This window comes from Hypomesus nipponensis, chromosome 11 (genome assembly GCF_054491055.1).
Source record: "Hypomesus nipponensis isolate SF chromosome 11, ASM5449105v1, whole genome shotgun sequence".
NCBI classification, from domain to species: domain Eukaryota; kingdom Metazoa; phylum Chordata; class Actinopteri; order Osmeriformes; family Osmeridae; genus Hypomesus; species Hypomesus nipponensis.
The window spans coordinates 16,181,124-16,300,724 of record NC_140371.1 but is presented as its reverse complement, the minus strand read 5'-3'; the positions used below and the strand labels follow the sequence as shown (position 1 = coordinate 16,300,724).

General features: G+C 44.7%; 7 protein-coding genes across 18 annotated transcripts; 4 read left to right on the top strand and 3 right to left on the bottom strand.

Moving 5' to 3' along the window:
• Positions 1–938: 938 nt before the first annotated feature.
• Positions 939–17,527, bottom strand: btaf1 (BTAF1 RNA polymerase II, B-TFIID transcription factor-associated). Of its 3 annotated transcripts, none has more exons than XM_084709993.1 (38): positions 17,193–17,527; positions 15,984–16,107; positions 15,648–15,762; positions 14,902–15,045; positions 14,313–14,503; positions 13,431–13,564; positions 13,177–13,306; positions 12,881–12,949; positions 12,662–12,751; positions 12,483–12,578; positions 12,168–12,344; positions 11,922–12,062; positions 11,651–11,775; positions 11,146–11,266; positions 10,761–10,865; positions 10,513–10,662; positions 10,248–10,390; positions 9,859–10,033; positions 9,406–9,609; positions 7,837–8,257; positions 7,511–7,695; positions 7,259–7,415; positions 6,999–7,108; positions 6,597–6,831; positions 6,340–6,488; positions 6,023–6,175; positions 5,206–5,327; positions 4,918–5,085; positions 4,748–4,825; positions 4,514–4,643; positions 3,904–4,045; positions 3,610–3,740; positions 3,372–3,494; positions 3,087–3,239; positions 2,689–2,900; positions 2,338–2,497; positions 1,966–2,136; positions 939–1,863 (listed from the first exon to the last, which is right to left on the bottom strand). In XM_084709993.1, exons 1-38 carry the CDS (start codon positions 17,204–17,206, stop codon positions 1,717–1,719), a joined length of 5,595 nt encoding a protein of 1,864 aa, XP_084566119.1. In that variant the 5' UTR covers positions 17,207–17,527; the 3' UTR covers positions 939–1,716. The 3 variants fall into 3 exon arrangements, with proteins under 3 accessions (XP_084566119.1, XP_084566120.1, XP_084566121.1); XM_084709994.1 differs by having other exon boundaries at positions 6,597–6,798; XM_084709995.1 differs by lacking the exons at positions 939–1,863; positions 1,966–2,136; positions 2,338–2,497; ... (2 more) ...; positions 3,372–3,494; positions 3,610–3,740 and having other exon boundaries at positions 4,012–4,270.
• Positions 17,528–18,033: 506 nt separating this feature from the next.
• Positions 18,034–26,825, top strand: LOC146268363 (protein CC2D2B-like). Of its 9 annotated transcripts, none has more exons than XM_084666963.1 (32): positions 18,034–18,431; positions 18,521–18,607; positions 18,756–18,879; positions 18,995–19,131; positions 19,603–19,731; positions 19,847–20,047; positions 20,164–20,258; positions 20,347–20,487; positions 20,599–20,653; positions 20,781–20,971; positions 21,084–21,261; positions 21,344–21,497; positions 21,593–21,737; positions 21,854–21,956; positions 22,076–22,279; positions 22,389–22,475; positions 22,579–22,673; positions 22,857–23,018; positions 23,101–23,185; positions 23,432–23,541; positions 23,637–23,733; positions 23,941–24,039; positions 24,140–24,322; positions 24,435–24,461; positions 24,534–24,743; positions 24,853–24,942; positions 25,032–25,145; positions 25,330–25,464; positions 25,633–25,728; positions 25,866–25,924; positions 26,021–26,201; positions 26,325–26,825. In XM_084666963.1, the coding sequence occupies exons 1-32, from the start codon at positions 18,414–18,416 to the stop codon at positions 26,535–26,537; spliced, it is 4,005 nt and encodes a 1,334-aa protein (XP_084523089.1). In that variant the 5' UTR covers positions 18,034–18,413; the 3' UTR covers positions 26,538–26,825. The 9 variants fall into 9 exon arrangements, with proteins under 9 accessions (XP_084523089.1, XP_084523091.1, XP_084523090.1 ...); XM_084666965.1 differs by having other exon boundaries at positions 21,710–21,737; positions 25,612–25,728; positions 26,325–26,822; XM_084666964.1 differs by having other exon boundaries at positions 20,838–20,971; positions 25,612–25,728; positions 26,325–26,821.
• Positions 26,826–26,866: 41 nt separating this feature from the next.
• Positions 26,867–29,910, bottom strand: ccnj (cyclin J). 2 transcript variants are annotated; one of them, XM_084666972.1, is made up of 7 exons: positions 29,844–29,910; positions 29,376–29,582; positions 28,988–29,068; positions 28,695–28,905; positions 28,284–28,583; positions 27,970–28,129; positions 26,867–27,835 (listed from the first exon to the last, which is right to left on the bottom strand). In XM_084666972.1, the coding sequence occupies exons 3-7, from the start codon at positions 29,054–29,056 to the stop codon at positions 27,487–27,489; spliced, it is 1,089 nt and encodes a 362-aa protein (XP_084523098.1). In that variant the 5' UTR covers positions 29,057–29,068; positions 29,376–29,582; positions 29,844–29,910; the 3' UTR covers positions 26,867–27,486. The 2 variants fall into 2 exon arrangements, with proteins under 2 accessions (XP_084523098.1, XP_084523099.1); XM_084666973.1 differs by having other exon boundaries at positions 29,472–29,582.
• A 63-nt stretch (positions 29,911–29,973) lies between these two features.
• znf518a (zinc finger protein 518A) lies at positions 29,974–34,449 on the top strand. Its single transcript, XM_084710267.1, has 3 exons — positions 29,974–30,027; positions 30,737–33,084; positions 33,211–34,449. Exons 2-3 carry the CDS (start codon positions 30,870–30,872, stop codon positions 33,918–33,920), a joined length of 2,925 nt encoding a protein of 974 aa, XP_084566393.1. The 5' UTR covers positions 29,974–30,027; positions 30,737–30,869; the 3' UTR covers positions 33,921–34,449.
• Positions 34,450–35,248: 799 nt separating this feature from the next.
• blnk (B cell linker) lies at positions 35,249–41,100 on the bottom strand. The gene is made up of 22 exons (XM_084710268.1): positions 40,699–41,100; positions 40,064–40,129; positions 39,640–39,686; positions 39,199–39,233; positions 38,989–39,109; positions 38,571–38,674; positions 38,375–38,435; positions 38,087–38,164; positions 37,905–37,930; positions 37,773–37,795; positions 37,594–37,647; positions 37,475–37,511; positions 37,304–37,352; positions 36,996–37,053; positions 36,878–36,905; positions 36,749–36,791; positions 36,587–36,662; positions 36,401–36,432; positions 36,144–36,223; positions 35,862–35,945; positions 35,571–35,726; positions 35,249–35,453 (listed from the first exon to the last, which is right to left on the bottom strand). The coding sequence occupies exons 1-22, from the start codon at positions 40,743–40,745 to the stop codon at positions 35,337–35,339; spliced, it is 1,422 nt and encodes a 473-aa protein (XP_084566394.1). The 5' UTR covers positions 40,746–41,100; the 3' UTR covers positions 35,249–35,336.
• Positions 41,101–47,375: 6,275 nt separating this feature from the next.
• On the top strand, positions 47,376–82,848 carry dntt (deoxynucleotidyltransferase, terminal). The gene is made up of 11 exons (XM_084709910.1): positions 47,376–47,569; positions 49,607–49,781; positions 52,935–53,042; positions 58,188–58,358; positions 59,887–59,958; positions 60,325–60,448; positions 61,593–61,725; positions 65,985–66,087; positions 70,247–70,495; positions 70,613–70,696; positions 82,561–82,848. Exons 1-11 carry the CDS (start codon positions 47,376–47,378, stop codon positions 82,645–82,647), a joined length of 1,500 nt encoding a protein of 499 aa, XP_084566036.1. The 3' UTR covers positions 82,648–82,848.
• Positions 82,849–101,902: 19,054 nt separating this feature from the next.
• Positions 101,903–119,169, top strand: hs3st1l1 (heparan sulfate (glucosamine) 3-O-sulfotransferase 1-like1). The gene is made up of 2 exons (XM_084709871.1): positions 101,903–102,105; positions 117,703–119,169. The coding sequence occupies exon 2, from the start codon at positions 117,896–117,898 to the stop codon at positions 118,835–118,837; it is 942 nt and encodes a 313-aa protein (XP_084565997.1). The 5' UTR covers positions 101,903–102,105; positions 117,703–117,895; the 3' UTR covers positions 118,838–119,169.
• The last annotated feature ends 432 nt before the right edge of the window (positions 119,170–119,601 follow it).

Here is a 119,601-nt window from a genome sequence, read left to right as displayed (position 1 = left end):
TGGGCCGATTTTGGCCCTTCCGACAATCCTAGGTAACATTTGTCCCCATTATCTTGATGGTTCCGCAGATTGTTCTATCATACGTTCCCTTGGTGTGAGGTGTGTTAAGAGTGACCACACACTATAGGAGCAAAACGGCTAAATCTAGGATTTTTTGTCCTCATGTTAGTGGTCTCTCACAGTTTAAAAAAAATCTTTGTGAGTCCCCAGCATAAGTAGAGATAGGAACTCTACCTCTTGTACATGTCGACTGACAACTCAACTTGAGTTAATTAGGAAACACCTGAGGCCAATTGTAATTACTGATATGAACACTTAAATATGTTACTGCAGTATGTCAGTGAAAGAAAATCGTTATTGGCTTGATTCCATTCCAGATAGTTCTTCCCTTCCATGTGACCTTATTTCACTCTCCCTCATGACTCTGAGGTGGACGTGCCTAGGCTTGTCTTTCTATCCAAACATCAGATCTGGAGAGAACAGCTTTACGCCATGAGAACGTCCCCGTTAAAACCTTGCTATTGTCAAAGTCAGATCAAGCTTCTGTGATATGCAATAATATGACGTTGTATGCATCAAGCTGTTATCTTGCACCTCCGTCACTGTCAGGTTCTCTTGAGTCCCACTGCACAGCTACGCCAGATGTCCAAATCCTCACCTGCTAACGCAGCACTGCGGAACCATTAGACATCCAGATTGGACACCTAATGTGCCTCATGTAGCCCAAACACCTCAATCTTATAGGAATAACACTGGAACTAACACTTTCGGCTTTGGAAAAGTACAGTTTATTCAAGGATGTTACACGTAAGCAGTGTTCTGCTCTGCTGGTTATTCGATGCCCATCCCCGTTAGTACAGGACCACACCCTCTACTGGCAGTAATACAGTATGTTTGACGGTGTTATTGAGGTTGTTACAAACACAAAGAAACAACAGAAAGGTCTGAAGAATTTATTCCAATTCAATCAGTTTAACCAAAAAGCAGCAATTACTGAAATATTTACAGGTCTGCATTTTTCCTAAAACACTTTAAGCGAGGAGTCTAAGGTGCCGGGTTTGGCTGGGCCCCACTGTGAAGTCCCTGTAACGCTGCTTTGGTGCAGTGGCCACTTTTCACAAGGGTTCTGTAGACGTAGCTTTCAGTGATCAGATCTCGCTGTGGTGACGAGGGAGGGGGGGAGTCACGTGACTGTGCGTGGGCAGGGATGTGTAGAGCCAACCACCAGAGAGGATGGGAGGGACATCCATTATTGTAGTCTTAGCATGTCTATAACCCACAGCCCAATTCAGTAGCCAGCTACAAAACAGCCCAGGGCTGTGTGGGTTCACCACAACACATTCCCTTTCCCTTTCAATCACATACACACACATTGTTTTCCAGCAGACAAGAAGTGGGTGTGGGAGGGCTTTTTAAGACTTTCGGTTTCTTTAGGAGGTTCAGGATGTAGGTGTTCCATGTGGCTGCACCACGACCAGGCCACGAGGCAGAAGAGGAACCTAGTCCCTTCAGTACCTCCATGTTCCCCCCAAAAGGGGAAAACAAGATACGGAGACACCGGGTTGTGGGGCTGGGTCAACACTGAACATGGCTGGGATCGGAAGGGGAAAAGGTTCAAGAGACAAGAAGCCAAGCTGTGTGTGTGTGTGTGTGTGTGACGGGGCTGGGAATCCAATGAAAGTCCAAAAAGAGCCTGTTGAGTCCCCATGGTGTGGGTTACTGGAGGGAGTGCATGAAGCTGTCCAGGTCATACTCGTTGTCGTACTGCTGCTGATCCCACAAGTCTCCCAGGCCGTCCAACACAGATTTCATGGAGGCCTTGGCTGAGGTGGACGAAGACTCGCCCTTCTCCCCCTTCTCCCCCTGGAGAAAGTGTGATTCATTAGAGAAGGAACTAGAACACGCACACACACGGGATGTGGCTGAATTTGGTAAGAACGTACATAATAAAATCAAACTACTGACCTTGTCAAGAGTGAACAGGTTGAGGAGCTGGTCTGTTCCCATGCTCTGGAGGCTGGCATTCTCCTGACTGATGATGGTGTTGGCAATGCTCATCTTGAACTTCTGTAGACCCATGATCTTCTCCTCCAGTGTGCCCCGCGTAATCAGTCGGTACACATTCACCACACGTTTCTATAGGACACAAACCCAGCATTAGGTAATCACTACACATCTTTGATGCATTTTGACACATTACGTTTTGAGAACAGACTGTTGAGAAACAAGTAGATTTATACCCAGAATCGAGTAGTCGAGTAGTGTGTGTGTGTGTGTGTGTGAGAACAGCCTAATGACACAAGGTAAGTGTGTGTATGTTGGGCTATCCTCTGGTACCTGTCCGATCCTGTGGGCTCGGTCCATGGCCTGCAGGTCCCTCATGGGGTTCCAGTCGTGCTCCACAAACACCACGGTGTCTGCGCCCGTCAGGTTCAGACCCAGACCTCCCACATGCGTGGTGAGGAGCAACACATCTATGGACGGGTCATTGTTGAACCTGAGACAGCGAGAGAAAGGAGTGAACAAAATCAAAGTTCAGGTATACAGTAAGTGGGGAAAACTGACATCAAAATGGCAACGGTGAGTCCTTGAGAAGCCCTCCTGGGCCTCACTCCCACCCAGCCGGCCTCACTCCCACCCAGCCGGCCTCACTCCCACCCAGCCGGCCTCACTCCCACCCAGCCTCACCGGGAGACGATGGCGTGGCGCATGCCCGCGGGCACGCTGCCGTCCAGCCTCAGGTAGGTGACGCTGGGCAGCTGGGGCTTCAGCAGGTCCTGCTCCACCATGTCCAGCATGCTCTTCAGCTGGCAGAAGATCAGCACCCGGTGCTGGGCCACCACCACCTCCGGAGCCCCCTCCGCCGAGGCCACGGCCCCCAGCCCACAGTCCAGCAACAACTGGGAGGATGGAATGGTGGGAGAAAGAGATTTGGTCTTGAGTATGATAAAAACTCACCTACACTAGACACGCTACTGTCCAAAAGATAGAAGCCATTGCTAAGTGACGCATGTGTAAGGGTTGGTGGGGTTTGAAGTGAGACGGTGCGTCAGCGCAGACAGGAGGAGAGGAGGACAGTGTCGTACCTGTTTGAGGGCGGACAGTTTGGGAGCGTGCTGGATGTCTCGGAGGCTGGTGTGTTGAGCTGCCAGCTGGTCTGTGATGCGTCTGTACTCGGGGTGCTGGGGCGTGAGGACCAAGCCAGGGTGGTTACACAGCTTCCTCAGGTACTGCAGGGCCTGGAGAGGGGGACAAGGCAGCCAAAGTAACCATTAGTAACTCAAAGTAAATACATGTATTTTTCCCTTATTAAAATATCTAGGTAGTCTATGGCCCAGAAACCAGCAATGGGCAGTTATGCATGTGTTTACCTGGAAGACATGTCCAGTTGCCTTCAGCTTGGGCTTCTCCACCTCTTCGACCGAGGCTGTGGAGATGGTGTCTTCCACACTGACCTTGGCTCGTGACTTGGCAAAGTCTTCGTACAACTGAACCTACAGACAGAGAGAGGGGCTAGGTTAGGGTTGCAAACTGGATGGGAGGGACAGGAAAGAAGAAGCGTAGATGGAAGGAGAGACCAAAGAGGTGGCGGGAGGAGGAGGGTGTTACCTGCAGAGGGCTGAGGTTACAGTAGTAGTCCTGGATGATCTTGGGGGGCAAGTCCTGGAGCACATCCTCCTTCATCCTCCTCAGGAGGAAGGGCAGCACCTGGCGATGCAGAGCCTCCATGGCCAGAACGCCTGAGGAGAGGAGGAGCGCCGCACACCAGCATGTTTACCAACAACCTCATCAGGAGAAGCTCCCCTTTATTAGTAGACAACTCCTACCATCACCACCACCACCACCACCACCACCACCACCACCACCACCACCACGAGTCTAGTACTCGCTCTCAGATCTTACCCGCTTCCTGCTCCCGAGAGGAACTCTTGGCATCGCGGCTGGCCAGGATAGGCTTGCCGTAACGGGCGGCAAACTGGCGTTCGGTACCCAGGAAGCCGGGCATGAGGAAGTCAAAGAGCGACCACAGCTCCAGAACATTATTCTGGAAAGGAGATCGGTCAAATAATCCAATTACATTCTAAAGATTAGAAAAGATCTCTTAGGATGGAACACGCTTCCAGTATTTTGCCATTTAGGAACCTCACACAAAAGGCCTTTTGTCTAAGGAAAGTCATTTCCTCCTTACTGCCACCGAGGGTAATGCAGTGGTATATCTTCTCCTGAACAGCACGCAGACTTTACAGAGAAGCCAATGCAACAAATCCCACTACGCAGTAAAGGCAAGGATAATTAGAGCAGAGAAGAAAACAGATTAGCCAACATTGATTTGAGGCAGGACTCGGCCCTCAGGAGGATTGCGGTCCTAAATAAAGGTTAGGATCCAGATGCTAAAAACAAACTAACACAGTCCTTCTGGTGAACGGGCAGACATCATCAAATTTAAACTCCAAAAAAGTACAACAATAAACAAAGTTCAACATGAACCACAAGTGCCCAACACTATTCCCACCTGGATGGGTGTTCCTGAGAGAATGATCCGGAAGTTGGCAGCCAGCTGTTTGATGGCCTTGGAAAGCTTGGTCTTCCCATTCTTGATCACATGACCCTCATCCAGGATACAGTAATTGAATTTGATATTCCTAGAAATGTACAAAGAAAATACAACATGCAAAAGTCTTCCAGTATCCCAAAATAAATGAATATCTTAATTTTTTTTAAATCATAATGAAGAAAATATACATACCTAAAAAAGTCAATGTCGTTCCTTACCACATCGTAAGAAGCTACTATAAGGTTATGCTTTTTCACCTGGTGTTGCAACCTTGAATATGAAAACAAAAAGGTCAAAAAAACGGGTCTCTCCCATACAATCCACTTCCAGGCAGGAGCGGCGTGCGTGTGCGTGTGTCTCACCGGGCTCTCTCAGTGGGGGGGCCGGTGTAGTGCAGGGGGTTGAGGAACTCTCTAGTGCAGAACTTGCCCACCTCATCTACCCAGTGGCCCGTGAGCGTGGGGGGGCAGACCACCAGGGACGGGAGGGGATTGCTGTCAGGAGCCTTGGTCTTGGCATACTCCTGTGTCCTACACACACACACACACACACACAAGTTTATCACCGGAACATTTGATTCAATACGCCAACAGAGTGTCGTTGAAATGCAGGTGAGTGTGTGTATGTGTGTACACGGTGTCGGGTTGTACCTGAGATAGTGGTCTCCAGCCAGGATGCAGATGGACTGCAGGGTCTTGCCTAGGCCCATGTCGTCACACAGAATGCCATGCAGCTTGTACTTGTTGAGGAAGGACAGCCAGTTGACCCCGTCCTAAGGCACAGACAGCCACGTCACGATCCACACACGCCACCCAGCACTCCCCACGCCGAGGGGATCATGTCACGCGCCAAGGACAGCGGGGACGGCGGTGGGATATCCAGTTCGACATGACCGTTTACATCGAGCTAATGCATGTCTCCTTGGAAAGGGAGTGCTGTGTTGGCAGATTCCCTCCCACGCCCACACTCTGCAGCACGATGGGGGGGGGGGAGGGGCAGGTCGTGTCGGGGCCCATCCAGCTCTGCTGGGCTCCATGAGGAGGGAGCGGGCCCAGTGTCTAAACCCGTTACCAAAGCTCCATTACAGAGATGGACAGGAGGACGAGCCAGAAAGCCCACTACCTGCTGCCAACTCTAGAAGCAGCCAGCCCCCATCCATTCCACTACTTTAGATTTGTTGTGACCAGAAGCCATTCGCTGTCAGCAGTACACTAGCCTCCCCCCCCCCCCCCACCACCACCACCTTTTTTTTTTCCTGGCTCTAGCCTTTACAGCAGAAACCAGTTTGTAGAGGCTGGCAGGAAAACAATAAGGGAGAAGATGGAGGAGCACATGAGTGCTGAATCACTGGCAGAGTTATTTAACTTGTTAAGAGCAAGCGCCTCATTTGTCTTCGACCTCCGGGGGTCATGTCATTGAGAAGCATTTGGACACACACACAGAAAGTTTCCATCACCCCGTACACACCTGTTGATACTTCCTGAGTTCGGCCTTGATGGGGACAGGGATCTTGTAGTTCTCCAACTTCCGGGCATCCAGCAACTGCTCCAGGAAGTGGCGCTCTCTGGCCTTCTGGCGAATCAGATCAGCCGACATCGCCGGAGGGTCTGGTATGCCCGCCTACACACACAGGACACATCCCTGCCATTTTCTGCATGCAACACCTGAAACACCGCCCCCTGGTAGAAACACTACAGTTCCCTCTGTTAGTGTGGGAGCATAACCGTGTGCGTTAGACTCCCGTGTGACAGTACCGGGCAGCGAGTGTGAGTGTGCGTGTCTACCTCCAGGGGCAGCAGGCGGATGAGCGTGGCGAAGCACTGCGTGGCCATGAAGCGGACGCTGTCGCTGGGGTCGCTCATCCTGCCCAGCACGGGCACCACCAGCAGCACGATGTAGGGCACGATGTCCACATCGAGCTGCTCCATCACACCTGGGGAAGGCCCGGGTCAAGGAGTCCACTTCACCTCCAGTCCCCCACCCACACCCAACCCGCCATGCTTCCACACGACACACCACAGGGAGGACCGAGGGAGGATACAGGCCATGGCCTCGATGGCGCCCTCCTGCTTGGTGCAGTCCTCGATGTCGGCCAGCCACGGCAGCACGCGCTCCAGGAACAGGTTCATGGTTTCCAGGGTGGCGATCTTGCTGAGCACGCCCACGCAGCGGGCCGCCATGTGCCGCGCGGCCGTGTAGGGGTGCTGCAGGCACGTGAACAGGTGCGGCAGGTGCTCCAACAGCTGGCCAGGGGGAGACACGGTCGTTAGCGTCACCTGGTCAGGGCTTCTGACAGTTTAATTTTTTATTGAACCTTTCTTTAACCAGGCAATTCGTTAAAAACCTATTATTAGCACACTTAAAAATCAAGGACCCTAAAGAGCCCTTCCAAACAAAATGACCCTTTCAGGTCCCTAAGAAGTGTTCTGGAAGCAGAACTGACCAGGGGCTTGAGTTGGAGAGCCATGGCCCCTGCCGTGACCTCTAGAACCTGCAGAGAGTTGACCAGCTCCTGGGCGGCAGCATCTCCTCGCTCTAACTGGACCTGGACATCTGGAACACACACACACACACACTCTCTAAACTCTCAGGACACAGTGTTCAATGACCACGCACAGGTGATTTTATGATGGGGGGGGGGAATGGAGTCAAGTCAAGTCCTTGGGACAGTGCAACTGGGACTTGGTTGGGTGGCTGCCGTACCGATGCCTTGGTGGTCGTCCACCACTGCCCTGAGAGGCCCCACCATGGTCTCCCACAGGTAGGGCAGGGAGCTGGTCAGCTCAGGGCCAAAGTGCCTGGCTACCGTCGTCAAGGAGAACTCAGCCCCTCTCCTCTGAACCAAACACGGCTTCTTACTCTGAAATAATACAAAGTAAGACACCCACAGAACATCGTTAGCATCTTTCAACAAGGCAAACGCCCCCCCCCCCCCCCTTCACGTAGGACCCAAACCTCGTCTGTTTCCGTGGTGATTGTACTGCCGGGGGGAAGTTCGGTGGTGGGGGTCTTGGGGTTCCTGGGGGCGGGGCCTCTCTTGCTAGTGATGGCAAAGGCTGCCCTCTGGAGGCGGTACAGGGTAATGATGCCTTTGGTCTTGTTCACCATGTGATGAGAGCAGTCTTTTTCAGAGGCACCAGCTAGCAGTGGGGGGGGGGGGGGGGGGAGGTAAGCAGATTTTAAGGAAAGTGTTTCATAGGCGTCTAGGATGTGGAGAGACATAATATTGTCTGTTGTGGACACGAGACGATGAGGTGTATGTATGTGTGTGTGGCCCCCACCTTTGGCTGCCTCCAGGGTGGCGGGCACGGGGCAGGCGGAGGAGGGCGTGAGCAGGGGGTCCACACACACCGAGGCACACAGGTTCTTGAGGATCTTGGGGTTGGGGCAGGGCTGGCGCCCGGCGCACTGCCGCAGCAGCTTGGCGATGAAGGAGGCGGCGTAGCCCTGGACCAGCGTGTTCTCCTCGCGCTTGGCCGCCTCCATCAGGGGCCGCACCAGCGGGTTGAGCTTGTCGGGCAGCGCCCGGAGGTTGACGAGGGCGCAGGCGGTGAACATGTGCACCCGCAGGTGCAGCTGCTGCCACTCGGCGCTGGTCTCGCCCACCGTGGCCTGGGCCTGCTGCCGCTTGCCGTCCAGGGGCTGCCACTGCTTGGACTGCAGGTTGAGGCCCACGGTGGACTCGGTGAAGATGGTGGTCACCTGGGGGAGGTGAGGAGGGAGAGGGGGGAGAGTGTGAGCGAGAGACGAGAGTGGCGGAGAGGAAGAGAGAGAGAGTGAGAGTGGGAAACAGAGTGTGAGTAAGGGTGCAAGTGGGAGAGTGCGTGCGTGAGGGCATATTCAGCACGCACGTGCGGCATCGATTGTCTGATGAACCAGTTACTGGAAGACATTAGTGATTTGGGAAGCGTTACCAGTGTTTCCCACAGATTAGAAAGCAATTTGTGGCGAGGGGCGGGTTGTTTCATGTCAGACCGGGGGGGTTGGGGGAGTTCAAAATAATTCCTTTGTTAATAATTTGTTACACAGAACTATATTGTATAAAATATTATTCAAAAATTATTCACACCTTCACAAAATCAACAAACAAACAATTTCTACATATGCAGGTAGCAATGCTAGTGCTAAATAACTATTTAACTGGTCGGCTCCATGACGCCGGGTAAGTAGGGCTCGTGAGACTGCTCACCAAAAGAACGAAGGGGAACCCACTTGTCTAGCTGATTAAGACATGTTTGTAGGCACCTAGCGAAAAATAGCCTCAACTTCCTAAACCTTTAGCTACGGCACTAATGCTGAAGGCTCGCTGATATAGCTGTCTGTCTTACTAGAACAGCGTAGGTATGCATCGGTGCAAACGTGTGCTGACGTTGTGACTGTGTGTGTGTGTGTATGTGAGAGAGACAGAGAGATGGAGGGAGAGCAGGGAAAGGAAATGCAGCTAAACGAATACGCTGCGTGTTTTATAGCCTAAATAGTGTTAAAAACATGTTGTTTTTTTACGAAATGCAATACGTGGCGGCCGATGTTGATTCTGTGGCGCGTTGCCACAAATGAGTCTGTGTGGGAAACACTGGTTACCTTTAATTACATTCATGTGAACTGTTTTGCTAGCCCTGGGGACCATCAATAACTCCATCAGCCAGCTGGTCCCTTGGCGTGTTCAGCCAACCAGAGGACAGCGGCCAAGGTGGGAGCAGAGAGTCAATATTGACACAAGGAGCATCTGCCGTGCTAACAAAACCTCACCCCCCACCTCATTTGACTCAGCGGAAAAACACTGGCACATGCATGACTGGGGTGATGATTGAGTATGTGTGTGTGTGTGTGCGCGCGTCTGCCCTCCTCACCAGCTCGTTGGCCTGGTCGATGGTGAACACGCTGCAGTTGAGCCGCTCCCCCACGTCAATGTGGGCGTCGGCCAGCAGACTGATGAGCTGCTTGCACTCGTTCTGCATGCGCGTGAAGGGGATGGCGATCTCGTCGTAGTACAGCTGCTCTGATAGGATGGCCAGCAGGCGTGGCTGCACCATGGCAGGCACCACCTGGCACTCCTGGGAGAGAGAGACAGAAGGAGTGAACCCAACGGTGGTGAAGTGACCGAAAAAGGAACAATTGAGTGTACGGGTCACTCCACAATAACAGCAATTTGGGATCAAAACTGAATTGACTGAATCTCCTCAAAACCGAGCTTCACAAGCTCCAGTACAAAAAGTTTTTGTTTCTTAAAAAAGAACAGTCGAATATGAAGAAAAAGGTTCACAAAAACTCAAAGTGGATGCCCCGCCGGGCCCGGGCTTCACCTTCTGCAGAGCTGCCCACTCGCACAGCACCAGAGCCACGGCGATGCGCTGCAGGGCAGACTTGGAGTTGAGGTGGAAGAGCAGCAGCTGGCCCAGAGACTCGGCAGGGCGGATCTCCTGGGAGGACGCGTTGAGCTGCGGGTCAGAGATGCACTGGCACAGCCCTCCCAGCAGCCTGCCCACGCAGAGAGAGAGACAGAAACAGAGAGAGAGACAGTGAGAGAGAGCGGATGGTGATGCATTGAATTGAGCAAACCCCCTTGGAGCCAAGCTAGTTGAAGTGAACAGTGAACTCAATAGCCATCCAAACTATGCTTTGGATTGTGCCAGACCACATTGAGAGATGTTAACAGTGTGTGAGCAGGGTGAGTGGTGAAGGAGAGACTAACTTGGCAGCCATGAGTCGAGCCCGCGTCACCACATAGTCCCGCGTCAGGGGGTCTTCCGCCACAGTCTCCGCCCCCGCGATGTACTCCTGGACCGCCTCCTTCACCTGACAGACTCCCTGGCGGGCCTTCACCCCAGCCTTATCCTATCACACCCCAGAAAATATCCAGGGTTCAATATCTGACCTCGATTTGAATACTCCATGAAAAAGCATGAGCGATGGTTGTTGCTCTGATCATTTGTCAACATGGCAGTGGGAGTGTTGACCTTGGAGCGAGCCTTGACTTCCAGCAGCATGTTGAGGTCTATGGGGATGTGGGCCGCCTGCATCATGAGGCACAGCCAGGCTCCCATCCAGGGACAGCTGGCTGCCACCACATACTGCTGGGGGGCCTGACGGAGCAGAGCTGCCCACACCTGCAACACACACACACACATTACAATCAAGGTGTTCCAGGAGCCTGAAGAATCTCAAACAACCTGTGAGGTAGGTGTGTGTGTGTGTGTTCTGACACCTTCTGGATGAGGTCCAGGATCTCCTGATTGCTCTCCAGGATACAGGACTGGAAGATGTGGCGCAGCATGTCTTGCAGGATGGGGTTGAGCCACAGCGCACAGCTCTGGAGACCACAACACAACAACAACTGAAACTACTACTTCCACACACACACCACCTGAAGAAAGGTGAGGCCCAACTCACCTAATTAGACTAAGTCTATGTATACATTAAAAGGGACAGATCACCCTCTTCCCCATAGTGATAAGATATGTATTTTTTGGGTGAACTATCCCATTAAGTCATTTGGGTGTAAACAAAGAAACACATGCTTGGTATCATTATACCCATTAGTATAAGCATATAACCCTCACATCATCCCACACACACACACACACACACACCTGGTCAGCCTTTGATAGGAGTGTGTACAGTGTCTCCAGTGCGGCCCTTCTGACAGATGAGATGGTGTGTCTCAGGAAGGGCCAGACTCGCGGCACCAGCACCGTCAGTGACTGCTGCATGCTGGAGGACACAACCACCAGCAACAGTGCTACTTAGTGACATCTGCAGGTACCAAGACTGTGTGCCATGTTTTAAACCAGGGCTACGTCTACCATGACATAAATGCATAGCTTATTGAGAGAGACATGTGCTGACAAACCCCTGCCAGGACATTCTTTAAACTTTGCGATGATGATTACGATGATTCATAGTAAAAGCAATGCATTGTATTAAAATGTAACAAGCAATCTGTATGTTCTGTGCAACAGGGCTTGTGCCTGAATTAAATAATGACTGACTGAATAAACCCTTTTGGGTCCATGTTTGAGGCAGCACCATGCATACACGTGGTACAGGACAGAGCTTGGCCCAGAGGTGTGGTGCGAGGGTGTGGTGCCCACAGACCTGCACTGCCGGACCTGAGGGTAGGTGAGCAGCGAGGACAGCAGGGTCATTATGCTGTTGGTGGAGGCGGTCAGGTCATCCAGCTCCAGGAGAGCGTCCCACAGGGTGTTCACTATGAAGGGCACCTGCACACACGCACACACTTAGGAACAGCATTCTGGAGTCTCCAGGGGTGGGGGGGGGGGGGTAAACACCATCTCAACACCAGTGAACCTCAGCACCAATACAGCAGGTGGTGACAGGAGGGCGGGCAGGGGGAGGAGGGACGCACCTTGTTGGGCAGCAGCTGGACCAAGCCCTCCACCACGGGGATGAGGGAGGCGGCGCCCACGGCCCGGACGTCGTCGTCCAGGTCCTGCAGGCCCTCCGTGATGGCGGGGAGCACGCGGGGGAGCAGAACTTTGATCAGGTCCTGGGAGGGAGACCACAACAGGGATCAGACTCGTCTTCTGGATTCACGCGGGCTGATGGACCACCACCACCACCCGCAGGCGGTGTGAGGGGCGCAGCGTCGTACCTGTCGCACCGCCAGGGCGTACTTGATGCCCAGCAGGCCGCCGTGGCGGACCTCCCACTGGTCCTCCGTCAGCAGCTTCAGCAGGATGTCCACCGTCATGGTCACGCCGCCGTCGGTCATGTGACGCAGCGCCACGCCCAGGGTCTGGGCGCAGGTCTCCCGGACGGGAGCCACCACCTGACCGGAGGGACGGCGAGCGAGCAAGAATGAGAGAGAGAGAACGGAACCAAAAGAGAGAGAGAGGATCAGATACCAAGCCAAGCCAGCCTCAGCCTGTGTGAATCCCATCTCCGTAGGGGTGGAGAGCAGGCCCACCTCATCGGACACAAAGTCTCCGAAGCGGTCCAGGGCGAAGACGCAGAGCAGCCGGATGACCAGGTCCTCCAGCCACTCCTGGTGCTGCCTGGACATCTGGGTGGGGAAGGGTCCAAAAGGTTACACCTTCTGACACGGGGGAGGGGGGGGGGGGTTATGGGTCTTCGTGGGGTACCTACCTGTTGGGCTGTGCAGCCCACCAGCTTGCCTCCTCCCGCACCCTGACTCTTCAGTATCTCCCTGAGGCCCGTGCCTGCGCCGTGACGAACCTGCACACAAACACAGTCCGCTCGAACACCACAGGCCTGGAGATCTTCGTCATGGACAGGGGAAACCTAGGCTTTTTGGCGTTTGGAAGGGACTGAGGAGGACTTAGCAAAGGTGGCCCAGATTCTTACCTCCCATGAGGGGTTGAAGAGGTCGTTACACAGCTCATCACAGAAGCTCTCCAGAGGCCACTCCTGGGTCTGCAAACAAAGCAGGCAATACATTTGAAGTGACTTTCTGAAAAGGTATTGTGGTGCTGAAGCTACTGCTAGCTATGCATTACTGTGTAAGATGAAGAATAAAGGTGTAAAATATCACAGCTCTGAAGACGTGTACAAGGTGTACTATTAAAAGATGTGAAGGTTATTTAAAACATTTCTGCCATTGTGCGTTCTTCGTGGGTACTAAGATTTTCACAGCAGCTTACCTCATCGGAGTGACTGGAATTATCTGGAACGTTATCGATTAAGACTTTGTGCTCGGTTGCCGGTTGGTCGATGACAACGTTAGTTGTTTTCCTGCGTTTCTCTTCAGGTTCCCCCTCAAAACTGTCATTACTGTTGGGAGGAAGGTGTACATTAAATGACACCCTTAAATAATCAATACTATATCAAAATAATGGACCGATACAAACAAAAGAAGCTAAAAGTGTTCAAAAGCCATTTCAGAAACTGAAGCTACCTCTTCTCGTTGGGATCCAGGTCTCTAGAGCGCTGCTTTGCAACCAGCTTGGCCATCCGCTTGGCTTTGTTTTTCTGTCGGTTGCTCATGCCAGGTCGAAACTCTGAGTCGATCAACTCTGCAGCTTGCATGGGCTGGAGAGAAAGAAAAAAGCAGATCAAGACTAGAAGGGCTTGTTCTGCTTCTGGCTTTGCCAATTTGGAAACAGAAGCTACAACTAAGATCCCATCACGTCAGGTTGATAGCGTATGAGCAACGTTCACACCAGTCACACTGAAGCAGATAAGACAAAGGCAGCCATTATGGCTTCACATCTGGTCGAGCTGATAAGACAAGACGCAAAAACCACACTAAAATAGCTGGGAGACACTTTTTCAGAATTTCACATCAGAAGACAGCACGAAAAAAAGAGGCCATGAAGATGGCAGTAGCGAGAGCATCGCATGCTAGTTCATCTCCTGACTTGGCACCTAAGCAGGAGAGAGACAGCAGCGGGGGGGGGGGGATCTCGCCATCTTCGTTGCTCTCTGTTCACGCCTGTTTCCATATGGCCTGGTAATTCAGCTTGCGCTAGGGCAGTTTAAATACACCTGGAGTCACTGCGGGACCCCAACACCAATCTTCAGGCAGGCTACTGAACCCAAAAGAGTTGGACACTCGCTCATTTTCCACACTTTTGTGGGCCAAAATAAAGGTCCATGAAGCAGACAAAAACCTTACACTGCTTCTCCCAAGAGCAAATAAAATATTTGTGCAGGGAATAATGTTCACCAAAGCTTGTACTTGGTGCCACATGAGGAACATTTTAACACGCTTGACCTCAGGAGCACCCGGGTCCTCATTGGCAGCTGTAGAAAGCACCGGATGCCAGTGGTGACTCACCACGTGGTTCCGTGAGCTGGAGCAGGCGGAGGCCTTGCCCCCCGGGGCCTTGGCTGTGCAAGTGTCTTCCAGGTCTTCGTCGTTAAACAGTTCCTCCGTGTCCATCCCCAGCGCGGCGCCCATGTCCAGCCCCAGCTTCCTCTGCAGCAGCTTCCGCTGGCGAGCCAGCCGCTCTTTAGGATCCACCTCACCTAAGGACAGACCGGATGAGAAGCTTAGGCCTGGGCATTTATGGACCAGAACAACTCACCAGGTCTAGGACTTGACACCCAGTACGTGTTAATGGGTAAATGTTGGTGGGTTACATGTAGTATTCTGCATTGTATCCATGTACCATCTTGTACGAAATACATAAAAAGTAAGAATGTTTTCCGTATGCTTGTGTGTGTGGGACCAGACATCCTTACTGGTTCAGAAAGAAAGAAGGTAAGACAGACTGAGTTCTAGAGGTTGAGAAAGTATAGGCCACATGTCATTACCAAAGGGCAGGGAGTGCCAAAAGGACAACAGGCAGCAATTTTGCATTCAAATAGAGAGAACAAAAGGCCAAATCCTTCCTCCTCTATTCAAATCCATGCCAGATACTAACCCGACTTGTCATCCTGGACCTCAAACTCAACTCCAGCAGAGCCGAGCAGGGAGGCGCCGTGCTTCAACAGCCGGGACATATCAAACCGGTAGAAACTCAGGCGGTCAGGCGAGGAGTCTTCAGGGGAAAAGTCTGCACATGATTCTGGAGAACGATCGGAGAGGAAAGCATACCCACAGAGCAGTTAGAACATTCATCAACAGCCATCGCCTCCGATCACCTGAGTAATGGGACTGATATGCTTATGCACAGCATATAGAAGACAATGAACCGTTGGAATCAAACACCTTCTTCATGGAACCTGCTTACACCAACCTTCCTGGTCAACTCCAGCAAGACCTTAAATGTTCTATTAACAATGTTTTATTGCTATGTTACATTGGGAATGGGCCCCCCAACAAATTGCTCAAATGATATAATTCACTTGGAGCATTTTCAAACTCTGGTTCCCTACTCCTCCGCACTCCTCGTAACCATGGTAACCATCGAAGCCATCTCCCACTTGTTACGCAAGTGCATTCAACTGGCACCCTTGTTGTATAACAACTCGTTGATAAACTAGACTGTTTTTATTATTTTTGCACATACCTAGTCCTTCTTCCTGTGGCCTAGGTACTAAAATAAAAGCCCTTAACTGGTTCCAAAAAATAAAAATAATGATTAACGGAACATTCAAGCTTTTTCTGTTTCTTTTGGTCCAGAATATGAGTGGATTGCAATTCATATGACCAGGGCCTGTGGCTCACCTTCTTTGGGTTTGGGTGCTGGGTTCCACTCAGGGATGTTCTTCACAATGGCTTCCACAGCCTGACCTGCTGCAATGCGTGTATCCCAGTTTGGACTCCTCAGGTAAGTCAAGACCTTTGGCACACAAAACTGTCAGAGATGCTGGAAGCTGGGGACTGTATAATAGTGTGACTGACAGCGCAAAGCACAGAAAAACAAAACAGTCCATTTGTTCAAAAACAGTAGCCTAACTTAGTTTTATGATCAACCCAGTAAAAAAGGAGAACGCGAGGGGGTTTGATGACTGCACTGTAGGGAGGGGCATGTGTGGAGCTGACACCTCGGTATCGACTCACCTTAGCCAAGAGATTGTTCAGTTCATGTGGGTGGAGTTTGACAACATCTCCCAGCTGCTGGGCAGCAGCTTTTCTGGTCACTGGGGTTGTCCCCGTGTCCAGCAGGATGAACAAACGATCGAGCCTTAGTTTGGAAGGGATGAGGAAAATATTAACGAGATTCAGGGAAAATGAGGATTAGGTAACAACGCTACACTGTTTCTTTCATCCGTTACAAATGAGACACGTTTTATCCTCCACCTGTGGGTGGATTCTGTCTGCATCAAGTTTGCTCCATTAAAAACAGGCGTGACTCCTTTAAATCTGGAACAGGATGTGCATACTGCTACTCTGATAAAAAAGATTTTTTTTAAAGTAAATAGGAAGGCCAACAATGCTTTTGGCAGTAAAACAAACTCAATATTGACAACAACAAAATCCTCCGAAAAATGAACGGCTTTCAGTAAGGCAGTTCCTCATGCTATAGCTTAACACAATCCTGCACAGCCTACTCTTCTGCTGCAATGTGAAACACCCCCTACACATTGAGGTAGCTCAGAACAGTATCTTAGTGCTAACTCTCTTACTGGATCAATGGATCTAGGCTTACTTAGTTATCACTTGTCATTAGTGGTCAGGTTTGTAATTATAAATAGATCGGATTAGCGAAGGCTGTGCAGGGACTGTCCCCAGTTCCTCCTACATAGCGTCACTGGTCACCAATACAAACGCCGGTTCTTCAATTTTCACAAACGCTGAAAACTCTACGTTTCGATGCGCTATGAAATAATACCTACAGAAAACAAGTTGTTTGATAAGAAGATCTGTGAATTAAAAAAGCATGTCTCACAAGGCTACTCTATGCCTGCTAGCTAGCTAACAAGCCTAATAATCACAATTAATCGAAAATACTGTTTTAACTTTCTAGATCTGCCTTCTGACCGCTCACTCACAATGCGCTGATACAGTAGCATGTGAAGCGCAACGAGCATGGCCTTTACAGTACTACATGCAACTAATGTAACTAGCTATTGACTAGTAAAGAAGCCATGACAACATGAGTAGCACCCCTGGCCCTACCTAGCATAGAACATGGCAAAGGCATGTACGAGACAAATTATGGTAGCTAGCTACGCTAGCAAGCGAGCGGTTGGCACTCACAATCCGATTGATCGAGCAATGTTAGCAAAACGGCAGTTTATTTTTGATCAACATACAAGTTAATCTTACCGAGATACGGCCATGGCGAAATTTTCAGTTTAAATGTGCTATTATGCGTTCCGCATTCAACGGGAAGAACCATGTAGCAGAGGGCCTGCTGGTGCGTCTTGCCGCCCGGATTCAGCCTAAATGCGTTCACCAATTCATGGTCCAAAGCAGCCCCTCTTGTTTCTTCAGTAACTTCTTGTGCAATGTATTGCCAATTTTCAACCATAGATCACTTTAAAGCTTGAATTAACCTTCAGAACTACTCCCAGATAAGAACTTTAATCTGATAAGTATTAAAGAAAAATTTTGTTGTTCACAAAGAGCAACCCAGGAGGCTGATTTTATATGAGGAGCCATCTTGCATTTATTCCTTTCTCCATAGCAGGCGGAGGCTGATTGGTTAGAAGCTATCAGAATAGCCAATCAAAGTCCACATTCAAAAAGGAAGCTGTAAAGAAGTAAAAATTGACAGGAAGTAGTTTTTTCTCTCCAAACTTTTACACGTCCAAAAAACCTGCATTACATATCTCCGAGTCTAGCCTCTGCAAAACAAAGCAAATGTGACATTGAATTTGTGCAATTGAAATTGCAATGTGGTACAAGTATGAAGCATGTTTGGATTTAGTAAAGTCATAATATGCTAATGGTCCGAAATGAGTAGAGAATATCGTTTTAATGTTAAGATGCCTCATATATTTGCTAGACTTTATATATTAAAATGGGTAAATTCCAACGTGACTACTGTACAGGTGGTCAAGAAGGTGATCAAGAAGCTGGCATTTTGATCAGAACCATAATTATCTGTGGGCGCTCTCCACGGTGTGCAGGTGCTGAAATGTGAAGCGCATGCCATCGAAGGTCGCGAACGACAGATAAACTTTGCCCGCGAAAGTACAGCTAGCTAAGCTTTTACAGCGCAAGATAAAATGTATTGCGATACAACCAAATACCATAAATGGTACTCGTTTTACATGTAGCTAGCTAACTGGTAAAACTATAAACAGTTTTGTTTTTAGAAGTAAGGTAGCCAGGCTACCTATAATTAATTAAGCATATTTAACAGGCCCAACAAAATTGTCAACAGGCTAACAACAGCAGCTAGCAAATTTGAACTTCTAACGTTGTCTGGCTACTCTGGAAGCTTAAGTTTATGGTGCTTCAGTTCAATTGGGATTTTAAATAGTTTGGAGTTCAGATTTGTGACCCATTCTACTAAACGTGTCAGTAAAAGTTTCAAAGACAATGAATACAGCCAAGCAGGTACTGTTGTTGTATTGTTTAACTTACAAGTTTGACCAAAAGGTTTAACCTAGTTCTCATAACGTGGCATGCTATCTTTCTTTGTTTAGGCATACTCAGAAGAGGAAGCATTTCACTTCTTCTCTTATGATCCTGAGAACCCAAAAAAGAAACAATCTCACACTAAATTAAAAAAGGTAACTTACAGCTGTAACCAGCACTTTCAGTTTCTGTCATACATGTACTCTTCACATTTTGCTACTTAATTGGGTTATGAGATACCCCTGCCATAGTATTGCAACCAGTCATCAAACAGTAAAGTATACCTTTCTAATTATGACAAAGACAGGAAGTGATAGTGTCATCCATATTGAGGAAGTGGGGGAGTCTTCCAGTCTTCTTGTTCCTGGTGAAGTTGTGAATCTTGAAGTAGATACAACACTGCTGTTTGTGCCTAGTGATTCACCAGGTGATATATAGTCACAGTTGTGTCCCATTTTGTGAATTGGGATGTGTGTTTTGAATGTATGTGGAATGTAAATAATCTCAAGCTGATAGGTGTACCTAAATCTATGTGAATGCAGTCCGCTTGGTGAGGACTGTACCAGGGAATATAAAACCTCGCTTCCTCGAGGATGAAGGCCTGTATGTGTGTGCGAGGCCCCAGGTGCCATTGAAGATGATGAATAAAATGGAGAACCGGCTAATAGAACAAGAAAAGGTCTTGTATACAACAAAATGACTCATGTTCCAATTCATTTAAAACCATTTTACGAAGGTGGACTGACATGTTACATAAAATGCATTTGGGACATTTAATCTCATTTTGAGCTGCCTTTTCATAGTTCTCTTTAGAATTATGATTACGAAACCATGTTATGCAAGGCTAAACCCTTGTGCTGCCTTTGGGTCACCATGACCATTAAAAAGAAAATACTTTACTTTATTTTTGTATGAGGTAAAGTTGTTGCAACATGTAGGGGGTCACAATGACTGAAGGGTCACAATGACCCGAAGATAACACAATGGTTAAAATAAGCACAGGCATACAGAGTGTGCATGCTATCAGATTGTAGTTCAGTCCTGAATCTACTGTATGTAGGGACCTGATGATAAAACAGGTTGAAATGCACTTTGTTCTGCCAATACACATTCCCTTTAGGTCAATATAACATATGTTCTTTTTCTTTAGGGTCAGAGTTGGTTTGGAGAAAATGGTTCTATGTTGGCCCTGCTTGAACCCATACAAAAGCATTGGAGATGCAAAGTAGATTACCCTTTCCCAAGCCAGTCTCCTGGTCTAAGCACTGTGTACATTAAAGTGAGGTTTGTCATGGTTGCAGCTCTGTCATAGAACAGCATTAGATTTTTTTTTTATGATCAAGGATGTGGTGAAAGTGTGTCACAAAAGGATGTAACACCATGCTTTTGGACAGCCTGTGACAAACACAGTGTCAACCATCAGTCCTGAGTGCTGCAAAGGAATGTGGCAGCTTGACATCAACCTCTTTGAACTGGTTTTCACCCACCATCCCCTGTTCAGCACTGAACATGTATTTGCCCAACGCCTGTTGGATCTCTATGAGCATTATCAAGCTTGTGAGATAATGGGCACCTCTACCTCCCTGCAGGAAAAGGTGCATCATTGTGATACGATGTGTGACACGATTCATCTAGGGAAATCATTAACTTCAAAGTTTAATTGCTTATTGATTATAGAGTATATAATTACTTGTCTTCCTCACACTGTTAGCTAAGGGGACTCAAAAAGTCAGATATAGCTTTGAGACAAAGAAATGAAACCCCAGCTCCCTCCTCAAAACTGAAGAAATTAAGAAAGGAAATAAGGTGAGAGGGTATTTTGTGTGAACCGATATGTTTCGATTTTTCAAATTAAATTTGACATTTTCCTTTGGCTTTCTCTTTCACTCTATAGAAAGACCAGTGTTGCTTTTAACAAAGAGAGGCGGACAGACCTTGCCCTGATGAGGAAAATGATGGAGGCTTGGAAGTGCATCAAGGCCCTCAGGGACAAGAAGGGCTTTGTTAGCACAACTGTGAAACTAAAGATGCACAGGTACATGCCTTTCTGTTTGGATGTACTACCATGGTGGTGGAAGTAGAAGATGCTCACGTCAGAAGGATCCCTATAAGCGGTGGCGTATCTTTGAATCTTTCTTCTGAACAGAGAGAAACCCAGGTGCATTAACAGTTCAGCTCACGGAGGGGGAGACACCGACAGGGTAATACAAATCTAGATAACATGTTTGTCATAGTAGTGTGCTGTATGTGTGTCTTAGTTGCTGAGTTGTTAAAAAACAAAAAAACAAAAACAAATTACTGCAATTGTGCATAAACATCCACTTCCAGCACTTGGACTATACAGATGAAAACGTAACATTCAAGGAGCAAATCCTGTGTCAACAGCCCCAGATGACTCAGAATGAGGAACGACAGCTCCCACGAGTGCAGGCCTCTGTTAGTCAGAGACCTGAGCACTCAGGCCTGATTCCTGTTGTTACCAGGACTGCTGTGATCACCCCTACCTCAAGATGTCCCTGGTGGGAGGGCCAAGCTATAAATCCTATTGATTTGTTTCTTACCAGTTCAGTAAGAAAGCTTTGGTGTTAGCTAATACATGTGCATCTCTTACTGTATGTTTCCACTTTCCAGTGATGAAAAAGAGAGGAGAAAGAAGCTGCAGTACCATTGCATATCAATCAGAATCTTCTACAATGGAAAGCACGTGTCCACCTCTGAGTTAGCAGTGTTAAATAATGACTTCAGAGTGGACATCAAACAAATGTTCAACTTGCAGACATGCACAAACCCAGAAAACATCACCCTGGAGGTATCAGAAGGATATTTGTGGAATCAGCTGACAGGCATATTGTAAAAGAAGCTCAACAATGTTCCAACTTCCTTGTTTCCAGATTTATGAGACAATAAGGAGTAAATGCACTCTTTTGGCCAAGGTGTTTGTTCCCGTTCCAAACAGGAACATGGTGTCCAGCAGTGCTTGTGTGGAGAGGTCAGAGTTCAGCAGTGACCAGGTGGTCAGGTCTCACTACGAGGGCGTGGGAAGCAGTGAGTTCTTCTCTACCTTGTAGGAACGCAGTACAGAAGCTAGTGACGGTAAAACCAACTGCCATGAGGTGTTGAGGAATTGAGGCTTCTTGCAGATTTACCATTCAAACCAGACGAGAATGAGCCTATGATGTATCTCTTGACATCTGGTAAGCTGATGTATAGTGTTTCCTGGGCTGTGGGTGATACTGGCTTCCCTTTGGCACCTGCAGTCACATCAACACAACCCAGCTGCACCAGGTGACTTTCAACATCCCATTCTGTCTACCACAAAGTTGGCCTTTCTTACTCCAACCACAGCCTTACCCCTCCTTGGTGCTCTCTCCAGAGTTCTGAGCATGATCCATTGATTGCAGGGCCATGACAGCCTATGACGATGAGAGTCGTCTGCAGTGGATCAGAGATCTGCAGTTTGACCCCAACCACCCTGCTAACACGGTCCTCTCCGAACTTCTCAAGGTGGGTGACACAAAGCAAGCCCAGCAGGAATGATTGAACCCTTCTCACAATGCCTTCTAAGGCCTGAAAACAGGAAGCACAGGTGGTACAGTGAAACATGTCATTGTGTCCTGGAGCAGAAGGCCTGTGATCTGACAGACAGAAAACTGGACTTCTTCCGTCTTCGCCCCCTGGAGGAGGAGTTTGATTTCACCACAGAGGAGCAGCTGGACGAGTCGAGACGCTTCCGTCTCCTGCAAGTCAGGAACTCTCGTGCCCCGGGCATTGTGTCCTCAGAGCCTGTCCCTCTCCATGACAGACACATCACAGAGAACATGCTTCAAGTAAACAACCCGAGCGCTGGCGTTGCAGCTTTGTCTTATTAGTTTCAACTTGTTTCTCTGAATTGTCACATGTCCTGCATTCGTGTAACTCAAAAACCTATGTGCACAGGAATACAATGGTTCTTCTCATTCGTCCGTTGTGGATGAAGATTATATAACATCTCAGAGAACACACTCTCTCTGCAACGTTGAAAAGGTAGTCAATTGTAGATGTTGCGTGTGTTTCAATCAGAGCTAGTGAATTTCTTACATTTTATCATGTCAAATGATTTGTCACGTGGCTGTTCTGGCTTTTTAAGATACTCAGATTAGCCAGAGAAAGGTTTTTGACCCTGAAGAGGAGATACAAGTTATCTGATATTGTCCAGGAGCACCAGGCCGAAGACTCAAGCATGTGAGCATCGAGACTCTCATGTCCTCTATTATGTCTCTCCATATACAGCTGCTGAGGAAGCACAGAGTACTAAGCCTCATCCCAACCACTCAAGTGGGGCTTAGTCCTAGCCTTTGTTAAAGGTCACAACATGATACAGTGCACAACTAATTTTGTTCTCACAGTCAGTGTCCGCCCCACTAGAGACTTCAACTGGGACATTTTCCGAAGAGCACGACCTTTGAACCCGAAGCGGTCAGTGAGTGAGAGAACCAGCGCCTCCGCTGTCACGAATGGGAACCTGAACATCAACATTGCAGTCAACAACGCCAGGGGACTCCCTGTTCGGCTACAAGCCCACCTCAAGTGATTAGCCACCTGCTGTTCCATTTCTGCTGTCCTGGACCGAGACTCTGGGTGTGAGCAATTCTGTTCTTTTGCCCCTCAGGGAGATGCATGCGCGGAGCTCATGCTGTGGCCTGACGAGCAGTAGTCACAGCATCAGACGCAACACAGAGAAAGTGATGTCACAGGTAAAACAACCCACCCTAAAAGTTACTAAAGTAATGCAGACCGTTACGACAGCCGGATACCGAGATAGTTCCATGTTTACAAGATTCTAAAGAGTGCGATGTGTTACTTTATACAAAGCAACACCCTATTCATTATTAACCCTTCGATGCCATTTGCAGCACCTATCTTCAAGCACATAATGTACAGTTTGTCACATGATCAGTTGATGGCATGGATCAGATGAGCGTCTTGTATGGTTGTGGCAGGCTCAGGTTCAGCCCTTCGTCGAGGTTAGGTTTCAGGAGACGACCTATGAGAGCCGTGTTGAGCAGGGACCCAGCCCTTGTTGGAGGGAAGAGTTCTCTCTGCAGTTGAAGTATAACACACCATTCTGTACTAGGCCTGTACCATAACTAATCTATACGTAATGTATTGTAATCCAGTTAAAACCCAAATAACATGTTCTTTTAGATCCGAAAGTAATGACTACAGTCGAGCAGGTCTCTCCAAAATACTGGACAACATTGTCATCAATCTGTTTGATGAGCTTTCATTTCAAGTCATCGAGGTACTAAAGTTTCTAAGCTCACAGGACTAGACTTGGAATGAATCACATAGTTGAGCTACTTATAAAAAGCTTTCATGTTGATTTCCCAGGAGTGCTTTTGTGGAGTACGTTGCGTAACGTCGCTCTATTCTGATCACAGCTCTTTGTCTTTCTGTGTGTGCCCATGTCTTTGCCTTCATTGCTGTACACGATACCATCCAACTTCAGAGCAGTACACTAAGGGGCTGTGGCACTCAGGGCTTCTCTGGTAGACAGTGGCTGGGCTCAGTCACTATCCCCTTCAGAACTCTGCTGCAGCAGTCAAAGGTCACGCACAAACACACACACACACATACCACTGTTTCAGGAATGAGTGGACAACAACACGATATCCAACCAAACATGTTGCTGTTGTGCACTGGGACAGGTGTGTGAGACCTTAAGAATCTGTAATCCTGTGATGTTGCTGGGCTATACCTGGCCAGAGGAGGATTTCCTTCATGAGGACGGTACACAGATCCAGATGGATGGAAACAGCAGCTTCCTGGATGTCTTCATCGCCCTGGATCCACCCGTCTCGCTCCGTTCAGACACCCCCACCAGGCTACAGGCATGATATTGTTACAGTACTGTAGCGTGCTTGCATGTGAAAATAAACAAGGGCACATTGTACATACATACACTTCATATTTTCATGAAATATTTGTTCTCATCTCGTACAGGATGAAGATCAGAGACAACTTTGGCAGGTACAGTCATTATAAAATGTTATTTGTCTCCAAACCTCTGCCACACCATTGCTTGATCGTGTCCATCTTCAGTTGCCCACTGAGGAGGACGACCAGCTGCTGGACAGGACCTCTGACTTTGAGAAGCAGTGCAAAGATGCAGCTGGAGGGAGGAGGCGTGTCATCACCACGGTGATGAGCAGTGAGGGCAGACTGGTCCTGGCCACCAGGTTTTTCAGGCCACTTCCGCTTCCAGAGGAAGTACTACAGGAAGTCCCTGGAGAGAGTGGCATCTCTGTTTTAGTAAGGATCTACCACAACATTGTTCAACTCAGGTTCAGAAAGTGCGCAATCCACATATGGCCTAAATACCTTGAATGAAAACTATCAAATGACGTTTTCTTTATTTCAGAAGAGGGTAGCAGCTTTTGTGTCCCTGATTCCTGTCCTGCCGTTCCCCTCTGATGTTGGAGACTGTGGAGACATGTGGTTCACATCCGAGGTAAACCAGTTTGGAAACATTCTGGAACGTTCTGTATCTTTTCAGTTATAGTCCTATTCTAATCTTGTGCCCATGCGTCTTTGTGACAGCAATGCCTGAAGTGGGTGACAGGAAACCATGTCAGTCTGGCTGTGCTCCTGTGCAACTTCTTCTGTCATCTCCACACTAAGGCATGGCTTGTCTTGGGAAAATCAGTTGTGGAGGTAACCAAACGAGTTTCTTTATCTGATTGTTATGCAATACAACACCCAATGACCCTGAAGGATGAGCACTCCGAGGTTTTTAGGAAACACACAATACAAAGGCACCACCTTGTACATTGTATAGTATGTGATAACTGTTATGAAGGATTCTCGATTTATGTCAAAAGAGAACTTGTATTTTCAGGGGGAGACAGCTTATGTCCTTACCAAGGAGCATGCTTGCTATACCTTGTGGAACCCTAGAGATGGAAAACACTACCAGTCATCAGAGTCCTTCTGCCCCCTGCGCTCTGTGGACTGCTTAGTCAATGGAAAAAACGTAAGACACCTACCAAGACTGCTCATTTCCCGTTTCAACAATGTGTACACCATCCATTTAACTCTATTTAACTCAATAGACATTTAACTGTGTTTTGTCATGTGAAAATGCTTGTTCTGTAAGTTCTGATATTTAGAAGTATTTCAGGTGTGGTTCAACTTCCGACAGGCAGTGAACACTGATGTCCTTACGTTTGACACCTCAGAAAATACCACATGGAGACCTTTGTTCAATACTGCTTGGGAGCAGGAATCATCTTCTGTGGTAAATTCAACATGGGTTATGTCCTCTACCACCTTCCTACTGTACCTGATCATTCATTCAATAAAATACATAGATGGCCTGAAGCACACTTACATATTTGTATACACACACTGCCTGATAGAAACTCTCATTTTCAGCCACAAGAGATCAGGTATCATCCACCCAATGTGGACCTGGTCTGGCAGCTTCAGAAAAGGTAAAGAATGATTGCCAAGTCAACATCAGTCACAATGTTGCACGAATGTAACCTTACTTGTGGAATACATGGTGCATTTGACCCCTTGCACCCCAGGATGGAGCTGAAACTAAAGAGCTGTGTGATGGACTGGAGGAGACCCCACCCCACACGCTGGAGCCACCACTGCTCAGCCAAGCTCTCCATGCTCCTGCCCCATCTGGAGAGGTTCCCTGCCTCCTCGACCTCCATAAAGACCCAGGTGGACAACCTGCTGGACTGCATGCAGGACTACAAGGTCACGGGGCTGAAACCAAATCAAAGACAAAACTCCCGCAAGAGGAAACTGCCTAAATAAGATCACTCAGACTAAGTGGTGGTCATTGAGAAGAATCTCCCTAACGATCCCTTGTGTTTTTAGGTGTCTGGCTTTCCCATCCAGCTGGCCTATCAGAACATGGGTTCAGTGATAGAGGCAGTGTACAACACACGGATCCACAGCACAGAGATACCTGGGACAGAGTTCGCCCTGGCCATCTACGTCCACCCATACCCCAACTACATCCTGTCAGTTTGGATCTTCCTTGCTACGCTGGTGAAACACCAGCACGGTGCCTTCTATAATCCTCAGTGAGGGACTACAGAAAATCATCACCCACAATGGTTAACTGAGCTTAGCTCAGGATCTACAGTCTCTAGGTTAACTGACTTTAGCTCAGGATCCACAGTCTCTAATGTAATTCCACTGATCCAAGAATAACAGGTAGACCAGGTGTCTCAGCCCTCCACAGGCAAATGGGAACACCAAGAGTCCAGTGCTTGTTTTCACATTTCCTAAATATTAAAAAAGCTCTGCATCTGGAGATTTTTTTCCCCCCAAACATAATATGTGCACTTTCAGAGCAACATATATGTGACATTTGCCTGATGGTGTTAGTACGTCAAAATAAAAGACACAAGGCACCACTGACAAATTGCATTTTATAAAATAAAATGAACGGTCTTGTAAGTGCACAGCACTCACAAGGCTAGATCTCTATGATTTTAAAGTTGTTAACATGACACTCTCACAGAAAGAAACTTTAAATAAATCAACCAGAAAGCAAAATTATTCATTGAACGTCAAAATTACACTGCTCATAAATAAAGAAAAACCAAAGGTTCATAATGCAAAATTGTGCAAAAACATGTACATATCCCACCATTAGTTGAAAAAAATTGCTAAATATTCCCGTCAATACTCGTCACAGTGACACAGGTTCTAATAATACACTGGACGTTGAACACTGAGGTAACTTGGCATCAATAGATATAGAACTGGTCCATAATACAGCTGCAGTAACTGCAGCATTTGTAGTGATCAGTCTGCCACCTTATTTTAGATAGGAACAAAAAACTCCAGCTGATTAGCAACAGCATACAGCAGAGTAATATTATTGCACATTGTGTATGACACGTTATCCAAGTTGGAAATCAGCTTAACTAAGTGAAATATCTATCATGTGAAATTAAAAACATGCCTTTTGAATGACACAGGATTACATCCTGTCTGTCATCCTCTTCCAGGACCTTTTGGATATTGGTCATCTGTCAAAGCAAGGAGCGGCACATGTATAGTGCATATTGACTTGGTAGGCCCTGTTAGGAATGTTAGCCTTGCTGTCCAGAGTGGCAGAGATGGTTTGGGGGTGGCTATGTGGAGGGGCATTAGGACCCTGCAGGCTGGCTGAGTGGTTGAGGTAGGTGGCAGAGCCGTGGCTGGGGGCGAGGACAGGCTGGAGGGCCTGCTGGGGGTACTGGACACTGGACAGGTGAAGGTACTGAGCCACTGGGGCCGTCTGGCCAGAATTGTGGTACACAGTCTGACCAGGCTGCTGACCGGCCGGTGGGCACTTCTGCTTGGTGGCCTCCTTCATATCACTGTCATGTGCACTAAAAAAAAAACACAAAACCACAAAGTAGTTACACTAGCTCCGTCTCTTAAATCGCATGAATGTACTCACACAATTCTAACCTGCTGTATTGACAACATGTTTTGTAGACAATAGTGACAGAGAGGCCCTCACATGAGTAGCTTCTCCACACAGGGGACAAGGCTCTCCCAGGTGTATGCAGTGAGGCGCAGAAGGCGCTGAGGCCAGGTAGGCGACAGGCGGAGGATGATGCGGGAGGCAGCCACACACCCTGCAGCCACCAACGACGGGGCAAAACACAGGAACGCGTGATCTGGGGGGGGGGGGAACAATAGCCACACACTTTACAATTGTTTCAAATCGTTTTTTCTTTTCATCCTTTTTGAAAACTTTGCAGTTATTATGTGTGTGTGTGTGTGTGTAAATATAATCACATCAACATAAATCCCATGAAATTGAGCCCTTGCCTTGTAAGGAGACCTCCAGGAAGTAGTCTGCATACTTAGCCATGTACACTACAGTCTTCTCCAGACAGCCTATGGGCCAGCCATCATGGAGGTCCCCCTCATAGACTGCAATAGACAGGCAATACTCTATGAAGTGTGCGGCTGTGGGCAGGTAGAGGTTCCACTGGAAGGTCTCCAGCAGGAGGAGCTCCATGTGCAGGAGGCCCTGCTTGGTCAGCACCAGGTTCATGGAGCTCATGCAGCCCAGGCTGTTCAGCGTCTCCAGTTTAGGCACCCGGTCTTCTCTCTCCTCAAACTTACCTGCAGAGTAAAAGCGGGAGCGTTTACCACATGAGAAACAGGCAATGGTGCCGTGTTTGCATTTAAATAGAAACCAGCTGTATTCCTTATAGTGACTGCAAACTAACTTACAAGCCAAAAGCAAACAGGAGAGTGCCACCATATGAAGCTGTTGCACTGTAATGTCATAGCGATCCATGAAAAGGTCGAGTAAATAGACAGCGAGGTGTCTAGCGGCTGGACACAGCCTGAAGCGGTTGCTCACGATGGCAATTAGGTCAGCAAAATAGCGCCTGAGGTTGAGCTGGGGGGATTGGCATTTGTAAGACGGCAACTTCAGCTCCTGAAATCAATACATAAATCGTCAGAAGCTTGTCTTTAATTTCAGTTATTTATGAATCATAGCTTATATTATCTTTACTTACTTTGTATCGCAGAGCCTGGTAAATGTCACCGGCAAGTTGTCCTTTCCACCATTGCCCCTCAAGCTCCATTTAACTGAATCTCTGAGTAACAGTAAATGAACACCAAAGCGAATCTCAAAGTTCGGTTGGCTCGCCAACTATAAAGACACTTAATTTGATTAAATGCAATTTGTTGGGCGTAACAGCTGAAGTCAAACTTAAAAATTCAACAATGGAGGACATTGACTACATGGGTGAGTAGTCAGGGAGTTTTCTTTTCTCATTTTCAAGATTCAGATTCCCATAGAATAGATTATGTCCTACACTAGGGCTGCCTTCAGTGAAATTCGAAAAAATCCCCGAAGTTAGGAAGGTTGAATACAACTCCATTAGCTACATATCAACTTACCCACGTCGCACATGTAGCTACGGTCTTTTATTAGGATTCACTTTAAATTGACATTAAATATTGTGTATTGTTTAAGACAGGTTAAAGAGGGAGAACCTGAAAGCGTCCCGATATTGTTAGTTCTTGCCAAGAGAACCTCCCCTTAGAATCCAGATACATCCAATCACCGGCGGGGATCCATCAGACGTGGTTCAGATTGGTAATAGCCTCGGGAAAGATCTCAGTCAATATTCAGTGAATAGTGTCAATACATAACACAGTTTATTGCACACAGCCTATATTTAAAATTACTCGAGACACCTATCACTCGGGGTTTATGGTTTTGAGTGCGTAGGCCTACCTGATCTTGAAAATAATATATAAAAGCCTACATGCCACTGTACCTCGAAGGTTGAACTTTCAAGAATTCAGTCACATGGCATTTGTCAAACACATTCTTCCTCTACCAGAAAATCTTTATGCAAATACCATTTGTATAGTATGTGGTAGCCCATATTCCACTTTAGTTGTCTCTCTGTGGTATGTGAACATGCAGTGATGCGCTCTAGTCAGTCTCTTCTGGCACTGTGATGAATTACAGTTTAGTGTAATCCCCGGATGAAACTATCATGGCTGCCACTCGCTGAGCTGTCAAGCTCCTCACCAAGGAAAGGTAATACCACAAAGTCTGGAAATATTTTTTTAAGCATGCTTTTGAAGTATAATGCATACTAAATATCTCTTGAGAAATCATATTTAATTTGCGATGCAACTCGAACTTTGTGTCATGCATAGTTTGACGCTCTGTTTTCTCACACCAAGCTCATCCGCCTACAGTAGGCTATTTAATTCGATTCAAATAAGTGTGATGTCTGGTCTACAGTTATTCGAAATAATAACGCTAACTTAAACGATTGGTATTAGGTTTTGTAATATGGGTGACGTAGTATATTCCATTTACAAAACTTACATAAACTATAATGCGTTTGTTCTAAGTTCAAGGCAATAACCACTTTGTTTTGGTCACGCAAGCGACACAGAAATGGCAGCAGAGCAAACAAAGTAAATTGCATTTGCCATTTTGTGTCACTATTCATTAAATCCTTGCTGTTATAGTTGTTAAGACATACATTTAGGATACATTATACTTTTGAAAATGTAGGCATTTTAAACATGTATTTATGTTGCTGAATTTGGTTTAAAATCAAATTTTAGTGAAATAATACATTAATTAACTATTCTAAACACCCATTGCAAGGTAGGCTTGTAACAACAGGTGGAATTGCTGAAATGAAATTGGACTTTAAATGAAATCATTTATTACATAATATGTCTTGCATACTTTTATTACTTTTGTTGACGACCCAGTTTTTTTGTTACAGGAGCCTTAATTGCCATGGATTCAACCGGGATTGAAAGTGGTGTCCATACTGCAAAAAAAAAAAAGTTGCTGCAAAGGATAGTAACTGGCACAATCGACTGCGTCTCAGGAAGGCTGCTGATCACCCCCCAACTATGCAAAGTGAAGATAAGCACAAGTCAGTGAAGATAACAGAGGATCGAGAACAACACATGAAACAGACTTCATTGAAAATGAATTCTGCCTGTAAGCCAACACAGAGTAAACGTTGGATAAAAACCACAGGAGATATTCTCAGGTTCAGGTGCTCTGAGTGCAAAGACAGCAAGACATTTAGTGCTAAAGGCTTACTGGGACACTTTAAATTGAAGCACCAAGCAAGTAGACCCGTTTTTCCTTGTGACATGTGCACATTTAACACACATGAACTCGCTTGTCTTCAGGTTCACATTTTAGGCCACAAGGACACTTTTGCCAGCTGCGTCGTATGTAATGACAACGTGCAGCGGACTCTTTCGGAGCTGACTACACATTTGGATATGCAACACAAAGTGAAAGGCCTGTACTTGTGTGAAAGGTGCAAATTCTCTGTAAGTGATGTGGAAGCATTTTTAGAGCACATATACCTACATTGCTTGACCATGTGTGACAATGGTGGTCAGTCAGGTCATGCGGATGTGATATGCAAAGAACCCATCAAAGCAACCAAAATACCCCACCGTTGTCCATTCTGTGATTATGAATCACCTCTAAACTGTACTATCACCAAGCATATTGCTACTGTCCATGGAGAGGACAGATGTCAGAAATCCAAGCAAAGAATGAGAAGAATTCATGAGACCATGATTGACTCGACTCCCAGACCAAGGCCTAGAATGACAAGAAAGGCAGCGAGGGAAATGTGCTGGATGTCACAAGACTGCCTATCTTTACCTGGAAAAGAATTCTTGGATAAGTACTGCAAGCTATCTGACCCAGGGACAGATTTGGAGGAGTCCAGGCATTTTCTAGAGAGGTCTGTAGTAGCAGAATCAGGTACTGAGAAGTGGACCAAAGCTCTTCAGACTGTACTTTCAAATGTTCCACAATGTCAAATGTCCGAAAACGGCCCTGTGTCTAATCCTGGCAATGATCTCACTGTCCTAATGGTCAAAAACAAGATTTCTGTGCCTCAGAATCGTGCAGAGGCAATAGGGCTTACAATGGTGGAGGGTAAAAGAGATACTATTTTGAATGTTATGCCATCAGAAAAGCAAGACACTGTACCTGCAGAAACATGCTCTGAGGTCTTGTGTCCCACAGCCCACGTAAAAACATGCCAGCCTAGTTTCGATCTCCATCTTACCCAACCCACTAACTCACCCGGATCTCTCTTTCAAAATGAGTTTTCAGGGTGCAATCAAAGTCTGGAAAATGGTGAGAATCAAAGAGTGAGGTTTGATCAAAAAGAACATGGCGACTACTGGAGACAACACCCTGAGGAACCTCAGAATGCTAATATCTGTGAACAGAAGACAGACGAGTTGAAGTTGACAAAGATGATAAGTGAGAAAGAAAAGTCTACCAATGAGACACATTTAGCTAACAGGAAAAGGAGTAGGAGGAGGAAGGCGTTCAGACCAAAGATAGTAAATAAACCACCACCAGGACTAAAGCTATTTTTGAAGAAGGACCCAGTAAAGGAAATGCAGTGGACATCACAAGGTCCTTCCCTTGTGGTAGGGGGCAGTTTGCTGGAACAGTACCACAGTTTTCCCCACCCCCAAATAACGTTACAGGAAACACAGCAATTTCTACACAGAGCACTGACAGAAAAGAGTGGATTGAAATTGACCAAAGAAACCAAGGCTGACCAACTTAATATCTTAAAAGCCCTCACAGCTTCATCCCAATTGACAGAAAGGGAATGCCCAGTCCCAAATCCTGGTCAGTTTAGCGTGAGTGACTTCAGTGTCCTTGAGGCCCAACATATGACTTCAGTTTCTCACAATTGCGCTACAAATGCCATGGGGTTCAAAATGGTGGATGTCGAGAACCATTTTGTTCACAGTATTATGCCCTCATCAGAAAACAGGCCACATCATGAAATAGTGGTGGGATTGCCTTCCTTTGAGGCAGAAGTTGGCAACACCACATCTGAAAGATGCACCACTGTGAACCTGAACAGTTTAGTTGTAGTTGAGAACCAGACCAATTCCAAGTTTTCCTCAGACACCTTAAAAAGCAGTGAACTTTATTCTCATGTTGAGAATGCACTGATTCAAAACACTAATTTGAGTCCTAAGAACATAAGAGATAACCAGGATGGGAATGATGATGCGAAATCAAACCATGAACTAACCACACAACCTCAGGTTGTTATGACCAAGGGTAAGTAAACAGATGTTTTGCACATGTATGTAGAATGTGGCCCTTGTTCTTCTAATACTTAAAAACACTTCAATACTTAAAATAATAATAATTGCATTTGCTGTACTATCACCTTTCCTTTGACAGGTATAACACATTTGATAGACGATCCTTGCCACATCTTGCATGAAACTTTGTCTGTATCCACGCCACAACCAAATGAGCAGAAGGTCACAGCAAAGAAACCAAGTGGGACGTCTTCAGATGGTTGTCCCGAACCACACTCAAAATCCAACATAACCTCAAGCCAAAGCCCAGGCCGAGAAGCCCTAGTGTCAATGCACCAATGGAAGCCAGCCCCAAAACATGCTGAGAGGACTCTAAAGCTACTGCCGCTGTCCCCGACTCAACTTATCAAGCGACCAAATGAAGACCAACCAGTGGTAGTGTTGAATCATCCAGACACAGACATCCCTGAGGTTACCAATATCATGCAAGTAGTCCACAGGTACCAAGGAGAGGTCCGGAAGGTGGTGCTGTCACGATCAACATTGAAGGCTCTATCAGCCCTGGACTGTGAGATAGCATGGGGAAGTGACTCAACAAAGTACTGCAGCCCTTCTCAACGACGTATGTTGCCAGAGAATACAGTTAAAGAGAGGTTCATCCTAAAACTGAAGCTGAAAAAGATGAGCAGGAAAAAATACAAAGTGGTTGATGCAGACTCCCATAACACCAATCCCCCTTTGAAGTTCGATTGCTGGTTTTGTGGCAGGGTTTTCAGTAACCAGGAGATGTGGATCTGTCATGGTCAGAGACATTTGATGGAAAGCAAGCGGCGGAGCTGTGAAACGTAAAATGTCACCAACACTGGACAGAGAGATGTGGTGCTCCTGCACTACGATGAATAGTTGTGAACATGATGATGGACCAAAGGAGCCTCTCGAGTGATGATACAGCCAATTCCACAAATAAGTTTAGACTCCACAAGAGGTTGGACAGCATGGAGCCATACTCAGGATATTTTATAGGCTACATAAAATCTTTGTGACATGTTGTTTACCCCTTGACTAAGTTCCCAGCTATAGTATCAACTTATTATGGGATCGATACCCTTTTCTTTGTATTATGTCTAAAAGCTATGATATGTAGATTTCAGTAAACTAGCATGAGGATTCTCTCCCATACACTGTACTGTATATGGTCCTATCGCAGAGTTCAAGATTGGATTACATATAGGGATTGTATACGGGTAGGCTATACTTTGTCTTTATGTGTATATTTTACAGATGTATTTTGGAAAGTTGTTTGGTTTCCTGCATTACTAAGCTACACAAAGAAGAAGTATAAATACGATTCCATAAGCTTTTTCTGTATTATTCAGATGATTGGCCATCAGTTTTTATTTGAATACATACCAAATGTTTTTGTTTCTAGTATAGTATTACTCATGTGGGGTATATTTTGAGGGGCAGGGGAAGTTATTCTTGCAATAGGAGCAGGAGTAGTCCAAAGAATACTTTTTTATGAAGCTTAACTGTGGTCTGTAATTTCATTGGATGAGTAGTTATTTGCATTTGTATAAAAGCTGGTTTTAAATGCAGACAGATGCTCTAGAATGTGATTTTTCTCAAGGAAATGACAATTGTGACTTGAAATAATCATATGTTTGATTTGTAATTGCACTAAAAAGGGACAGTTAATATTTCCTATTGCCTCACCTTATTCAGCCTATGACAATCTTCATACAGATGAGGCAATTGTTATGATTCCTCAGGCCTACTGTAAAGTCCCTTGGGATGATGCATCCAAAACAATTAATGTAGCACACTTAAATATCTATGTATCTGTCTCTCACAGTGAAATCTCTCAAAACAAGTTTGTACAGTATTGTCGAGTTAGAGGTACAGGGTTGACCAGAGAATATTTGAGTTCACTAAGTGCCTGGCCTTTTCTTTTTACACAATGACTGCTTTAATCTTGTTCAGGCTCGTCTTATAGTATTTGATGTTGTACAGATAAATACATGCAAATTATATGACAATCACTTAATCTGTGTTGGTGTCCACTTTGAAAAACACTTAAGACTTTCATTTAACGCAAAATACTGCATTTCTACTTGTTGTCTATCGGTTGAATACCATAAACTTTGGATCTTGAAGCACCACTCTCATTACTGTTAATTTAGGATGTATAAAATACTCAGTGGATGGGAAGAGAATTATTCCAAAGCATTGAGTCCAGTTTGTTCAGCAATGGCAGTAAACATCTGCCTAGGGCTTCACCACATAGTTCAGTTTGGTGGAATCCTTGCTGTTACTCTGGCTGTCAATCAGCACCAGGGAATGCCTCTGATGGTTCTCTATCATGTGAGAGACACTGCTGAAACGCTGAGGAACAGATGGAGAGGAGGATCACTGATGATGTCCAAATATTTCAACATCTTTCAAAGCAGGAATTGTACTCCAATCCAATACCTATTATATATCGGTGCAGTGATCACATACCTCTTCTCCTTTCTTCTCCCTCCCAAGAGCGTACTGCTGGGACACCTGGATGTAACGTATTGGGATGTTGTAGACCCTACTATTGTAGAACACTACCAGTGTGTAGGGTTGCTGGATGTCCTGACCAGAGCTCTTCCTCACCAGGAAGGACCCATCCTGACAAACAAAATACCACGTCAACATAAGCTTTTATAAAGTTCAATTTTTATCCACTGAAATACTGCAATACACATTTTTTTGGCTACCTTTCAACGTTATCAGATTGAGTATTCACTGGAAAAGAAATCTTGCCTTATCAGAGCGAATCAACGCATCCTCTGCTTTCTTGCGGTTGCATGCACTTGCGTACCAGGGTTTCTTTAGGATGTCATCCCCCTGGAACAAACATAAACAACCACATGACAGAAGGTTCAGACTCTGGTCCACTAATGTTCACCAGTGATACATTCCACAAAAAAACGCTCTTAAACAGCTCAAAAGATATTAATCTGCAAGCTTGCACCGACATCACTCATGACACGTTACCTAACACCCAAAATCAATTGTTTCCAAATATAGTCTGTTTCTGATTACCTCATCGTCTTTTGACCCATTTTCAGTTATAGACACATTTCTTCTGGCAACCTTTTCCTCTGGCAACTTTACCCTGTGTTCTGGGATTCAGAAAACATGTACGAAACAATCAACTTTATTTAAGAATGGGGCATTTATATTCCAAACGTAGGTCTATACAGTAGCTTTTATCTGTCTCTGAGAAAGGCGGTGGTTATGGCAGTGACAAGGAGGCTGCTGAGTCAGTGTGAGGCCTGTCTCCTCAGGTCTGTACTTACTGGGAGAGTTAAACAGCTTTGGCAGAGGAATCCTGGGGAAGACAAAACACACTCAACATGACATTTACCAAGCCAAAGCATTCTGGAAATAGTGTGTAAATACACAATACAATGTTCAAAGTTAGTAATCTCATTTGTGTGTGGCACAAGCACAGTGGACAGACTTGAGTTTGTAGGATTTCTCACTTGGGTCGTTTGAATTCAGATGGCAGTGATGCAGTGGAGGGTGTTTGACTTGTGGTTCTCATGGGAAGTGTTGACACTGAGCAAAATGGCAGGTAGAATAATCACAGGTCTTACAGTATAATTTCAGAAACTAGCTTCTAGATTTTACATCTCTCAAGTTACCTTCATGCTGTCTGAGTGGTAAGTATGGCTTCTGCAATTCAACCTATAAACATAAACAAACCAAATGAATTCATTTTATTAAGAACAATATTTTCATTTTTATTTTCCATGGTTTTAATGGTTACCTACTCTTGAAATGGAGGGTTGTGCAGCATGCCTAGAACAGAAAGGCTTTATTAGAACACATTTCCAGTATTGAACATTCCAAACTGTAGAATCTTGTCATTTATAAGGGAAGAATACATACGGCTCCCTGGGTAGTGGTTTTGGAGCAACACGTATAGGTTCCTCATTGGGTTTAACGTCTACAGGAAAATATGTTAATGTAATAAGTGTATATCACACCCTGTTGTTGATGTGGTTCAAATGATTCTCTTTCTCCGCCATCCACTAGATGGCATAAATGACCAAGCTTCTGCTTTTGGTTTCTCAACATGGTAAAAAAGAAGAAGAGATTTCCATAGAACACTGGCTAGAGTCCAAGTGGAAATATTTAGATAATCATTTAGAACATCTTCCAAGATGTTGGTCATTCAAATGGACATGTACACGTACCATCATCTTGGTCACAAACTTCATATTCATCATTTTCTGGCTGCTGTACCTGGATAATGACACAGAATGAACATGAATCCTCTGCGGGATTCAGGTTTGCTGAGTTCATGTTTTTACATATTTTTTTTACTTATACTCATCTCATTGTAGATTGTCAAACAAAACACTTACTTTGGCGGGAAACGGTTGCGGTTTCCTAATATGCAATCTAGGGGGAGACAGTCATGTTATTTATTGTAACACCGTAAAAGCTCTTGGTCTAGACATAATTGTTCATTTTAGCTTATTACCTGGGGCTGGCCTTCGGTAATAGAGTCTGTGAAGGAGCTCTAAGACCTGAGGGTCTATTAAAGCAAACGTCAAAACAAAAAACTTAAGGTGTCGGACGGTCAACTTCATGAAGCCATTGTGAAAATCAATATTCATAATGTTCAAATCAACTATGAACACATTTGTTTCAAAAACTGACCTGCTTGCTGCTGGAGTGTCTTCCTTTACAGATACCCCCCAAAAAGAGAAGTCAGGAACAATCCTACAGACCTTACTACCAATTCACCCTACGATTAAACAAGCCATCGGTATTGCTGGATTAGAGACTCACCTCAAAGCCTGGGACTTCATACAAATCTGGAACATAATTAAACATCACAAGTTAGGGTTGAAGCAAACAAATCTATTTTTCAACAGTTAGCCCTTTCTCACCACAGACAGTTGTAGAAATTGTTTGTGACTCAGACAGTCTGATGTTTTAGGCAGCTGGTCACCTTTGTGTTTAAAACCTACCTGAGTCTGGCTTCTCTGGAAGAGGCTTGGGAGGGGGACTGTTCCTCACTGCTCTGGTCCTTCCATGCATGTGAGGTTCTGAGAAAAGGTTCCAGGTCAAATTTAGAAAGTGAAAAATGAAAACACATGGCTGACACGCATGTGTTCCTGGTCTTACATAATAGGGATGCATTGAGTCTGCTCAATGAAAACATTACATTAGTTGTTATTATTTAGAGATCAGTGAGGCATGTGTTGCATACTGTATAGTTTTTTGTTGTCTATAGATAATTCGTCTGATTTGCTTACGAGCTGCAGGTTTCTCTGTGGGTTCAATATAGTTGTCTTCATCACTTTCTGATTTGTCTTCCTGGATACAGAGGGAACAAATATTTTGTTAGCCTCAAGTCACTGTCTGTATCCTAAATATGCAGCATCTCACAGCGCTATAGAAACTCCATGTGTGCCACCCAACACCTTTTCAACAAAAAAAAGTGAGAATTACATGATGACAGTCTGCCTGCTGAGGCTTTGGCAGCAGGGGTTTGGAGGTCTTCTGTGGAACGGTGGGCTTCCGGGGTGAGGGACTGGGCCTGCGGTGGCAGCTGTCTGAAAAAGAGAAGCAAAAGTCGAAACAGGACATCAGCATTTGCATAATAGAATACTACCCTGTGTCTGTCAGTTTGAGTTACCGGGTTCAGTTCTTCTTCTTGATTTTCTACCTACTATGGTAATTAAAAAAATAGTTAAATAGATAGCATTTTCTTTATAACGAGAAGAGGGCACTCTACATTAAAACTCTTGGGATCAATTCATTAAGATCTCAGTTATTAAAAATCAAGGAAATCATATTGGAAATTATTATCAATAATAAACAGCTTTCATTTCTGCTGTAGGGGTTTTGAGTGTGTACAGGTACTGACCGAGGTATTGCTGGTTTGGGAAGGAGTTGTTGGAGGGATTGGGGGTGAAGACCCTGTGAATCGGAGGAGGCTCATAGCTGTCATCTTGGTCTTCCTGTGGGTCCTCGTACGTGTCACTATCCTGTGAGTTGATCCCCAAGGTTTAAATGAGTAGTCATGTCAGTTATGGAGGATGTGATCTATAGACTAAAAGACTGTGTAAATACTCACAAACTCATCATCAGACCAGTGGTCAACCTGGTCACCTGTAAACACACATGTCAATAAAGTTTGGCTGTGTTCAGCCAGTCTTCTTGATTGAGCATACTCATCACTTAGTAGTTAAAGAAGTTTGAGCTTTTAGACCAGCCAGGTATTGTTTGCGCTCTCCTTGCGGGTTGTATCCATACTTTACAGAACATGCTACACCATACTGGACAACAAACTCAGTGCCCAACAAGCTGTGAACGAGAGACTGCTTGTGTAGTGAAAGGTGTAATGTGCAACTTCAGAGGGAGGAAAATGACCCTCTGGACCCAAAGTACTGATGATCATGGTCATTGACAGATCAGCTATCTGAAAAATGTAGATTGTGTGTTTTCTGTGCAGACTGAAACTCAAGATCAATGAATTATCGACGTATGTGCCAAGTGCCAACCAAAATCTTCTTACCAGGATAGTCCCTTGCAGGTACTTTTGGAGCAGGTTTACTTTTTAATCTGTAACAGTATCAAATTGCGTGCAGGAAGTCAACTACTTGTTATGTCAGAATACCATCTAATGTAATGCAAAAACTTAGGTTTTGTTTCTCTTTAAGGGAAGTTAAGTGGAAACCTATGGCTAAAGTACTTTCATTTAGTTTATTTTCAGACAGGGTCCTTATTCAAGGTGTCTTCATGAAATATTTAAAGAAAGAGGAATTACCTCTTTCCATGACAAAAAATGTAGCAGAAAGTGTTTGAAGTACTGCAAAGACACTAAATACCCCGAAGTGGATACAATGTGTCATGTGATCTGTCACGATGAGGATTGGAGAAATGATGTTAAGCAATGTGTTCACAAAAAATGTGTCAAACGTCTATATATAGAGACTGACTTCTTAAATTTGTCCAGAATACTGCCATCGTTCTTCTTGATATCCTGCACCATCTTCTGAAGCTGTCTAGAAAACATGAGTGACATGATAAACCTTCTAAGGTATCCACAGACGTGAGCCATTTAAGTGATAATTGTCAAATATGAAATAAAATGTTGTGCAGATCTGGAAATGTGTTTATCTGCAATATCAGTCAACCAATAAGAAGATAACTGGTGTCTTCATTACATTAAGTAAAACTCAATTCCTACTTTGTCATATTATTTATAGTTGCAAAGTTGGGTTACTGTGAACATACGTGCGCAGAGACAAATACAGACAGGCAAACACACATGTTTACAAGTGTTTGATGAAGCCAAGTGGACAAGTTTAAGACATGTAATCTGTACTGTCATCGCCGTCTCTGCCACCCTCCTATTACTTTACCTTTTTGTGTAACTAACAATTTCATCTGTGTTGAAACAAACAGGCAATCTAAGTACAATGTACTACTGTATGTTTTGACAAGAAATATATTTTATAATGTATACATGAATACTCAAACAGTATTAAAATTAAAATCCCATAAGCACAGAAATAACCATTAAAATAGTTAAAATAACTATTCTGTTTAAGTATCAGTTAATAGATCTCACCGATATTTTTTACTTGCAGGAACAGTTAGTCTGCTTAACATATCCATACTGTACTTCAATAAGGCTGATGCCCATGCAAGCTCCTCAGGTAAACTGTACTCCACAGATTCTGTAACATCTAATTGAACTCAGCAGGCAGTTTGCTGTGACTTACCACCCGGACACACCCAATTCTGTCACCCCTGACTAACAATGGAGGGAAAACAAACACGAACAATCACTTTTTTTCCCCTCTGTCCTTCTCAGTCTGCCATGATCTGATGATCAGAAAACTGTACTGTACCACACAGAGCACACCAAAATGTGTCTGTGTTTTTCCATCCAAGTGTTACTCACTTGTGGCTCTTAAAAAAGCTGCTGACCTTGCACCTACGTTCGTGTGGGACGAACAGTTTGTCATCTGATGCAGTGGCGTCATGCTCACTTTTGCTTCATGGATATAGCAGAATGTCTTGCGATGTAAAGTAGGACATGTTTTTGTAAAAAAATATTTTGCTGATACAGTAGGAGACACAGCGAACACATCTCCATGACAAATGCTTTTTGAGAAACAAGGTGAGCTAGTGAGAATGAGAAACATCTGAACGGGGGAGTGATAACCACTTGTATGTGTGCACATTGCAGATGTAGAAATAACACACTTCCGACTCAACCCTCAAAAGTCCTCAAAGGGTCAAAAAGACAAACCACCTGGCAATGGTACATATAGTATGTATACCAAAATATAAGCTACATTTTAGCATAATAAAGCAATAAAGCTATAGCTAGAAGTGAGGTAAAAAAAAACAAGCAACAAACATGATGCTTAAAGTGTACTTACAAAGTATAAATACAAACATTCTATACTAACACATTGAAGCAGTCAAGTATGTGAGTGTACAAAATCAGTACATTTGAAGTAGATTTCCGATTGTGTTGAAAAAAAAGAAAAAAAGAAAAGAAATGTTTGTTTTATATATCTTAAAGGGCCAGCATAACGTTGTATCACTATATGATCAGGACACCTGTGCACACTGTATGGACAATGCACTTCATTAAGGATTATAAGAACTAGTTTCACAATTGAAATACTGTCTTATTTTTCACCTGGTCACATATGTGCGTGTGTGTTTCACATACCTTGGGAGATGACTCATGTTACTATGTTTATCAGAATGAAACATTCTCTGTAGGTCTATGGTTGTTGCAGGAAGAATTTACAATGAGTCACAGATAAATACAAGAAAGTTCCTGATGAAAGTTCCAATCTTCGGTCAACCAGACTAAACAGAAAAAGCTAATAATACAACAACACAACCATTAATCCATCTGCAATGCAAAACTGTCACCCTCTGTGAGAAGCTTTCATTTGAAATACTTATGCAACTTCCTTATTGCAACAGTTTATTATTAACCATTCAAAGGGGAACCAGAACAAGGATTAAAAGAACGCACAGTAAGAGTCGAGTGAATTGAATGGAAAAAAGGATAGAACTGAGAAAAAAGAGATGGAAGAAATTGTTACTCACGGTTGGTGGATAAGACTGAAACTGCTCAAATCATGGTTGGAAAGATTCTGTTCAAATTGAAACAGATGAAATAAACTGTCAACTAAAATAATGTTTTTGAAAGTTTCCCCCAAAATGACTTGTGCCACTAAATTGTGGCACTTGACACGTGCAATTAAATAAAAATAGTTGCAATATATGACTGTATCACCTCCAACATAACACTAGATGGCATCATGTCACCAATGGCAACATCATTATTTTGAACAGCCCACAGTAAAAATTCCCCCAAAATATTCAGTTTTAATTTTACAGTCAAATTGAATGACCTTCATTGCTTTGTTTCATATTCCTTTAATAGTCCCCCACCTAAGGGTAATTATTGTCATTGTTAACTTGTACTTTTTATTGTCTCATCCCTCTGTATTTTTCAGTCTATAGTACATTGTCACAATTTACTTTGAAAGGAAACAGTTGCCATGACTTCCATGGTGAAATCAAACTAAAATGATTAACATAAAATATGCTTTGAATCCTGTTAAATAATGTATTCTTCCTGACATTCATAATTCATTGTCCCCGGTCCTCATTTGCTCACTCTCATTTATTTTCTCTCTTCAAAGAAAGGTTCCTAATGGTCTTCCTGTGTTCTTATTCTGAGTCTGTGTGAAATGTTACCCGTCCATACCCTAAGATGGTTAACCTTAATTTGAATAATGCAAAGATATTTGGATGTAAGTTACTGTTTAGGATCACTCATCTGCCTATTTTATGTGTTAACAGACAATATGGTTCAGTAAATACAGTAGAAGATTAATTCCTTCTCTCAACAAGTGAACCATACATTGCTGTGCACTGTTACAAAGATGGAGTGGGCTTCTGGCAATGTGAACTTTTTTAACTGGCGGTTTTTGATTGAAACATCTGTTAATCAGTCAGACTCCTAGGTATTAAAGCCATCTCCTGCTTCACATCGCAGGGTACACGCTTGATCAACTCGACCTCTTACAGGAAGGAAAAAAGCATAGGCCTAAAATCTGATTTAGCCTTTTGACACTGAATTAAATATCAAGTATTTCGCCCGAGTGCCTCCTCATAGACTCTCTCCCTCAATGAATTATTTATGGACAGTTTCTTCTGCTCTTTGAATGAGACACAAGAGCCCCAAGCCCCGCAGCCAGTCCTGCATATTGAAAACCACCCTTCTGAACACCTCGAAGCTTCACTCTGCATGGCCTTGGCGCTTGGCTCTCACATGGCTTTGAAGAGAGTCTGTCCAAGTCCCAATCACATCTAGAAGGGGTTGCTGAGTCCACACTTTGACCCTGTGGTGGGACCTGGGACCCTGCTGTCTAAAATCAACATCCATACGACGTGACTCTGCGTCTACTCTACGCCTACATCCTGAGGGTCTGGGGAGGACCTCAGCACCACAATCGTTGGTCTCTCCACCCCTCTCAACACTCTGGAAGAAAACTACACGGAGATGCAATTTTTTTTAACTTCAATGGTAGATTGGATAATGAAGTTGTCCTATCTGCTTTCATCAACCCATGGCTATATGAGCTGACAGTGAGTGGGCTTGCATACAATGCAATGGGGGGGGCATTCTTTGTAACACAAATAATCCTTTATTTAGCCAGACATGGTGTTTCAGAGATTGCCTCTTTAATGAACTCCCCTGCATTGTACTGGTGTACTGTAGTACGATAATGTGTCATGGTAAAGGAGACGAGGGGAAATTACCTTACATGTGAGCAACACAAACAACTAGCCATATGCTTTAGTCTATAAGTACCATGCACATTCCAGACGACCCAGAGTCACGCACAGACGTCACAGACGTCACAGACGTCACAGCCTTACACAAAACCCTGCGAGCTGGCTGGCCCTGCTCTCACCTTTGGAGGCCTTCATGTCAGTATGTGCATGTGTGTGTAACGAGAGGAGTTATGAAATGAACAGAACACAATAAATAATTTTGGTCAATATGAGATGATTATACCAGTGTTTCATGTAACCCAGGTGGACTGACTGGCTAGATCAATAAGTATGAGACTTATTGATGCTCGTGTGGATGCATATTTCAGATCTGGTGTGGACATCGATAATTCCAACATCAAAGCTGGATCTTTGTGAAACATCAATCACTGTGATTGATTTGGCTTGCTTTGCCCATTGACCTTATTTTGGGGAGTTAGAATTTTGAGTTGGTACTGAACCTTTTATTTAATCAGAAATAAATACAGAGAGAAAAGAGATGTGTAGTGTGACCAAGTACCATGCCAATATTGTCTATTAACATTCCTTAAAAAAATCCAATTAATCTAATCAGATTTAATTACATGTATAAACTCAAAAAAAAAAATAGAATACCAACAAAAGCATCATACTGTATATGTTAAATATTTCTAACATAATTGATTAACTATGGGAATGCATTTAGCGGAAAAGTCAAACTCACTTTCACTATTGTGTAACTCCGTCAATTGCATTGCAAATCTGGGAAGTACAACTAACGGTGAGATGCTTCACTTCCTCTAAACTCACCATAGTCTCAGTCAATTAAGGATCTTTTTGTTACTGTAATACAGCGTGCATTTCTATTCAGTGATATCTGTGTTGCACATTTTACGAACATTGCATTTCCCAGTCTTGTTAATTCTAATCCTGCATTAAAATGCCCAACCTCCAAATGAACAATACAAGTTAATTGACAGTAGAAAAAGAATAAGTATTTGTGTTTTGGTCTTAGTGTTTTTTCTGCAGCACTGGCCAAAACCAGCATTAGGAGCTTGCAATTATTTTGTTCCTTCCGAGGCCATGTTGTGCAAAAAAATGCATGGGAATTAGCTCTCGTCTTTTTTTTTGATAGCATTAGAATAACAAAACCATTAGAATAACAAGGCCAAAAGCCAACCGTAATTATGTGCCCTCTGCTATCGAGCGATTCTTGCAGTTTAACCATTTTCTCAAAATGTTTTCCTGAAAAACAATGTACAAAACAACTTACCAATAGTTTGCGTCCATCAATTTTCAGTCTATTAATTGTAACAGCACAGTCTTCCATTTGATTCTAAAAACAACAAGTTTTCATGCAATCATGCTCTTTATGTGACACAGAAGAAGTCTGTCTATGGAGCACATACCAGAATAAAATATGAATACTAAATATTTTGAGCTCCATGGGAACTACCACACAGCTGAACCCTGGGCCCACTCACCTGGAACAGCAACAAGGACACCTGAGCTGGACTCAAGCCCTCACATTCCTTCCTGGTTGGCACGTTCATTCTTGTTTATGAAGAGGCGGCTGTACAGTATCTCTGCTGAGCTGTCTAGGACAGGAAGAGTGAGTCTGACCCTCTCACTTCATTTAGCTGCCTAAGCTAACCACAATGAGAGGTGAGCTGTCTTTCTCACTGACCTCTATACTCACTGTGTGTCTCTTTCTTAATGCTTCTTCTATTTCTCGGTACAAAAATGTCAATACAAAATAGGAAGCAAGAACTTCCCTAAAATAACATTTAAATGTATTTATTAAATACCAATTCTGTCTGCACATTTGTCTTTTTGAAGGGTCTAACCTTATTTAACTTTAGTTGGCAAATATGGCTCTAAAACAATCATGATGCATGTGAACAGGAAACAGAAGATAACCCTCAGAAACTGTTCACACAGACCAGTGCAGTGTTACAATCCCATATCATGACAAACCGTATCAATGTGGATATTTCTAATGACTCCTGTTCAGTGATCAGGTTGCATTTGTGTCAGCTGATTGCAAAAACAGCATGCTAGATGGCAACACAGTTCAGATAAGGTTAATGAGGATTCTGGTGCCATAGTTGACACCTGAGTCAAAGCTGGGGGTGAACGTAGTAGACTGTGCCTTCTTTGTGTCGGTACACTATTTCATCAGACCACCATTTGGACTGAGGCCAGCATGGCACACAGCTGAGCGATTGGGTGGAAGTGGCCAAGCAATTAGACTGAGTTTGGCCTGTGACATCAGTTAACCGCCCAGCATCATCCTTTTGGGAGCGGCACAGCGGCTGAATGATGTTCTGTCACACAAAGAGGTATACACCCACACTCTTAGACAAATAGATTTTCTTTGTACAAGGGTTCTGTAGCAGTTCATGTGTGAGAACCCACTGCAAAGTTAAAAAACACCCTCCAGACATTCAAGTTAGGAATTACACAGTCTGTAGTCACGAGTCATTGACACCCAGTGAGTATTTAAAAGTAACCCCATAGTATACATTTATTATTTTATAGCCCTTGAGTTTGCACATGAAAGTTCAAAGGCCTGTCTAATTAGCTGTGTAGGAGAGGAAGCAATCTTGAAAGTGGGTTCTTTCAGTTCTCATTTGTATTGTCAGTTATGTGATGGGAACAGCTCACAGGTTCTCCATGGGGCTCTGGACCATTTTTGAAGCTTCAGAACTGAACAGAACAGACAGTACATACGGTATATTGACCATCAATCTGTCCAACGGGTTTCATTAATTGGCAATGGATCTAAAGCTTCTATATAGGTCCATCAGATCTCTAGGGATGGCTGAGGACGATTTCCATTAGAAGCTGAAGCTAATTAAAGGGGTGGAACAGATGGTCAAAGCTCAGGCTGGACATTATCCAGGTAGAGGGGTGTTGGGTGGTGGACTGGACGTGCTCACACAGCTGTGAGGGTCTTTTGAGGTGACCAGCACCCCAGACTCTTCCTGATATCTGGTTCCGCTCCAAGTCCAGGATTGGGATTCCTTGGAGCTACAATAAGAGGTCAAGTTTTCTTTTGATTAGTTTTCTCTCATTTCGATTTTTGCTCAAAGGGGAACCATGGACTTCCAATAATAGAGGCTGTATTCATAGTAGGCTGTCACTATTGAACTATAAGTAAGTTGTCCTCAGATCATCCCACATTTAATCGTTGGTATTTTATTTTGGCAGTTGAAATGTGATGAACACCAAATCATTAACACCTGTTGCCAGTGGTTTTTCCTGCACCACGCAGACCTCATTCCAACTGTCATTCTGTCCTAGACTGGAGAAAACCAACAACTGTGGTTTTACCACAGAGGGTGTTTTCCTGGATATAAAGACACGTAGAGCATGACGGCAGACACAATTAGAAGACGGAAAAACCTACGGGTCTACAGTGCTCCTGTTTCCCCTTCATCTGGAGACATGCTCCAAGCTTCATCATTGCAACTTATAAGGAAGAGGCAGAGGCCAACAGAGCTTGGCGCCCAGGGTCAGGGTCAAGTGAAGTTTAAGGATGTAGTGCTGTACTTAGTGGAGAAGAAGATGGGAAGCAGCAGGAGGACATTCCTGTCCAGTCTGGCCAGGTCAAAGGGATTTCGAGTGGAAGATGTTCTCAGGTAGGACCAGCAATTTAAGCGATTAGGCATCAATTTCAATTCCAAGTCATGTTTAACCATGCTTGGTGGTCTTGTGTTCTTCCCATTCATCTTGGGACTTTATCAAATGATCATTGACATATCCAGGGAAAATAAATCTAATTGGATGCCTGATTTTGGTATCTTAAAGATATCTTTACATGCTGTAACAACATCTCTGCAGCCAGAGGCTTTGGGGGGGGGGTGTGGGGGGGGGTGTGGGGGGGGGTGTGGGGGGGGGTTTCCATTCCTGTAACCCTGCATCTTCAGGGTCATCCGAGGCAGCTGATCGTGCTCCTGTTCAACAGGGTCTCACAGGAAACCACTGTGAATTTCTGGACTGAAGCGATACAGGACCAATCTTGCCCAGTTCTGCTGGGCAGACCCAGCTGTAGCGACCCACCGGTGGGACTAGCCGGGTGGGGGGTGGGGGGGGGGGGTCCAGGGTTGGGTTGGGGAGGGTGTGGGGCTGCTGCCGGCGGCATGCCAGCCTGGGGATGGCAGCCTTCCCAGAAACACAGCTTGAGCGCTCCTACGGTTACACTCAGCCTGATACAATTGTTTGAGACCAACCACAGGAAGTGGAGCGTGGCCGCCTCAAACTGACATCCTGCAAGCAGACAATTTGATATCAGCTGCAACTTGATGACACCTCCGGATAAACACATTCTTCCACACAAACAAGAGAGGCTCCCTCTCCTGAACATATGGTCGAGTGTGCGCATGCAGGCACGAGAACCCACGCACGCACACGCACGCACACGCACACACACACGCACGCACACACACAGACTCACATACATCCCCACTTGAGCAAGCACTCAAATGCACTTTAGCTGTTGTTACTGACACACTCAAACGTTGATTTGTAGCTTGCTTTACTCAGTGGGGTGGGAACAGTGGACACAGACTGGAACAGCTCTTTGCCAGCTCTCCACAGCTCTCCCTGTCTGAAGCCTGTTGACTTTAGCTTGTCCTTGCTCCCCGTGTTGGACTCAGGGTCTCACTGTTTCCGGAACCTTGAGTCTAGAGCAGCTCTGCATGCTGGCTCATTTACATGTCCAGCCCCTTTTTACTTTCACTGTTGGTTGCCATTCAGAGAAAAGATCCAATTTTAGGCTTACTGTTTGAGAAGCATGTTGTGTGTATTCTAGTTCCAGGTGTAAAATGTGTTCAGAGGTTACAGTTCTTGAAGGTTCAGAAAAGCAGGCTGCATGGTGTCGGTACTGAATAACGTCTGTCCCAAATTGTCATAGTCAACAAGGTAACAACAACCAATGAATTATAGTTATGTGTGGAAGTTCTTTGTGATGAATCTTGTGGCGAGGATGTTTGTCTAAATGCGGTTGGTGAGATGCTTGTCTCAGGCTTGAACACAAAGCAGACAGAAGATTAGTCTCGCCAGTGATTCGGCCAATTAGACACTGTTCTCTGAGAGGTCTTCCCTATTGGGATGTCCTGAGAGTCGTTCCGCTGTTCTACCCTCACCAGGAGACAGGAAGTGGAGGACCATGGAGTGGGTAATTATTCATGAGCGGGTGCTCTGATTGGTACAGTGCTTCCACAGTGAGGTAGACCAGAGGCTCTTATGTGAGTGAGGAAAAAGAGGCTTCTGTAGAGTCTCTGTAGAGATGAGTGAGATATGCTGGTTGGATCTTTACGTTTGGCTGTGCCTCGACTCACACACAGCTGGCGGAGGCTCTGAGCGCTGCTGGGGGACTGTTGTGTGTGCTAGCCAGCCGTGCCGCAGCCTCAGCGGGCCTCCTCTGGAGTTCTGAGATCTTTTGACAACACCACTGGACTATGGAGACACACAGGCATGAAAGGTCTTTTCTCTTTGCACACACACAGATGCAGTAAAAAGGGTGAAAGTGCCATGTTGTGAAACGCTGAAAACGTATCGCTGATCTCAATGGATCTCGTTCATCCAAATCCCGACTAAACTGGGAGGAATCTTGAATTTTGTCGGTAATCCATCTGATATTCACCTTTAACCTTTTCTTTCTGCTTCCTGTGCAGTGATGAGGTCACCCATGTGGTGGCAGAGAACAACCGGGCCACGGGGCTGTGGGCGTGGCTTAAAGGTCATGGCCTGAGGGATGTCTCCAGGATGCAGGTACTAGACATCGCCTGGTTCACGGACAGCATGAAGGCGGGCAGACCTGTCACCATGGAGACCCGACACCACATTCAGGTGAGTGGACTTGAGTGCACAATGAGTGTAGACACAGTCAGGTGTGTGTGTGTGTGTGTGTGTTCAGCATGTGTTTGTCCATGTGTGTGGGAGACAGGCAAGTCCTGGAAAAAGAACTGTACATAAAACTGGCTGTATAATGATCAGTAGATGGTGCTATAAACCCAGCAGGATCATTCTTTTTGTGAGAGTTGCTGCATATAGGAAGAAATGACCACTTATGCTAGATTTAAATATGCAGCAGAACAGTAATATCCACTTATGTGGAAAGTGTTGAAGTGAGTGTTGATTGGGTAGATAGTTTAGGCTCACAAGACCCATAACAAAGAATTCGGATATGAGAAGGAGGAACTGTGAAATAATTGAAGAAGTTGGCAAAGAAAATGTTTGATATATATGTTTTGGTTCGTGGTGAATATGTGTGTGATTTCCTACATCTGTAAGAGGGCTTTAAGTGTTCAGTGTCATGGTGAGGGACTATATCTGAGATCCTCTGGCTTACAGGAGCCACGGGACGCCCCATTTGGCTGTGATGTGCCAAATAAAGCTGTCAGCACAATGTCAGAGCTCAGAAAGGGCAGCTAACTGACACTCGGGGCAGATTTGCTTCCCTTGGATGGCACCAGGGGGACCTCTTCAACATATGGGTCAAGAGGAGAGAAATATGCTGCTTAGTGGAGATGGACAGTCAATATCCAATCTCTGCGGGGTGAAATGGAGACACGAGGTTCTCGTCTTTCATGGTCTCCAGTGGTGCTCGTTGAAAGTCTGTCCAAAGACCCTCCATCAACAGAGATGTGGGATCCTGTGTCCGCACCAAAATGACTTGGCAGACCTCAACCACCACCCCCCCCCCCCCTTCAACCATATCCCATGCCGCCCTGTTCATTCTGTGGGCAGCCAAGGGTGCTTCCCTAAATGGCACGCAAAACTGGAACACAGCAAAGGGGGTTCTGGTGGCTGTGTCGCAGAGCCTCTGAGCTAATGATGCAATGTTGACGTATATCGACCCATCGCCCAAGGTAACCGGAAGACTGTCTCACTGCTTATACAGTGATGTATACTCTTTCCGGAGTGAACAAGGCAATACTCGTGCAAATACAATGCGTTTACGTCGGCTGCGCTTCCAATAGATCGTTTTTATGAGTTATAAATCTATTTAAGAGGCTTGTGTAGAGATACAATAATACCCACGCAGGGTTTTCTCTCACTCTCCCCAGCGGCTCTCCTTAACATCCAAAATGCAGCTCATAAATATTCCTAGGCCACATGTGACTGAGGGAGAATACAAAGTATTAAACCCATTGAAATGTAATATTTCCATTAAGCCACCACTTGCAGACAACCTGTTTTGCTTAAGTGAAGTGGAATATGAGGAGTGAGACAGGCGAATGCGAGAAGACAGAATGAGATACTGCCGAGGGAATGGCTGCGAGTTTAGAGAGACGGTCTCAGCCAAAAGACCATGTGTCTCGGTGAGATGGCTGTCATCAATCTTCTGTTTAGAGCTGCTGACATCACAGTGCCCCCTGTAGGAGAGATGATGCCCCTGTGACCCATGACCCTGCTCAGTGGCCCTGCCTGGATTTCATTAACCTGCGTGAGCACACCTCTGCGTTGGTGTGAATAGCATTAACCTAAGCAGACAGGCGATTCTGTCCCGGCGGTTTGTCAAAGGAGTGGGCCGGGGCCAGGAGAGAGTCCTGCATCACTCATCCAGTTTTGCTTCTACACAGATGGCCCAGTTGTCCCTGTGGAGACAGTGTTTGTGGAGCATAGTAGCTATAGTGTGAATACAAAACGGAAGTTAAAACTAGCTGTCCCTTGAGTCAAACTGCAGAGAAAGAGAAAGAGGAGGAGGGCCTTAGGGAACATGTGGAGCTGTCTTCCATGGAGTTGCTTTAGAGCTCAAAGCTCCACAGAGTCTTACCTTCACAGGGTCTATGCCATACGCCATAACAGCTAGGACCATCTGGAGCAGGCCCGTCTCAAACTGCCCCTGCATACTGAAGAGGAACAGCTTCCCTCATTGGACTCACAATCCACAATACAAATCAACCACTGCAGCACTAGGGTGGAAAAGTAAAAAAAAAACTCTAGAAAGAACTCTAGAAAAAGGTAATTTTCTGTCATGATTGGCATGAAATGGGAAATAGTACCATGATGTCATTTTAAATGTGTTGAATCCCTCCTTTAAAAGTGGAAGAGAAAAGCCTCTGGCTGAGAATAAATAATGAGTTTTTTTTTTTTTTATGGTTGATTTAGCCAAGAGGTACGGAAGGTGCCAACCCTTTACAATATTGTATAACACCCTTATTGCCCATTTTAAATGTATTTCCTTCAACACAGCAGGGTGACATTAGCTTCTCATCTTCCTCTTCTGTTTAACCTGGCACCCGGAACATTCCATGTGTCATTTTCACAGACAGAATGTTCTATTGTGGTGTTTAATTGTCTGAGAGAACATTAATATTACATCTGTAATCCGTTTGATACATTACAAATGGGGAGTAATTTCTCTATGGAATGAGAAGGCAATTTCCAGGAAGCAAATTGGATTATGGGTTGTTGAATACTTGATGTTACAGGTTAGGTAGTGAAATGGATTTCAATGCCAGCAGACTGTGAGATGAGTGTCATTAGTGTATTGCCTGGGAAACACCACGGGTCAATTGTACAAAGGTGCAGTCATAAATTGGCCTCCAAATGTATGAAAGATGTGTTATTTCATCCAAAAGCGAATTATACTTAGCTATTACAGGACCAATGAATAAAAACTGCAGTCAATATTAAGGTGAAAGAAGAGTTCAACTCCCCATTCAACTTCGCACCTCTCAGTCAATGCTGACCTTTTCACGAGGTTAGAATCATGCAATACTTTTTTTGTCTTCCATTTGAAGTTGGAGGTTTTGGCCCCAGGAAAACAGGGACATTTCTGCAAACTCTCTGTCATCAGCTACAGATGGAATGCAACTTTTTGGAGACAGTTTAAATACTTTTGTCAAACCAATACTTTTGTCAAATCAAGTTTTGAACTTTGAATAATATCCTCAGTGAACAGCTGTGGGCATGTGTTTCCAAGTACAGTAGCACATGTATTTGGAATGTACCTGAGTCACATCATTTTGAGGAAAGTTTTCCTTTTGCACACAGGACACGTCGCCCACACTTACAGATGTTTTGCCACCAGCTGTGCCCCCAGTCTCTCAGTATGCATGTCAGAGGAAGACCACAATGGAAAACCACAACAAGATTTTTACAGTAAGAACTGTACCCCTCACACTCACATAATCACACACACACACGCGCACACACACACGCACACACGCGTACACACACACACACACACACATCGATCTTCTGCCCTAACAAGGGTGTGAGTGAGCACCCATTGTGACCAGCTCTCCTCTAACTGGGGTGTGTGCAACGTTTCACACAGCAATGCTGTAAAGCATCAGGTATGTGAATCCTCCGAAAGAGCAGCATCTGCTGCAGGTCGGACCGCGATGAAGGCCCCTCGGACGGGGTGCCCACGAGGCCTCTGGCACACAGGCTGGCATGGGCTGTGACCCTGATCACTGGCACGCAACACTGAGATGGGCAATGGACGTGACGTTCCTCACAAACAATGATGGATTTGTCTCTCAGCCATCTGGCCCGCGGGCAGCAAGCGGCCATGCCATGGTGAGGAGGGAGGGAGGGGGAATGGAGGTGCGCTGCACACATTTTCCAACAGCCTGTGGGGGAGCAGGTTATCTGGCTGTGCTTCGAAGAGGCACTCTAATGCCCTCTGCAGGAAGGTTGACTTTGAGTCCTTGAGAAATATCCAACTGCCATCGTCAGCTGATGGAAGGGGTTTTAAAAACCTTGCAAACTTTACCATCCTACTTAACAGAAACTTACTTCGTTTCTTGTGGGAAGAAGATGGAATGGATGTTTAATGAGCTGTCACTATTATCACTACAGTAGCCTTGCCTGTGTTGGAGGATTTAGTGTACTGCATGGGACTGTTCCAAACACATCACATCAATCCTTCAGTGTGTCTGTGTGGGAGGATGTGTCTTGGTGATGACTTCCTGTAAGGGTTATTAAGCAGAGCCTACCCACTGCCTACAGAGGCATCTGTTTCATTATGACTTTGGAGTCGGCGACTACACATGTACGACACACACACACACACACACCCCCACACACACACCCACACACCCACACACACACACACACACACACACACACACACACACACACACACACACACACACACACACACACACACACACACATACACACACAAGGGTGTGCTCCACTTCCAATACTTTTCCACTGCATGACCACTGTGATCACCCAGCCCAGTCATATAATTAACTCATCATAATCCCTCTCTCTACATCAAAGACCTCTAGTGTTACTTTGGCGCTAATGAATGAGGGGACGCTCCAGGCAGATAACACCATCCATGGAGATGTTTAGCTGTTGTGGTTATTGCAACTGAGTGAAACAATACTCTGTTCCATGTGTCTCCAGAGATACACCCATTTCCAAACCAAAGAGGATCTTCCCGGTGGTATCGCCATAATGAAGAGAGGAACTACATGATTATTGATCGGTGACGGTTGTAAAACGACCCTTGATCTGATTTGCTCTTCATTCTCCCTGGCACAGACAGGGGTGATGTCATCCTTACTCATCTTGCGGGGCCGAACATTAGGAGGAGAAAACAAAGGGCTCCGCATGGAGCGACGCAGAGCGAAACAGAGCCAGAGAGACGGAGCGAAGGAGAGAGGGACAGAGGTGGAGAGAAAGGGAGAGAGACAGGAACAGAGAAAGAGAGCAAGTGAGAAATGCTGGGGGGATCAGTCAGGAAGCATGTTGGGGGGAGGGGAAGCAACCCCCGATCAGGTTTTAGGTGTGTGAGAAGTCATGGGGGGTTGGAGGAGGAAGAGGGTTGGGGGGAGGGGGGCTTGTGCGGGGGTGGGGTGGGGGGGGCATTGAGGTGTCAGGACCGCCAACAGAGGATGAGTATCATCCACTCAACAGCACCCCAGTGAGCTGTCAATCACAGGAAGGAGTCTCTCTTCCTTTCTCTCCGGGCCGAAACCTCTTATTGATTTATTCATCTGTTTTCTCTTTCTCCTACCTCTCCCACTCTCCCTTTGCTCCCCGGTTACCTTGCATTCTGTCTCTTAGCCTGCACGTGTGCACACATACAGCATTATACACGCACACAGACACTTGTGCACACACACACACTTGAACACACACACACACACAGACACCCACACGCAGACACACTGAAACACCCTCTCTCCATCATCAACCAAATGTCATCTTATTCCTTTCTCTCCTCCAAATATTGACATGTGTGTCTAGGCTGATTGACATGCTGCATCAAAGGGCTCTTACCCTGATGACAACTCTCAGAGGAACTTACACAAAAACACACTCGCATGGGTGTGCACAGGCACACAAACGTACACAAACACACACACACACACACACAGACACATGCTCTGTATTGGAAAAACAAGCTTGGCTGGATTCTGGCTCTAATGAGATGTGTAGGGGAGAGGGAAGGAGAGAGATAAGAGAGAGAGAGAGAGAGAAAGAGAGAGAGAAAGTGCAAAATAGCAAAAGATGGAAGGAAGAGAAGTTTTAAAGAAGAAAAGAGAAGGAGAGAGAGAGTGGGGAAGAATGCAAAAGAGCAAAAGATGGAAGGAAGAGAAGTTTTAAAGAAGAAAAAAGAAGGAGAGAGAGAGAGAAGACTTAAGACATAGAGCTGTTTTCCTTCATCAAGACGTGTGGTGCTTGTCTGGCACATCGATACAGACTAGCATGAAGGGATGCCCGTGTTCTAAACTGATCTTCGGCTAAATCACATCGATCCCATCCATCACTCTGTCGAGCTACAACACACGGCTTCAGCAAGCAGCCACCCTCTACTGTACATCATATCCGACAGAGGAGATGAGACACCAGACCTTTTCATGAAAGGCATGGTGCATGCATAAAATACATGATTTACATCAGGAACAACTAACGCACTTTGGTTTGGAGTGCATACAGCGTGCCTGTCATACAGTAGGATCATGGCGGTGCACTGAATTGGCAGATGATCCAGTACACCCTGTTCTGAGTGAATGCTCCCTCCTCCCTCATCCACATCCACCCATGTGTAATTAGTCAGGATGGCTTCAGCGATGACTGACTCTTGGCCTCAAACACATTGCACGGTGGTGGGTGGTAAACTGGGACGCCACATCAACACTCCATGCATCCTCATCCCCCACCAGCCTTTATGACGCATTCATTAGATGAATGTAAATGTGCCCTGAGCTCGCCCCGGCTCTTTGCAGGAAGTGGAGAGTGTTGACAGCTGACAGGCCGACCGCCGAGCGGGAGACGAGATGGCCCAGGTCTGGAGCTCATCTGTTTTGAGGAAGGGCCACATCACTCTGGGAGTTTGGGTTACCTGCTCACTGTCTGACTGAGCGCACATGGCGTCCCACAGTACGGTAGAACCGCAGGACCCCCCGCGAGCTAGCTGCTACGCTCCAGGGCCGTCTGTCTCCGCTAGCCACGGGTGGCACTCCATGGTGGACCAAGTTGGTGACAACCTGCTAAGCTATTAGCGCAAGCCCGCGACGCCTGTTTGAGCTGGTTCCCACTGTGGTGTGGCTCTAGCAGGAGATGTCTGGACCAGTCGTTAGCTGGGTGTACGTCCTCCGGGCTGATCGAGGCTTCAGAGCATCCCCACACAGCTGGAGTGTGCCCCCTCACCTCGCCAATTAAGGGCTTGCTTCTCCTCGTTAGCTCACACTGGGAGGGGGGGCCCCAGCTGCGTGTGTGTGTGTCTGTGTGTGTGTGTGTGCAGGAGGGCATACATTTATGAACAGAACGTGCATATTTGTATGTGTGTGTGTGTGTCTGTGTGTACGAGCATATGCATGCGTTTGGGTTTGTGCTTTCACTGCTTGAGGTAGTGAACGGGTCAGTGGTTCTCTTGCAGGGCCGGGTTCAGGGCTGGCAGACTGACCCTAGACAGCATGTTTGGACAAAGCTCCTCTGGTCCGGTCATGATGTGGGTCAGTGCCAGGGATGTCAGAACAGAACCACAGTGGGAAGGACAAACACACAGAACTGCTCAGCTTTCCTGCCAGACTAGAAGCTGGCGGTTCCTTGGGAAACCAAAGTAAAGTGAGCTGTCAGCATTTCAGCCTGAGGTGCTTTGATATTGCCCTAATTAGATCTTCCATCCAGCATGTTCTGTATTATTACATTGCGAGGGTAGTGTAGGGCTAAGCTTTCACCCTCGAGCTATCCCTATCCTAGATACACAAGCTCTCCCACAGGTATTTACATATCATGCAAATCTCAATCTGTGCATCAAACAGGAACCTCTTCCGTGTATCAGTGCTTGGCCATCTCCTGGCTGTGTGTGTGGTATCAATGCCTCAGAGAGCCAGGTACAGTAGTAGTGAGCCAGACAGAATCCCATCCCTGAACAGCAGGTCCACTGGGGCAGCTCATGCATAAAAGCCTTGCTTCTCCCCCCAAGGCCACGGAGACAGCTTTTGAAAATAACAAAACAGAAAACTCCTGACAGTTGTCCTCTCTCTCTCGCTGAACCACTGTGCTGCTTTGGAGAAGGGGGGTGGGGGTGTTGGGGGGGGGGGGGTCCATTCCTGTGACCCCCCTCCCCCTCCTCCCTCAGGGGAGCCCACTGTGAACAAGTGGAAAATGACGGGTTCCTCTCTGGTGCCTTTCGTGCGTTCACCCGGAAGACACCCGCGTGCCAGAGAAAGGGCGATGGAACGAGAGAGGGAAGGAGAAGAAGAGGAAGAGAGGACAGAGACATCATGAAAGCAAAGCAGGATGGAAGAACGGAAGGAAAGAGAAAGGAAAGGGGGAGGGCAATGGAGAGCGGGAGAGGGAGAGGTAGAAGAGGAGAGAGTGAGGGTCTGTGTGCTCTGATTTCAGTGTGCCTGCCATCATGGGTCAGTGCATCTGATGCGTGAGTGCACAGCTAACACACCTCTTTCTCATTCATGCTCCCTCCCTCCCTCCCTCCCTCCCTCCCTCCCTCCCTCCCTCCCTCCCTCCCTCCCTCCCTCCCTCCCTCCCTCCCTCCCTCCCTCCCTCCCTCCCTCCCTCCCTCCCTCCCTCCCTCCCTCCCTCCCTCCCTCCCTCCCTCCCCTCCCCTCCCCTCCCCTTCTCTTTTTGTTTGCATCCAGTCTAAATCACTGATCTTATCTATCTCTTTCTTCTTTTATCTCCACTGACAATCTTTCTTATCTTCTTCAACAACGCTTTGTTAATTGTGCTGCCCCTCCCCTCTGTCTACCCTCCATTCGTCTCGCTTTTCCTCTGCCGTCTATATTCCTTCCTCCTTCTCTGTCTCTTCTCTAGGATGCCTTTGAGGTGCTGGCAGAGAGTTACGAGTTCAGTGAGAGTGAGGGCCGCTGCCTGGCATTCCAAAGGGCCGCCTCTCTCCTGAAGAGCCTGCCCTGGAGGGTGGACAGTCTGAAGGCCACGCAAGGCCTCCCCTGCCTGGGGGAACACACCAGGGCTGTCATAGAGGTGACTCCACATCCACACATCTGTCAATGCCTGCTCAGACCACTCTTCCTTACAGCCTGGTTGTAATCTCTGGCAAGCAAACGCACAAATACATTGCACACATACACAGAAAGCCACTCAATAACACACTTATTTTTAACAAGCGCACACACACATACTGTACAGTGCAGACTCACACAAAACGCATACAGACATACGTATATACACCCATACACACTCAAACACACATACACACACACAGTCCACATAATGCCCTTCACTAGAACAACTGTCACATCTTGGTGAACACAAGTCCCATTCTGACACACCCCTGGGCAGAAATAGCAGGCTGTCAGGGAAGGTGTCAGCCAGTGTTTACTTGGATGGAATTCAGAGCCACAGTACACTAGCAGAACAAGGTAAGCTCTCTGTGGCCTGACTGTCATGTGGACTTAACCTTCTACTCATAAATGTCTGGGATGAAGTCAGAATTTTAAGAAACGTTCCTTTTAAAATTCACATCAAGAAGGAATCAGTGAAAAAACCCCAATAAGGCTTTCAGAGTCACTCTTTGGAATCTAAAACTACAAACAAGAATGATATGAAGTATGGCTTTTAACCAAAATGAGAGAAAGTAAAAAACAAAAAAACACAAACCCATGGACACTGAAGTGAGTAGGAAAGCATTCAACAGACAGAACTGGGGCCATTGTTGAGTGAACATCTGAGGGAAGGAGAAAAAAAGGAAATTTTGAGCAGGGATGATAGAGTGAATGTTTGATTCAAGAAGTATGCTTCCCCCTCCGGGACAGAGGGGGTGTGAGCACCAAGGTCCATCTTGGCTTGAGGGTTGATAACCAATGAGTGGATACACCATCGTGTAGTCAAGGAAACTCATAAGCTTACTGTCTGTGAAAGTGGAAGAAACATGTTGCTCTACTGATGTGGACAACGTCTGCATAATTCACCTTTCACAGACGTATGGGATTCTCTGTGAAACCAATCCCAGCTGCATTAAATGTGGTGCACTTTTTTCTCCCTAGCATTCAGCATTTTCCCATTGCAACCACCCAAGCATTCCTCAAACAACCTCAACCCCCCCAGCCCCCCACCCATCCACTGACCCCCACGCAAACAACCACAAGATAAATCGCAACGCTTGTCCAACAGTCTCTTGCGGCCTGTGTTTACCTTCCTGATAAATGTAATATGGAAACACTTAAAACATGACAAACAAATTAGCGGTGCTCCCTGGAGAGGAGAAAGAGACTATTACGAAGGGAACCATACCCTTTAAAAACAAACAGTCTAACCGGCAGTCGGTTAATGGCAGTAAATATCACCCCAAGCATTATTAACACTTGACACTGCCATTAACCAAGGTGAGATATGTGAGAGTTATAGAAACAAAAGAAGCATCTGAGGAACACTTGATGTAAGTGGGTTGTCTATCACTGGGATCCCGATAGAAACAGATATGGTAGCAAATCAACTATTTTAATTGGCAGTGTGGCGGTAAGGTCCACAGTGTGCCATCTATTTTTCACAGGAAGTCCTTACATTTGGCCGATCCTTGAAAGTGGAGGAGATACTGAGTGACGAACGATATTCAACACTCAAGGTAAGAGTACTTAACAAGACTGCTGAGCGATTAAAACGTTGCATGGGTTTTAATTCCTTATTTCGATAGCTTACATGTCCTTCCAGAGAACCCTGAAACACTGCTGTTTTGTGTTTTCCTCCACAAAAGTTCTCATTACATTTGTGTTTACATTAAGTCATTTAGCAGATGCTCCCTTTCCATAGCGACTTACAGTAAATACAGGGACATTCCCCCGAGGCAAGTAGTGAAGTGCCTTGCCCAAGGACACTTCATTTTGCACAACCTGGAATCGAACCGGCAACCGTCTGACTACTAGCCCAATTCCCTAACCGCTCAGCTATATGACTCCTTCATTAGATTATGGACCTTTCTTTCCTCCTCTAGCTGTTCACCAGTGTGTTTGGAGTTGGACCCAAGACGGCAGAGAAGTGGTACCGTGCCGGCTGGCGCTCCTTCCAGGAAGTTCTGGCCCAGCCGGACATTCACTTGAACAGGATGCAGAGAGCTGGTAACCACACAAGCAGGACATTTCTCTCTCAATAAATGTCAGCAATTATTAGACAATCATGGCAGCAGTTCCAAGTCATTGGCTGCAAATGGGTTTCATCCACGGCCTCTTCTTTTACTGGTTGTGCCTCTTAGGTGCTCTGACTCCCCAGTTGCTTGTATATCTTGTCTGTGTGATGAGAGGTGGTGGCAGTAAGGAGGCTAACACACTGAAGCATCACCAAGGGGATTGGACAGGACCAAAATAAAGAAAGGGTAAAGCTTGTCATGGGATTCAGGCAACACGCTCATCCATCAACTGGAGACAGAAGGCCCATCAGCGTAAAGAGCAAGCGGGTGTCCTGACTCTCAATCCCAGAGTTAGGATTTGTTTGTCACATTATTGAGGCGACATGGAGAAATGTCACTGTGTCTTCTGTTCTTCTTTCCTTGGGGGATGTGTTGCAGTCTTCTGGACCGTAACATATGCTCTTCAGATTGGAGTATAAAGACAGTGCCCACCTATTCTTCCTTAGGCACAATGGAACCATGCCAAACAGTTCTATGGGGGTTGTTGTTACACGCAAGTAGAATTTCATCAGCAGCTCAGAAGCAGGTGTTGTTGTGCGGTAGTGATGTGAAAAGAAAGTCCTCAAAACTACCTGCGGAGTTCAGAGAGAGGAAGTACATGTTTACCAAAAAATGACCCCTGGTGATTCCCCTTGAAAAACAATACAGAGCACAATTGGATTACAGGTTGACAGGGCCCAGTAGAGGGTGAATAGCTAGATTACTGACTAAGGTGTCACTGTCACTTAATCCTCCAAGAGAGTCAATATTGTAGTGTGGAGGTACTGAGGAATATGGAGGATCAGCACTGTCATCATAGTGGAAAAGCCATACAAGTGGAATAAAGGGCTTATTTTTGTATACGCTAAGGTAAAACAGTGTGGATGGTGTCATGGTAGAAAATAAACTGAGGTTTGCACTTCTTTACACATACTGTCACACTGTAAAATACAATATTGTACTGTATTTAGTATGAGCACATACCTACCATGGTTATACACTATGCTAACTGGCTATTTTCCCAAATGGCCAGTGCAAATGCAAATGACTGTGATTGACAGCCAGCTCATAGTCTAATAATGGTCTTCTGCCTCCAGGCTTCCTGTATCATAAAGACATCTCCAGGCCTGTCAGTAAGGCAGAGGCTCAGGCCCTGGGGATCATCATTGAGGAAACTGTCCGTGGAATAGCATCAGACAGCATCTTGGCTCTGACAGGTGGCTTTAGCAGGTACTGTACAAGACTTGATTGCTTTACGGACATCAGCATGGCATTACATATATCCTAAGTTTCATCAAACCAGAGCATTACAAGTGTTGTATTTACCTGCAGCCATGCAAACACAAGCTAATTGCATTGACTAGTCTTGTGAGCTTCCCCACAATCCTTTGGGACATCCCCTCGTTGTTTCTAATGGCCCTGCAAGTATGTGGATGCACACTCAGGTGAAAGTAAGAGTGTGAGAGAACACAAATGTGTGATGATGATTTGTGAGTGGGGGAGCTGAAGAAAGGCTCTTGCAGGCCTCTTGAGTTTGTTACTAAGCAAATTAGTCTAAACAAATTTGAAAGTGTAATCAGCTCTGCCCTGCGATACTTTCCAGTCTCTTCTGGATGTCCTGACAGTTGAGCAGATGCATTGCAGAGACAGACCTCTAATAGACTTTCATACATTTGTTGCAAGAAATAAACCCGTGCGTAGTACAGTAAACTTTGACATTCAATGAAGCAATTATAGTTAGCAGCTGAAATACTGTCACAGATGCAATGTTACTATGTCATTTTCACCATGGTTGCCGTAGTAAAGCAGCTAGCAGAAGTTGTTTGTTATCGTGCCTTCTTTATTTGTTGGGTGCTTTTTATGTGGGGTGCTTTGCGCCTGAGTTTTAAGCATGAGCCACACAGCTCTATGGTGTTATAAAGATGGAGCCGTTACCGATGGCTGTGTGGTAAATTATTCAGGATCCGTCTGATGGTAAGAAAGTGCGTTCTGCTTCCCTATGGGGGGGTGCAGTCCTGCTGCTTCCTGTCTTTTAAACATCACAACCCCTCGTTGTTACTTTGTTTGACACTTCCGACAATTATCAAAACACTGGAAGAACAGTATATTTATAAGGGGAAACGTAGAGGGACAAGGATATGCTAATTATATAAGTTTGTCATGTACGTCTGTGTGAAAAGTATCCCTCCGCTTTACTGTGCGTCATTTTCTACAAACACTTGGAAGACCCACCCACTTCAAGCTCACATGATGAGCTGGACATGTTGTATTGTGTAGATAACACATTTGCAAAAACAAAGGAGAGAGAGAAGTGAGAAGGCGAAAAGTGAGAAGTGAGAAAAGTGATTAAAATGGGCCCAGGTTGTTGACAACCGGACTGGAATGTGTGCTACTGTACATGATTTATGGATAGAGGATTGTTGTGTGGTGAGAGATCATGTCTTCCCACACAAAGATTAAGAAACATGAATTAATCTGATATGATGTGGTGCACATTTACTGAGCCTTAAACAAAGACTGATTTGCATCTTGAGTATGTTGCTATGGAGATGATCTCAGAGTGAATTGACCCAAGTCTGTAATTATCAATGAACCCATGAGATTTAGAAGGTTGCTGAAGCACTTAGATTACTACAGTGTACACTCTCATGAAAAGTGTTTTTGAATGTGTAATGTTTGATGATGCTGTATACTGCAATTAATGTCATTCAAAACTTATATCTAAACCTTTTTTTTCTTTGCTTTTTTTAATCAAAACAGCATTTTGTAAAAATGTTCCTAAGAGGTTTGATATTTTCCCAGTTAGGCTAGAAGGTTTTGCTTAAAGCGAGAAATATCTTAAAAGCACCTTTCATGTGTAAATATATCTTTAACATGCCTTAGGAAAAAGAACATTCTCCTTACAGCAGACAGAGCAGCAGTAACTTGCCGTCCTAGAAGTTTCTTCAAGTCAGCTGCCTTCCTGTAAACTTTACCAACCATCCCACTTCTTTAAAAAAGCGTATCAAGGATTTGTTGATGCCTGTGACATTAGCCTTATTGAAAGGACAGCCGCAGTGAAAGGCGGGTGACAAGGCTCAGAGCAGTTTGGTAGTGGGATTAAAAATAGATAGGCAGGAGGGGATGCAGCTTCTGCCACTTCAGAGTGTGAAAGGACCATGAGGTGTCAATGGACTGCTGTGTTTCTTTCCTTCAAATCGTGGCCGTCATGTCACAGTGTTCTCTACTCTCATTTCCCATAGTCTCTTTTCAGTCTACTTATTTCCACACTCAGCAATTTTTTTTCATAACAAGACATTACTTTACCTTTCCCTGCTTCGGTGACAGCCTTGAGAATGCTGATATTGTTTGAGAGGAAGATGGAGGGCAGGAGTAGGTGACATCAAATTCCATAAAATCTTGAAACAACAAGGTAGTAGGCACTTAAATAGTTTTGTCCATATTTCCAGAAACAACATGCCCTATTTCAAAATGTTCTTTAATATACAATTGAAAGCATAGCAAGACAATTTTGTCTTACATTATTCATCCATCATCTGTCATCTGAAACCTGTAAATATTCATCTATATTTCATATGTTCTGCACTGAAACAATAAATCATTGACAGTTTCTCCTCACGCTATGCCGGTAAATACAGCCTTGCACAAACAAGATGACATGGAGATGTCTCTGAAACGTGGTAGGAGGTCGCTATTTGAGAAATGGAACAAAGCCAATATGTCTGGGTACAACAGGGTAAAAGTCCAGAAGATTGAACTCCAAGAAATCCACAGTAGTATTTCTGGAGTTTTCTGGGTTTGGAGATTGGAGAGCGGAAACTAAATAAAAACATTGTGTTGTGCACCCTTGGAGCAAATAAACCCCAAAACATCTCTTTGCATGAGAGAAAAAGTCTGACGTGCTGTCATCTCCTTTTCTGCTGACTAGGTTGATTTAAAGGAAGCATCTGCATAGACAAGAGGCTCTAAAAAACACTGGTTGTCTCTGAAGAAGCTGTTCTCCTTGGTGTGACTGATCCTTTGTCCCCTGATGAACTCAAGAGAGAGTACATCATCTCGGACTAAACTTTGGTGTTGTGGGAGTTTATTGTAGGTAAACTGAATTTATGCTGATCAGTTCTCCCCTTTGGCTATGGATATATTCACGACACACATTTATGCAGTGCTTTGCGTCTCTCACTGGGAAGAAGAATATTTTAGTTGTGACCGTGCATTCTAACTCAAGGACTTCAGTAACAGAGCAGCAGAACAGATAAAAAGATTTATTAAACAGTTATTGAAGGACAAATCAAACTAGAAACAAATACAACACCTACATCAGAGTCTTAATGTTAGCTTTAGCATCTTTTGTGGAGCTTTTAATAATGGCTGTTGTTGCACTCTCAGTCCACTAACGTTTAGAAGCTTCTCCACTTGTCACCATTTATATTTCTCTTCAATCCCTCCTGCCAATTTCATAGTGGAATGGACGACAGGCAAAATCAAACAAGGATCCTCATGGCTTAAAAAATCGAATTTGTTTTCACACCAGACCTATTTGTCATCGTTTTGCTGTGTCCCTAACCATGAGATCAACGCTTATGACTGCATGATTTGCGCTGCGGTTGATCAAAGTAGGCCCATCAGGTTGAATCAACTGTATCCTCGCCTCAGTGCTTTAGGCAGCCAGCAGCCGAGTTAGCTAGATCCACCTAGGCCCAGGTTCAGAGAGGGAGGCCGGCCCTCTAATGCACTGAATCAGAACCTGGGATGATAACCAGACTAGAACCCTTTGAGGGGCAAATTCAACAGTCACAGGCTGTCTTTGTATCAGTGTACTTTGTTCTCTTTCATGTCTGGTGAACCGGCCTTCCAGCTGAAGCCTTCTGAGCCAGGGACTAGCAGGTTCCCAGGATTTAGCATTTTCCACAGGGTCCAGATAAAACAGGACCTCCAGTACTGATCTGCACAGGTTGTCTGAGGACTTGGGGGAGATCGGGTCAACCTAGGAACAATACATTTCTCTCTTGTCTACAATTCAAGGACAATCCTACATCAGAGCTAAAACTTTAAAGCACGTTAGATAAGCACATCATGCCAGAGCAGACCTTTTCTGCAAGGGTCTACATTTTTGTATGAGATAATCACTCATGTCGATCTCCAGTTCTCCATTGCTCTGGTTCTGCTGACGGAGACCCGATACATTTTCGGTTCTCACTCGTGCTCCGTGTGAATGTTCTTTATTATGCTCATCCAAGAGGAAAATGATGATCCTCCTAAAAAGTGAAGGCTGTGACAGCTGAGGCAACAAAAAAAGAGCTTAAAGAAATTAACGATGCGGGACAAATAGCTTGTTTGAAGAATGAAAAAAAGTCAAAGTCATTAGTATGCTCAATGCTCTTAATGGCCAGTCTGCCATTTTACTGTATTAACAGTCAACCAGTGTGACTAAATACATCCTTGTGGAATCGTATCCTAGTGGGTTAAAGTAGGTTCATCTCTGTCCTCAGGGGAAAGGACTACGGCCATGATGTGGACTTCCTGTTGACAACACCTGACACTGAGAAAGAGGAGGGTCTACTACTCAATGTCATGGACAGACTGAAGCAGAAAGTAAGTTTAAAGCCGCTCATTCATATGGATATGTATCCAACGCAGAGAATACAGAGTAGAATCCAAATGATCCTTGTGTGAGTAACTTGGATAGAGCTGAGGACTAAAGGCTGCACCACAAGGAAGGATTTTTGTGTGAGATTGGGACAAAGAGGTGAAAAGAACACTTGAGGACTCATATTATATTAAGTAATGAAAGCAGTTGGACACTTACCAATATTCAGAACCTGGAATATGGAGAAGCATACTGGTCTTTTTTTTGAGTGGGGAGATGAAAGGAGCTTGGGTGACTGACCTGAATATCCCAGAAAGATATTTGAAGGAACACTTTGTGGAAAAAGATATGTGTTCATATTTGGAAAACGTCTGAACATAAATGAAGAACCAGGGACAGTTAGAGACACATTAATGGAATTCAGAAAGCGAGAATGGAGATAAAGAGAGAGAGAGCGAGAGAGAGAGAGAGAGAGAGAGAGAGAGAGAGAGAGAGAGAGAGAGAGAGAGAGAGAGAGAGAGAGAGAGAGAGAGAGAGAGAGAGAGAGAGCAAGAGAGAAGCAGGTGTGTCCATGTGTGCAAGAGGAGGGTTTCGGAGAAGGAGAGCTATGGAGGATGGTGAACGATGGAGAGAGTGGACAACAGAGGAATGAGAGAGAGACAGAGAAATAGAGAGAGAAAGAGAGTGGTGGGGGGTTCATTTGGCCCTACCACCTCCCTCCGAGACCCTCACTGAGGTGGGGGGTGGATAGCAGACAAGTGTTTGATGATGAGCACAGCAGTCGTGTCTGGCTGTGGGGGCCCTCTCTGTCATCCCGGCTGGATTTATAAATAACACCCTACCCCCCCCCACCCACTAGCTCTGCTACCCTTCAGAGGTCTACCCTGCTGATAATTACCTTCACTGTTAACACAGCCCTGCTTCTACAGCTTAGAGCCTCTTCTGGTCCCTATCTTCTACTGGGCGGCGGACGGCTCGGGTGGATGGGCCGGCCGGCAGGGTGTGGAGGCGGTAAGATTGGAAGAGAGTGGGTAGGGTTGTTAAGGTGGAGGGCGGGTTGGCAATGTTGTTGTCGGCTTGGTGAATGGAAAGCATGGGGATTGGCATCGTGTGGCCCGGGGGGAGGGCAGGCTTCAGGGTGGATGGGTGCTCCATCCTAAGAGGTGGGTAGGTGGTCGGCTTGATGAGACCGGGGTTCATTGTCCTGGAGAAATTAGGATTGGGGGAGGAGCTTGTAAATTTGAGTGGTCCACTGGGATAGCCACACAAAAGCCAGTGATTGAGTGGATGTAGCAGAGGTTGGCTCTAAGTCGTGTAACCTTGTCATCTGCGATCAGGCCTCTAGGGGCCCGCGTGTCTTCATCCAGGCCTAATATCACTGGCCGCTTTTTCTTTCTGTACTGCCTGGAGGTAGGTAAAAATACATCCATCTAGAAATGTCCTTGTAAAAACGGGCCTCATCATTTTTTTTATACCCCTGCTGGTTATGAAAGCATTACTTGGGGGCACAAGCAAGGTCAACCACCCTCTTTCCTGCGGTAGACGGATGAGATTTGGTTTTGCCCTGGGAACAGAAACCCAGAGCCTGAGAGGGATATGCCATATCTAACATCCACCAATCATAGACACTCACTAGATTAATGCCTGTTGCCATCCACTGTTGACAGAGTACCTTCTCATGTGCCATTTTATTATAGTATCACATAATAGTGTTTTTTCCTCATGCAGTGCCTTCCACATCAGACTTATGGGAGAGGGTATGCCTTAGGTATGTAATGAGGTTTCAAACGCATAAACCTATAAACATAAACCCAAAGGAGTAAGACATCCAAGGTTTGCCCTGTGGATAAATCACTGAGCCAGTGAAAGAGCCAAGCCCAAACAGGCTAGGGGATGACAGACTACATACTGTTGTCATGTTGTTTGATGAGATCCAATGTCACGTCTGAACTGCAGCGGATGGTTAAAAAACAGAACACACGCTTTTCACAAAAATGCTTCGCTTTAATTTCAGCAATCAGTTTCGACCACTTGGGCAAAGCTCTGAATCAAAGGAAAAGCACAGTTCAAACACACCCTGCTTACGCACGCTAATTTGGAACTTGAAGGCAGGGTTTGAAGTCTCTGGCTCTGACTCTGGCTGAGTCGCAGCCAATGTGACATTAGATCACTGAGCCTCCACCGTCATTCTTTTTGTCCTCTGAGACAGGTGGTCGTGGGACCATCCTTCATCCCCTGTTTGACAGTCACACTTTTAAGAAGAAAAAGTTGACGGCTGACCTTTTTGGCAAGTTGCCTCCATTGCCTGTGTGTGTGTGTGTGTCTCAGTGTGTGTGTTTCTCTCACAGAAAAACCCTGGAAAAAGATTATCTAGCTGGTGTCCGCCTCTGTAATTCCTTCTGTAAACAGTTCTGGTGGAATAAGCTTGCTCTCAGATGCTCGCTGACATTACCTGCTGTGTAGGAGACGATTGCGCCACATCGTTTGCTTAAACAGCCCTCGGCACTGCTGAAACGAAAACTTGAGACATCCTCCTTTTTACGGTGGATTTGTGATACGGCGGCAGGCCTCATCCAATGAAGGGCGTCCATGCTCAGACACTTAATGGACTGTAAAAACTGTCGCAAACTCATTAATCCTCCAGGCTCACTGCATCCTCAGAATTCAAGGCTAAAGCCAGGAACTGCTCAGCCAAAAATGCTCCAAAACGGTTCCCCCAAATAATAAGTGACCCACATTAACAACATCAGAAAGAGAGAGTCGTGCACAACTCATCAGATGCAGACAAGATATTGTTTAAGAGTATCAGTAACATTAGTCTTTTCTTTGCAGTGTAGTAAAGCTTACAAGTCTTTTCTTTGCAGTGTAGTAAAGCTTACAATATCAGTGCCCTTGAACTGTAACCACCGAAAAAGACAGGGGTCAATACAAAGTGATGGCGTGAGTTGAAGTACCACATCATCTCTGCCTATCCAGGTGGGACATGAGCGGTCAGCTGTAATTGCAGACAGGAGAGGGTTTCCGGGGTCGAGGACGTGCGACATCAGGGATTTGGGTCTCAGTTATGAAGACAAGCTGGCAAACCTTATTAGCGGAGCTTTGTGGTGTAAAACTGTCGAGGTTGGAACTTCCCACAGAGTGCTTCCCACGTCACTCAATCTCTCACCGCTGTCCTCAGTTAATGACTCCATCGTCACCTATTGTCCCCTTGCCTTCGGGGAATCAGTCTTTCTCTGACAAGTTCCAGAGAGGGGAATGGACACGAGTGGCTGGTACCAGTTAACGGTGTTTAATGTTTCATGATTAACCCCCTTGTCCCATCAGACAGGAGAAGTGGTTAAGGCTGCACTTTCTTTACAAATTATTGCTCTTTAAGGAGAGATAGTCCAATTTATGGCCAGCAGAGGAGGGCAGTACCGCAACAATTATGGTGGGAGCTGGAATTAAACTGACAATTTGTAATGTTAATCGCTTTAACGGTTCGGGATTGTAGTGCTGAATAATCAGCCAGGCAAATACCCAGAGGAAATCAATCCACAGATCTCTCTCTCTCTCTCTCTCTCTCTCTCTCTCTCTCTCTCTCTCTCTCTCTCTCTCTCTCTCTCTCTCTCTCTCTCTCTCTCTCTCTCTCTCTCTCACACACACACACACACACACACACACCAACGCTTTTTTCCCAGTTGAACACACTGATGTCTCACTTGGAAGTGATTTTCATTGCAGATGAAGTGGGACCCTTTACCAGTGAATGTGATTGCCCCCCCACGAAGGGAGACTGGGAGGTTGTCATTTAGCTACAGTAGAGTCTATCAGCTGGGAGGGCACTGTAGCAGACGATCACAGCTCACGGCTGAAATTAGACTTGACAATTTAAAGAAGTCGTCTCTAAACTGATTATTCAGTCTCCTCTACATTTAGAAATGTGAAAGAACAAGCCACTTACACACACTCTCAAGACGGACACACGCTCAAATAACCTATTTAGTATTCAACTACATTGTTGCAGGACTAAAACAGTGTACGCTGTCACGCCACTTGATCAATAGTGCCCAATGCCTAATGTTTTAGCCAAATACTGTATCGCAAATGTAATGCGTGCTCACGAAGAGACTGTGGTGGTGGTGGTTTGTCCCTGACCCTCTGGTTCTCTCTTCCTCTCCACAGGGGATCCTCCTCTACTCAGACTACCAGCCATCCACCTTCGACATGACCAAGCTACCCTGTCACAGGTTCGAGGCCATGGACCACTTCCAGAAGTGCTTCTTGATCCTGCGCTTGGAGGCCGGGCAGGTTGATGGTGGCGTGCAGAAGGACTCGGGGGACACCCGCGGCTGGAGAGCGGTCAGGGTGGACCTGGTAGCCCCACCTGCAGACCGCTATGCCTTTGCCCTTCTTGGCTGGAGAGGTTCAAGGGTAGGAGGGGGTCTTCCACTGGGGTGTGGAGGAGAAAAAACAAATGTGGGCTGAAAAAGTGGACTCGAATCAGTTGACAGTTGCTAAACTGACTGTTGGTTCTTTGTTCCATTGCAGCAGTTTGAGAGAGACCTGAGGAGGTTTGCTCGGCTGGAGAAGAACATGCTTCTTGACAACCATGCTCTGTATGACAAGACCAAGGTACTGTACCGCACAGTTACTGTGCTCAGACCAAGACATTTACAATATATGTGGTACATTCATTTCTAATAATCAAGCTATGTTCATATGCAGGCGAAACATTCAATATTATGTTCGGTATCACTGGGGTATGGCAGGGCGGTTTGGGATTATTTGACTCTATGTTAGCCTACTGGAGAATCACTTTTTCTGGTGTTGGTTTTGTTTGCGTTTGTGTGTTTGTGTGTGTGTATGTGGATTTCTGTGTACAATGTGGATGTTTATGAACTGTTTAGAGAGTGGATTTTAGTGCTCCCCCTCTACACACACCAAATTGTAATCACTAAATTATGTTGAGCAATAGTTTAATAAGTGCACTTAACCTTGAAATTATAAAAAATATATATATATTGAACGTGAGAAAATGGGTGAGAGAGAGACAAGGCAGAGAAACAATGGAAGAGTAATGGAAAAAGCCATCTTGACTTTGTGCTGGGTAAAAAGGCAGGTTGTGATTCAGACAGTTGCAGTTTCAGGTGGGATTATCTCCAGTGTCTTTCTCTAGACTGCGTGTTTATGAATCTAGCAAGTGAATTACAGCACAGCCTTGTCCTTACAGCTATTGGAGGGATTACACTGCAGTGTTAGGGCTGGGAATACACACATTATCTTGACTTATTTTATGCAATATGTGCTTCCTCTCTGAGTGAACAGAAACTTGATATTGGTGCAAGGGCAACTTTTTTAATTACAGCACTGCGAGAGGATAATTTAGTGTACGCACAAACAAATGGAAACTCACACTTCCAGACAGTACTTGCTCTCTCTCTCACACACACACATGCACTTCACACACACTTGAACTGCACACACACTTGCTCCCACGCGTGCACACATACAGATACACAGTGGACAGGAAAAGCAATAAAGACACATCAGCTAAGTGAATCAAATCCATCTAACAGTTTCAATATCAGATTCAGGTGGCGTGTTAAGGGGAAGTTAATTGCTCGGGGATGCACAGAGTTCATTTACACATTTCCAAATGAAATCAAGCGTCTCTTTGTTTCATCCAACAGGTGAAATAAAAAGGTGAAGATAAAGCTATATAAATCAATTCATAGCACGTCTCATTAATCCTGATATCCATTGAACCCTACATTTGCACATGCAGAGTTACTGAATTTCTCTTGGTAACACAGTTTTTTCTAGAACTAATTATACTATATAGAATAGTGACAACATTTATTTGGAGAGTGCATGCCAAATAATCTATAATGAACATACAATATCAAAGAAAGAGCTCTTTAAGTCCTATATTGTGTACACTGTTTGGATTGGACAGGACTTTGACGTCTGGATTTGTGATACGTGTTGAGACCATTAGTGAAGTTTATGAACACTTAAGGTTCACTTTACATAGTGTCGTGTTCTAATCTTGTAAATACTATAATTGGCTCATGTAACTGAGGTGCTATGACAGAAGACTCCAAGGTGCAGATGAAAGAGAACGTTGTGAAGATGCCTCTTCATTTATTCCTGCTCGTTTCCACAAAGACAGAAACTTCAAAGAAATGTTCTTCTTGTACCTTTTCTGATGTGCACAAAGCAAGTCGAAGCCTCCCCAAAAAACATGATTCCGAGATGACAGCCTGCATCCCAGACAGCAGGCTAGCAGGCTATTCAGTCCTCTCTCCCAGAGCCCTGCAGTGTCCTTCTCCTTCCGTGGTCGGGGCTAGGGAGGCAGGCAGGGTGCGGAGCAGGACAAAGGCGCCAGGCGTGTCACCGGGCTGACCGACAGGGGGACGCCCCGTCACCAGCGCGTCCCTGTCAGCCCCCCCCGCCCCCTCCCGGGGGACAGGGGTCAGGTCGTGGAGATGCCAGGGCGGGCAGCTCCCTGACAGATATTATACAGGAGATGCCACAGGAGACGTTGTTTATTCAAACACAAGGGCAGAGAGACGCGCGCTGACGGTGCAGTGATCCGTGCACACGACGACAGTTCGGTCACATCACGCACACAGTCTCTCGCTTTCTCTCTCACACACACACATGCTCACACATTCATACACACACATACGCACACAGTTATGTTTGTTGTTGGTTAAGTTGGTGGGCAACTTTTCGATTTATTGAGATGTTTACGCCACAATGGGCAAGCATGCCAACACACCACACGCACTCACACACTTTTTTCACCTCCCCTCACACAGGTTCCTATACCCAACCTGCCTCACTTAATCTCCCTTGGACTCAGTCAGATATATGCGTGCTGGTTTCAAGGTCGCCAGCTAGTTTAAAAAGGCTGCGTGCAGACAGAATCATTCAACAGTGTGACCTGTTTCTCAGTTTGGCCATGACATTACAGCCATAATTAAGGTAATGAAGATCAATTAACTGTCTCTGTCACTGCCACCCCCGGTACAGATCGTTGACTATTCCCTCTGTTCTCTGCAGCTGGCAGGGGAGGAGGGCCTTCTTAGTCCAGCCCCACTAGGCAGCAAAACCCTCATTAACGGGAGAGATGACCACCCTTTTATCATCTGCGGATGTTCTAATTGACCAGTCTTTTTCAAGAGAGTCCGCGCTCTACGTGTGACTGGTGTGAAGGAGACGGGGGCAAAGTCGCAGATGGAAATTGTCGTTTGATTAGGGCACTTGTCTCCACCACAGGACATAGGTGGACCAGATGATCATTAGGTGGACTTAAATCCAGTAATGTGTTTCAGAGAGCTCTCGCTAAACGCATGGCTCATCCATGTCATTATGAAAGGCTTCAAAAAGATTAAAGCTAAACTCTCTCTAACGATTTGATCCCAATTACTATTAAGTTGGAGCTCAGGGAAATTGTCTCAGACTTACAGGTAAACAGGAAGCGAAGCAGCTAATGACTTGGAGGAAGGAAGTCATCATCATGATTCACACATACAATAGCTGTGAAGCCATTTTGTAGTGTGAATATCCACCCAATGTGATGTCAGTGAGCACATGCACTCTGTTGTATAGGGGTTTGGATGTGGTGAGTGCCTGTGCCTCTGTGTGTGTGTGTGTCTGTGTGTAAAAGTGTTAGTGCAAGATGAACGTATGCACATGCCTGTGTGCGTGCTTATGTGTCCTCTACTGTTAGGCTGAAGGTGTGTGATAATTAATATGTGTGGTGGGTTTGATGAATGAGGACAGGCGGAGGATTTCATCAGGCACAGACAGACTGACTCTCTCCCCAAGCAGGAGGGCTCCATGACCTGTCCAACACCTTCCAAAACAAAGCATCTCTACCCTTGAAATTCCCTGCCGTTGTGTGCGTGTATGTGAGTGTGTGTGTGTGTATCTGAGTGAAGATGTGTTTGTGCCTGTAGACTTGCATGGTACCATTGTGCATGGCACAATACAATAGTCTGTCCTACACAAATGTGTTTCTGGTTATTTAATTCTGTAGTGAACGGGAATGCAATTTGCCTCAAATTTTGTGTTGCTGCATGTGACTGTGTGTGGATGTGTACTGGGGTGTGTATAAAGTCTGTTGCGGTTTTGTGTGTGTGTGCGTGTGCGTGTGTGCAGCAGTATGTGTCACACAGAGGGTAATTACTCAAAGCCATATGTAACAGTGTGATTAATGAGGTGTTGGTCAGAGGGCTGGGGGTGTGGATGTCCTGGTTGGGGCTCTGGAGCAGAGGAACCACCACATCTCAACACCTGTCTGGGGTGCTACCCAGCTCCAGCTCTCCACTCTGGACCTCTGGAGCTGAAGTGTTGGTAGTGCTGGTAATGATTCTTGCATGATTACTTCAGACTTTTGCTGGTATAAATAATCTCCAACGCCCAGACAAGTGATACCCTCTCAAACAGTCTAGACAGTACAGCAGGCACTGACAGAGGATGTACTGCATGCTCTCTTTCCAGTGATCACTTTGTCTTCATTTTCCAGTGCTCTGGAGACAAACTGTTTGGGAGCTGCCTGTTGTAAAGAGTGCAATGTTCACAACTTGTCCTGTTTCCCTCTGTTCCTCCCCCTCCACCCGCCCGCCCGCCCGCCCGCCCGCCCTCCCCCTCCTCCTCTTCTTCCTCCCCCTCCTCCTCCTCCTTCCACCCTCCATCCTCTGAGCAGCGGATGAGTGGACAATAACGGGGCAATTGCACTGGGCTTTGGGGATCGGCGTTTGTGAACGCTCCCCAGCTGGTGCGGGGAGGCAGTGTTTGCAGGGAGGATGAGAAGTGCCTGGAAGGGAGTCCTTCCCTGGAAGGAGAGAAAAGGGAGGAGAGGTTTAATTTAGCGGTTGGTGGCACAGCGGCCCTTGGGGTGTCACACACATGCACGCACACATGCGCACGAGCGCTCTCAAAAAGTGCACGTGAGCGGATGTGCACAACCAAAGAAATACATAAAGAGGCGCGCACGCTTGCATTCGCACAAACAAAAACAGGCACACGTGGATAAACAAACACACCCCTTCAAGCTGTGCCAGACAGACAGGTGGGTCGTAGAGGGTGGGGTCTTTGTCCTCGAATGCATGCTGGGAGCTGTCAGAGCTGCGGGGCGCGGGCGTTCCTCTTGCATTTCTCCAGCGTTGCTCTAGCGTTTATCAACAGGGATGAGGAGGAGAGGTTGCGACTTGTTTCCATCTCTTCTTGGTATCCTGGGATATCTGTTCCCCTGAATTCCAATACGCTGAAGTGAATGAATGGAGCTTAAGCTTTTTCAATGGATGAGCATAGAGGGCTGTAATACATTTCTAAGTGGGAGTTGCCTCCATAGCTTTCTTTTCAGGGTGTTGACATGTAATATCTCATCTGCATAATTCCCCTGAAAAGGTGCCTGTAGGAAGAGGAGACTTGCAGATAGCGATTACATGGGATGCTGTCTCTCTTTGTTGCTGAATAGAGCTCTGCAGAACTTCATCAGAAAGCCAGACGAGTAGCAAACTCTGAGTGGAGAAAGGCAGCTCAGCAAACAAGCACATAATTGTGCAACAAACTCTCTCTCTCTCTCTCTCTCTCTCTCTCTCCTCTCTCTCTCTGTCTCTCTCTCTCACACACACACACACACACACGCGCACACACACGCACACAAACACACACACACATCAAATATCTGCCCTTTGACATTTCCCTGTATTTTGCCATGCTTCAGAATGGTGATTCATTGGAATCCCTACATATGAGACATTATGTCAGGGACATAATTTGCTCTCCCCAGGACTGCAATGTTGTGACACATTTGTGCCAGTGATATGCACCATTTCATTAAGCACACTAAAAGGATTACAGCATGAATCGTCATTGATTATTGCATAAGTGGTGGGTTTTAGTGGGTACTCTATGAACAGTAAGCTAGTCATTAGGGCTCCGTGTGTGGTCTGTTTTCAGGCTGCTTTGATAATGATACTCAAATGTTTAGTTTGTACAAGATTAGGGTACAGTGGATATGGACACATACATTATCTCCAGTAAAGACATAAACAACACAAACACACACCCACACACACACAGACACACAAACACGCGCACATACACACACACTCACACACACACTCTGGCTAGCGGAATCTCTTGCCCTATGAGGAACAGGCTGCTGAATTGGCACTGTGTCTCAATGTGCATCTGCCTGGCAACAGACTCTCGTCCCAAGACTGCTTAGAACCCTTTCGCTCTCCTTCTTAGAACTGGGACATTGCAATTCAAAAGACAAGAGAGCAAAAATGTGTATGTTTCAGCTCACTGTCAGTCAGGACTGGTTCAAGGACTTTCCTATGTAAGGGATTTGCTTTGATCACACACCAGGCTGGACGTGTTCTTTGGTCTATCCCTTGGTTTTGACGAGCCACAAAGCTGGGACTCTGCGAGGGGGACTGGGAGGGATTTGAGCAGACAGCTGAAACTAGGTTTGAACTACCATGAAGAGGTAAATAGAAGTATCGGTACAGTTTGATGTGGATTGGAGTGATATGATGTTTATGGTTCCAGGACTTTTAAGAAATGACACACACAAAAAGTACTTATGCATGCATGAAGACAGTGAAACAATTTCCTATATCCACAAGAGATGCCATTTTTGAACAAATTAAAGTGTTCCATGGTCACAAAGCATGCCCAGATATGTATCTATTATGAGATGATTGTCAGGCTCTTTATCTTCACATCCCCTCACAATCATCTTCCCACAATGCCTTTCATCCTCCTCCATCTCCTTGAACATGGAGCCTTCTGTCGCCTTCCACCAATGAAATGACAGCCCTGGTGACAGGGGAACAATACAAATATGGACACTCTTTTCCCTGGTTACAATTGCAGTGTGTGATTGGCTCTTTTCTCTTTAGAGGTCAGAGAAACAATTAGGTGTGGTGTAATAGGAATGGTACGAGGGTTGGGGGCAGGTGTTGGAGTGGATGGTGTATAATGAGAGAGGAGAGGGGGGCAGGGTGCAACACTGTAGAGTATATTGTGAGAGGCTGCAAGGAGGGAAGAGAGAGGGCTAAGCTCTGGGACTGAGTTGTCATAGAAAGAGAAAGAGATAGAGAATGAAAATGACAAAGAGAAAGAGAGAGAGAGACAGAGAGAGAGATACAACGGTTATTCAGGTAGATTCTGATAAGCCTAGTCACAGATACACTATAGCATACTTTCTCATACTGTGGAAAAAACAGAGATGAGGGGAAAACATTAACACATGCAGTGTAAACTCGTAATGTAGGAAACTGCATCAACGCATGGTAGGTGGTGTAAACTGATTGACTGTAATTTTGTCACTGGTGTTTTTTAACACCAATCTAAGTAATAGCATCTGGCCACCGTGCTGAAAGTTTCTTTCTGTCTGTCGCTCTCACGCTCTCTCTCTCTCTCTCTCTCTCTCTCTCTCTCTCTCTCTCTCTCTCTAACCTCTCTCTGTGCTACCTCTCTCACCATTGCCCCCTTTCCTCACGTACCCCTCCTCCTTCATATCCTCCCATCCGCCCACACAGGGCCCATTATCACTCTTTCCTAGGAGAGAAGGGTATTTTTAGAAGCAATTGCACCAATGTTTTTTGTGACTTGAAAAAACTGAATTCAATGCCAAGCTATTATCCCTCCGAAATCTGCAACCTGCAATCTTTTCCTATGGAATTATCAAAAGGAGAAAATGAGTTGGGGTTCTAAACTGTGTAGGAAAATAACAAAATGAAGAGGGAGGGTGAGAGAAACACAGAGAGGGGCCAAGAAGAGAGAGAGAGCAAGGGAGAAAGTGAAAAGAAGAAAGATAAACAGAGATAAAGGAAGAAAGAGAGAAATAGATCGAGTCAAGGAGAGGGGAAGGGAGGAGGGGAGAGGAGAGCAGGGTGTCTGTCTTTTTCTCTGGAAACGGATTGTGCTCCATTATTGATGCAAGTGAATGGCAGAGGTTTCTACCAGAGCCCCGGTGTTAGGCCTGTCTGCCTGTCATGTAGCATTAATTGATACGGCGTTCGTGGTGGCCCATGAAGCCGTCCGTCCAAGGCTCCCATTTCAAGTGGCCTCATGATTTATTCACAGGAAAGCCCACTGAACATTCATTGAGGTACCTGAGCCCTGTTCCTGTGGTCCCACGCATAACCCCGCGCATCTATTTCCCACACCCACAACCAAACCCTCTGTGTGAGAAGATAAATCCTTCTCGGAGGAGGATGTGAGGAAAAATGCCTTTCAATGTAAATATCCATACGCGTCTCACACAAACACACTAAGATACGAAAGTTAATTTGTACAAGGTAAAACTTTTACGAACGTACTGTACGTGTGGAATGCAAATGTGTGAACAACCATCCAAGTGAGCCTCCCCACTTATGGAAAGAAAAATGCGATATTCAGCTTCCAATCAAAGCTCATATTTTGCAGTTTTGTTGTTTTTAATTGAGAAGGGTGTTGCTGATGCAGCAGCATCTGATCACACTGTCTGGTGCGGAAGGCAAAACCGTGGTCATGCAAAACCAGCCTTGTTAGTACAAACCAATTAATTATTTACGGGCTTCGATGGAGCTGAGAAACGTAATTTATTGTTATCTTTAGAGGGCCGCTCTGTTTGGGCCTATACAATACTAAGCGCAGGCAGAAATCCCAGGCTCATTAGATAAAGAGAAGAGCTTCACACAATGCTAGCACTTTCTAATGCCTCACAGAACTTCATAGATTTTTTGAAAATGTCTGAGAATTCTAGCAATCTCTTTGCTCAAGATGGGAAAGTAAAGGCAGAAAATGCAATTTGGCAGGGTGGATGGCAGTTGCAACATACTGATATTTTGAGCATCAATTAGAAATGTTCCATGTGGAACCAGCTGAATATCTACGTCACTCAATGTATGTCTTCTGGCAGTGTTTTAGTATTCCATACCAATAAACGAAAAGCTCTTCATGCTTGAGAATATTGTAAACACTGCCCTAAAAAAGCTGTCTGACTATCTTTGGGAACCCTAATCAGCAACTAATGTTAGTGTGCTACTGTTTACGCTTGTGAATACATTGGGATAAACTGCAGATGAAACAAATGGATAAAAAATCAAGGGAACAGACTGCAATGGTGGCTTTCTGACGGTGGTGATGGGAGATCTTGATTGCTTGGCTCCTCCTGACTGGCCAGCTGATTAGCAGGCCAAGAGTTCCAGGGAATGAAAATCACATTCAGCTCAATAGGCTTTTTATGGGTGATGGTGCTTTATGGTGCTTGTGCTAATTGCTGGCTTGATTGGTGAGGTGTCTGTGTCCTCTCTCTCTCTCTCTCTTTCTCTCTTTCTCTCTTTCTCTCTTTTTCTCTTTCCCTCTCTCACTCTCTCTCTCTGCTGCTGCTGTCCGGTGTAGACTTGCAAAGCGTGGGGGAGGTTTGTGGGGGCGGAGAGTTTCAGGAGGAAGACACAGCAGCCTCATCGACTTCTACTTTTCTGCCCCTGTCAGCCCTTTCCTGTGCTGCAATAAAGATAGATTAACTTAAAGACAATCAAAAGATTTCTTTGGATTTATGCCTCTCCTTGCTGTCAGAATAGCACCTTCCAGCTGACAGCAAGAAGATAGTTGTCCAAGGAGAGAAGGGAGATTTGGGGGCAGTATAGTGTACTATGTGCATCCGTGATGATTTGATAACTGAGGCCACAGCAAAATAATTGGTAGTTCATGGTGGTTGTTGTGCTTTCCTTGAGACAAGTATGGTCTTCAGCCCTCAGCATGAATTGAATAGGGAGACATTCAGTTTTCTGAGCCAAATTGTGCTGAATGTTAAGTCTCGTTTCAAAGCTGCATTCCATTTTTGGCATGAAGTTATTGCTTACAGCCATTTCATGATAATAAAAGGATAATCCCTATCTCTCATTCAGTACTGAATCATTGGCTGTCAAACCTCTGTCACACCACAAACAACTGCGTCCTTGATACATGCTGCTCTCTGCCAGCATTACAAAGACACAAAGTCTAGCTAAGAAGTGACCAACATCTAAACTGACTCACAGTTTAGACAGTATTCCTGATCCCCTGAGCTTTCTGTCATATTCATTTACCTACAAAATACTTTGTGTACATTTGCATTTCTTTCACACTGGGCTTTTGCATACTTCTGTTTGTGGCAACCAGCGCTTGTGAGACGGATACTGTGCAAACACACACACACACACACACACGCACACACACGCACACATGGAGTCACATGTAGGTGCCAGTGGCAGCCAGCCATTTCCATCAGTCCCATCCATCAGCAACGGGCTGTGTTCTGGGAGGAGGGTGACAAAGAGCAGAGCCTGGCCAGATGCTTCTGACGGGCTAATGTATGTGTTCACCGCCAGCAGGCCTGTAATTACTGAGAGGGCAGAGGAAACACACATCTGATTAGCAGTTTATTAAGACAAGGACACAAGCTCACTCACATACACAGACTAATGCACAGGATTCTGCTTTTGGACCAAGCAAGCACTCCTGATTGGAGCTTGACTGACTCAGTCAGATGTTGACTGCAGTACCTTTAGAGCTCTGGTGATGATGGAGCTAATTGTAATTGCCCATGCTTAGGCCCTGGCTTTGCGTGACAAATGTTCTCTGAGTGGTGCTTAAATTGTTGTGACACACCTCACACAAAAGCACTTTAGCTATATTCCACAAAGAAAATATTCCACTCTTTGAAACTGTTAGTAGAAATTGTTTTGACAGCATGGAGTGTAAAGCAACATTTCAAACATGACACACTGGTCCTGGATCCGGCCGAACCGAAATAAATGAAGCTTTACCTGTCTCCTGCACTATTGGACTGCGTTTGGTATTCTCCGTGGTGCAGTGGAAGGTTCTAGGGTCTAATCTCTGAGTTGGTCTGCTGTGCTCTACAGTCAGTAAGTAAAGCAGAGAGCCCCTGGGAGGGAGGTAGGGAGGGAGAGAGAGAGAGACAGAGAGAGAGAGAGAGAGGGAGGGAGGGAGGGAGGGAGGGAGGGAGGGAGGGAGGGAGGGAGGGAGGGAGGGAGGGAGGGAGGGAGGGAGGGAGGGAGGGAGGGAGGGAGGCATTGAGGTAGATTGGAGAGAGTGGACACGTCACTGGGAAGGCTTAGTGTCTGATCCGGAACAATGGCTAAATTGGCCAAAGTCAAGAGCTGATTGTGGCTTGAGCTCTGTGGTCTTTCTGTTAGCAGGATCTGGGAGATTTTCTCTGAGCCTTTTGACCAGTAGACTCTGAGCCGGTGTCCTGTTAGCCAAAGCTTTCTAGCTTGGTAGGCTGCTGTACTGTATATAATCACACCAGCCGGTCTGGCTCCTAAAAGCTTGTTTTTTACATATAGCCACTTCATTGGACCCTGCAGACTGTGTGGCAAGGTTTATTTGTGTTTTGAGTGGCTGGATGCGACTGGGTTCAGGGATTTGAGTGTTGTGGAGAAAGAGGCGATGTCACACTTTGATGCAATGTAACTGTGGGGGCGTTTTCTATGTACTGTTCTTTATGAGAGAGGGAGCAAGGTTATCCTGCAGAGAAGCAATCATACAATTCCTGCCAGTGTGTGTGTGCGCGTGTGCTGTCTGTGTGATGCTCCTGTGTGCCTCCATCCAGAATGACTGAGAGAAATGGATGTGAATTTTCAAAACTGAAATGCTCGGATTCTACTGTCAGCAAGCACATAGACCAAATGAAGGTGGAGTGAAAGCTTGATATTTAATGAGGCCAGACCTGGACTGGTCCTGGCTGCCTTTACCCAGCTTGCACCCTGGGCCTCAAACCAAATCGTAACATCTCTCTTGTCGTTTGCTTTGGAATAACAAACTAGCATGGCGGGACACATGCCTCAGAGTGCTTCTCCTCTCCCACCAGTTAGGTTTGGTTAGCGTCCACTTCTAGCTGGCCTGTTTTTCCCTCTCCTCTCATTTCCGTCTGTCAGCTCGAGTTTAGGACTTCAGGGCAGGAAGTGTCAGAATTATAGCTCTCTTTTGGCCTCTCTCTCTCTCTCTCTCTCTCTCTCTCTCTCTCCCTCCCTCTCACTCTAGGCTCTCAAACTCTCAAGGTGAGTCAGCATTGTCGTTGTGGTGTTCCTATGGAGATGTTACCTGTCACGTGCTGTCCTCTGACAGGCAACTTATAGTCGTATGTCAGGGAGAATAGAGGGTAGTTACTCAGTTGAAGGTCAGGATTCAGATGACTGGGAGAGAAAAGACTGTTGACATATAATCCTGGATGGTCACGCAACTGTTGTGTCTACAGTTGTGGAAAGGATATTGTTTTAAACTAACCCTATAATGTTCACCTTGACAAAACACAAACTTCTTACTCTTTTGTAATAATTTATACCACTAATACTTAATATGATTTGATTACACAACAATTCCCATGTACCTACAATGTTATTACCATAGCTGTTGCTGTATAGCTGCATGGTAGTTAATGTAACCTTAAAGTATAACATTTACAAAATATCTTCTTACAGAAAGAGTTCCTACCAGCAAAGACTGAGGAGGACATATTTGCCCACCTTGGTTTGGAGTACATCGCGCCCTGGCAGAGAAATGCATAAACACCTCTCTGTCTCACTGGAATCCATACAGCACAACACACACCAAAGCTTACACATATAGATATTATTCTCTGCTCCGGCTCTGTTGCAGCGCTTCACCACTGATGCTTTATATTGTCATGGGCTTTCTTGTTGGAAATGCTGTGCTTTCGCCCCGGCATGCTGCGTGGCGTGTTACCAGAAGTAAACTATTTCAAATGACTTGTGCATGGTCTGCTTCTCTTTTACCATACCTTTATATTAGCATCATGTCATGTATGATGAAAGTATAAGACACACTGTCGAATCAACGAGGAGATTGGATTTGGTGTCTGCAAGGTAAAAGGGCGTGAGTGAGAGTATGAGAGAGAGAGAGAGAGAGAGAGAGAGAGAGAGAGAGAGAGAGAGAGAGAGAGAGAGAGAGATAGAGATAGAGAGAGAGAGAGAGAGAGAAAGGGGAAAACAGAGAGAGAGAGAAAGGGGAAAACAGAGAGAGAGAGAAAGAGAGAGAGAGAGAAAGACATGTCGAGCAAAACGTTTGTAATCACCCTCCTCCTGGCTGCGAAGTGCTCAGCGTGAACTGGAGCCAAGCATCCTGGGAATTGAGAGGCGCGTAATGAGCTGCGGAAAAGAAGAGCAGCATTCAACATCACAGTTTAGCCTCCATCTGAGGCCCACGTCAGCTGGAGAGCAGTTAGCTACCGCCAGCTACAGCCTTCTCCGTCTTGTCACCGTGAATCCTTCTCCTTGGCCCGGCAATCCTAAATAAAAGGTTAATCCGTGAAACGGCAGCCTTTTTCTGGGAAAGGGGCACCGAACAGCTCAAGTACACAGAAAGCTCAAGTACAAATACAAAGGTAATAGCTAATTTCCTTGTAATCATAGAAGTGTTGCATTTGCAATTGTTGAAGAGCTCTCGGCTGTTGGGTCAACCAGACTTCCCTGCAGGGATTACAGTCAGACAGTCACTACAGTAGTTGCCCAGTCGACACCTCACTCTAGCCCACTTTCCCATGGTGCTCTGCCCCAGCAGGGCCTTCCCAGGATGCCTCAGAAAGAGCAGAGATAGATGGCCAGTGTTCAGCCATCCTAGTGAATCACCCTATTTAAAGATCTTTAAGTAGAGCAACCCAGGCACTTTGAGGACTCGACCCGAGGGCCTCTCCCTTTCCCACTCTGTCTCCCACTTTCACTCTCACTCTTGCCCACTGTCTTTCTCTCTCTCTCTCTCTCTCTCTCTCTCTCTCTCTCTCTCTCTCTCTCTCTCTCTCTCTCTCTCTCTGTCTCTGTCTCTGTCTCTGTCTCTGTTCTCTCTCTCTCTCTCTCTCTCTCTCTCTCTCTCTCTCTCTCTCTCTCTCTCTCTCTCTCTCTCTCTCAACCTACTGGCCTGGCTGGCCCTTCCAAGTGATCAGAGTACTGGAACCAGAGCTGGCTTGTCCTCATAGCTTAGGTCACTACATTACATCATCTTTAAACAACGATGCACTTTAAACTTACTGTAACAATGGAGTACGTTGGGAGGATGGAAGTGGTTAGCTGGACAGATATGACACTCAAAATATATTACTGTCATTTTATTCATATACACGGCTTCTCAGGAAAAGTGTTCAGCAGCCTCGAAGTAAAATGGGCCATTACCTTTTATTAGAATATGTTTGAAACTCAATAAACAAATTTACGAGGAAGTGTGAACTAAGTGTTAAATACACTCTAAAATTACTTTACACAGAGTTACAAGGAATGATTGTGGACATCTGAATCAACATACAATGGCTGGACTCTGACTTGATCGTAAACTTAAGTTATTCACAAAATCTGTTTTACTTGCAGGCTCGGTGAGACAGGGTTCAGAGTGACAGGTCTTTGCTTGAGTATTTATTTAAATCATACAAAATTAAAACTCACCAAAACTTCAAGCCTTTGAAATTTTTCATCAGGTATTAATTTATTCACGTATCTTTTCAAATGTGCTCACTATTATACAAATACTTCCCCAATAACAGGATTTAGGATTTGGAAACATAAAATATTTGAAACGTATCCCTTTACATATTCTTGCCTGAACTTACATGTGTGAATGAGTAAAATTAAAATTAAACACACAGCATATACATATTTACTGTAGATATAGATGGAGAAATAAGGGCTGCCAAAAAATCTACATCAAAATGCTTCATATGCTGACAGAAAGATTGCATTCTGTGATCCAATCAGTTTCCATTTACACCTAAGCAATCATTTCACAGCCCCAGTTTGCACACAGTCAGTTTTCACCAGCAGTGTTCAATCATGCAATTCTGACACCCATTCTATTAACTCACCAATATCCATCACTGCAACCAAACATTGTATTGACAGGTTGATGGTGGGTGCCTGGCCAGGCCCTCTCTAATCTCTTCAGTGGTAACCCTTCTCCTGACCTTTTAACGAGCCTGTGATCTCTGTAACATCCTTTCTTAAAATGATGAGAAGCCCTCGTACAGCTCCATCAATTTGTCACTTGGGGAGATTAAGGGGGTGATTGAGGAAGGCGATGATAGCAGGGCAGTTTGCATTGAAAGCAAGTGCTGTGCAGATTAATGAGCAACCTATTCAGGAAGACAGTGAACTCTGGGGAGGACATGCACCAGCCATGATCCTATCTCTGAATGAGGGCCTGGAGGTGGACTAGGAGAATGGAACATGTATGAGTTGACACACATTTGGTTGTGTTGTCCCTCAAGGTGTACTTCTTTAAAAACACCGGTAAAGGCATTTAATTCAGATGGTATCATCAATTCCACATCAACAGCGCAAGTCACCTCCTGTAAAAATAAACTACCATCTTTACTTTGAAACTGTAACATTGCCCAGATGCTGGTATCCCTTCCTGTCAAAACGTCTCTTTCATCTTGCTCGTCCCTGCACTCAAAGAGGCGACCGCATGGACAGAAATAGATCACAGTGAAGGCTGATCATTTTCCATCTCCTTGACTAAACTTTTGCTATGTTGTGGGAGAGGACAGTGATTTATTGGATGTGCAGCACTGGGTAGAATGCATGTGTCGGGGGCCAGTCAAAGCCATACTAGAGGGTGACAGAATAAGGACACTGTGTATCCTTCCCTCTCAAGGCCTGTCACTACGTCTACTCACCCGGAGAGAAAAGTGAAACCGATACATGACTGCAGGCTGCGGAACAAAGGAGGAGAGGAGAAGGAGAGAGAGAAATGAGAGAGGAAAATGTGTTGAGGTGCTTGGTGTGGACTGACTGTCTTGAGGGATGTCTCCACTGGGGCCTTGTCACAGCCTCCAGGTGCCTGTAGGACATGCCTGTCATCTGTTGAAAACGATTAGTCAATTCCTGGGCTTCAAAGATGAGTCGATCATAGAAAGAACTTGAGCTTGATCTACCCATTAAAATGTAGGAACATCGGGTGACTTTGGGACACTCCCAGGGTGACAAGATGTGGACGACCCCTAAAAACGACATTGACAAATGACCTGCGTACTTGTCCCTGAAGTGGGCGGAGAGAGGTGGAGGAATCATCCGCCTCCACAGGTGGGGAAAAAAGAAAAGGGAGAGAACAGAAAAGGGAGGGAAAGTGGAGGAGGAGTCACCATCTGCTGCACAACATCCCATCATTGCCCTCCACTCTGCACCACATGGGGGGTGGCTGTGCTAACCTGCACCCTCAAGCTCTCCCTGACCCCCTTCTTAACCCCCAGTGCAGACACAGTCGGTCTGGTTGGCCTGCTGTCTCACCACTGAACATTTTAACTCACAACTATTTTAATGTACTATTGTAGAGTTCCTCCTTTTTATGTGCAAGACAAAACAAGTCGTATACTTCTGTTAACATGAATTAATACTATATATGTACTTTCAAAATCAACACCAAGCACATTTCTAAAAAAGAATATTCAAGTTTATCGGCTAATGTAACACATTCAAGGAGAATAGCTGTCAAATCTAAAACTATCTCTGCAACTTATTGAATCTGCAAACAAAACAAACAGAATAACTGCTACAAAAACCCACATAAATAAGATTCACATGAAAACTATGCAGATATTCATTGCTATACCTAATAAATTATTGAATTATTCCAAGCTTGTGAATGATGTAAAAGTTACTCAAAATCAGACCTCGTAAATCCGACACACTTGACCGGGGCAGAAAAGTACTTCAATCTGCTGACAAGGTTCTGTAAAAGTCTGAAATCTTACACAGTTTAAACGGTACATATATATTTTAACACTATCCCTAGCACTTTTCAACTACCTTTTTTAGATACATTTGCTGAAGACTGTGCTTTTGGTGCAACTAGTGAATATGGTTATGTTGTTATTGAATTACTGTAGATGTTTTTGTGTTGTTCTGAAGAAAAAGCGAACCATCTAACCCTCACTGCAACCTGACAGATTTTTGGCGTTGGTGCACTACCTCATATCACTCTTTAAATTTACCATTTTTGGCCATAATTTTGTCCATTTCAGAGCTAGGCTGAAGAGGACAGCTTTAACCAGAAGGACAATTCTTGCACTCACAAATTATTTCTAGAATGATCAGTTATTTTTGGTATGGCTCTCATTGTGTCAATCTCTGTGATGACTCCTGCAACTGATTAGCTCTAGTGTAGAGCAGACATGGATGTTATCACAAATTGAGTCCCGAGGCATCCTTAATTGTCAGTCTAGCCCTATGCTTGTCCCTGTCCCACTTCGTTTGGTGTTCTTTCTCAGAGCACTTCTCATTCACTCACATGAATGCTCAGATCAGGACATGGGGACATGGAGAATGTAGGTTTCCGCCCACTCTATTCTTAGCAGTGTATCTGAATCTGCAGTGTATATTTCCTGCCTGGAGCCTCTCAGACAGATCTCAGACTGCATGAGCATTCTCCTGCCCATCATCATTTGAAGCTCAGGTACGCAGACGCTGTTGTCCAAGGCTATAATCAGATGAGACAGACATAGAGACAGAGATCAAGTAGTTATACCATTTTTTCACTTTTTCTTTTTCTTGGTCTTCATCTCTCTCATCTCAGCCGTATCTGTTTCTGTCTGTCTTTGAATCCTTCCTTATCTTTCACATTCTCTCACATTTTATTTTAACTTTATGTTAACAGTTTTATGTTAAGTACAAGTTGTCAGAGACAGCTTTCCCTTGTGAAATGTCAAATCTTAATAATCAAGCTTTTAACAGGCTCTAAACATGTCATTTCCTGATGACTGAGAGGGCCCATACCTTTTTCCCGCCTTAACGCCCCCTAAACCCCCTCCAATCCCCAGCTCGCTCTCAACAAATAACAGGAGATGTGCAAGATTGCGTGGGATTACCAACTGACAAAGTATTAAATGACATATTTGAAGTGACGACGCTTGTGACCTTCTGCTTCTCGCTCTTGTCCCCACGTCAAACACCACTCACCGCACGTCACCACGGGGGACGCAGGGACATCCCACCGAGATGATGATGACTTCTCTGGCTGAGTTAAGAGGCACAGAGAAATTACAACTTTCATCTGCCAAATGTCTTATCATGAACTCCAATTCCTCTTCAGGGGTGTTTCAAGGTAGAGGCATCCTGGGCGGTTGCCTGGGACCCGCCACTCTTCCTTCATGTATTTTGGGGGCAATTCAAACTGTAATTTTTATGATTGTCAACATCAAATGAATAGCACTCACATAACACACAAGACATGTGTATTTGTAGTGAGAGAGGGGGTGTGGGAGCGGCCCATATGTTGTCAACCTTCTTTGCAGACACGCTTTTGGACCTTTCCTTTCGTGTTTATAATAGTAACATGTAAAAGTGTTATCCACCCTGAAGATGGACCGTCTTTTTTCGTTTGGGTGGGGGTGACCAGAAATACCACTGTTCCTACTTTTGTTTTGGCCAAACACACCCCTGGTGATACTAGTTGCATGGCCATGTGTATCTCTTAAGTTTTGTTCTGTACTGTAATATTGCATCTTTCTGACGGCTGACATTTGCTTCAGCAGAAAAATCTCAATATTTGTCATTTTTATCAATAGCTCAAATTTCTGTAGATCTCCAGATTGTTTCATCAGGCTAACATTTGATTTTGGATCAGTTGCCACAGTGACAATTATACTTCAGTGACGCCACAACGACTGCTCTACGCTCTCAACTGAGGTTAACCTACACTAAGTTCTAAACAGTGATGTCTAGGATGAAAGGCCCTCAGCAGTCTAGACAGACCCCAGAGGCAGGGAAAAAACAGCTGGGTCTAATTCAGTTTGCCTCAGTCTGCTCATTGTTAACAGCCAAAAGGATGGTAGAGAGTGAGCAAGAGCCTTAATCATACTGTTCTGCTCTAGAAGACTAATATTGCTATTTTCACATGGCTTATTGAGGGAAATGAGAAAGCAAGGACGACAGTGGATGAGAAAAGATGTCACAGTTGGCCGGGGGACGTTATCCCATTGATCTCCAGCCCTGAACTTCCGGTACACAAGACATTAAAATGATCCATGGCTCTGTCCCCTGGCTAAAAGAAGTGATATTGAGACATCAGGGCACTTCTTTTGTTCCTGGCAAAGCTTACATTCATGTCACCAGAGTCAGAAATAGGCAGAGAGGAGTTCTGCTACAGGGGCCGGTGTGATCATCTAATAAGAACACTTCTACCACTCGTTTCTTGCTCCTCAACCCCCTTCTGCTGTCCTCTCCTCCTCGACTCCGAAGCAAAAGCTTGTGTCTGGAGGGCTCAGTGTTGCCATGGTGTACAAATAACAATCACTGTGACAGGAAAACAAGTGTAACACACACCATCTGGCACTCCATTGGTGTGAGCCACAGCCGCAGAGGAGCTGTGTGTGTGTGTGTGTGTGGGTGTGACTTGCGTGTGTGCGTGTGTGTTGGGGTGGAAGATTTAAACAACATCTTCTCTACAACTCAATAGACGTGCCAAAGCAACCAGATGGCTCCTTTGATTTTATGTTATTTGTCTTCACATGGAGGACTACTGGAAGCAGGTCTGGTCTAAGGCTTGCACATTGGCCATGTTGAATGATTTTAGTCAGACACTATTGACATTGTGAATAAATGTAAGCAGTCATCGAGGAACCATTCCTTTGCCTTAAATGGTTTTATGATCAGGAAACCCAACAGATCTTCTCATTCATTTTTCAACCCAATACTGTTTATTGTGTTTTTAAAAACAGCTGGAGTCTGGCTTGGCCCCTTGATTGTCTCATCATGCATTTCTCTTATATCATGGAGACAGATTTTCATCTATTCAATAAATCCTAATCGATCCCTTGTGAGGATCTGTAGTTCTATTACCGAGAATTACTCATCTACGGAAGAGAGCAAAGAGATATTAATCAATGCAACCTTTGCAACTAACAACCTTGTTATTCCTCAACGCCAAACAAAATGAGAATTTGGCAGTGTGTTGGTCTCATTATCGGGACCAGTGAAGAATAGACATTATACAATGCAAATTGATCACAGCACAGAGACAGTCCTAATAGTCAATAGTTGCACAGAATGAAAAATGATCTGTGTGTGTAATGTTTGCAGATTTTTTTAATTGTATGGATTTTAGTGTTCATTTCAAAGCCCTAATTTAATTTAAGTCCAAATGTCTATTGGATCCTAAAATGTATCCTAACAGAAGAAGTGTTCTAATGAACACTTCTGATGAAATTGTCCTAATCAGGTATTCTGTCTAAACGATTTGGAGTATTCAAATGAATTCAAAATAAAAAAACGATTTGGATTAATTTGTTAGATACATGAATGTGTCTCATAACTTTAAGATGAATGACAGGTAACATTGTAAGGGTTACTGTACTTAGTCATACTGATATAATGTATGATATCTAAGGTAACTCAATAAAACTTTGTAAAAGCCAGAAAACTTCAAAGTCTGATGAGAAAATAATTGTACCTGCTCTCAACCCCCCCAATCTACAGTAATCAAAAGTACAGATAACATTTGTGTTGCTTCTTTAGAATTCCGTATTAATATTGTTAATATTGTGTTAATTAATAGACAATGTCTTACACTAATGTGTTAATTCAGAATCCCCTGCATCATACAGACACACCCACACACACAAAATACCATGGGAACACAGACATCACTTCTGGAGAAATGAATTATAGAGATGTGGCCCGTGCTAAGCCCCACGTTTTATGAGGATTTATTTGACTGTAGAAATGTTTTACTAGAACTGGCAATAGACAGACAATCAGGGGGAGTTGGAGGCACGGCAGTCAGACATTCAAAAAGGTTGTGCACCCTTTCCCAAAGGACTCAGTAAACAGTGGATCTACAGACAGACAAATACTTACTGGGGAAGGCCGCTTCCTCGATGTCGCTACTTGTTCAACACTGACGACAAACACACTCTCACATTGCACTGGAAAAGGCACTGATGAGGCACTGTCGATAAGGCTTAATCACAAGTTCAACTCTGATAGACTAGAGACACCATCGTGAAAGGACAGTGAAAGCCTGGGAAGCTGAAGAGACTGATGTTTTTGCTTTGGATGTGGCATGATTCTGTCATACCTGTCCAATTTCTTACTGTATGTCTAAAAGGATGGGTTTAAGTCAACATGTGCTGTGTTATTATGATGATTTAAATATCAGAAGAGATTAACTGCATCCTCCAATGAGTATGGATCTACTGGAGCTAGGCTGACAGAGCGGCTTCAGAGTAGTGGAGACTAGTGGGTTCTACTGTAGTATTTTCTCCAAGACTGTCTGTCTGCATTTGTCTAATCCATGCATGCCAGGGAAGATAAGATGCTGCGGGGTCAGGAACCATCTTAAATAGGTTAAATACTATGCATCAACTATATAATATCAAATATTTATATATGAGGCACCTTATTTGGCAGGCGTGCCGTTAGCTATTTATCAGATCTCCTTAGGGGCTGCGGGTGCAAAATGAAGACAAGAAGGAGTGAAGATGGCACAAGTGTCTTTCTTACAATACTCTGCTGTTCACCAAGCTCTCTGTGCTTTTTTGTGGCCAATCAAGTGAGGAGAAATTGGTTCTAACCTCCTAAAAATTGCTTGCTTGCCTTGAATTTATCTTAATCGAATTTCTGTCTGCAGTCGTTAGAATTCCCTGAAGAAATTCTATCGTTCTGAGAGAGTTGTTCATGTAAATGTGAGGCCAAATGTGTTCAAAAACCAGATGGGAAATCATCTGGTGTGCATGGCACACACAGATTCAACACGATTCATTCTGAAAAGCAAACAGGTGAAATAAAAAAAAACAAAAGCTAAAACTTTCCATTTATCTGCTGTCTAAAAACCTGGCAAATGTGTTTGCAAACAGCTGCTTAAAAAAAAATTGAGTTACTTTAATGTCCACAAATTTAATGTAGCAAACAAAACAAAACAAAAACCTGCTTGATTCTCATTAGCTTACATAACAGATGGCATAAATAAACAGGACATTATCTCAAATAGAGATCTGGCTATCCACTGTATTTTACTGTTTCATTATTCTACATGACTTTCCATTAGCTTTTTAATCCATACCATTTTCCAAATATCATGATGGGAAAAGTCTATTAAAAGATCTAGATACATTAATCATGGACTAACATGGTGCCATCATTTTAGCTCTGTATCCATGTACCTGTCAATGGGATGAGAACACAACTGAAGCAACACACACACACACATACACACACATGCACGCACTAAGACACAAACACATCCACACACAGCTTTAAATAATGAATGCCTGTCAATCAGGACTGGTAGTATGGTAATTACAAATTGTGATGATGAATGCTCCCTATGAGACTGGAATTCCACCATACTGCCTACTGCCCACTTTCTTTTTTGTCAGACCTTAAACAAGGTGACATGCAACTGTTTGTGTGTATTTTCTTAGCTATAATGTTCCTCCTGGTACAGTATGGGAATAATGATGTGAGAAAAGAATACCCTGGAGGTTCCTTCACATCAAAGTAAATATACCATAAATTCCTTCAAGGAAAATATGCACAAAGTCTAGTGTAATGAACAGAAAAGCCTGTCCTGTTTTGCAGGTTCTACCATGTATTGAACAATTTGTGTCCCTAAACCAACACAAATAATTTGTGTAAACCCTTTCAAAAATAAGTGTTTTAAATTTGTTTACCTCATTTTTAGGAAATTCAAAATCTATTCACAATAGCTCTCAAAGACGGGTCTCTTTGCATCTCATTCCAAGTCATCCCAGTGCACAGAACCCAAAAGGTTATCTTCAAATCTTGCGACAGTTTTAATACTTGAATGTTTGACACTTACATCTTAGAGTGTTGCCTGACTTGATTTTCATGCGTTTTAAGTGACCAACACCCATTTAACCTGTCGGCTTGAATTTGTGGGAGGAGCTATTGAAGCCATGTAGATGTAGTACTGTAACTTTCCTTGCCTTACTGTGCAGATGTTGAGTGTTGTACTTCTTAATGTTTACCAAAGGCAGTCCTCTCTGTGAATCATCTGAAGTTGAGTGTAATTAACAGAGAGGTTTCTGCGCCGTGTAGGCTTCTCCGCTCTCAGCACCATGATACATAAACAGCATCCCGATTAAAGATGCATTTTGTTTGCTGCCTTCACCCTCTGATCTCTAGACCCCCCACCTCCAAACCTCCTCCCAAGCTTCCCTTCCCATGAGCCTTGTTTTGAATTCTCCTGTAGTCTCACTAGTGAGGGCAGGGCCCGGAACCTTGACTCTGACCAGAAACAAGCTATCCGCTATGATACACAAATCATTAAAACTTCGAAAAATGAATTATTCACGCTTCAAAATAAGGCTGACTGTAGGAGCATGTGCGTTTTTGTGTTTGTGTGTGTGTGGAGGAGGGGGTGCCAATTTGTGATTATGTGTGTGAGTATGCATTTATACAACATGTGTGTGCCAATATGTGCTTTTGTGTTTGTGTGTGTATGGGGATTCATGCATGTGTACGTCAATGTGTGTGTGTGTGTGCATTTCTGTACGTGAGCACCATTTCAAAGTTAAACATCTTGTGTATATGTGTGCATGAAAGCCATGCTCTGAGGCATAAAGACACAAATTCATGAGAAAGACTTTAATATTCAGCATAAAACTGTGGAGGACTGTTTAACACTGCTTGAACCTAAACCATAGGAAGAATTCCATTACCGTGGATGCGCAAAGAGCAGGCTTTATCTCTACACTGAATAAAGTATTTTCAGAGAACATGACTGATCAAATCACCAGGTACCCCTAAATAGAGCTTGTAAACTACCTTGACACTGTACACCCTCATCAGAAATTTCCTTCATATCTAAGTCAAGTGGCCCCTCAAATGAGCAAAAAATTCTAAAACCTTGGCAATCCTTATATTTAAGAGCCTTCTGCCTCAAGTCTCAAACCCCATTCTTACCCATATCGAGGAGCCAGAAGATATACGCATTTATATTTGATGGAAGACCTTCAAAAAGTGATGAATGGCAATTTCCTCATTTCCTCTATTTCACTTTTAATGATTGGCCATCAGGTACAGAAGGTGGAAAGAGCAGGGCAGGGCCATATAGAAAGAATAACTCAAATCATTCTTCTATTTATTATAACATTAGTGAGAGGGCTGTGGATAAAATGTATGTTTCCTGAATAGTATAATTTAATCAAACACTTGAGAACACCAAACAGAAAATGTTTTCGAATGTGTGACAAATTAGCCTTTTTGTATACTGACATTTTCAATCTGACAGGAAGGTTAAAGGATCTATACCTAGCTAACGCCGAATACCTCCCTGTTCAGCATTCAACTTGAAGGAGCTAGCTGGAGTTAACATCTGGTGCAGGTGGTGTACTGTAGCCTGCTTGCACATCAAACTGCATCATGCATCATACAAAAATAGACAATTTTTAGCAAGCTGAATTTACATTATTTAGTCGAGAGACTCTACCTGTTAATATGCAAACAGCATCAATTCAGAAGCAAAAGCGCAGTTTGCTTAGCGGAAACACACGGGAAAGTGGGGGGATATTGACTGTGGAGGCCAAGTGCGAGGGAACAGGCACAGTGAGTTTATCCTAAAATGATTTATGTTAGCATTGGACTAAATGAGGTGTGAAGAAAGCCTTTCCTTTAAGATTTGGTTCATTTGAAGATATATCTGCGGCACTAGAGTGGGATGGGCCATGTGATGTGTATGTGTGCATGTTTGTGTGTGCGTGCGTACTGCATGTGTGTGTATGGTGTGGGCATGGGCAGACAGGTGGGTGAAACTTCCCACTCTAATTGATATCCCCACTGTTCCCACTCTGTCATCCATGCCCCAACTCCTCTGGAGAGCTCCCCATTAGGATGGATGTGTTGGAACTCACACAGCAGATCAGCACCCAACAGAGCCTGGCGTCTTTGTGATGAATCGTATAGAGAGATAAGATGCTGTTATTATAGCCTAACGTGCACTGAGCCAGTTATACCTCATGAGACAGCACATTCCCCTATTATCAGGTAATGTGGCTGTAGAGGTAAAATGTGGTTAATGTTTGAGGAAGATTATCCTCGGTTCGGTAAAATACTGGGATGACTAAACAGCCTCTATTTGTTTTTCACATTCCTCATGCGTAGATCCAACAAAGAAAATAATCTAAATGCATCCCAGGTAATCATGTCAGTCAGTGCCTTCAGCAAATATAGATCTATATCTAGACAGTGCAGGTTCACAATTCAAAAAACATCCTCACACAAACACATGACTTATTGATCAGACCTTTTAGAGATCTGTTGGGTAGCTCCACTTTGTGACCTTGTTTGATCATGTGTAAGATATGCCATACTACTGGCAGGCCACGAGAAACGTGGAGAGAGTGTTTATACCGGTTCAGCAGTCAGCTCACAAATTATTCATTGTGTATGCCGACCAAGGAACATTCACACGTCTGTGTCACCTGGAGTTCACAGAAGCATTGACGTGTTCATTTGAATGCTAGTGTTTGGGCAGTTGTGCAGGGGCACCTATTGAGTGAGTCCTTATGTTGTGAGAGGAGACTGTGGTTTTGGAAATTGTATTGTGCTCCTGAACATTTGGCTTATGTGCATATTGTTGCATTCCCCTAAAAGACCCACAGGATATATAAAAATGCAGTGCTCGTTCTTTTTTTATTGATGATGTTTAATTACCCTCTAAAAAGTCTGGACTAGATCCACCTTTTATCGAACTGGCAGTCTTCTTTGTCTTTTTGCAAGCTTTCAGTGACTTCACATTTTCTGTTGATGCTGTCTATTCATTTGCGATGGTTTTCTATGAACACTCAAATGTACCTCAGCCTGGAAAATCTAAGCATCTAGACATCAGACAAAGCTTTGGCCTTGACAACTCCATTAGACCTCCCATAAGCCATACCACAACATGAATAAAACATAGGAAGCCATAGAGTAACTGCAGAGAAGTACATTTTTGTTCATAACATACAGCAGAATACATAACATACAAGTCTTTTATTGTCAGATGCACAGAACAACACAGGGTCAGACTGGGCACTGAAATTCTTAGGACGAGACAACGCAAAGCAACCTTTTTCATGTATATACATATATATAAAAAGAAAAAATCTTCTCACAAATCCTCACTGTCATACATTTATCTATTCACCATGTTTTGAAAGCCTGACATGTTGTTCTTGATATATATCAAGAACAAAACATGTCAGGCTTTCAAAACATGGTGAATAGATAAATGTATGACAGTGAGGATTTGTGAGAAGATTTGTCCTCATTAAGTTGAAAAGGATAAATTGATTGGAGCTAAACATTTCAGGTACTGAAAACAGCAATTATACGGATGCCATTTCTGTAACACTGGAACCTGATTATCTCAAGTTCTGGGTTCCCTGCATCTGCCTTGAGCTCAACCTCAATACATATGACAGAAATGTGCAACGCCGCAAGAAAGTTGTGAAAAGGAGCAAAAACTCAACAAAGGCTAATCTAACTGTGGAAAAAAGCCATCACACTCTGTACTGTAAAGGGGACACAAATAACATCAAAGGTCTCTGGTAAAAACAAAAAATATATGGTTGAAGAGAAAGGTAAGACATGATTGGAAATTAGTGTTAAAAATGGCAGGTGCCGAAGCCCATATTAGTTTTTTGTTTAACAAGGTATTACTTACCTATTATGGCTATGGAGGTTATCAATATGGCAAGATGCCTCTGTGTTGTAAGGTCGGCCTTGCCCTCCGGCACAGTATGTAGATTATTATGCTCATAACAATGCCCTCATAACTATACCCTCATAACTATAACCTCATAACTATATATTTTTGCCTCCAAAGTGACCTGTCTCTCAAGCCTAACTCTGGCATTTGTTCAGCTTTAAAAGCAAATAAAGTTCAGAATGTGCACATGCAGCACTTCAAGGAATAGCCCTTACACCTCATCAAATATACATTTTGCTTTGCATAAAAGTGTTATGATGGAGCCAACAACACACTCTCTCTCTCTCTCTCTCTCTCTCTCTCTCTCTCTCTCTCTCTCTCTCTCTCTCTCTCACATTTGTCATATTAATCCAGACAGCAAGGAAGCTTATTGTATTTTTGAACGCCCCTTGTATAGTAGTGATTTATTAACATGGTAGTGGTGGGGGGAGGAGAGCGGTAGCATACTTGGTATGTAAATCTTGTCAATGTCATTGACATTGAACTTCAATTGAAATGTGTATCTGAAAAAAAGTCAGTCGGTTAAATCACTTTGTATTGCGGGTATAATATGAGAATGCAGAGATTGTTAGCTAAGAGAAAAGAAACAAACGTATCAGAAATCTTAAAGAGATTACAGTTTTGCAGCCAAATGACCTTGCATCTTTAGTTCAAGTTGGTTAGTTGTAGAATTAAATGAACTTCGATTAAACTGTTTTATCTGTTTATTCTGAGCAATTACCACATTAGGCAGAAACAGGTGCAATCGTTAATTGGCAATTAGTATGAAACAGTTGAAAGGTGAAAACATAGAAGTTGTTACAGTAATTAGTCACGACTAAATTTAAACAGCACTGTTGATTATAGCCTTATTTAACTTGTTTTCATTTCCATTACCACACACAACTACTAAAAACCAATGCAAACTGTATATGAATATTTGCATTAAAATACTCGCTTCCTAATTCCCTGTAAACCCATGTATTTCCATATTTGGCATCATATTCATACTTGGTTCTACTCTTGTGAATGGGATATCTTATATTCAGAGCGCTTAACTCTCTCCCTGCTCTCCCCATGCTTGACCTAGTTTTCTGAGTGCTAATATGCTAGTGAGGAGACGTGTGGTGTCGGCATGTCAAATTGGCTCACCATGTGCCTGCATCCCACTTCCTGTCAGTCGCTCATTTTTTGTTGTTAATGAAAACTTAACCAACATTACAAATGGATGCTGGGTTCTACAGAGAAGCACAGGGGAATGAGGTATTACAACCAAGTACTTTTCATAAGCATGAGGTACATGTCCGACCATTTTGTTGGCTAGCTATTGAGTCCTTGTTTTCCTACATAGGGAACTAGTGTGTAAATGAATTTAACTGGTTGCCAAACCCCCTCAGTTTGAGTACAGTCATAGTATGTGTTGACTTTCATTCAGAGGATCCAAAGTTGAGCTGAGTAGTGTGGTGGCCACGGGAAGCATTATGGACAAGGTACAAAATACCCTTACTTTTATGACTGCAAAAACTCTGAGAGAATGCTAGCTGTCTGAGTTTTTAACGAAGAAGAGAGAGTTAATATAATCACAATAGGCCTCAAAAACTAGCATTAAGGAAAAATATAATCATTGAACTGGGATTACCCACACCATGGTTGGTATTCCCTGGCAGTGCCAGGCCTGAGTGGAGCATAATAAACTTCAGAGGGGAAAAAGGATGTATAAACTGCTTCAGTAAATGAGCTAATAAAAAAAATAAAAATTAGGAACCAAATGCAATGTAAATGAATTGACACGGGCTCCAGGAAAGTAGACTTTGGAACAAAGAAGTGCAGATCACCTGTAGTCACTGTGAGTCGTGTAGGCAGCAGATGGTAACATTGTCAGCTGTGAATGTGTTAAGGAAAACACCTTTCGCACATCACCTGCTCCAAATTAGTTGGGCTCATCCCCTCCTCTGCGACAACACTGGATGTGAACAAGAAACTGACAGCCTGTAAGAGCTTTCTGTAACCAGAGACACAAAGTGAATCACTTTACTCATCGGACTGCTTGGCTTCTGTCTGGGAAACTAAATGTTTATCATTGTTTGTCCTTCCCTCTCCAATACATTGTTCACACGGGCATAATATAGACTAAAACTGCTAAAACTGTTGAAAATCAATCATAGAGTACAAGACAGAGCAATAGACCTTCAAACACTTCTGAGGGAAGCGTATTCCTGCTTTTCAAATAAGCTGTGTATTTGCAGCTTCTACATCACCTTGTGCCAAAACCAACATCAGAGTATCGCTTCCTTCATCAAAATTTGAATTTGGACTCATGTGTCTCTCAACAAAGTATCTGGAAGCTTCTGCAGTCCTTCTTGGAAAGGATGAGAGATAGCGTGCAGGTCTCCAAAGGTCACCTTTTGACATTATGGAGTGATTGGGCTTTGTTCACTAGGTGAGGGAGAGTGCTTTCCCATTACTCTCTGTGTGGAGTGAGGCTGGGTGAGGCACAATTGGGAGAGCGGATGGGAAGGAAAAGAGGGTAATAGCTCTTCGTCCTCTCCTGTGGGAAGAGAAAGGGATTTCATCTTTATGTGAGAAGCCGATGATGGGATGGCCTCTTTGTCACCATGGCAATTTAAGTCATTATACAAGCCAGCGCCAGGTAGCTCTTTAACTTTCCACTCTGGCACCCACTGCCACAGCTACCTGTCACAGGAGAGGAGCTGGTGAATCACGCTCCTCTCATTTAAACACCTGGGCTTGGTCAGACCTGTTCACAGCAGTCAGACACTTCACTTCAGACAGTCAGAAAACGTTGACTATTGTGGAACAGAAAGTTGCAGTCATTTTACAGGAAAGGGGGGATAAGTCATCTCAATGTTGATGCTTGCCATTGGACAACACTCCAAATTTCCACTCCAATGACAATGGTTATTAAATCATCAAGCTCAGACAAACTAGCAAAATCTCACTGCAGGGTTCTGGGTTATAATCCAGCCTGGGCCATTGGCCCTGCATGTCCTCTCGTACCCTTACATTTCGTAACTCAACAACAGCGTTGTTTTCTCCTGCAGTTTTTCTGGGAGTTTTTCCTTGTCTTCCTTGAGGGTTTAGGTTGGTTGAAGGGCAGTTCTATGGGTGTATGTGAAGCCCTCTGTGGCATGCTTGCGTGTAAAAAGGGCTATACAAATACATATTGATTTGATAATAACTCAACAAAGTGAGTAACATAATGTGAAGCAAAGCAAAACAAGAATACTGGAGAGTAACTGACTGAGAAATCTCAGTCATCATGGGTATCCTTATTCTTACCCAATCTCTCCTTAAAAGGCTTCTCCAGCCGCCAGGGCGTAGCTTTTCATTGCAGCTGTCGATAGAACAGTATTAATACAAGCAGATTCATTCCTGAGGGCATTATGAAACTCTCCCTGACTTTGTGTGCTCAATAAAATATTCATCAGCTCGAGTCTTCACCGGCCCAGGACAGACCACCACTCCTGCTGTCACACTGTTCATGGAGGGGATCATCTGCAGTTAGACCAGACATGCACACACAGACACACACAAACACACACACACACACACACACACACACACACACACACACACACACACACACATGCTTCTGATAACATGATCAGATAATTCTGTAACAGTATGTACTATCTCAATCCATTCCCTGCTGACAAGTTGCATGATATGGGTTTTTACAAATAATCATCTAATTACTATTAGAAATTAGCAAGGTCTAGCATTCATCCTATGAACAGTGATGTGAAGCGTGAGATTTATGTAAATTTGACATTTTTGAATAATGTTTGTCTAATAATCCAGTGAGAAAAAAATATTTTACCAGACATGTCACTTGACAGCAGAAAAGATTATTTCATGATTTCTGAAAAAGGATAAAAACGACACTGTCTGCATTAAAAATCAATTTCCAGCTCCTCCTCTAGACTTTAGCTGGTGTCTAGGTTCATATCGGCAAAGCTCCGAGAACAGATACAGTAATTTGGTGTCAAAGTCAACATTTATTCACAAATGTCTATCGGTCAATATTATTTGCAATCTGGGTCTGTGTTCAGTCAACCATTAGCTTTAGCCTTACAAATAGCATACATTTTTTACAAATCAAATACGATGTTTCCCCTCTCTCTAACTCTTCCAGTGCTGTACTGTTGAAATATAGATGTGCCCTCTCAATGCCCTCTCTTTGTCTCTCAATGTGAGTCTCCAACTAGCCACCTAGGTTATGACATATAGTCTAGTATGTTCACGGCAGCATAGTAAATGAAAGAAGGCAGGCATACACACTTGATCATGATTGCATTGTCAAGCTTCAAGTAGACACACAATAATGAGTGAACAACTCAAGATAGCTTCTGAGTATTAGTTCATATGTATATTTGGAGGATATTATTCAAGTTGGGATTTAGAGGACTCATGTTTTCAGGGTTGGAGCTTCTGTGGAACCCACTGTGCTGCCCACCATCACTTGTTCACTTGAGAAGTATGAATGACTCAGTCAGGAACATCTTTCAACCAGACCTTATCCGATGAGGGTCAGGGCAGGAGAGGGGTGTCACTGGATAGGGAAGGGTATACCTTAGTGGTTAGAACATTTGACTGCAGATTAAAAGGTCGCAAATTAAAATCTCCTGTGCAGCTGCTTTGTAAATGTTGTCATCAATAAGTGTCTGCAAGATTTGGTTGGTTCGCTCAAACACTGGTCACTGGTAATAATTACAATATGTGCGTGAGGGAAATTATCAAGGACCTTTTTTGTTGTTAAGGATATCCAAAATAAACACAATTTTAAATGCCAAAGAAAATGAATGTGTTGTAAATAATTATGGTGGCGTAACATAAACATAATTTATTTTCTAAAGCATTAGCCAAGGCTACACATCAAAGTAGGCTGCGACTGGATAGACTGACTATCATTTAAATGACCCGTTGGAAAGAGACAGGACTGAGCATTATCGGAGAATGCACCTGCTCTTGCATCGCCAGCAATTCACCTGGTCACCTGACGCGCCAACGACTCCTCCCCACTGTGCTACGCCAGGGCAGCGCTCAGCACAAATCTGACCGTGCTCCGATATTGCATGGTGAGTGGCTGCTACATACAAAGAGTGTGCAGTCTAACTCACCTCTGGGTCTAGATCTACTTTTCTGCCTCCGAATGAGTAAGTGGTAAACGTGGTTGATGCTCAGGGTGCGCTTCAACAAAAACGAAAGGGCGACGTGTCTTCTACATCTTCTACAGCGACGGAACGCGGGTTCAGCTGCTCAAGCCCGACCATTGACTTGCGCAGATTCCATCACAATCGCGGAGTCCTTTCAAGGTAACCAGCTTTATTTTACGACACAATCTGAGCGATTCATTCAAATGTCCCTACACTAGAATATTTATCATGTGGAGTCTACGATTATTTTAATCAGTTGTCACGATAGCCACCACATGCCTTCATTAAACAGGGATAATTCAAAATAACAATCCTGATATACTGTTATGTACATTTTACGTTGGACTGAGTCGTTGTAGTTAAATGGAATTGTGATTTCGTGGTTTACGAGCCCCTCAAACTCTGAAATTCCGTGCGTGGTACGATTAAGCTATAACACTGTAGTGTAGGCTACCTTAAATACCATTTGAATATAGGCCTTTATATTACCAGTGGTATGTCAAACTTTTACCCTCAGTTGGTTTTAGAATGTTCTTTTTTCCCGAAGGATAAAGCAGGATTTGTTGAGCTGAGGCCCTAAACCCATTTGCGTCTTTAAAACAATGGATTAAAACTTTTAAATCTTCAAATCCGATGTGGCGCTGACTTTGCTGTAATCACACCGATAATCGGGGAATTAGAGGGTAAACGGCATGTCTGTGTCAGCGATTGAGCCGTCCCAATGATCGTTCCATAATCACCCAAATCAATCACCTAACAAGCTCCAGTCGTTCTAAGCCGCTGTTTACAAGTTCTTCTCTTGCAGTGAGAACGTAATCCCACGGGTCGATTGGACATGGCTGGGAGTGCAGGCAAAATAACGACACCAAAAATATGCTTTTGGACATAGGAGCACCTGAGCGCAGAACACTACGCAACGAGTCTGGTCTTTTATACTACCCAATACAAATAGCATATACCAGCTAAACAACGCAGTGGTCAATTACTGTTTTCTATTTTAGTTCGCTCTAATATGGTTTGAGGGATACATTGAATGGGCTTAATGATAACTGTTGCCTACACAAATACAATTTTCAATGGCGTTGCTTCCCAGTTTCCTCTAGCAATCCTTCATAACAACAGGCATTTATCATTGCCATTGGCTGTGTGGTTCACCTTTTAATTACAAGAGTGAGTGTTATGCAAACTTTCAGCTCAATTTCTCAAGGGGATAAGTCAGGATCAGACAAGTTTATTTATGTCAGCATTGTGATATGATATGATGTGAACATGTTCAGGCATCAGACCCATTTTAGACATTTGTTAATTGTCTCTGTGAAACAAAATCCCTGCCATAAACCAACTGTAGACGTTTGTGTTAGTGTGATAGACCATCTCTATGGGGACAAGCTGATAGTTCGATAGGGGCGGTGGAGAGGGGCACAGCTCGTTATTTTCATACTCGACCGATTACTATGAATGGCAGTCTATCTACTCATTTCAGTGGTCATGTTTGATTGTCTTTTTGCTTTGTTGTCTGTACAGTCGGACAGGGCAGGCAAGGGTGAGCGCTGAGACAACTGGGGTTGCGATTTTGTTCAGGAGGGTATTCCTGAGAGCTTTGGAGTTTGAGTGTAGTTGCAACCGGAATCATCTTTTCAATTTTGTACACATGATGAACCCAAGGGAGTACGATGAAAAGAGTTGGCTAGGTGAAAGGGTTGTACAACTGAGGAAAGGTGAGTGGGGGTGATGAATACAGTTCTAAACTCTTTTCAGAAAAGTTTTTTTTATGTTTTGCTTGATGTATTTTTTATCAATTGTATCCTATTCACTTCCATACACACAAAAATGTTTCCTTTTCAAGTTATACATCAACGAAAGACCACAAGAATGGTATTAATATTATATGAAGTTATGTTTGCTGAATTAAAAGAAGATACTAGTCAGGCGAGGAAATGGCAGTGGGAGTTTTAAAACATGTAAATGTATTCTAGATCTGGAATTTTATTATGTATTAATATTTTGGGGGAAATGTTGGGATTCTCCCTCAGGAGGTGAAGTAGCTATCATGAAAGCAGCAGCTCTTTCACTAGTTATGTGTGCCAGATCTAATCTGCGGGCCTTAATATCTGGAGTTAATTAATATTCTCCTGTTGGAAGTAACAGTCTTTTCTACTTTGGCCGTTAAGGGAGATGGAGAGAGGCTGCTCGCTACAGGCTGTCTGGAAGGTGTGACCTCTGTTGCCATGGTGACGGGCTTTATGAGGGCAGGTACCACTTGAGATGGCACCTGTCAGATCTAAGATGTCACATGTCCCCTGTGATTGACTCTGATTCCAGATAATGATAGCGTTGCTCATCAGTGTTGGCTCCTGATTCATCAAGCCCCATAGCGGAACACGGCAGCCTCATTTGGCCTTGGCTTTCAACCTCTCTTACGTCTAAGACCCAGTCACTTGACCCAGGGCACTGAAGTGCCTGAGGGTTTGTACCAGGCTTGACTACCGGTTGCTCTTTGATTTCAGCCCTGGACCCTATTATTATTCTTCAACTCTCAACAGAACATTCATCATTGTTATGGTAATCTCACATGCAGGCTGATTTCCTGCACGGGCGTGGAGTGGAGCATTCTTCTCTCTCCCCTGTGGACTGATTACTGATCACACTAACATTTCCCATCTGCCTTCAGGCAGGAAATCAGAGGATTAGCAACAACTTCATGCTTATTCCTTCCGTATCTTCCAGGCTTTTCCGATCCTACCGAGGCCATTGTTATTTTAAGTAGCTTGGCAATTGAGCGTGGAAGCCGCAGCTAATTCCCAGAGTCTTGGAGATCTAGTGTGCCATAACGTTATCTCTTCCTAGCTACTTCCCCCTGCTTTTCTTGCCCTTTCATGCCGCCAAGGGAACTGGTGCGAGAGAGGACCGTGAAGTTGGCTGCCAGCCCCCTCCTGGCCCCCCTTCCTCCCTCCCATCCCATGCTCATACATTATAGATAAGTCACTGTAAGTTACAGCACAGGGGCAAAACTAGGCTAATGCCCAGATTTGCATATTTGTGCCAAACTCCATTATTCATGAGTTTGCCAGGCAGTGCTACACCCAGTGTAAAGCTACCTAGCTGGGCTATATCTCTAAGGCTGATCCCACATGGCCCAGCGTACCCGTGAGCGCTCACACACGCACCCACCAGCGCTGCATGAAAAGCAGTATTGATGCAGTTGTCTGATCAGCTCCAAAGCTGCAGCTCATCAAAAAGTCAGGGAAAGACAGAGGGCCCCTGCCTGAGGAAGACTGGTTAAAGAAACCTGGGTTTGGATGATGTGCCTTGATATTTTGTACCACATGGGAGGCTTTGTAATGCTCAGTTTGCAGTCTTTTGGGAATAATGGGACAGTGTGGGTGGCGTAGAGATGAAGGACAGCCTTGCCACCTTGTTCAGAGCAAACTTCATCCTGCACATTGTCATCAAGGCTTCAATGGGAGCCAGACACAAGCATTTCCAAGTGATATGAAGTAGATTTATCATCTCCCTAAAATTGGCATCTTATTTATTAATTACCTTTGTTGTCCCCCGCACTCTCTCCATACACACACACACACACACACACACACACACACACACACACACACACACACTTCTCAGCCTCAGATGAGTAGGCACATGTCAAGCAGATCACTCATTATTTGGGGTCGTGTACAGTACAGGCTTTTTCATGTTATCTCCATGCCTTGTCATATTTGTCACATTAATGGAGAAGAACTCTTTTGACGGATCGTGGCCCTGTCGTGTGGAGTTTTGATTCTCCTAATTTTCACTCATCCTCCAAGAATATACTTGTGTGTGTGTGTGTGTCTGTGTGTGTGTGTGTGTGTGCTGATTGTGTAGATTTGTGTGTGTGTGTGTACTGAGGTAAAGGGAGGCCTGTGGGTGTCTGTGTGCGCAAATGTGTGTGTGTGTGCGAGAGTGTGTATCACTGCATTGCCCTTCTAGTTGAACATACACTTGCCTTATGCTGGAGGCTGTAAGATAATTAATTTTTATAACATTTCAGTGATCTCTGACTGTTCTCATGTTTATGAAATATGCCCCTATTCTGTCTCAGGGCCTCAGAGTAGAATATTTTAAGACATAATGTAGGAAGTTATTTTATTTTAAATGTGTTTAATTGAAATGAGGCTTGGCACAAAAGCTTTTTTTTCTGAACTCCAAGGAGATTTTAAGATAATGAGGGCATTCATTTGTCTGGGAGCCTTGACAAGGTGATAAGGAGGGACATCATTTAAGACTTGCTTTATGCACATATTATGCATATTAAGTGGTGTCATAGCAAGTGTTGGAACCGCTTATAAAACAAAGATATAGCTTTTGTCACTCAATGGGAAATGAAATCAAAGGAGAGAATATGAGCTATTTCTGCTTGGGACTGTTCTTTTAAACTTGAAGTGCTAACCAAAATCATTTGAAACGAGTAACTTGAGGCAAATAACTTGTAAATGTCAACAAGTCAGCTCGACTGCCACCAGAAGCAGTGCTTGACATTTGCCGGAGAGGAAGAGATCTTTGTATGACTAAATCTGAAATATGAACTTTATAAACATCGATTGAGGTTTATTGAGGTGTATGTAGGTAAATGGAAGGCTAGCTCACAAAACGACAATCCAGGCAACATGGCTGCTCCTCTACTTCAGATGTGTGGGATGTGTGATTATTTATTGTTTTTAATTGGTTGAACCCACTCTTTTACAGCTGCAGCTGGTTAAAGTGTTTTATGGGGGTTCATGTGTCTGTTGTCAGTGCTTAGTTTGCACGGTAAAACGCACAGTACAACCTTGTTTAGGTGCTTGTAGGTATGGACACAGTGATGCCTTGGCCAGTGTAGAAGCCTCCATGGCCTGCGACCTATAGCTGTGAGCACCATACACACATTCCATTTTTATTGGACCAACCACCCGACCAACAGAGTGAGCTATAGAGCTGTTAATCACAGCTGCTAAAGCCAGAATGTTCAGAGACAAATCCCAGGGATTTCTATAAAGAACTTTGTCTTTTGTGTAATTTTGTATAAACAGTGGCTGTACGTTTGACACAAGGCTGACTTTTTGCTCTGAAGTGGAAAGGGGGAGCTGAATTGAAGCTGTCCATGGTTCTGACTGTCAGAGGGGTTTATTGTGGTGGTGCTGAATGGACAGTGTCGATAGAGCACAGGTCTGTTTGCACCCAAGGGTTATTTGAACACATTTTGCAGAAGAGAAGTTAAAAACCTAGGCAGCTTTGTGGTCATTTTTTGCAGTGGCTGTAGCCCTCTGTGATTTAATGTAGCATAGCTCCGTAGGGGGAGAGTCATTGCCCAGCAAATTAAACCATTACCTCCAGTCGGAGTTAAATATGGAGAAATGACTCATTTAATATCCGATTACTCCTTAATACAGCAGTCTAAACAATGGGAGACGTTCATTTCCAGATGTTAATTCTGCTACTCAGAAAGATAAGGAGCTGTAATTTCTGGCCAAGGATGCTGTGGCGATAGAGAGACTTTATTAAAAGATGCACAGTTCTAAGGACGGTTTCTGTTTGGATTCATTATTAGAAGATTCTCCGTGCTGGATATTTGTCTTCATTATCGTGTGGAGCGCTGGCCAGATAACACCACCTTCTTTGCCTTCCGAGCCTCAGTTCCTCACGACAGTAAGGCTGTTTCTTATCGTGTGGCTGCGTTCAAGACAACTGAGCTATTCTTATGTGCTGACAGATTTACAAAGGTTAATCATCAATTTGGGCTAATCTAAGTTAAATACCAATGGAGCCTCTGGTGCTGGTCACAATAGAGATAATCAGCCGAGGCCCAGAACAATCATGTGTCTAAATGGGCAGACAGTTCATTTGGGTGTTATAAAAAGGGATTTAAGGCCAAATGGGAATTCTGTCACTGCCAACCAGTATTAATGCTTTTCTCCGTAGTTTCAAGAAGAGCATTATTGATTTGAATATCTTCCATCTAAGATAACGGACTTGATTATTCACATGTTGTTGTTGCACATAGTGCTTGATTTTAGTCTTTGCAATTCAGCACATATTTATGTGTAAGCAGCCCTAAGGGGAAAATAGTGTTTGAATCCCCTTACCACACTGTTGCTGCTGGTGAATTGGTTGATTGGTTTGGAAGTCATGCAATCAAGGCAAAGATCTCTCGTCTTCATTCTTTAAAAGTAAGTAATTAATTCTTCCTTTTCCCCCTCAGTGATTACTCAGCGACTAGGAATTGGAGACATAGTCATTACAAGAGTCTGGTAAAAAGTGTCTGCCTGGCTAATTACAGCTAGACCTGGTTCACCTCTATTCTGGTCTAGTCTGTCCTAATTTTGGCCTTTTACCCCAGACAATCACACAAATGTTGTTGCACATTCTTATTGACTGGGACACTGTTGGTGTATTACAAATATTGTGAATTCCAACTTAAAAGTTAAGATATTACAGTGACCCAAGGATTCATAAATGTAGTTTTTGTATTAAACCTGAGGAGGTTCAGTTGCAATAGTCTTTTGCATGCTTATCAAGTTGAACAACAAAACAAGAGCCACTTAGACAAAAATAACCAGATTCATCCTGAAGCTGCTGAGTTGTGGGTGGGGGGAGGATGATGGGAAAGAGAATCAGCCAAACCTAATGGCTTTGACAGTAAACTCCACTTGCAATACAGAATGACCTCCTTAAATAAAGATAAGGCCGAAAGAAAATCAATAAACTGAACACATTTAGAGAGGTCTTGCTTGTCTAGACAACCATGGCATTCATGCACTAACACGCAAACTTCCCATGATGTTCTCTTTTCAAAACCCATGTTGCTTTGACTAGCGCCTAGCTCTAGATTGAAGCCGTCAGACACGGCAACAAAGCCAGCCAGCAGCACATCCTGCAGATGCCCTTTCTACACCTCCTTTTATGCCTCCCATTATGCTTTTGATGTCGGGTCCACAAACTTCTCTAATTAAGGATTCTTCTTCAACGGGTTCTCTCATAAAATGGCACTCGCTGCGAAAACGTGGGCTGATAAAAGCAATTATTGGGCCTGCGACCTCCATCGCCTCTTATCTCCCATAAACACTTCAGCTGGTTTTACAGGGCCACGGAGGTGGCGGAACGAGCAATAAGCCAAAGGGGGAAGAGGGGGCTCCATGACTTATTCATGAACAGGACCGGAACACAAGGGCACAGATGAAAGTGACAGAGAAATAAGTTTTCCTCCGAAGTCATCCCACAGTTGTGATAAAGCTAGTCGGAAACTCGCGAACTGATTAAACTTTGGCCGGCTCACTTCTTGTCTCCGCATAATGAAGTTTGGGATACCTCCCTACGCTCCTATACTTGTAATCTATGGGAAAATCCGCTTGTTTAATTTTGATTGGGAAAATTGTTGGTCAGGGAGTTCAACACTAGTTTCTGGATTCAGGTCAGCTCTGGACTGAATTGACTGAAATGATGGCCGATTCCTCACCCAGGCCTAACCTGATTCTGTCAGACTAGTAGAGCTCTACACACAGGATCATTGTCGTTTCCTTTCAGATAGACTTTTTTATCAGACACATCAAATCCTACATCTCTCTTTCCCACTGTAATGGATTAAATTCACTTAGAGTCAGGGATAATGAAGTCTCTTTCTCATGTCTCCTCATTGCAGCGTGTGCTCCAATTCTTAAAACTGATGACATAGCCACCTCTCTGTGGAGCCATTCTAAGAAGGAGTGCATTGTGGGGTAGTGTTACAGTACACACACCTAAAATATCCTTTTAAAGCAGTGTTCCCAGACAGAACAAAGGGGGGGGGAAGTATGAGGAGCAGAAAGAGAAAACCAATATCCAAAGTTGCAGTGATATACTCATGAGTTCCTGCGAGGGCACACTCTGGAGTCTGTTTTGAACTTGACATGTGTTTGTGCTGCTTTTCAGGCAATATGGCAATGGACAGTGTTGTCTGACAGACTGGGAGGGGGGGGGGGCATCAGAGGAGGTACTTTACTCAATAATGTAATGATGGCGCTCTGCCCCGGTCGCCGCCACGACAACCGGGTAGATGTGCAAGGATGTTTACCCCCCTCCCCGCCATCTCCCTTCCAATCACATATCTGTATACCCCCCCTACCATAGAGCCAGAGCTGTGGTGTGCAGAAATGGATCTGGAGATGTCATTATAGATAAACATCTTCCCGGCAATCTTTTTCACTCCCAATGGTGGGAAATTACTAGGATGCTCCCAGACGTTTAGCATTTGTTCTCTCAGTCTACCTTCGAGGTGTCATATCTCAAGGCTACATATAGTGTTCCCAAATTGAACTTAACACAGACACGAGGCACATTCAGCTTATTACAGATTGGATCCCTAAATCAGTGGTACAATATGTGGATGCATTATTAACCACACAAACACAAATGTCATTAAAAAAGGGTTAAACTAAGTATAAAACTGCTTTAGTCATGTTTTGGCTCAATAGCTTTGACCTATAAAGATCAAAGCCTTGTGATTGGGTTACAATCAATTGGCAGCACACGCAGGTCTTGTTACTACATGAATTACTTATGTTAATCAGGTAATGTAAGACTGGGATTGTATCATTTTAACATTGTGTTTCCCATGTCCAAGGTCACTGGTAATGTATGAATAATCTTACAGCTCTGTGCAGCTGTCAACAACGATCAATAGCACCTATGATGTCCATATTCCCACAGTTCTACTTGGGTTGTTTACCGATCAGACACACTGTACTCATTTTCACTGTGGGGAGCTACCCTCCACTCACTATGGGATTACCTACAGTCCCATGAATGGCATATTATTAGTGTTAGTTCCCAGCTGTAGCAACAGAATCGCTCCAGCGCCTGGCAAGCGCTATCAGTCCACAGAAGGCCCCAACAACTCCAAAGTTTGCAGTGTCTGCTAAGCACATATTTGTCATGGTGCAAAGCGCTGGTGGGACCATGGTGCTGACTGTCCAATAAGACGCTGAGCTGCCAGAGGAGGGAACAGAGCCCAAATAGTACAGAATATAGAGCTACCAGCTGTACATTAGAGGAGGGTCCCATGATATTATGTCTGCATGGAAGGCCACCCCTCTCCAGAGCATGTTATTATATCCCAAGAGGCGAGGGTTGAGCTATGTTATGGAATAAACCAACTGTACAGCTACTGCTCAGTGCTGGAGTTCACACTGCAGTTTGCTTGTTGTCCACGCTATTGTGTAGTGAAGTGTATTATAGTGTAATGTGCTTCTCATGAAGGGTTAACCAACAACAACAAAACTGAATCGAGAAATGGCGTCCGCTAACCAAGCATACACTTTACCTCTTCAATCAGTTGGCTGTTTGTGCATGCCCCCCCCCACACACACACACACTGCTATGAATTCTTTGTCAGCACCAAACATCCCATGCCATAGCTTTCTCATTAAACTATTCATCAGATAGGCCTCATCAAAGATTAAGACCATCCACGCAGTTCATTACAAGATGCCCTGCTTTTTATTTGATGAAGTAATTCATTCATTATGTATGTGTGTATTGCTGCTCGTAGGAGGCCTTAGAGACAGGGGAGAGAGCAGGCTCATCCTTCTAGAGAACAAGAGATGGAATGAGAAAGAGAGAGAGAGAGAGAGAGAGAGAGAGAGAGAGAGAGAGAGAGAGAGAGAGAGAGAGAGAGAGAGAGAGAGAGAGAGAGAGAGAGAGAGAGAGAGAGAGGATAGACAGCAGTAGAGGAAGATGAAGGGAGATAAATGAGGATCGCAAACAAGAGGGTGAAAGCGGAAGAAAATCAAGTGGAAGGGAATTTGTTTTGATGAAGTCAGGGAGTATGTGTCACTGTTGGATTTGGTGTTCACTTTTAGATGAACCGCAAACTAACGACTTACTTAGAGGTTGTAGGATCTGCTGCCTTTTTTGGGCTGAGAAAATATATAATGAGCTCACGTTAAAGTTAGAGAGGATGAGAGAATTCTGATGAGACCTGAGAGCCAATCCAGCCAATCCAGTGGCATTGGTGCTTCATTAGAACTGAGTGTCTGAATGAAGCACATGAGGGCACTCTTTCATTGGATCCCTTCTCATTATTATCTCTGACTGGCCATAGAGTGAGTCAGCAGGACCTGTGATTGGCTAAGCCACTTCACCCATCCACTTCAGTCATCAAATACTGAAAAGTAAGTCCATCTGTGAGGAACCCATGAGGAACCTAGACAATGATGATGTTCAGATGTACTTTAAATCAGACATCATCTGCCACATTGAATGCACAGCTAGGATAATAATTTTGTACAACATGTGTGGTGAAATCCAAGGTCTGTATGTTATTGTAAGAAGAAGCAAGGATCAGAAACAGGTGAAGGCAAATCTCAAGTGCTATTTTATGTCCACATTTCTGCAATAAGTAAGAATGGTTAAATGTGTCAACAACACCCACACACAACCATGAACATGTATGCACAAACACAGCACACGCAACAAAACGAAATCACACCACCCACAGTAATCTGAGACAAAATGATGATCTGAATACATTGCTTTCTTACAGAAGTTTGCTGCAGAAGTGAAAAAGGGAGACCCGATTTAGCAGGAAGACTGCAAAAGGATTAGAGTTAAAACACCACAATTAGTGTCTACGCTTAGGGCACACATACCTCAGTGTACCAGTTAATGGCAGATTGTCCCCTTTCGCAGCCCATAATGAGCGCTGTAGATGACTTGTGGGTGTGGATTAGGTCACTGTTTTACTAACGCTCTCCAGAAATAGCCAGAAAACTCTATGCTCTCTGCTGAAGCTGCCACCGTTTCCTTTAATTACAGTCAAAACAAACCCAGCCTCCCTTATTGTGATTTAATGTATGGAGCTGTGCTGATGTAGCCTGGTGCATTCCTTTTCATAGTAAATGACATTTCATGAAACTGGTTATGGATTGTGTGCTTGTCTATCTGGGTTAGGTTTGTGTTCGAGTTGGTGGCAAGGCATGGATCATTCTTAGCGGTAAGTTTAGATTTGTTAATAAGTAGTCTTGTCTGTCAAGGTGGGTATGTCAAAATGTTTTTTAACTTGAGCCACCAGGGGGTCTGTTAGAGTACAGAAAATCTATTTGGTTTGATCCTAGTTGAAAAATGCATCTATAGAGATGAAATATAAATGCAATGAAATGCACCAGTTCTCTTAGACACATGCTCAGTGGTCCAGTGGTCTGGACACCATGCTTGTATTATACCAACCACAAACAAACGGACACGAAGCTTCAAGCATTTAAGCATCTACCCAGTGGAGCTCGTTCTTCTTGGTAGAAGCTGTTGTCTGAATTCTGTTCTATGATCAGTTATTTGCCCCTAAAGTCCAGTATTCCATTTTTATAACTGTCAGTTGTATCATAACATTTTAGATTTGAGTTGCAAGGCATTGGAAACCAGAAAGCAGCTTTCCATTACTATCCATTAATAGTTAGTTCAAACTACAGTAACAATATCTAAAGACTTTATTGCCATATTGGGGTGTGAATGTATTATGCCACTGATCCCACAGTGCTCTTCACTACATCCATTATTTAAAACCCATACTGTAGGTGGGAGTAGAGTCTCAGAGTTAGACAGTGTGTGGGAGGCAGTGATACCCCACTGTTTCTCAATGTTTATGGATGTTGGAGGAATAATGGGTGAGAACAAGGGAGGATTCATAAAATGGAGGGAGCAACGGTGAAAAAGTTGTTTTTGTGTTTACCTTCGACAGACCATCTAAGGGGGAGATAGACAGATTTGATTGAGATACGGGGGGGTATCTATATGGAACCTGTTTGGTGTGATTGTTAAAGAAGACTGTGGGTTTGATTAAAACAAAAATCCTACATCTGCTGTCTGTGTGTACCAGAGGGGGAATGGCAAAGACTGACTAGCGATGAAACGGCGCAGGAAGAGAGAAGAAAAAGCGAGGGCTGGTGTGATGAAGAGGGCTCGCTCTGAGGCCTAACCTCTGTGTTGTGTGCTGCCGTTTGTTTTGATCATTACATCTCCACAGCAAAAGGAGCTGCAGTGCTGCTGATTGGGCCTGTGTCCCATGTGCCAGCATAATCTATCAGAACACAGACACACAGCCCCAGTCACAGGCCCGCTACCGCTGTTCACCACTAGAACACTGTAACAAGCCCCCAGAGTCTGACCAAGGGCCATCCAACACCTATTGGAATATACCTCCTATGTGTGTGTGTGTGTGTGTGTGTGTGTGTGTGTGCGTGTGCGTGTGTGTGTGTCTGTGTGAGTCTTCCCAATTAAAGAGTGGGCTAGGTGGAGCAGGACTACTTAAAAACATTTTAGAAATACACATTTAGGATGATGTAGCCTGACATTGTCATACTCATAATTCTAGTCAGAATATGAGTCTGAGAACTCTCCGTTGCGCTTTGACTACGGGGCGTGTTTCAAACGAGCCTGGAAAACAAATGCCTCTTCGCTCAATTGGATAGACCTACAACCAATCAGAGCAACGTAATATGTTGTTTGTTCAAAACAAATTCAACTTAAGCGCTCTTTTGTGACGTGGGTGATTACGTTACTGTTGATCATCTGTCCATCATCATATAAAGCCCGCCTTGGCAATTTCATTGGTACGCCCAGATTCTGGTTTTCTGTAGTTGTTCCCCAATACGAGACCCTCCAGACCCAACTTCCCGACCCAATTTTTTGGGGGGCGGGGAGAAGTTGGGCTGGCAGCCAGGCTAAGGACGATGCCATCAACAAACCAGAGTAATTGATTTTAGACTAAACCGAATGACTATGTAATGAAGCCCAATTATACCAATAATAGTTTTGTATTAATGACCCAGTAATGAGGTCCTATTAAGAAAACAAAGCTAGGCTGTATAATACCTGCTGCTTGCCATGTCTAATAGTAGGTGGAAATGGTTGAAAATAAATGAGGGTTTGTTCTTTCTTCCGCCATCCGATATGGAATCAGCTGCTTTCTGTAATTAGTTGGAGGCTGGTTTCCTGTGGAGCTAGCAACCTGTGGCGTCTCCCTCGGTGCCTGGTAGGATGATGAATGGCGGGCGCTGAACCGGGAGGAATGGTAGTACACTGTTGGCTGCAACTCCAGGAAGCGGTGCAATCGGATAGAAGAAAACACAGATAAGCTAGAGGTTGAGGTCACAAAAGGTTAGCACACCGCTGTCTGTAGAAGAACTGGGTCCATTGTCCTAGATGAGTCATAGAGAGAGTCGAGTTTCATGAAGACCTGAACTTTTGATCCATGGTCACTTTCCCTCCACCTCAATGTGACCTCTTGCATTGTTGTAGAACTGTCGATTCTGCCTGCTTCGGCTTTGTCACCTGCCAGCGGCCCTTCTACATTCAGTCCAAATAGTGTTGGTTAAGTGGCCTGCCAGATAGTGTGCTGGCTGTGCCGTGAATGAAAAGCTGAAGATATGCATCAAGTGCTGAATAAAGCAATGATGGCCCAGTTGGATGTGAAACAATGGCTCATTCCAGGTGGCGGTGGGCTGAGAGGAGTGAGGGGAATTGGATGAGACAGAGAGCTCGTCTGGCTGCCTGGCTGTTAGCATTGGACTTGGCAGCTCTCTGCCAGGGAAACGCTGACAGGCAGGCGTGCCTGTCACAGCACATAAGTGCCTCCCTGCACAGACGTCCACAGAGCACCTTTTCTCTCCGCTTCTCTCTCTCTCCATTTCTCTCTCTCCCGTCCTCCGCCCCCGCCTCGGCACCGACGGCTAGGTCCAGCCCCCAGCCCCAGTCTCTGTGTCAGCTCTAGTCCTATAGCCCCACCTGCCTTCACGTCGTCTGTCCCCAAGATCTGTCTTCAGAGCCCAGTCCCTGTCCCCTATCCCTTGTCCCTGGACACCGCTGATAGTTCCAGAGCAAAGCGGGTGTCACTCCCCATAGCGAGCAGTAGATATACATAGTTAGTAGGCAGAGTGGAAGGCTGGCGGTGTCTCTGTAGGAGCAGGCGACCGCCTGGGAGCTTGAAGGTGCCAGGAGGGTCAGCTGGTCCGTCTCTTGAATGATGGCACAAATGGCTCTGTCCCAAGTGTACTGTGGTTCTTTATCATTAACGCTGTACTGCTCATTCAACATTCAGTAGGAATGACAGAGCAATTTAATGCATCATTAAAGTCAGCAGGACACAGAATACCTCAGTTATTTGGTATTATTTTGCCATGATTGCTTTTTCAAGATTGAACTTGAGGTCACACAGATTTTCACTATAATATAATTTACCAATCGCCATTGATAGAAACCTACTTGTTTGGAACCGCTGAGGGTGAATATGTTGAACAAAGCAAGTATGAAACCAGCCAGTGAAGAAGACAAAGAAGCCTGTCTTCAGCGACAGACAAAATTATATGTTTACCAGACTAACAACTTAATAGGATGATACCTTGCAGATCCACTAAATGTCTAACTTTAGGTAACCTCTACACAAATCCTGATTTGTTACCAGGTCGTGCTACCATGATGGCATGAGGTATGAGATAACTATGACCAGCAAAAATGACTGCCACTTTTTTTGCAATGCAAAATTGCAATGCAAACAAGCCAACATCCTCACAAAGTGATAGGAGATCACCCTTAGTTCCTCCGACTTCCTGTCTCACTGCATGTCGTCCGGCAGATGAACATATGTAAACGTTTGGAGCTGTCCAAGTTTCAAACTTTGTCAACATTTGATTGCTCTAAACATCCAGGCTCCCTTCATTTATAATCAGATACCTGTGCAATATTATTATCTTGTCATCCTCTCACTCCCTACCCAACCCCCACATGAAGTGTCCCACTGTTTGAGATCCACAGATTAAGAATGCATTACATTTACATGTATTCATTTAGCAGACACTTTTATCCAAAGCGACTTCCAAGAGAGAGCTTTACAAAGTGCATAAGTCGCTGATAAAAACAACAAGATAGCCCCAAAGCATTGCGGGTAGCCAAAACAAGAAGCACACATTGTGAACAACCAAAAAGTAAGTGCCAAAGGGAAAAACCATAAGAGCATGTAGTTAAGCAAATTACCATGTCTTTTGGTAGTACTGGCTGGTGTTTACACCGCAAAGCAGTTGGTTGCTCTGGCGTGGGAAAGCAACTGGTCACTGAGCTTGTTTTCTGCAAGAAAGTGTATGAGAGGACTATTAAGGCTAAGGTCACGAAGAGAAAGACAACTATTTTCCATCTCTCTCTACTCCATTTTTGGTGAATTGAATGACCCCCAATGTCAAAAAAAATAATTCTGGAGAATCAAAGTAATCAAAATGTAGGATTTTATTTCAATGCCTGCTACTACTTTGTCCTCGTGGCCGACTCTCCTTTTGATGTAGATGTTCCAGGGCAGGTGTTAAGTGTATTGATCTGGGTGGGGATTATGACCTGGTAAAACAAGATGAAGTGGTCTGGCCTCTATGTTTTGGCCTCCAGCCATACTTGCAGATCTCAGACACATTTTGTAATGAGTTGTGTGAATCTTTTTCAGACAGTTAAATTACCACATTCAATACATGCAAAGTGGCTCTTTTTATAGGCTGGGGGCTCAAATGGGCCTTTGGAGGGAGGGAGGGAGGGAGGGAGGGAGTGAGACGCAAAGGGAGATCATAAAAAAAAAGAGGATGGACTTGAAACTGACATGCATTGTATCAATGACGTGAAAGCTGTGTCAGGTTAAAGAGGAAAGTGCCTTGGGGCGAACTAGCTTCTCATTCTGCCGTAGACGTTGAGATCTAAGTTGTTTCCTGTCTTTTTTTGTCTTCTGTACAGATGTACCACGGACTGGCTGTGAGACTGGCTCCTCGTCAAGTTCAATGGCAAACACAGACTCCTGTTCTCCGCTCCCATACGCTTTGATCACAGAGATATGGATCTGGTCCACAGTTAAACCAAAAGAATTCTCTACCTTTCCTTTGTTCTCTTTTAGCTCTCGTTGACCATCTCTTCTTCTTCGTTTCTCATCATGGCCCGCTTGCTGGCATCTGCCTTTCTCCTGGTGCTTCAGACATCTGCTGCCCCGCCGCCGTTTGTCCATGCTGGGGACAGCCCAACACGAGACACCCTAGATCTGGGCCCGGGACTATTGGCCAATGACACTGAAGATCAGACCCCGACTCCTCCCCCTGGGACTAGCAAACGTGCCCCCCACAGCATCATCATTGGTGTTCGCAAGGGGGGCACGCGTGCCCTGCTGGAGATGCTGGACATCCATCCTGAGGTCGCAGCTGCTGCCACCGAGGTGCACTTCTTCGACTGGGATGAGAACTACGCCAAGGGTTTCGACTGGTACCGGGAGCTGATGCCCTACTCTTACCCTCACCAGATCACAGTGGAGAAGACACCCGGCTACTTCACGTCCGCCCTGGCGCCTGAGAGAATCCACGCCATGAACTCCTCCATCAAGCTGCTGCTGATTCTGCGTGACCCCGCCGAGCGGGTCATCTCTGACTACACGCAGGTCTACTTCAACCGCCTGGAGAACCACAAGCCCGTGCAGGCCATCGAGAACCTACTGGTGCGGAACGGAGCCCTCAACACGCGCTACAAGGCCATCCAGAGGAGCCTGTATGACGTCCACATGCGCAACTGGCTGCGCCACTTCCCTCTGGAGCAGATCCACATAGTGGACGGCGACACTCTGATCCGGGACCCCCTGCCTGAGCTGCAGAGGGTGGAGCGTTTCCTCAACCTGCCCCCCAGGATAATGTCCTCCAACTTCTACTTCAACCAGACCAAGGGTTTCTACTGCATCCGGAGCGACGGCCGGGAGCGCTGCCTCCACGAGTCCAAGGGACGTCCCCACCCCGCTGTCAACGGTACAGTCCTGCAGCAGCTTCGCTCCTACCTCCGGGAGCACAACCGCACCTTCTACAGGCTGGTGAAGCGCTCCTTCGACTGGCAATAGCACAGTCCCCCCTCAACCCAAGAGGGGTTTTAGAAACCACTGGCCTGAATTGCTGAGTGCTGATTGGACATTTCAATGAGGGCAGAAGCACTTTACAAACCCCAGACCCCAAATGCTCCTGTGAATTGCCTCTTAACTCTGCTACCTTGTCTGGCAGTTCTGCATTTATAACTGAAAGCAAGAACATTTTAACTACACGTGTAAACGAAAAACAAAACGAAAAAACCCAAGCTTAATATGTAATTCTCTGTGCCGAAAGTGAAGTGATTGCAGAGTTGCTGCAAAACAATTTTGTGAAAACGATGAAGATTTTTTTCTTTCCTTGTTTGATATTCTTGTACTTGATAATAAATTGTTCTGCTTTGAAATGTGCCTGCGGAGCAGGATCGACTTGTCCCCTCATTTGATGTGCCTCGCAGCTCAGAGCCTGAGTTATTTAGGGAGTATTCACAGGTTGACTGAGGCATTAGGATAAGCCTTTGAATTGCTGCGATAAGAAGGAGGACATTAATGCAGGAAAATGGTTGCCCTACAGCGGTGCTTTGGTAGTACAGAAATCACTAATGATTTTGGACATTGAAGTCAGCTAGCCCACAGCTAAAGCAGCCAAATCATAAGACTCAGCAAGCGAAGGTTCAGCCAGCTCATTTTTCGTTTCACCACTGTTCAACAGTTTGCACCTGCTGTAGGAGGCAAAAGCTAAATCACATGCCTAACAGGTCTCGCAGGGCCTAAATGCTGAAGGGGCAGTTCCACATGAAATT

Excerpts from the sequence above, each read along its gene's own strand:
- LOC146268363 (XM_084666962.1), top strand. Across the intron at positions 20,259-20,346 it reads AAATTAAGAAAGGAAATAAG|AAAGACCAGTGTTGCTTTTA; the intron begins GTGAGAGGGTAT and ends TTCACTCTATAG. Across the intron at positions 22,476-22,578 it reads CTCTCTGCAACGTTGAAAAG|ATACTCAGATTAGCCAGAGA; the intron begins GTAGTCAATTGT and ends TGGCTTTTTAAG.
- ccnj (XM_084666972.1), bottom strand. The coding sequence starts at position 29,056 with ATGGAGCTTGAGGGGCAATGGTGGAAAGGACAACTTGCCGGTGACATT. Across the intron at positions 28,584-28,694 it reads CTCCTGTTTGCTTTTGGCTT|GTAAGTTTGAGGAGAGAGAA; the intron begins GTAAGTTAGTTT and ends TTTACTCTGCAG. Across the intron at positions 27,836-27,969 it reads TGTGTGGAGAAGCTACTCAT|TGCACATGACAGTGATATGA; the intron begins GTGAGGGCCTCT and ends TTTTTTTTTTAG.
- hs3st1l1 (XM_084709871.1), top strand. The coding sequence starts at position 117,896 with ATGGCCCGCTTGCTGGCATCTGCCTTTCTCCTGGTGCTTCAGACATCT.
- btaf1 (XM_084709993.1), bottom strand. Across the intron at positions 12,579-12,661 it reads TGGGCTGCACAGCCCAACAG|ATGTCCAGGCAGCACCAGGA; the intron begins GTAGGTACCCCA and ends TTCCCCACCCAG. Across the intron at positions 11,267-11,650 it reads CCTCAGGTCCGGCAGTGCAG|CATGCAGCAGTCACTGACGG; the intron begins GTCTGTGGGCAC and ends TGTGTCCTCCAG.
- znf518a (XM_084710267.1), top strand. The coding sequence starts at position 30,870 with ATGCAAAGTGAAGATAAGCACAAGTCAGTGAAGATAACAGAGGATCGA. Across the intron at positions 33,085-33,210 it reads TCAGGTTGTTATGACCAAGG|GTATAACACATTTGATAGAC; the intron begins GTAAGTAAACAG and ends TTCCTTTGACAG.
- blnk (XM_084710268.1), bottom strand. The coding sequence starts at position 40,745 with ATGGATATGTTAAGCAGACTAACTGTTCCTGCAAGTAAAAAATATCG. Across the intron at positions 37,648-37,772 it reads GACACTCCAGCAGCAAGCAG|ACCCTCAGGTCTTAGAGCTC; the intron begins GTCAGTTTTTGA and ends TTGCTTTAATAG. Across the intron at positions 37,512-37,593 it reads TTACCGAAGGCCAGCCCCAG|ATTGCATATTAGGAAACCGC; the intron begins GTAATAAGCTAA and ends GTCTCCCCCTAG.
- dntt (XM_084709910.1), top strand. The coding sequence starts at position 47,376 with ATGCTCCAAGCTTCATCATTGCAACTTATAAGGAAGAGGCAGAGGCCA. Across the intron at positions 53,043-58,187 it reads ACCACAACAAGATTTTTACA|GATGCCTTTGAGGTGCTGGC; the intron begins GTAAGAACTGTA and ends TCTCTTCTCTAG. Across the intron at positions 60,449-61,592 it reads GAACAGGATGCAGAGAGCTG|GCTTCCTGTATCATAAAGAC; the intron begins GTAACCACACAA and ends TTCTGCCTCCAG.